Raw genomic sequence first — 144179 nt, 5'->3', positions numbered from 1 at the left:
ATTTCTCCGCTTGCTGAGAAAAGGAAAAAAAAAGAAAGCTCATTCCTCAGCCTTTTCCATGCCTCGATCAATAGATATGGTAAGTCAAACTCTCATTTAATCATTTTGCCATTAATTAAAAGTTCATAGTATCTGATGGCTCTCAGTGCCTTTTAGTGGGGTCTTCCGCATAAATATAATCTTCTAAGGCGGTAGCAATATGAATGACGCTATGGCCATCATGATAGTTTCTCAAAGACTTTGACTGTCTATGTGGCTGACAAAATCTTCTTTAGGTAGTTTTGCAGGCAATATGTCCTCCGGGGTACTTACCATCTTTTAGGCTGGAATGAGGTGTCTTAGGTTAGAGCAATTGACTTACTTTCTGATGGAGGGAAGCTATTTAACCGTTTTCCCTACTCTCTGTGAGTGGGACTCTGATACTCAAGATGGACCGCTATTTAGAAACTGTGTTCTAACTCTATCCCTCTTTAAATAGGATCCCAATGCTTTCAATGGTGCAGAGTACTTTCCCATTACACATCCTACTTGCTGTGCAGTCATATTCCCAGATACTTAACTAGTGTGTAATTGCTGATGTCTGGTCCTCCGGTGTAATCGTCACCCAGGGCGATTGGTCAAGTGGTGCCATTACATCCCAAAACTACAGCAGGATGTCATCTGACATGAGGGCCAATCAGTTGCTTCTTCTAACTCTAGCCCTCTTTAAATAGGAGCCCGATGCTTTCAATGGTGCAGTGTACTTTCCCATTGCACCTCCTACTTGCTGTGCAGTCATATTCACAGATAGTTACCTAGTGTGTAATTGCTGATGTCTGGTCCTACGGTGTAATCGTCACCCAGGACGATTGGTCACGTGGTGCCATTACTTCACAAAGCTACAGCAGAATGTCATCTGACATGAGGGCCAATTAGTTGCCTAGTACGCAATAGGATACATGTCTCATCGTATAGAAAAGGGAGCAATGTAGACAGGATGCCTAGCTGAAGACTAAGGTGGTGAGATGAAAGGAACTAGGCCATTATTTGAGACTTATACATTTGTTTGAAGGATTGGTTGATCATAACATTCTGGAGTTCTCTATAGGTTTACTGAGAGGGATGTGCTAAAATGAAGATGGTAGAATCTGTTATTCATAGTTTTTCTTATTCCAACAAACGGTAGCATAAACCTTCCTCCCTTAACGTATCAGATCCCTGACTTGCTATGGTTTACCATAACCTAAAATAATTCCTGTGAGAAGGGTACGTTATCTCTTGGCTACCAAAGAGATCTTTCTATCTAAGTCCTCATATAGGAGCTAGAGTTGTGTAGAGAGTACCAGCAAATGAGGCACAGGATTGAAAGAAGTCTTCTAGGTTGAAATCTAAATTGAGAATATAATTTTTAGTGAGCTTTGGATTTTCACGATATTAGACACGCCATAGTACTAATAATTGACTCTTTATAGAAATCATTTTTTGGTAGTGTTGCATTTGGTTTGGAAGTATTCAAGTTCTAAAAATTGACTAACAGTGGACTTTTCCATCTGCAGAATATACTGAATGACCAGCAGAGGCAGTATTGCAGAGAAATATTTCTCCGCTTGCTGAGAAAAGAAAAAAAAAGAAAGCTCATTCCTCAGCCTTTTCCATGCCTCGATCAATAGATATGGTAAGTCAAACTCTCATTTAATCATTTTGCCATTAATTAAAAGTTCATAGTATCTGATGGCTCTCAGTGCCTTTTAGTGGGGTCTTCCGCATAAATATAATCTAAGACGGTAGCAATATGAATGACGCTATGGCCATCATGATAGTGTCTCAAAGACTTTGACTGTCTATGTGGCTGACAAAATCTTCTTTAGGTAGTTTTGCAGGCAATATGTCCTCCGGGGTACTTACCATCTTTTAGGCTGGAATGAGGTGTCTTAGGTTAGAGCAATTGACTTACTTGCTGATGGAGGGAAGCTATTTAACCGTTTTCCCTGCTCTCGGTGAGTGGGACTCTGATACTCAAGATGGACCGCTATTTAAAAAACTGTGTTCTAACTCTATCCCTCTTTAAATAGGATCCCAATGCTTTCAATGGTGCAGAGTACTTTGCCATTACACATCCTACTTGCTGTGCAGTCATATTCCCAGATACTTAACTAGTGTGTAATTGCTGATGTCTGGTCCTCCGGTGTAATCGTCACCCAGGGCGATTGGTCAAGTGGTGCCATTACATCCCAAAACTACAGCAGGATGTCATCTGACATGAGGGCCAATCAGTTGCTTCTTCTAACTCTAGCCCTCTTTAAATAGGAGCCCGATGCTTTCAATGGTGCAGTGTACTTTCCCATTGCACCTCCTACTTGCTGTGCAGTCATATTCACAGATAGTTACCTAGTGTGTAATTGCTGATGTCTGGTCCTACGGTGTAATCGTCACCCAGGACGATTGGTCACGTGGTGCCATTACTTCACAAAGCTACAGCAGGATGTCATCTGACATGAGGGCCAATTAGTTGCCTAGTACGCAATAGGATACATGTCTCATCGTATAGAAAAGGGAGCAATGTAGACAGGATGCCTAGCTGAAGACTAAGGTGGTGAGATGAAAGGAACTAGGCCATTATTTGAGACTTATACATTTGTTTGAAGGATTGGTTGATCATAACATTCTGGAGTTCTCTATAGGTTTACTGAGAGGGATGTGCTAAAATGAAGATGGTAGAATCTGTTATTCATAGTTTTTCTTATTCCCACAAACGGTAGCATAAACCTTCCTCCCTTAACGTATCAGATCCCTGACTTGCTATGGTTTACCATAACCTAAAATAATTCCTGTGAGAAGGGTACGTTATCTCTTGGCTACCAAAGAGATCTTTCTATCTAAGTCCTCATATAGGAGCTAGAGTTGTGTAGAGAGTACCAGCAAATGAGGCACAGGATTGAAAGAAGTCTTCTAGGTTGAAATCTAAATTGAGAATATAATTTTTAGTGAGCTTTGGATTTTCACAATATTAGACACGCCATAGTACTAATAATTGACTCTTTATAGAAATCATTTTTTGGTAGTGTTGCATTTGGTTTGGAAGTATTCAAGTTCTAAAAATTGACTAACAGTGGACTTTTCCATCTGCAGAATATACTGAATGACCAGCAGAGGCAGTATTGCAGAGAAATATTTCTCCGCTTGCTGAGAAAAGAAAAAAAAAGAAAGCTCATTCCTCAGCCTTTTCCATGCCTCGATCAATAGATATGGTAAGTCAAACTCTCATTTAATCATTTTGCCATTAATTAAAAGTTCATAGTATCTGATGGCTCTCAGTGCCTTTTAGTGGGGTCTTCCGCATAAATATAATCTTCTAAGGGGGTAGCAATATGAATGACGCTATGGCCATCATGATAGTTTCTCAAAGACTTTGACTGTCTATGTGGCTGACAAAATCTTCTTTAGGTAGTTTTGCAGGCAATATGTCCTCCGGGGTACTTACCATCTTTTAGGCTGGAATGAGGTGTCTTAGGTTAGAGAAATTGACTTACTTTCTGATGGAGGGAAGCTATTTAACCGTTTTCCCTGCTCTCTGTGAGTGGGACTCTGATACTCAAGATGGACCGCTATTTAGAAACTGTGTTCTAACTCTATCCCTCTTTAAATAGGATCCCAATGCTTTCAATGGTGCAGAGTACTTTCCCATTACACATCCTACTTGCTGTGCAGTCATATTCCCAGATACTTAACTAGTGTGTAATTGCTGATGTCTGGTCCTCCGGTGTAATCGTCACCCAGGGCGATTGGTCAAGTGGTGCCATTACATCCCAAAACTACAGCAGGATGTCATCTGACATGAGGGCCAATCAGTTGCCTCTTCTAACTCTAGCCCTCTTTAAATAGGAGCCCGATGCTTTCAATGGTGCAGTGTACTTTCCCATTGCACCTCCTACTTGCTGTGCAGTCATATTCACAGATAGTTACCTAGTGTGTAATTGCTGATGTCTGGTCCTACGGTGTAATCGTCACCCAGGACGATTGGTCAGGTGGTGCCATTACTTCACAAAGCTACAGCAGGATGTCATCTGACATGAGGGCCAATTAGTTGCCTAGTACGCAATAGGATACATGTCTCATCGTATAGAAAAGGGAGCAATGTAGACAGGATGCCTAGCTGAAGACTAAGGTGGTGAGATGAAAGGAACTAGGCCATTATTTGAGACTTATACATTTGTTTGAATGATTGGTTGATCATAACATTCTGGAGTTCTCTATAGGTTTACTGAGAGGGATGTGCTAAAATGAAGATGTTAGAATCTGTTATTCATAGTTTTTCTTATTCCCACAAACGGTAGCATAAACCTTCCTCCCTTAACGTATCAGATCCCTGACTTGCTATGGTGTACCATAACCTAAAATAATTCCTGTGAAAAGGGTACGCAATCTCTTGGCTGCCAAAGAGATCTTTCTATCTAAGTCCTCATATAGGTGCTAGAGTTGTGTACAGAGTACCAGCAAATGAGGCACAGGATTGAAAGAAGTCTGCTAGGTTGAAATCTAAATTGAGAATATAATTTTTAGTGAGCTTTGGATTTTCACAATATTAGACACGCCATAGTACTAATAATTGACTCTTTATAGAAATCATTTTTTGGTAGTGTTGCATTTGGAAGTATTCAAGTTCTAAAAATTGACTGACAGTGGACTTTTCCATCTGCAGAATATACTGAATGACCAGCAGAGGCAGTATTGCAGAGGAATATTTCTCCGCTTGCTGAGAAAAGGAAAAAAAAAGAAAGCTCATTCCTCAGCCTTTTCCATGCCTCGATCAATAGATATGGTAAGTCAAACTCTCATTTAATCATTTTGCCATTAATTAAAAGTTCATAGTATCTGATGGCTCTCAGTGCCTTTTAGTGGGGTCTTCCGCATAAATATAATCTTCTAAGGCGGTAGCAATATGAATGACGCTATGGCCATCATGATAGTTTCTCAAAGACTTTGACTGTCTATGTGGCTGACAAAATCTTCTTTAGGTAGTTTTGCAGGCAATATGTCCTCCGGGGTACTTACCATCTTTTAGGCTGGAATGAGGTGTCTTAGGTTAGAGCAATTGACTTACTTTCTGATGGAGGGAAGCTATTTAACCGTTTTCCCTACTCTCTGTGAGTGGGACTCTGATACTCAAGATGGACCGCTATTTAGAAACTGTGTTCTAACTCTATCCCTCTTTAAATAGGATCCCAATGCTTTCAATGGTGCAGAGTACTTTCCCATTACACATCCTACTTGCTGTGCAGTCATATTCCCAGATACTTAACTAGTGTGTAATTGCTGATGTCTGGTCCTCCGGTGTAATCGTCACCCAGGGCGATTGGTCAAGTGGTGCCATTACATCCCAAAACTACAGCAGGATGTCATCTGACATGAGGGCCAATCAGTTGCTTCTTCTAACTCTAGCCCTCTTTAAATAGGAGCCCGATGCTTTCAATGGTGCAGTGTACTTTCCCATTGCACCTCCTACTTGCTGTGCAGTCATATTCACAGATAGTTACCTAGTGTGTAATTGCTGATGTCTGGTCCTCCGGTGTAATCGTCACCCAGGGCGATTGGTCACGTGGTGCCATTACTTCACAAAGCTACAGCAGGATGTCATCTGACATGAGGGCCAATTAGTTGCCTAGTACGCAATAGGATACATGTCTCATCGTATAGAAAAGGGAGCAATGTAGACAGGATGCCCAGCTAAAGACTAAGGTGGTGAGATGAAAGGAACTAGGCCATTATTTGAGACTTATACATTTGTTTGAAGGATTGGTTGATCATAACATTCTGGAGTTCTCTATAGGTTTACTGAGAGGGATGTGCTAAAATGAAGATGTTAGAATCTGTTATTCATAGTTTTTCTTATTCCCACAAACGGTAGCATAAACCTTCCTCCCTTAACGTATCAGATCCCTGACTTGCTATGGTGTACCATAACCTAAAATAATTCCTGTGAAAAGGGTACGCAATCTCTTGGCTGCCAAAGAGATCTTTCTATCTAAGTCCTCATATAGGTGCTAGAGTTGTGTAGAGAGTACCAGCAAATGAGGCACAGGATTGAAAGAAGTCTGCTAGGTTGAAATCTAAATTGAGAATATAATTTTTAGTGAGCTTTGGATTTTCACAATATTAGACACGCCATAGTACTAATAATTGACTCTTTATAGAAATCATTTTTTGGTAGTGTTGCATTTGGTTTGGAAGTATTCAAGTTCTAAAAATTGACTGATAGTGGACTTTTCCATCTGCAGAATATACTGAATGACCAGCAGAGGCAGTATTGCAGAGGACTATTTCTCCGCTTGCTGAGAAAAGAAAAAAAAAGAAAGCTCATTCCTCAGCCTTTTCCATGCCTCGATCAATAGATATGGTAAGTCAAACTCTCATTTAATCATTTTGCCATTAATTAAAAGTTCATAGTATCTGATGGCTCTCAGTGCCTTTTAGTGGGGTCTTCCGCATAAATATAATCTTCTAAGACGGTAGCAATATGAATGACGCTATGGCCATCATGATAGTTTCTCAAAGACTTTGACTGTCTATGTGGCTGACAAAATCTTCTTTAGGTAGTTTTGCAGGCAATATGTCCTCCGGGGTACTTACCATCTTTTAGGCTGGAATGAGGTGTCTTAGGTTAGAGCAATTGACTTACTTTCTGATGGAGGGAAGCTATTTAACCGTTTTCCCTGCTCTCTGTGAGTGGAACTCTGATACTCAAGATGGACCGCTATTTAGAAACTGTGTTCTAACTCTATCCCTCTTTAAATAGGATCCCAATGCTTTCAATGGTGCAGAGTACTTTCCCATTACACATCCTATTTGCTGTGCAGTCATATTCCCAGATACTTAACTAGTGTGTAATTGCTGATGTCTGGTCCTCCGGTGTAATCGTCACCCAGGGCGATTGGTCAAGTGGTGCCATTACATCCCAAAACTACAGCAGGATGTCATCTGACATGAGGGCCAATCAGTTGCTTCTTCTAACTCTAGCCCTCTTTAAATAGGAGCCCGATGCTTTCAATGGTGCAGTGTACTTTCCCATTGCACCTCCTACTTGCTGTGCAGTCATATTCACAGATAGTTACCTAGTGTGTAATTGCTGATGTCTGGTCCTACGGTGTAATCGTCACCCAGGACGATTGGTCAGGTGGTGCCATTACTTCACAAAGCTACAGCAGGATGTCATCTGACATGAGGGCCAATTAGTTGCCTAGTACGCAATAGGATACATGTCTCATCGTATAGAAAAGGGAGCAATGTAGACAGGATGCCTAGCTGAAGACTAAGGTGGTGAGATGAAAGGAACTAGGCCATTATTTGAGACTTATACATTTGTTTGAAGGATTGGTTGATCATAACATTCTGGAGTTCTCTATAGGTTTACTGAGAGGGATGTGCTAAAATGAAGATGGTAGAATCTGTTATTCATAGTTTTTCTTATTCCCACAAACGGTAGCATAAACCTTCCTCCCTTAACGTATCAGATCCCTGACTTGCTATGGTTTACCATAACCTAAAATAATTCCTGTGAGAAGGGTACGTTATCTCTTGGCTACCAAAGAGATCTTTCTATCTAAGTCCTCATATAGGAGCTAGAGTTGTGTAGAGAGTACCAGCAAATGAGGCACAGGATTGAAAGAAGTCTTCTAGGTTGAAATCTAAATTGAGAATATAATTTTTAGTGAGCTTTGGATTTTCACAATATTAGACACGCCATAGTACTAATAATTGACTCTTTATAGAAATCATTTTTTGGTAGTGTTGCATTTGGAAGTATTCAAGTTCTAAAAATTGACTGACAGTGGACTTTTCCATCTGCAGAATATACTGAATGACCAGCAGAGGCAGTATTGCAGAGGAATATTTCTCCGCTTGCTGAGAAAAGAAAAAAAAAGAAAGCTCATTCCTCAGCCTTTTCCATGCCTCGATCAATAGATATGGTAAGTCAAACTCTCATTTAATCATTTTGCCATTAATTAAAAGTTCATAGTATCTGATGGCTCTCAGTGCCTTTTAGTGGGGTCTTCCGCATAAATATAATCTTCTAAGGCGGTAGCAATATGAATGACGCTATGGCCATCATGATAGTTTCTCAAAGACTTTGACTGTCTATGTGGCTGACAAAATCTTCTTTAGGTAGTTTTGCAGGCAATATGTCCTCCGGGGTACTTACCATCTTTTAGGCTGGAATGAGGTGTCTTAGGTTAGAGCAATTGACTTACTTTCTGATGGAGGGAAGCTATTTAACCGTTTTCCCTGCTCTCTGTGAGTGGGACTCTGATACTCAAGATGGACCGCTATTTAGAAACTGTGTTCTAACTCTATCCCTCTTTAAATAGGATCCCAATGCTTTCAATGGTGCAGAGTACTTTCCCATTACACATCCTACTTGCTGTGCAGTCATATTCCCAGATACTTAACTAGTGTGTAATTGCTGATGTCTGGTCCTCCGGTGTAATCGTCACCCAGGGCGATTGGTCAAGTGGTGCCATTACATCCCAAAACTACAGCAGGATGTCATCTGACATGAGGGCCAATCAGTTGCTTCTTCTAACTCTAGCCCTCTTTAAATAGGAGCCCGATGCTTTCAATGGTGCAGTGTACTTTCCCATTGCACCTCCTACTTGCTGTGCAGTCATATTCACAGATAGTTACCTAGTGTGTAATTGCTGATGTCTGGTCCTACGGTGTAATCGTCACCCAGGACGATTGGTCACGTGGTGCCATTACTTCACAAAGCTACAGCAGGATGTCATCTGACATGAGGGCCAATTAGTTGCCTAGTACGCAATAGGATACATGTCTCATCGTATAGAAAAGGGAGCAATGTAGACAGGATGCCTAGCTGAAGACTAAGGTGGTGAGATGAAAGGAACTAGGCCATTATTTGAGACTTATACATTTGTTTGAAGGATTGGTTGATCATAACATTCTGGAGTTCTCTATAGGTTTACTGAGAGGGATGTGCTAAAATGAAGATGGTAGAATCTGTTATTCATAGTTTTTCTTATTCCCACAAACGGTAGCATAAACCTTCCTCCCTTAACGTATCAGATCCCTGACTTGCTATGGTTTACCATAACCTAAAATAATTCCTGTGAGAAGGGTACGTTATCTCTTGGCTACCAAAGAGATCTTTCTATCTAAGTCCTCATATAGGAGCTAGAGTTGTGTAGAGAGTACCAGCAAATGAGGCACAGGATTGAAAGAAGTCTTCTAGGTTGAAATCTAAATTGAGAATATAATTTTTAGTGAGCTTTGGATTTTCACAATATTAGACACGCCATAGTACTAATAATTGACTCTTTATAGAAATCATTTTTTGGTAGTGTTGCATTTGGTTTGGAAGTATTCAAGTTCTAAAAATTGACTAACAGTGGACTTTTCCATCTGCAGAATATACTGAATGACCAGCAGAGGCAGTATTGCAGAGAAATATTTCTCCGCTTGCTGAGAAAAGAAAAAAAAAGAAAGCTCATTCCTCAGCCTTTTCCATGCCTCGATCAATAGATATGGTAAGTCAAACTCTCATTTAATCATTTTGCCATTAATTAAAAGTTCATAGTATCTGATGGCTCTCAGTGCCTTTTAGTGGGGTCTTCCGCATAAATATAATCTTCTAAGGGGGTAGCAATATGAATGACGCTATGGCCATCATGATAGTTTCTCAAAGACTTTGACTGTCTATGTGGCTGACAAAATCTTCTTTAGGTAGTTTTGCAGGCAATATGTCCTCCGGGGTACTTACCATCTTTTAGGCTGGAATGAGGTGTCTTAGGTTAGAGCAATTGACTTACTTTCTGATGGAGGGAAGCTATTTAACCGTTTTCCCTGCTCTCTGTGAGTGGGACTCTGATACTCAAGATGGACCGCTATTTAGAAACTGTGTTCTAACTCTATCCCTCTTTAAATAGGATCCCAATGCTTTCAATGGTGCAGAGTACTTTCCCATTACACATCCTACTTGCTGTGCAGTCATATTCCCAGATACTTAACTAGTGTGTAATTGCTGATGTCTGGTCCTCCGGTGTAATCGTCACCCAGGGCGATTGGTCAAGTGGTGCCATTACATCCCAAAACTACAGCAGGATGTCATCTGACATGAGGGCCAATCAGTTGCTTATTCTAACTCTAGCCCTCTTTAAATAGGAGCCCGATGCTTTCAATGGTGCAGTGTACTTTCCCATTGCACCTCCTACTTGCTGTGCAGTCATATTCACAGATAGTTACCTAGTGTGTAATTGCTGATGTCTGGTCCTACGGTGTAATCGTCACCCAGGACGATTGGTCAGGTGGTGCCATTACTTCACAAAGCTACAGCAGGATGTCATCTGACAAGAGGGCCAATTAGTTGCCTAGTACGCAATAGGATACATGTCTCATCGTATAGAAAAAGGAGCAATGTAGACAGGATGCCTAGCTGAAGACTAAGGTGGTGAGATGAAAGGAACTAGGCCATTATTTGAGACTTATACATTTGTTTGAATGATTGGTTGATCATAACATTCTGGAGTTCTCTATAGGTTTACTGAGAGGGATGTGCTAAAATGAAGATGGTAGAATCTGTTATTCATAGTTTTTCTTATTCCCACAAACGGTAGCATAAACCTTCCTCCCTTAACGTATCAGATCCCTGACTTGCTATGGTGTACCATAACCTAAAATAATTCCTGTGAAAAGGGTACGCAATCTCTTGGCTGCCAAAGAGATCTTTCTATCTAAGTCCTCATATAGGTGCTAGAGTTGTGTACAGAGTACCAGCAAATGAGGCACAGGATTGAAAGAAGTCTGCTAGGTTGAAATCTAAATTGAGAATATAATTTTTAGTGAGCTTTGGATTTTCACAATATTAGACACGCCATAGTACTAATAATTGACTCTTTATAGAAATCATTTTTTGGTAGTGTTGCATTTGGAAGTATTCAAGTTCTAAAAATTGACTGACAGTGGACTTTTCCATCTGCAGAATATACTGAATGACCAGCAGAGGCAGTATTGCAGAGGAATATTTCTCCGCTTGCTGAGAAAAGGAAAAAAAAAGAAAGCTCATTCCTCAGCCTTTTCCATGCCTCGATCAATAGATATGGTAAGTCAAACTCTCATTTAATCATTTTGCCATTAATTAAAAGTTCATAGTATCTGATGGCTCTCAGTGCCTTTTAGTGGGGTCTTCCGCATAAATATAATCTTCTAAGGCGGTAGCAATATGAATGACGCTATGGCCATCATGATAGTTTCTCAAAGACTTTGACTGTCTATGTGGCTGACAAAATCTTCTTTAGGTAGTTTTGCAGGCAATATGTCCTCCGGGGTACTTACCATCTTTTAGGCTGGAATGAGGTGTCTTAGGTTAGAGCAATTGACTTACTTTCTGATGGAGGGAAGCTATTTAACCGTTTTCCCTACTCTCTGTGAGTGGGACTCTGATACTCAAGATGGACCGCTATTTAGAAACTGTGTTCTAACTCTATCCCTCTTTAAATAGGATCCCAATGCTTTCAATGGTGCAGAGTACTTTCCCATTACACATCCTACTTGCTGTGCAGTCATATTCCCAGATACTTAACTAGTGTGTAATTGCTGATGTCTGGTCCTCCGGTGTAATCGTCACCCAGGGCGATTGGTCAAGTGGTGCCATTACATCCCAAAACTACAGCAGGATGTCATCTGACATGAGGGCCAATCAGTTGCTTCTTCTAACTCTAGCCCTCTTTAAATAGGAGCCCGATGCTTTCAATGGTGCAGTGTACTTTCCCATTGCACCTCCTACTTGCTGTGCAGTCATATTCACAGATAGTTACCTAGTGTGTAATTGCTGATGTCTGGTCCTACGGTGTAATCGTCACCCAGGACGATTGGTCACGTGGTGCCATTACTTCACAAAGCTACAGCAGAATGTCATCTGACATGAGGGCCAATTAGTTGCCTAGTACGCAATAGGATACATGTCTCATCGTATAGAAAAGGGAGCAATGTAGACAGGATGCCTAGCTGAAGACTAAGGTGGTGAGATGAAAGGAACTAGGCCATTATTTGAGACTTATACATTTGTTTGAAGGATTGGTTGATCATAACATTCTGGAGTTCTCTATAGGTTTACTGAGAGGGATGTGCTAAAATGAAGATGTTAGAATCTGTTATTCATAGTTTTTCTTATTCCCACAAACGGTAGCATAAACCTTCCTCCCTTAACGTATCAGATCCCTGACTTGCTATGGTGTACCATAACCTAAAATAATTCCTGTGAAAAGGGTACGCAATCTCTTGGCTGCCAAAGAGATCTTTCTATCTAAGTCCTCATATAGGTGCTAGAGTTGTGTACAGAGTACCAGCAAATGAGGCACAGGATTGAAAGAAGTCTGCTAGGTTGAAATCTAAATTGAGAATATAATTTTTAGTGAGCTTTGGATTTTCACAATATTAGACACGCCATAGTACTAATAATTGACTCTTTATAGAAATCATTTTTTGGTAGTGTTGCATTTGGAAGTATTCAAGTTCTAAAAATTGACTGACAGTGGACTTTTCCATCTGCAGAATATACTGAATGACCAGCAGAGGCAGTATTGCAGAGGAATATTTCTCCGCTTGCTGAGAAAAGGAAAAAAAAAGAAAGCTCATTCCTCAGCCTTTTCCATGCCTCGATCAATAGATATGGTAAGTCAAACTCTCATTTAATCATTTTGCCATTAATTAAAAGTTCATAGTATCTGATGGCTCTCAGTGCCTTTTAGTGGGGTCTTCCGCATAAATATAATCTTCTAAGGCGGTAGCAATATGAATGACGCTATGGCCATCATGATAGTTTCTCAAAGACTTTGACTGTCTATGTGGCTGACAAAATCTTCTTTAGGTAGTTTTGCAGGCAATATGTCCTCCGGGGTACTTACCATCTTTTAGGCTGGAATGAGGTGTCTTAGGTTAGAGCAATTGACTTACTTTCTGATGGAGGGAACCTATTTAACCGTTTTCCCTACTCTCTGTGAGTGGGACTCTGATACTCAAGATGGACCGCTATTTAGAAACTGTGTTCTAACTCTATCCCTCTTTAAATAGGATCCCAATGCTTTCAATGGTGCAGAGTACTTTCCCATTACACATCCTACTTGCTGTGCAGTCATATTCCCAGATACTTAACTAGTGTGTAATTGCTGATGTCTGGTCCTCCGGTGTAATCGTCACCCAGGGCGATTGGTCAAGTGGTGCCATTACATCCCAAAACTACAGCAGGATGTCATCTGACATGAGGGCCAATCAGTTGCTTCTTCTAACTCTAGCCCTCTTTAAATAGGAGCCCGATGCTTTCAATGGTGCAGTGTACTTTCCCATTGCACCTCCTACTTGCTGTGCAGTCATATTCACAGATAGTTACCTAGTGTGTAATTGCTGATGTCTGGTCCTCCGGTGTAATCGTCACCCAGGGCGATTGGTCACGTGGTGCCATTACTTCACAAAGCTACAGCAGGATGTCATCTGACATGAGGGCCAATTAGTTGCCTAGTACGCAATAGGATACATGTCTCATCGTATAGAAAAGGGAGCAATGTAGACAGGATGCCCAGCTAAAGACTAAGGTGGTGAGATGAAAGGAACTAGGCCATTATTTGAGACTTATACATTTGTTTGAAGGATTGGTTGATCATAACATTCTGGAGTTCTCTATAGGTTTACTGAGAGGGATGTGCTAAAATGAAGATGGTAGAATCTGTTATTCATAGTTTTTCTTATTCCCACAAACGGTAGCATAAACCTTCCTCCCTTAACGTATCAGATCCCTGACTTGCTATGGTTTACCATAACCTAAAATAATTCCTGTGAGAAGGGTACGTTATCTCTTGGCTACCAAAGAGATCTTTCTATCTAAGTCCTCATATAGGAGCTAGAGTTGTGTAGAGAGTACCAGCAAATGAGGCACAGGATTGAAAGAAGTCTTCTAGGTTGAAATCTAAATTGAGAATATAATTTTTAGTGAGCTTTGGATTTTCACAATATTAGACACGCCATAGTACTAATAATTGACTCTTTATAGAAATCATTTTTTGGTAGTGTTGCATTTGGAAGTATTCAAGTTCTAAAAATTGACTGACAGTGGACTTTTCCATCTGCAGAATATACTGAATGACCAGCAGAGGCAGTATTGCAGAGGAATATTTCTCCGCTTGCTGAGAAAAGAAAAAAAAAGAAAGCTCATTCCTCAGCCTTTTCCATGCCTCGATCAATAGATATGGTAAGTCAAACTCTCATTTAATCATTTTGCCATTAATTAAAAGTTCATAGTATCTGATGGCTCTCAGTGCCTTTTAGTGGGGTCTTCCGCATAAATATAATCTTCTAAGGCGGTAGCAATATGAATGACGCTATGGCCATCATGATAGTTTCTCAAAGACTTTGACTGTCTATGTGGCTGACAAAATCTTCTTTAGGTAGTTTTGCAGGCAATATGTCCTCCGGGGTACTTACCATCTTTTAGGCTGGAATGAGGTGTCTTAGGTTAGAGCAATTGACTTACTTTCTGATGGAGGGAAGCTATTTAACCGTTTTCCCTGCTCTCTGTGAGTGGGACTCTGATACTCAAGATGGACCGCTATTTAGAAACTGTGTTCTAACTCTATCCCTCTTTAAATAGGATCCCAATGCTTTCAATGGTGCAGAGTACTTTCCCATTACACATCCTACTTGCTGTGCAGTCATATTCCCAGATACTTAACTAGTGTGTAATTGCTGATGTCTGGTCCTCCGGTGTAATCGTCACCCAGGGCGATTGGTCAAGTGGTGCCATTACATCCCAAAACTACAGCAGGATGTCATCTGACATGAGGGCCAATCAGTTGCTTCTTCTAACTCTAGCCCTCTTTAAATAGGAGCCCGATGCTTTCAATGGTGCAGTGTACTTTCCCATTGCACCTCCTACTTGCTGTGCAGTCATATTCACAGATAGTTACCTAGTGTGTAATTGCTGATGTCTGGTCCTACGGTGTAATCGTCACCCAGGACGATTGGTCACGTGGTGCCATTACTTCACAAAGCTACAGCAGGATGTCATCTGACATGAGGGCCAATTAGTTGCCTAGTACGCAATAGGATACATGTCTCATCGTATAGAAAAGGGAGCAATGTAGACAGGATGCCTAGCTGAAGACTAAGGTGGTGAGATGAAAGGAACTAGGCCATTATTTGAGACTTATACATTTGTTTGAAGGATTGGTTGATCATAACATTCTGGAGTTCTCTATAGGTTTACTGAGAGGGATGTGCTAAAATGAAGATGGTAGAATCTGTTATTCATAGTTTTTCTTATTCCCACAAACGGTAGCATAAACCTTCCTCCCTTAACGTATCAGATCCCTGACTTGCTATGGTTTACCATAACCTAAAATAATTCCTGTGAGAAGGGTACGTTATCTCTTGGCTACCAAAGAGATCTTTCTATCTAAGTCCTCATATAGGAGCTAGAGTTGTGTAGAGAGTACCAGCAAATGAGGCACAGGATTGAAAGAAGTCTTCTAGGTTGAAATCTAAATTGAGAATATAATTTTTAGTGAGCTTTGGATTTTCACAATATTAGACACGCCATAGTACTAATAATTGACTCTTTATAGAAATCATTTTTTGGTAGTGTTGCATTTGGTTTGGAAGTATTCAAGTTCTAAAAATTGACTAACAGTGGACTTTTCCATCTGCAGAATATACTGAATGACCAGCAGAGGCAGTATTGCAGAGAAATATTTCTCCGCTTGCTGAGAAAAGAAAAAAAAAGAAAGCTCATTCCTCAGCCTTTTCCATGCCTCGATCAATAGATATGGTAAGTCAAACTCTCATTTAATCATTTTGCCATTAATTAAAAGTTCATAGTATCTGATGGCTCTCAGTGCCTTTTAGTGGGGTCTTCCGCATAAATATAATCTTCTAAGGGGGTAGCAATATGAATGACGCTATGGCCATCATGATAGTTTCTCAAAGACTTTGACTGTCTATGTGGCTGACAAAATCTTCTTTAGGTAGTTTTGCAGGCAATATGTCCTCCGGGGTACTTACCATCTTTTAGGCTGGAATGAGGTGTCTTAGGTTAGAGAAATTGACTTACTTTCTGATGGAGGGAAGCTATTTAACCGTTTTCCCTGCTCTCTGTGAGTGGGACTCTGATACTCAAGATGGACCGCTATTTAGAAACTGTGTTCTAACTCTATCCCTCTTTAAATAGGATCCCAATGCTTTCAATGGTGCAGAGTACTTTCCCATTACACATCCTACTTGCTGTGCAGTCATATTCCCAGATACTTAACTAGTGTGTAATTGCTGATGTCTGGTCCTCCGGTGTAATCGTCACCCAGGGCGATTGGTCAAGTGGTGCCATTACATCCCAAAACTACAGCAGGATGTCATCTGACATGAGGGCCAATCAGTTGCTTATTCTAACTCTAGCCCTCTTTAAATAGGAGCCCGATGCTTTCAATGGTGCAGTGTACTTTCCCATTGCACCTCCTACTTGCTGTGCAGTCATATTCACAGATAGTTACCTAGTGTGTAATTGCTGATGTCTGGTCCTACGGTGTAATCGTCACCCAGGACGATTGGTCAGGTGGTGCCATTACTTCACAAAGCTACAGCAGGATGTCATCTGACAAGAGGGCCAATTAGTTGCCTAGTACGCAATAGGATACATGTCTCATCGTATAGAAAAGGGAGCAATGTAGACAGGATGCCTAGCTGAAGACTAAGGTGGTGAGATGAAAGGAACTAGGCCATTATTTGAGACTTATACATTTGTTTGAATGATTGGTTGATCATAACATTCTGGAGTTCTCTATAGGTTTACTGAGAGGGATGTGCTAAAATGAAGATGTTAGAATCTGTTATTCATAGTTTTTCTTATTCCCACAAACGGTAGCATAAACCTTCCTCCCTTAACGTATCAGATCCCTGACTTGCTATGGTGTACCATAACCTAAAATAATTCCTGTGAAAAGGGTACGCAATCTCTTGGCTGCCAAAGAGATCTTTCTATCTAAGTCCTCATATAGGTGCTAGAGTTGTGTACAGAGTACCAGCAAATGAGGCACAGGATTGAAAGAAGTCTGCTAGGTTGAAATCTAAATTGAGAATATAATTTTTAGTGAGCTTTGGATTTTCACAATATTAGACACGCCATAGTACTAATAATTGACTCTTTATAGAAATCATTTTTTGGTAGTGTTGCATTTGGAAGTATTCAAGTTCTAAAAATTGACTGACAGTGGACTTTTCCATCTGCAGAATATACTGAATGACCAGCAGAGGCAGTATTGCAGAGGAATATTTCTCCGCTTGCTGAGAAAAGGAAAAAAAAAGAAAGCTCATTCCTCAGCCTTTTCCATGCCTCGATCAATAGATATGGTAAGTCAAACTCTCATTTAATCATTTTGCCATTAATTAAAAGTTCATAGTATCTGATGGCTCTCAGTGCCTTTTAGTGGGGTCTTCCGCATAAATATAATCTTCTAAGGCGGTAGCAATATGAATGACGCTATGGCCATCATGATAGTTTCTCAAAGACTTTGACTGTCTATGTGGCTGACAAAATCTTCTTTAGGTAGTTTTGCAGGCAATATGTCCTCCGGGGTACTTACCATCTTTTAGGCTGGAATGAGGTGTCTTAGGTTAGAGCAATTGACTTACTTTCTGATGGAGGGAAGCTATTTAACCGTTTTCCCTACTCTCTGTGAGTGGGACTCTGATACTCAAGATGGACCGCTATTTAGAAACTGTGTTCTAACTCTATCCCTCTTTAAATAGGATCCCAATGCTTTCAATGGTGCAGAGTACTTTCCCATTACACATCCTACTTGCTGTGCAGTCATATTCCCAGATACTTAACTAGTGTGTAATTGCTGATGTCTGGTCCTCCGGTGTAATCGTCACCCAGGGCGATTGGTCAAGTGGTGCCATTACATCCCAAAACTACAGCAGGATGTCATCTGACATGAGGGCCAATCAGTTGCTTCTTCTAACTCTAGCCCTCTTTAAATAGGAGCCCGATGCTTTCAATGGTGCAGTGTACTTTCCCATTGCACCTCCTACTTGCTGTGCAGTCATATTCACAGATAGTTACCTAGTGTGTAATTGCTGATGTCTGGTCCTACGGTGTAATCGTCACCCAGGACGATTGGTCACGTGGTGCCATTACTTCACAAAGCTACAGCAGAATGTCATCTGACATGAGGGCCAATTAGTTGCCTAGTACGCAATAGGATACATGTCTCATCGTATAGAAAAGGGAGCAATGTAGACAGGATGCCTAGCTGAAGACTAAGGTGGTGAGATGAAAGGAACTAGGCCATTATTTGAGACTTATACATTTGTTTGAAGGATTGGTTGATCATAACATTCTGGAGTTCTCTATAGGTTTACTGAGAGGGATGTGCTAAAATGAAGATGGTAGAATCTGTTATTCATAGTTTTTCTTATTCCCACAAACGGTAGCATAAACCTTCCTCCCTTAACGTATCAGATCCCTGACTTGCTATGGTTTACCATAACCTAAAATAATTCCTGTGAGAAGGGTACGTTATCTCTTGGCTACCAAAGAGATCTTTCTATCTAAGTCCTCATATAGGAGCTAGAGTTGTGTAGAGAGTACCAGCAAATGAGGCACAGGATTGAAAGAAGTCTTCTAGGTTGAAATCTAAATTGAGAATATAATTTTTAGTGAGCTTTGGATTTTCACAATATTAGACACGCCATAGTACTAATAATTGACTCTTTATAGAAATCATTTTTTGGTAGTGTTGCATTTGGTTTGGAAGTATTCAAGTTCTAAAAATTGACTAACAGTGGACTTTTCCATCTGCAGAATATACTGAATGACCAGCAGAGGCAGTATTGCAGAGAAATATTTCTCCGCTTGCTGAGAAAAGAAAAAAAAAGAAAGCTCATTCCTCAGCCTTTTCCATGCCTCGATCAATAGATATGGTAAGTCAAACTCTCATTTAATCATTTTGCCATTAATTAAAAGTTCATAGTATCTGATGGCTCTCAGTGCCTTTTAGTGGGGTCTTCCGCATAAATATAATCTTCTAAGGCGGTAGCAATATGAATGACGCTATGGCCATCATGATAGTTTCTCAAAGACTTTGACTGTCTATGTGGCTGACAAAATCTTCTTTAGGTAGTTTTGCAGGCAATATGTCCTCCGGGGTACTTACCATCTTTTAGGCTGGAATGAGGTGTCTTAGGTTAGAGCAATTGACTTACTTTCTGATGGAGGGAAGCTATTTAACCGTTTTCCCTACTCTCTGTGAGTGGGACTCTGATACTCAAGATGGACCGCTATTTAGAAACTGTGTTCTAACTCTATCCCTCTTTAAATAGGATCCCAATGCTTTCAATGGTGCAGAGTACTTTCCCATTACACATCCTACTTGCTGTGCAGTCATATTCCCAGATACTTAACTAGTGTGTAATTGCTGATGTCTGGTCCTCCGGTGTAATCGTCACCCAGGGCGATTGGTCAAGTGGTGCCATTACATCCCAAAACTACAGCAGGATGTCATCTGACATGAGGGCCAATCAGTTGCTTCTTCTAACTCTAGCCCTCTTTAAATAGGAGCCCGATGCTTTCAATGGTGCAGTGTACTTTCCCATTGCACCTCCTACTTGCTGTGCAGTCATATTCACAGATAGTTACCTAGTGTGTAATTGCTGATGTCTGGTCCTCCGGTGTAATCGTCACCCAGGGCGATTGGTCACGTGGTGCCATTACTTCACAAAGCTACAGCAGGATGTCATCTGACATGAGGGCCAATTAGTTGCCTAGTACGCAATAGGATACATGTCTCATCGTATAGAAAAGGGAGCAATGTAGACCGGATGCCCAGCTAAAGACTAAGGTGGTGAGATGAAAGGAACTAGGCCATTATTTGAGACTTATACATTTGTTTGAAGGATTGGTTGATCATAACATTCTGGAGTTCTCTATAGGTTTACTGAGAGGGATGTGCTAAAATGAAGATGTTAGAATCTGTTATTCATAGTTTTTCTTATTCCCACAAACGGTAGCATAAACCTTCCTCCCTTAACGTATCAGATCCCTGACTTGCTATGGTGTACCATAACCTAAAATAATTCCTGTGAAAAGGGTACGCAATCTCTTGGCTGCCAAAGAGATCTTTCTATCTAAGTCCTCATATAGGTGCTAGAGTTGTGTAGAGAGTACCAGCAAATGAGGCACAGGATTGAAAGAAGTCTGCTAGGTTGAAATCTAAATTGAGAATATAATTTTTAGTGAGCTTTGGATTTTCACAATATTAGACACGCCATAGTACTAATAATTGACTCTTTATAGAAATCATTTTTTGGTAGTGTTGCATTTGGTTTGGAAGTATTCAAGTTCTAAAAATTGACTGACAGTGGACTTTTCCATCTGCAGAATATACTGAATGACCAGCAGAGGCAGTATTGCAGAGGACTATTTCTCCGCTTGCTGAGAAAAGAAAAAAAAAGAAAGCTCATTCCTCAGCCTTTTCCATGCCTCGATCAATAGATATGGTAAGTCAAACTCTCATTTAATCATTTTGCCATTAATTAAAAGTTCATAGTATCTGATGGCTCTCAGTGCCTTTTAGTGGGGTCTTCCGCATAAATATAATCTTCTAAGACGGTAGCAATATGAATGACGCTATGGCCATCATGATAGTTTCTCAAAGACTTTGACTGTCTATGTGGCTGACAAAATCTTCTTTAGGTAGTTTTGCAGGCAATATGTCCTCCGGGGTACTTACCATCTTTTAGGCTGGAATGAGGTGTCTTAGGTTAGAGCAATTGACTTACTTTCTGATGGAGGGAAGCTATTTAACCGTTTTCCCTGCTCTCTGTGAGTGGAACTCTGATACTCAAGATGGACCGCTATTTAGAAACTGTGTTCTAACTCTATCCCTCTTTAAATAGGATCCCAATGCTTTCAATGGTGCAGAGTACTTTCCCATTACACATCCTATTTGCTGTGCAGTCATATTCCCAGATACTTAACTAGTGTGTAATTGCTGATGTCTGGTCCTCCGGTGTAATCGTCACCCAGGGCGATTGGTCAAGTGGTGCCATTACATCCCAAAACTACAGCAGGATGTCATCTGACATGAGGGCCAATCAGTTGCTTCTTCTAACTCTAGCCCTCTTTAAATAGGAGCCCGATGCTTTCAATGGTGCAGTGTACTTTCCCATTGCACCTCCTACTTGCTGTGCAGTCATATTCACAGATAGTTACCTAGTGTGTAATTGCTGATGTCTGGTCCTACGGTGTAATCGTCACCCAGGACGATTGGTCAGGTGGTGCCATTACTTCACAAAGCTACAGCAGGATGTCATCTGACATGAGGGCCAATTAGTTGCCTAGTACGCAATAGGATACATGTCTCATCGTATAGAAAAGGGAGCAATGTAGACAGGATGCCTAGCTGAAGACTAAGGTGGTGAGATGAAAGGAACTAGGCCATTATTTGAGACTTATACATTTGTTTGAAGGATTGGTTGATCATAACATTCTGGAGTTCTCTATAGGTTTACTGAGAGGGATGTGCTAAAATGAAGATGGTAGAATCTGTTATTCATAGTTTTTCTTATTCCCACAAACGGTAGCATAAACCTTCCTCCCTTAACGTATCAGATCCCTGACTTGCTATGGTTTACCATAACCTAAAATAATTCCTGTGAGAAGGGTACGTTATCTCTTGGCTACCAAAGAGATCTTTCTATCTAAGTCCTCATATAGGAGCTAGAGTTGTGTAGAGAGTACCAGCAAATGAGGCACAGGATTGAAAGAAGTCTTCTAGGTTGAAATCTAAATTGAGAATATAATTTTTAGTGAGCTTTGGATTTTCACAATATTAGACACGCCATAGTACTAATAATTGACTCTTTATAGAAATCATTTTTTGGTAGTGTTGCATTTGGAAGTATTCAAGTTCTAAAAATTGACTGACAGTGGACTTTTCCATCTGCAGAATATACTGAATGACCAGCAGAGGCAGTATTGCAGAGGAATATTTCTCCGCTTGCTGAGAAAAGAAAAAAAAAGAAAGCTCATTCCTCAGCCTTTTCCATGCCTCGATCAATAGATATGGTAAGTCAAACTCTCATTTAATCATTTTGCCATTAATTAAAAGTTCATAGTATCTGATGGCTCTCAGTGCCTTTTAGTGGGGTCTTCCGCATAAATATAATCTTCTAAGGCGGTAGCAATATGAATGACGCTATGGCCATCATGATAGTTTCTCAAAGACTTTGACTGTCTATGTGGCTGACAAAATCTTCTTTAGGTAGTTTTGCAGGCAATATGTCCTCCGGGGTACTTACCATCTTTTAGGCTGGAATGAGGTGTCTTAGGTTAGAGCAATTGACTTACTTTCTGATGGAGGGAAGCTATTTAACCGTTTTCCCTGCTCTCTGTGAGTGGGACTCTGATACTCAAGATGGACCGCTATTTAGAAACTGTGTTCTAACTCTATCCCTCTTTAAATAGGATCCCAATGCTTTCAATGGTGCAGAGTACTTTCCCATTACACATCCTACTTGCTGTGCAGTCATATTCCCAGATACTTAACTAGTGTGTAATTGCTGATGTCTGGTCCTCCGGTGTAATCGTCACCCAGGGCGATTGGTCAAGTGGTGCCATTACATCCCAAAACTACAGCAGGATGTCATCTGACATGAGGGCCAATCAGTTGCTTCTTCTAACTCTAGCCCTCTTTAAATAGGAGCCCGATGCTTTCAATGGTGCAGTGTACTTTCCCATTGCACCTCCTACTTGCTGTGCAGTCATATTCACAGATAGTTACCTAGTGTGTAATTGCTGATGTCTGGTCCTACGGTGTAATCGTCACCCAGGACGATTGGTCACGTGGTGCCATTACTTCACAAAGCTACAGCAGGATGTCATCTGACATGAGGGCCAATTAGTTGCCTAGTACGCAATAGGATACATGTCTCATCGTATAGAAAAGGGAGCAATGTAGACAGGATGCCTAGCTGAAGACTAAGGTGGTGAGATGAAAGGAACTAGGCCATTATTTGAGACTTATACATTTGTTTGAAGGATTGGTTGATCATAACATTCTGGAGTTCTCTATAGGTTTACTGAGAGGGATGTGCTAAAATGAAGATGGTAGAATCTGTTATTCATAGTTTTTCTTATTCCCACAAACGGTAGCATAAACCTTCCTCCCTTAACGTATCAGATCCCTGACTTGCTATGGTTTACCATAACCTAAAATAATTCCTGTGAGAAGGGTACGTTATCTCTTGGCTACCAAAGAGATCTTTCTATCTAAGTCCTCATATAGGAGCTAGAGTTGTGTAGAGAGTACCAGCAAATGAGGCACAGGATTGAAAGAAGTCTTCTAGGTTGAAATCTAAATTGAGAATATAATTTTTAGTGAGCTTTGGATTTTCACAATATTAGACACGCCATAGTACTAATAATTGACTCTTTATAGAAATCATTTTTTGGTAGTGTTGCATTTGGTTTGGAAGTATTCAAGTTCTAAAAATTGACTAACAGTGGACTTTTCCATCTGCAGAATATACTGAATGACCAGCAGAGGCAGTATTGCAGAGAAATATTTCTCCGCTTGCTGAGAAAAGAAAAAAAAAGAAAGCTCATTCCTCAGCCTTTTCCATGCCTCGATCAATAGATATGGTAAGTCAAACTCTCATTTAATCATTTTGCCATTAATTAAAAGTTCATAGTATCTGATGGCTCTCAGTGCCTTTTAGTGGGGTCTTCCGCATAAATATAATCTTCTAAGGGGGTAGCAATATGAATGACGCTATGGCCATCATGATAGTTTCTCAAAGACTTTGACTGTCTATGTGGCTGACAAAATCTTCTTTAGGTAGTTTTGCAGGCAATATGTCCTCCGGGGTACTTACCATCTTTTAGGCTGGAATGAGGTGTCTTAGGTTAGAGAAATTGACTTACTTTCTGATGGAGGGAAGCTATTTAACCGTTTTCCCTGCTCTCTGTGAGTGGGACTCTGATACTCAAGATGGACCGCTATTTAGAAACTGTGTTCTAACTCTATCCCTCTTTAAATAGGATCCCAATGCTTTCAATGGTGCAGAGTACTTTCCCATTACACATCCTACTTGCTGTGCAGTCATATTCCCAGATACTTAACTAGTGTGTAATTGCTGATGTCTGGTCCTCCGGTGTAATCGTCACCCAGGGCGATTGGTCAAGTGGTGCCATTACATCCCAAAACTACAGCAGGATGTCATCTGACATGAGGGCCAATCAGTTGCTTATTCTAACTCTAGCCCTCTTTAAATAGGAGCCCGATGCTTTCAATGGTGCAGTGTACTTTCCCATTGCACCTCCTACTTGCTGTGCAGTCATATTCACAGATAGTTACCTAGTGTGTAATTGCTGATGTCTGGTCCTACGGTGTAATCGTCACCCAGGACGATTGGTCAGGTGGTGCCATTACTTCACAAAGCTACAGCAGGATGTCATCTGACAAGAGGGCCAATTAGTTGCCTAGTACGCAATAGGATACATGTCTCATCGTATAGAAAAGGGAGCAATGTAGACAGGATGCCTAGCTGAAGACTAAGGTGGTGAGATGAAAGGAACTAGGCCATTATTTGAGACTTATACATTTGTTTGAATGATTGGTTGATCATAACATTCTGGAGTTCTCTATAGGTTTACTGAGAGGGATGTGCTAAAATGAAGATGTTAGAATCTGTTATTCATAGTTTTTCTTATTCCCACAAACGGTAGCATAAACCTTCCTCCCTTAACGTATCAGATCCCTGACTTGCTATGGTGTACCATAACCTAAAATAATTCCTGTGAAAAGGGTACGCAATCTCTTGGCTGCCAAAGAGATCTTTCTATCTAAGTCCTCATATAGGTGCTAGAGTTGTGTACAGAGTACCAGCAAATGAGGCACAGGATTGAAAGAAGTCTGCTAGGTTGAAATCTAAATTGAGAATATAATTTTTAGTGAGCTTTGGATTTTCACAATATTAGACACGCCATAGTACTAATAATTGACTCTTTATAGAAATCATTTTTTGGTAGTGTTGCATTTGGAAGTATTCAAGTTCTAAAAATTGACTGACAGTGGACTTTTCCATCTGCAGAATATACTGAATGACCAGCAGAGGCAGTATTGCAGAGGAATATTTCTCCGCTTGCTGAGAAAAGGAAAAAAAAAGAAAGCTCATTCCTCAGCCTTTTCCATGCCTCGATCAATAGATATGGTAAGTCAAACTCTCATTTAATCATTTTGCCATTAATTAAAAGTTCATAGTATCTGATGGCTCTCAGTGCCTTTTAGTGGGGTCTTCCGCATAAATATAATCTTCTAAGGCGGTAGCAATATGAATGACGCTATGGCCATCATGATAGTTTCTCAAAGACTTTGACTGTCTATGTGGCTGACAAAATCTTCTTTAGGTAGTTTTGCAGGCAATATGTCCTCCGGGGTACTTACCATCTTTTAGGCTGGAATGAGGTGTCTTAGGTTAGAGCAATTGACTTACTTTCTGATGGAGGGAAGCTATTTAACCGTTTTCCCTACTCTCTGTGAGTGGGACTCTGATACTCAAGATGGACCGCTATTTAGAAACTGTGTTCTAACTCTATCCCTCTTTAAATAGGATCCCAATGCTTTCAATGGTGCAGAGTACTTTCCCATTACACATCCTACTTGCTGTGCAGTCATATTCCCAGATACTTAACTAGTGTGTAATTGCTGATGTCTGGTCCTCCGGTGTAATCGTCACCCAGGGCGATTGGTCAAGTGGTGCCATTACATCCCAAAACTACAGCAGGATGTCATCTGACATGAGGGCCAATCAGTTGCTTCTTCTAACTCTAGCCCTCTTTAAATAGGAGCCCGATGCTTTCAATGGTGCAGTGTACTTTCCCATTGCACCTCCTACTTGCTGTGCAGTCATATTCACAGATAGTTACCTAGTGTGTAATTGCTGATGTCTGGTCCTACGGTGTAATCGTCACCCAGGACGATTGGTCACGTGGTGCCATTACTTCACAAAGCTACAGCAGAATGTCATCTGACATGAGGGCCAATTAGTTGCCTAGTACGCAATAGGATACATGTCTCATCGTATAGAAAAGGGAGCAATGTAGACAGGATGCCTAGCTGAAGACTAAGGTGGTGAGATGAAAGGAACTAGGCCATTATTTGAGACTTATACATTTGTTTGAAGGATTGGTTGATCATAACATTCTGGAGTTCTCTATAGGTTTACTGAGAGGGATGTGCTAAAATGAAGATGGTAGAATCTGTTATTCATAGTTTTTCTTATTCCCACAAACGGTAGCATAAACCTTCCTCCCTTAACGTATCAGATCCCTGACTTGCTATGGTTTACCATAACCTAAAATAATTCCTGTGAGAAGGGTACGTTATCTCTTGGCTACCAAAGAGATCTTTCTATCTAAGTCCTCATATAGGAGCTAGAGTTGTGTAGAGAGTACCAGCAAATGAGGCACAGGATTGAAAGAAGTCTTCTAGGTTGAAATCTAAATTGAGAATATAATTTTTAGTGAGCTTTGGATTTTCACAATATTAGACACGCCATAGTACTAATAATTGACTCTTTATAGAAATCATTTTTTGGTAGTGTTGCATTTGGTTTGGAAGTATTCAAGTTCTAAAAATTGACTAACAGTGGACTTTTCCATCTGCAGAATATACTGAATGACCAGCAGAGGCAGTATTGCAGAGAAATATTTCTCCGCTTGCTGAGAAAAGAAAAAAAAAGAAAGCTCATTCCTCAGCCTTTTCCATGCCTCGATCAATAGATATGGTAAGTCAAACTCTCATTTAATCATTTTGCCATTAATTAAAAGTTCATAGTATCTGATGGCTCTCAGTGCCTTTTAGTGGGGTCTTCCGCATAAATATAATCTTCTAAGGGGGTAGCAATATGAATGACGCTATGGCCATCATGATAGTTTCTCAAAGACTTTGACTGTCTATGTGGCTGACAAAATCTTCTTTAGGTAGTTTTGCAGGCAATATGTCCTCCGGGGTACTTACCATCTTTTAGGCTGGAATGAGGTGTCTTAGGTTAGAGAAATTGACTTACTTTCTGATGGAGGGAAGCTATTTAACCGTTTTCCCTGCTCTCTGTGAGTGGGACTCTGATACTCAAGATGGACCGCTATTTAGAAACTGTGTTCTAACTCTATCCCTCTTTAAATAGGATCCCAATGCTTTCAATGGTGCAGAGTACTTTCCCATTACACATCCTACTTGCTGTGCAGTCATATTCCCAGATACTTAACTAGTGTGTAATTGCTGATGTCTGGTCCTCCGGTGTAATCGTCACCCAGGGCGATTGGTCAAGTGGTGCCATTACATCCCAAAACTACAGCAGGATGTCATCTGACATGAGGGCCAATCAGTTGCCTCTTCTAACTCTAGCCCTCTTTAAATAGGAGCCCGATGCTTTCAATGGTGCAGTGTACTTTCCCATTGCACCTCCTACTTGCTGTGCAGTCATATTCACAGATAGTTACCTAGTGTGTAATTGCTGATGTCTGGTCCTACGGTGTAATCGTCACCCAGGACGATTGGTCAGGTGGTGCCATTACTTCACAAAGCTACAGCAGGATGTCATCTGACATGAGGGCCAATTAGTTGCCTAGTACGCAATAGGATACATGTCTCATCGTATAGAAAAGGGAGCAATGTAGACAGGATGCCTAGCTGAAGACTAAGGTGGTGAGATGAAAGGAACTAGGCCATTATTTGAGACTTATACATTTGTTTGAATGATTGGTTGATCATAACATTCTGGAGTTCTCTATAGGTTTACTGAGAGGGATGTGCTAAAATGAAGATGTTAGAATCTGTTATTCATAGTTTTTCTTATTCCCACAAACGGTAGCATAAACCTTCCTCCCTTAACGTATCAGATCCCTGACTTGCTATGGTGTACCATAACCTAAAATAATTCCTGTGAAAAGGGTACGCAATCTCTTGGCTGCCAAAGAGATCTTTCTATCTAAGTCCTCATATAGGTGCTAGAGTTGTGTACAGAGTACCAGCAAATGAGGCACAGGATTGAAAGAAGTCTGCTAGGTTGAAATCTAAATTGAGAATATAATTTTTAGTGAGCTTTGGATTTTCACAATATTAGACACGCCATAGTACTAATAATTGACTCTTTATAGAAATCATTTTTTGGTAGTGTTGCATTTGGAAGTATTCAAGTTCTAAAAATTGACTGACAGTGGACTTTTCCATCTGCAGAATATACTGAATGACCAGCAGAGGCAGTATTGCAGAGGAATATTTCTCCGCTTGCTGAGAAAAGGAAAAAAAAAGAAAGCTCATTCCTCAGCCTTTTCCATGCCTCGATCAATAGATATGGTAAGTCAAACTCTCATTTAATCATTTTGCCATTAATTAAAAGTTCATAGTATCTGATGGCTCTCAGTGCCTTTTAGTGGGGTCTTCCGCATAAATATAATCTTCTAAGGCGGTAGCAATATGAATGACGCTATGGCCATCATGATAGTTTCTCAAAGACTTTGACTGTCTATGTGGCTGACAAAATCTTCTTTAGGTAGTTTTGCAGGCAATATGTCCTCCGGGGTACTTACCATCTTTTAGGCTGGAATGAGGTGTCTTAGGTTAGAGCAATTGACTTACTTTCTGATGGAGGGAAGCTATTTAACCGTTTTCCCTACTCTCTGTGAGTGGGACTCTGATACTCAAGATGGACCGCTATTTAGAAACTGTGTTCTAACTCTATCCCTCTTTAAATAGGATCCCAATGCTTTCAATGGTGCAGAGTACTTTCCCATTACACATCCTACTTGCTGTGCAGTCATATTCCCAGATACTTAACTAGTGTGTAATTGCTGATGTCTGGTCCTCCGGTGTAATCGTCACCCAGGGCGATTGGTCAAGTGGTGCCATTACATCCCAAAACTACAGCAGGATGTCATCTGACATGAGGGCCAATCAGTTGCTTCTTCTAACTCTAGCCCTCTTTAAATAGGAGCCCGATGCTTTCAATGGTGCAGTGTACTTTCCCATTGCACCTCCTACTTGCTGTGCAGTCATATTCACAGATAGTTACCTAGTGTGTAATTGCTGATGTCTGGTCCTCCGGTGTAATCGTCACCCAGGGCGATTGGTCACGTGGTGCCATTACTTCACAAAGCTACAGCAGGATGTCATCTGACATGAGGGCCAATTAGTTGCCTAGTACGCAATAGGATACATGTCTCATCGTATAGAAAAGGGAGCAATGTAGACAGGATGCCCAGCTAAAGACTAAGGTGGTGAGATGAAAGGAACTAGGCCATTATTTGAGACTTATACATTTGTTTGAAGGATTGGTTGATCATAACATTCTGGAGTTCTCTATAGGTTTACTGAGAGGGATGTGCTAAAATGAAGATGTTAGAATCTGTTATTCATAGTTTTTCTTATTCCCACAAACGGTAGCATAAACCTTCCTCCCTTAACGTATCAGATCCCTGACTTGCTATGGTGTACCATAACCTAAAATAATTCCTGTGAAAAGGGTACGCAATCTCTTGGCTGCCAAAGAGATCTTTCTATCTAAGTCCTCATATAGGTGCTAGAGTTGTGTAGAGAGTACCAGCAAATGAGGCACAGGATTGAAAGAAGTCTGCTAGGTTGAAATCTAAATTGAGAATATAATTTTTAGTGAGCTTTGGATTTTCACAATATTAGACACGCCATAGTACTAATAATTGACTCTTTATAGAAATCATTTTTTGGTAGTGTTGCATTTGGTTTGGAAGTATTCAAGTTCTAAAAATTGACTGACAGTGGACTTTTCCATCTGCAGAATATACTGAATGACCAGCAGAGGCAGTATTGCAGAGGACTATTTCTCCGCTTGCTGAGAAAAGAAAAAAAAAGAAAGCTCATTCCTCAGCCTTTTCCATGCCTCGATCAATAGATATGGTAAGTCAAACTCTCATTTAATCATTTTGCCATTAATTAAAAGTTCATAGTATCTGATGGCTCTCAGTGCCTTTTAGTGGGGTCTTCCGCATAAATATAATCTTCTAAGACGGTAGCAATATGAATGACGCTATGGCCATCATGATAGTTTCTCAAAGACTTTGACTGTCTATGTGGCTGACAAAATCTTCTTTAGGTAGTTTTGCAGGCAATATGTCCTCCGGGGTACTTACCATCTTTTAGGCTGGAATGAGGTGTCTTAGGTTAGAGCAATTGACTTACTTTCTGATGGAGGGAAGCTATTTAACCGTTTTCCCTGCTCTCTGTGAGTGGAACTCTGATACTCAAGATGGACCGCTATTTAGAAACTGTGTTCTAACTCTATCCCTCTTTAAATAGGATCCCAATGCTTTCAATGGTGCAGAGTACTTTCCCATTACACATCCTATTTGCTGTGCAGTCATATTCCCAGATACTTAACTAGTGTGTAATTGCTGATGTCTGGTCCTCCGGTGTAATCGTCACCCAGGGCGATTGGTCAAGTGGTGCCATTACATCCCAAAACTACAGCAGGATGTCATCTGACATGAGGGCCAATCAGTTGCTTCTTCTAACTCTAGCCCTCTTTAAATAGGAGCCCGATGCTTTCAATGGTGCAGTGTACTTTCCCATTGCACCTCCTACTTGCTGTGCAGTCATATTCACAGATAGTTACCTAGTGTGTAATTGCTGATGTCTGGTCCTACGGTGTAATCGTCACCCAGGACGATTGGTCAGGTGGTGCCATTACTTCACAAAACTACAGCAGGATGTCATCTGACATGAGGACCAATTAGTTGCCTAGTACGCAATAGGATACATGTCTCATCGTATAGAAAAGGGAGCAATGTAGACAGGATGCCTAGCTGAAGACTAAGGTGGTGAGATGAAAGGAACTAGGCCATTATTTGAGACTTATACATTTGTTTGAAGGATTGGTTGATCATAACATTCTGGAGTTCTCTATAGGTTTACTGAGAGGGATGTGCTAAAATGAAGATGGTAGAATCTGTTATTCATAGTTTTTCTTATTCCCACAAACGGTAGCATAAACCTTCCTCCCTTAACGTATCAGATCCCTGACTTGCTATGGTTTACCATAACCTAAAATAATTCCTGTGAGAAGGGTACGTTATCTCTTGGCTACCAAAGAGATCTTTCTATCTAAGTCCTCATATAGGAGCTAGAGTTGTGTAGAGAGTACCAGCAAATGAGGCACAGGATTGAAAGAAGTCTTCTAGGTTGAAATCTAAATTGAGAATATAATTTTTAGTGAGCTTTGGATTTTCACAATATTAGACACGCCATAGTACTAATAATTGACTCTTTATAGAAATCATTTTTTGGTAGTGTTGCATTTGGAAGTATTCAAGTTCTAAAAATTGACTGACAGTGGACTTTTCCATCTGCAGAATATACTGAATGACCAGCAGAGGCAGTATTGCAGAGGAATATTTCTCCGCTTGCTGAGAAAAGAAAAAAAAAGAAAGCTCATTCCTCAGCCTTTTCCATGCCTCGATCAATAGATATGGTAAGTCAAACTCTCATTTAATCATTTTGCCATTAATTAAAAGTTCATAGTATCTGATGGCTCTCAGTGCCTTTTAGTGGGGTCTTCCGCATAAATATAATCTTCTAAGGCGGTAGCAATATGAATGACGCTATGGCCATCATGATAGTTTCTCAAAGACTTTGACTGTCTATGTGGCTGACAAAATCTTCTTTAGGTAGTTTTGCAGGCAATATGTCCTCCGGGGTACTTACCATCTTTTAGGCTGGAATGAGGTGTCTTAGGTTAGAGCAATTGACTTACTTTCTGATGGAGGGAAGCTATTTAACCGTTTTCCCTGCTCTCTGTGAGTGGGACTCTGATACTCAAGATGGACCGCTATTTAGAAACTGTGTTCTAACTCTATCCCTCTTTAAATAGGATCCCAATGCTTTCAATGGTGCAGAGTACTTTCCCATTACACATCCTACTTGCTGTGCAGTCATATTCCCAGATACTTAACTAGTGTGTAATTGCTGATGTCTGGTCCTCCGGTGTAATCGTCACCCAGGGCGATTGGTCAAGTGGTGCCATTACATCCCAAAACTACAGCAGGATGTCATCTGACATGAGGGCCAATCAGTTGCTTCTTCTAACTCTAGCCCTCTTTAAATAGGAGCCCGATGCTTTCAATGGTGCAGTGTACTTTCCCATTGCACCTCCTACTTGCTGTGCAGTCATATTCACAGATAGTTACCTAGTGTGTAATTGCTGATGTCTGGTCCTACGGTGTAATCGTCACCCAGGACGATTGGTCACGTGGTGCCATTACTTCACAAAGCTACAGCAGGATGTCATCTGACATGAGGGCCAATTAGTTGCCTAGTACGCAATAGGATACATGTCTCATCGTATAGAAAAGGGAGCAATGTAGACAGGATGCCTAGCTGAAGACTAAGGTGGTGAGATGAAAGGAACTAGGCCATTATTTGAGACTTATACATTTGTTTGAAGGATTGGTTGATCATAACATTCTGGAGTTCTCTATAGGTTTACTGAGAGGGATGTGCTAAAATGAAGATGGTAGAATCTGTTATTCATAGTTTTTCTTATTCCCACAAACGGTAGCATAAACCTTCCTCCCTTAACGTATCAGATCCCTGACTTGCTATGGTTTACCATAACCTAAAATAATTCCTGTGAGAAGGGTACGTTATCTCTTGGCTACCAAAGAGATCTTTCTATCTAAGTCCTCATATAGGAGCTAGAGTTGTGTAGAGAGTACCAGCAAATGAGGCACAGGATTGAAAGAAGTCTTCTAGGTTGAAATCTAAATTGAGAATATAATTTTTAGTGAGCTTTGGATTTTCACAATATTAGACACGCCATAGTACTAATAATTGACTCTTTATAGAAATCATTTTTTGGTAGTGTTGCATTTGGTTTGGAAGTATTCAAGTTCTAAAAATTGACTAACAGTGGACTTTTCCATCTGCAGAATATACTGAATGACCAGCAGAGGCAGTATTGCAGAGAAATATTTCTCCGCTTGCTGAGAAAAGAAAAAAAAAGAAAGCTCATTCCTCAGCCTTTTCCATGCCTCGATCAATAGATATGGTAAGTCAAACTCTCATTTAATCATTTTGCCATTAATTAAAAGTTCATAGTATCTGATGGCTCTCAGTGCCTTTTAGTGGGGTCTTCCGCATAAATATAATCTTCTAAGGGGGTAGCAATATGAATGACGCTATGGCCATCATGATAGTTTCTCAAAGACTTTGACTGTCTATGTGGCTGACAAAATCTTCTTTAGGTAGTTTTGCAGGCAATATGTCCTCCGGGGTACTTACCATCTTTTAGGCTGGAATGAGGTGTCTTAGGTTAGAGAAATTGACTTACTTTCTGATGGAGGGAAGCTATTTAACCGTTTTCCCTGCTCTCTGTGAGTGGGACTCTGATACTCAAGATGGACCGCTATTTAGAAACTGTGTTCTAACTCTATCCCTCTTTAAATAGGATCCCAATGCTTTCAATGGTGCAGAGTACTTTCCCATTACACATCCTACTTGCTGTGCAGTCATATTCCCAGATACTTAACTAGTGTGTAATTGCTGATGTCTGGTCCTCCGGTGTAATCGTCACCCAGGGCGATTGGTCAAGTGGTGCCATTACATCCCAAAACTACAGCAGGATGTCATCTGACATGAGGGCCAATCAGTTGCTTATTCTAACTCTAGCCCTCTTTAAATAGGAGCCCGATGCTTTCAATGGTGCAGTGTACTTTCCCATTGCACCTCCTACTTGCTGTGCAGTCATATTCACAGATAGTTACCTAGTGTGTAATTGCTGATGTCTGGTCCTACGGTGTAATCGTCACCCAGGACGATTGGTCAGGTGGTGCCATTACTTCACAAAGCTACAGCAGGATGTCATCTGACAAGAGGGCCAATTAGTTGCCTAGTACGCAATAGGATACATGTCTCATCGTATAGAAAAGGGAGCAATGTAGACAGGATGCCTAGCTGAAGACTAAGGTGGTGAGATGAAAGGAACTAGGCCATTATTTGAGACTTATACATTTGTTTGAATGATTGGTTGATCATAACATTCTGGAGTTCTCTATAGGTTTACTGAGAGGGATGTGCTAAAATGAAGATGTTAGAATCTGTTATTCATAGTTTTTCTTATTCCCACAAACGGTAGCATAAACCTTCCTCCCTTAACGTATCAGATCCCTGACTTGCTATGGTGTACCATAACCTAAAATAATTCCTGTGAAAAGGGTACGCAATCTCTTGGCTGCCAAAGAGATCTTTCTATCTAAGTCCTCATATAGGTGCTAGAGTTGTGTACAGAGTACCAGCAAATGAGGCACAGGATTGAAAGAAGTCTGCTAGGTTGAAATCTAAATTGAGAATATAATTTTTAGTGAGCTTTGGATTTTCACAATATTAGACACGCCATAGTACTAATAATTGACTCTTTATAGAAATCATTTTTTGGTAGTGTTGCATTTGGAAGTATTCAAGTTCTAAAAATTGACTGACAGTGGACTTTTCCATCTGCAGAATATACTGAATGACCAGCAGAGGCAGTATTGCAGAGGAATATTTCTCCGCTTGCTGAGAAAAGGAAAAAAAAAGAAAGCTCATTCCTCAGCCTTTTCCATGCTTCGATCAATAGATATGGTAAGTCAAACTCTCATTTAATCATTTTGCCATTAATTAAAAGTTCATAGTATCTGATGGCTCTCAGTGCCTTTTAGTGGGGTCTTCCGCATAAATATAATCTTCTAAGGCGGTAGCAATATGAATGACGCTATGGCCATCATGATAGTTTCTCAAAGACTTTGACTGTCTATGTGGCTGACAAAATCTTCTTTAGGTAGTTTTGCAGGCAATATGTCCTCCGGGGTACTTACCATCTTTTAGGCTGGAATGAGGTGTCTTAGGTTAGAGCAATTGACTTACTTTCTGATGGAGGGAAGCTATTTAACCGTTTTCCCTACTCTCTGTGAGTGGGACTCTGATACTCAAGATGGACCGCTATTTAGAAACTGTGTTCTAACTCTATCCCTCTTTAAATAGGATCCCAATGCTTTCAATGGTGCAGAGTACTTTCCCATTACACATCCTACTTGCTGTGCAGTCATATTCCCAGATACTTAACTAGTGTGTAATTGCTGATGTCTGGTCCTCCGGTGTAATCGTCACCCAGGGCGATTGGTCAAGTGGTGCCATTACATCCCAAAACTACAGCAGGATGTCATCTGACATGAGGGCCAATCAGTTGCTTCTTCTAACTCTAGCCCTCTTTAAATAGGAGCCCGATGCTTTCAATGGTGCAGTGTACTTTCCCATTGCACCTCCTACTTGCTGTGCAGTCATATTCACAGATAGTTACCTAGTGTGTAATTGCTGATGTCTGGTCCTACGGTGTAATCGTCACCCAGGACGATTGGTCACGTGGTGCCATTACTTCACAAAGCTACAGCAGAATGTCATCTGACATGAGGGCCAATTAGTTGCCTAGTACGCAATAGGATACATGTCTCATCGTATAGAAAAGGGAGCAATGTAGACAGGATGCCTAGCTGAAGACTAAGGTGGTGAGATGAAAGGAACTAGGCCATTATTTGAGACTTATACATTTGTTTGAAGGATTGGTTGATCATAACATTCTGGAGTTCTCTATAGGTTTACTGAGAGGGATGTGCTAAAATGAAGATGGTAGAATCTGTTATTCATAGTTTTTCTTATTCCAACAAACGGTAGCATAAACCTTCCTCCCTTAACGTATCAGATCCCAGACTTGCTATGGTTTACCATAACCTAAAATAATTCCTGTGAGAAGGGTACGTTATCTCTTGGCTACCAAAGAGATCTTTCTATCTAAGTCCTCATATAGGAGCTAGAGTTGTGTAGAGAGTACCAGCAAATGAGGCACAGGATTGAAAGAAGTCTTCTAGGTTGAAATCTAAATTGAGAATATAATTTTTAGTGAGCTTTGGATTTTCACAATATTAGACACGCCATAGTACTAATAATTGACTCTTTATAGAAATCATTTTTTGGTAGTGTTGCATTTGGTTTGGAAGTATTCAAGTTCTAAAAATTGACTAACAGTGGACTTTTCCATCTGCAGAAAATACTGAATGACCAGCAGAGGCAGTATTGCAGAGAAATATTTCTCCGCTTGCTGAGAAAAGAAAAAAAAAAGAAAGCTCATTCCTCAGCCTTTTCCATGCCTCGATCAATAGATATGGTAAGTCAAACTCTCATTTAATCATTTTGCCATTAATTAAAAGTTCATAGTATCTGATGGCTCTCAGTGCCTTTTAGTGGGGTCTTCCGCATAAATATAATCTTCTAAGATGGTAGCAATATGAATGACGCTATGGCCATCATGATAGTTTCTCAAAGACTTTGACTGTCTATGTGGCTGACAAAATCTTCTTTAGGTAGTTTTGCAGGCAATATGTCCTCCGGGGTACTTACCATCTTTTAGGCTGGAATGAGGTGTCTTAGGTTAGAGCAATTGACTTACTTTCTGATGGAGGGAAGCTATTTAACCGTTTTCCCTGCTCTCTGTGAGTGGGACTCTGATACTCAAGATGGACCGCTATTTAGAAACTGTGTTCTAACTCTATCCCTCTTTAAATAGGATCCCAATGCTTTCAATGGTGCAGAGTACTTTCCCATTACACATCCTACTTGCTGTGCAGTCATATTCCCAGATACTTAACTAGTGTGTAATTGCTGATGTCTGGTCCTCCGGTGTAATCGTAACCCAGGGCGATTGGTCAAGTGGTGCCATTACATCCCAAAACTACAGCAGGATGTCATCTGACATGAGGGCCAATCAGTTGCTTCTTCTAACTCTAGCCCTCTTTAAATAGGAGCCCGATGCTTTCAATGGTGCAGTGTACTTTCCCATTGCACCTCCTACTTGCTGTGCAGTCATATTCACAGATAGTTACCTAGTGTGTAATTGCTGATGTCTGGTCCTACGGTGTAATCGTCACCCAGGACGATTGGTCACGTGGTGCCATTACTTCACAGAGCTACAGCAGGATGTCATCTGACATGAGGGCCAATTAGTTGCCTAGTACGCAATAGGATACATGTCTCATCGTATAGAAAAGGGAGCAATGTAGACAGGATGCCTAGCTGAAGACTAAGGTGGTGAGATGAAAGGAACTAGGCCATTATTTGAGACTTATACATTTGTTTGAAGGATTGGTTGATCATAACATTCTGGAGTTCTCTATAGGTTTACTGAGAGGGATGTGCTAAAATGAAGATGGTAGAATCTGTTATTCATAGTTTTTCTTATTCCCACAAACGGTAGCATAAACCTTCCTCCCTTAACGTATCAGATCCCTGACTTGCTATGGTTTACCATAACCTAAAATAATTCCTGTGAGAAGGGTACGTTATCTCTTGGCTACCAAAGAGATCTTTCTATCTAAGTCCTCATATAGGAGCTAGAGTTGTGTAGAGAGTACCAGCAAATGAGGCACAGGATTGAAAGAAGTCTTCTAGGTTGAAATCTAAATTGAGAATATAATTTTTAGTGAGCTTTGGATTTTCACAATATTAGACACGCCATAGTACTAATAATTGACTCTTTATAGAAATCATTTTTTGGTAGTGTTGCATTTGGTTTGGAAGTATTCAAGTTCTAAAAATTGACTGACAGTGGACTTTTCCATCTGCAGAATATACTGAATGACCAGCAGAGGCAGTATTGCAGAGGAATATTTCTCCGCTTGCTGAGAAAAGAAAAAAAAAGAAAGCTCATTCCTCCGCCTTTTCCATGCCTCGATCAATAGATATGGTAAGTCAAACTCTCATTTAATCATTTTGCCATTAATTAAAAGTTCATAGTATCTGATGGCTCTCAGTGCCTTTTAGTGGGGTCTTCCGCATAAATATAATCTTCTAAGGCGGTAGCAATATGAATGACGCTATGGCCATCATGATAGTTTCTCAAAGACTTTGACTGTCTATGTGGCTGACAAAATCTTCTTTAGGTAGTTTTGCAGGCAATATGTCCTCCGGGGTACTTACCATCTTTTAGGCTGGAATGAGGTGTCTTAGGTTAGAGCAATTGACTTACTTTCTGATGGAGGGAAGCTATTTAACCGTTTTCCCTGCTCTCTGTGAGTGGGACTCTGATACTCAAGATGGACCGCTATTTAGAAACTGTGTTCTAACTCTATCCCTCTTTAAATAGGATCCCAATGCTTTCAATGGTGCAGAGTACTTTCCCATTACACATCCTACTTGCTGTGCAGTCATATTCCCAGATACTTAACTAGTGTGTAATTGCTGATGTCTGGTCCTCCGGTGTAATCGTCACCCAGGGCGATTGGTCAAGTGGTGCCATTACATCCCAAAACTACAGCAGGATGTCATCTGACATGAGGGCCAATCAGTTGCTTCTTCTAACTCTAGCCCTCTTTAAATAGGAGCCCGATGCTTTCAATGGTGCAGTGTACTTTCCCATTGCACCTCCTACTTGCTGTGCAGTCATATTCACAGATAGTTACCTAGTGTGTAATTGCTGATGTCTGGTCCTACGGTGTAATCGTCACCCAGGACGATTGGTCACGTGGTGCCATTACTTCACAAAGCTACAGCAGGATGTCATCTGACATGAGGGCCAATTAGTTGCCTAGTACGCAATAGGATACATGTCTCATCGTATAGAAAAGGGAGCAATGTAGACAGGATGCCTAGCTGAAGACTAAGGTGGTGAGATGAAAGGAACTAGGCCATTATTTGAGACTTATACATTTGTTTGAAGGATTGGTTGATCATAACATTCTGGAGTTCTCTATAGGTTTACTGAGAGGGATGTGCTAAAATGAAGATGGTAGAATCTGTTATTCATAGTTTTTCTTATTCCCACAAACGGTAGCATAAACCTTCCTCCCTTAACGTATCAGATCCCAGACTTGCTATGGTTTACCATAACCTAAAATAATTCCTGTGAGAAGGGTACGTTATCTCTTGGCTACCAAAGAGATCTTTCTATCTAAGTCCTCATATAGGAGCTAGAGTTGTGTAGAGAGTACCAGCAAATGAGGCACAGGATTGAAAGAAGTCTTCTAGGTTGAAATCTAAATTGAGAATATAATTTTTAGTGAGCTTTGGATTTTCACAATATTAGACACGCCATAGTACTAATAATTGACTCTTTATAGAAATCATTTTTTGGTAGTGTTGCATTTGGTTTGGAAGTATTCAAGTTCTAAAAATTGACTAACAGTGGACTTTTCCATCTGCAGAAAATACTGAATGACCAGCAGAGGCAGTATTGCAGAGAAATATTTCTCCGCTTGCTGAGAAAAGAAAAAAAAAAGAAAGCTCATTCCTCAGCCTTTTCCATGCCTCGATCAATAGATATGGTAAGTCAAACTCTCATTTAATCATTTTGCCATTAATTAAAAGTTCATAGTATCTGATGGCTCTCAGTGCCTTTTAGTGGGGTCTTCCGCATAAATATAATCTTCTAAGATGGTAGCAATATGAATGACGCTATGGCCATCATGATAGTTTCTCAAAGACTTTGACTGTCTATGTGGCTGACAAAATCTTCTTTAGGTAGTTTTGCAGGCAATATGTCCTCCGGGGTACTTACCATCTTTTAGGCTGGAATGAGGTGTCTTAGGTTAGAGCAATTGACTTACTTTCTGATGGAGGGAAGCTATTTAACCGTTTTCCCTGCTCTCTGTGAGTGGGACTCTGATACTCAAGATGGACCGCTATTTAGAAACTGTGTTCTAACTCTATCCCTCTTTAAATAGGATCCCAATGCTTTCAATGGTGCAGAGTACTTTCCCATTACACATCCTACTTGCTGTGCAGTCATATTCCCAGATACTTAACTAGTGTGTAATTGCTGATGTCTGGTCCTCCGGTGTAATCGTAACCCAGGGCGATTGGTCAAGTGGTGCCATTACATCCCAAAACTACAGCAGGATGTCATCTGACATGAGGGCCAATCAGTTGCTTCTTCTAACTCTAGCCCTCTTTAAATAGGAGCCCAATGCTTTCAATGGTGCAGTGTACTTTCCCATTGCACCTCCTACTTGCTGTGCAGTCATATTCACAGATAGTTACCTAGTGTGTAATTGCTGATGTCTGGTCCTACGGTGTAATCGTCACCCAGGACGATTGGTCACGTGGTGCCATTACTTCACAGAGCTACAGCAGGATGTCATCTGACATGAGGGCCAATTAGTTGCCTAGTACGCAATAGGATACATGTCTCATCGTATAGAAAAGGGAGCAATGTAGACAGGATGCCTAGCTGAAGACTAAGGTGGTGAGATGAAAGGAACTAGGCCATTATTTGAGACTTATACATTTGTTTGAAGGATTGGTTGATCATAACATTCTGGAGTTCTCTATAGGTTTACTGAGAGGGATGTGCTAAAATGAAGATGGTAGAATCTGTTATTCATAGTTTTTCTTATTCCCACAAACGGTAGCATAAACCTTCCTCCCTTAACGTATCAGATCCCTGACTTGCTATGGTTTACCATAACCTAAAATAATTCCTGTGAGAAGGGTACGTTATCTCTTGGCTACCAAAGAGATCTTTCTATCTAAGTCCTCATATAGGAGCTAGAGTTGTGTAGAGAGTACCAGCAAATGAGGCACAGGATTGAAAGAAGTCTTCTAGGTTGAAATCTAAATTGAGATTATAATTTTTAGTGAGCTTTGGATTTTCACAATATTAGACACGCCATAGTACTAATAATTGACTCTTTATAGAAATCATTTTTTGGTAGTGTTGCATTTGGTTTGGAAGTATTCAAGTTCTAAAAATTGACTAACAGTGGACTTTTCCATCTGCAGAATATACTGAAAGACCAGCAGAGGCAGTATTGCAGAGAAATATTTCTCCGCTTGCTGAGAAAAGAAAAAAAAAGAAAGCTCATTCCTCAGCCTTTTCCATGCCTCGATCAATAGATATGGTAAGTCAAACTCTCATTTAATCATTTTGCCATTAATTAAAAGTTCATAGTATCTGATGGCTCTCAGTGCCTTTTAGTGGGGTCTTCCGCATAAATATAATCTTCTAAGACGGTAGCAATATGAATGACGCTATGGCCATCATGATAGTTTCTCAAAGACTTTGACTGTCTATGTGGCTGACAAAATCTTCTTTAGGTAGTTTTGCAGGCAATATGTCCTCCGGGGTACTTACCATCTTTTAGGCTGGAATGAGGTGTCTTAGGTTAGAGCAATTGACTTACTTTCTGATGGAGGGAAGCTATTTAACCGTTTTCCCTGCTCTCTGTGAGTGGGACTCTGATACTCAAGATGGACCGCTATTTAGAAACTGTGTTCTAACTCTATCCCTCTTTAAATAGGATCCCAATGCTTTCAATGGTGCAGAGTACTTTCCCATTACACATCCTACTTGCTGTGCAGTCATATTCCCAGATACTTAACTAGTGTGTAATTGCTGATGTCTGGTCCTCCGGTGTAATCGTCACCCAGGGCGATTGGTCACGTGGTGCCATTACTTCACAAAGCTACAGCAGGATGTCATCTGACATGAGGGCCAATTAGTTGCCTAGTACGCAATAGGATACATGTCTCATCGTATAGAAAAGGGAGCAATGTAGACAGGATGCCCAGCTAAAGACTAAGTTGGTGAGATGAAAGGAACTAGGCCATTATTTGAGACTTATACATTTGTTTGAAGGATTGGTTGATCATAACATTCTGGAGTTCTCTATAGGTTTACTGAGAGGGATGTGCTAAAATGAAGATGTTAGAATCTGTTATTCATAGTTTTTCTTATTCCCACAAACGGTAGCATAAACCTTCCTCCCTTAACGTATCAGATCCCTGACTTGCTATGGTGTACCATAACCTAAAATAATTCCTGTGAAAAGGGTACGCAATCTCTTGGCTGCCAAAGAGATCTTTCTATCTAAGTCCTCATATAGGTGCTAGAGTTGTGTAGAGAGTACCAGCAAATGAGGCACAGGATTGAAAGAAGTCTGCTAGGTTGAAATCTAAATTGAGAATATAATTTTTAGTGAGCTTTGGATTTTCACAATATTAGACACGCCATAGTACTAATAATTGACTCTTTATAGAAATCATTTTTTGGTAGTGTTGCATTTGGTTTGGAAGTATTCAAGTTCTAAAAATTGACTGACAGTGGACTTTTCCATCTGCAGAATATACTGAATGACCAGCAGAGGCAGTATTGCAGAGGACTATTTCTCCGCTTGCTGAGAAAAGAAAAAAAAAGAAAGCTCATTCCTCAGCCTTTTCCATGCCTCGATCAATAGATATGGTAAGTCAAACTCTCATTTAATCATTTTGCCATTAATTAAAAGTTCATAGTATCTGATGGCTCTCAGTGCCTTTTAGTGGGGTCTTCCGCATAAATATAATCTTCTAAGACGGTAGCAATATGAATGACGCTATGGCCATCATGATAGTTTCTCAAAGACTTTGACTGTCTATGTGGCTGACAAAATCTTCTTTAGGTAGTTTTGCAGGCAATATGTCCTCCGGGGTACTTACCATCTTTTAGGCTGGAATGAGGTGTCTTAGGTTAGAGCAATTGACTTACTTTCTGATGGAGGGAAGCTATTTAACCGTTTTCCCTGCTCTCTGTGAGTGGGACTCTGATACTCAAGATGGACCGCTATTTAGAAACTGTGTTCTAACTCTATCCCTCTTTAAATAGGATCCCAATGCTTTCAATGGTGCAGAGTACTTTCCCATTACACATCCTACTTGCTGTGCAGTCATATTCCCAGATACTTAACTAGTGTGTAATTGCTGATGTCTGGTCCTCCGGTGTAATCGTCACCCAGGGCGATTGGCCAAGTGGTGCCATTACATCCCAAAACTACAGCAGGATGTCATCTGACATGAGGGCCAATCAGTTGCTTCTTCTAACTCTAGCCCTCTTTAAATAGGAGCCCAATGCTTTCAATGGTGCAGTGTACTTTCCCATTGCACCTCCTACTTGCTGTGCTGTCATATTCACAGACAGTTACCTAGTGTGTAATTGCTGATGTCTGGTCCTCCGGTGTAATCGTCACCCAGGACGATTGGTCACGTGGTGCCATTACTTCACAAAGCTACAGCAGGATGTCATCTGACATGAGGGCCAATCAGTTGCCTAGTACGCAATAGGATACATGTCTCATCGTATAGAAAAGGGAGCAATGTAGACAGGATGCCCAGCTGAAGACTAAGGTGGTGAGATGAAAGGAACTAGGCCATTTTTTGAGACTTATACATTTGTTTAAAGGATTGGTTGATCATAACATTCTGGAGTTCTCTATAGGTTTACTGAGAGGGATGTGCTAAAATGAAGATGTTAGAATCTGTTATTCATAGTTTTTCTTATTCCCACAAACGGTAGCATAAACCTTCCTCCCTTAACGTATCAGATCCCTGACTTGCTATGGTGTACCATAACCTAAAATAATTCCTGTGAAAAGGGTACGCAATCTCTTGGCTGCCAAAGAGATCTTTCTATCTAAGTCCTCATATAGGTGCTAGAGTTGTGTAGAGAGTACCAGCAAATGAGGCACAGGATTGAAAGAAGTCTGCTAGGTTGAAATCTAAATTGAGAATATAATTTTTAGTGAGCTTTGGATTTTCACAATATTAGACACGCCATAGTACTAATAATTGACTCTTTATAGAAATCATTTTTTGGTAGTGTTGCATTTGGAAGTATTCAAGTTCTAAAAATTGACTGACAGTGGACTTTTCCATCTGCAGAATATACTGAATGACCAGCAGAGGCAGTATTGCAGAGGAATATTTCTCCGCTTGCTGAGAAAAGTAAAAAAAAGAAAGCTCATTCCTCAGCCTTTTCCATGCCTCGATCAATAGATATGGTAAGTCAAACTCTCATTTAATCATTTTGCCATTAATTAAAAGTTCATAGTATCTGATGGCTCTCAGTGCCTTTTAGTGGGGTCTTCCGCATAAATATAATCTTCTCAGACGGTAGCAATATGAATGACGCTATGGCCATCATGATAGTTTCTCAAAGACTTTGACTGTCTATGTGGCTGACAAAATCTTCTTTAGGTAGTTTTGCAGGCAATATGTCCTCCGGGGTACTTACCATCTTTTAGGCTGGAATGAGGTGTCTTAGGTTAGAGCAATTGACTTACTTTCTGATGGAGGGAAGCTATTTAACCGTTTTCCCTGCTCTCTGTGAGTGGAACTCTGATACTCAAGATGGACCGCTATTTAGAAACTGTGTTCTAACTCTATCCCTCTTTAAATAGGATCCCAATGCTTTCAATGGTGCAGAGTACTTTCCCATTACACATCCTATTTGCTGTGCAGTCATATTCCCAGATACTTAACTAGTGTGTAATTGCTGATGTCTGGTCCTCCGGTGTAATCGTCACCCAGGGCGATTGGTCAAGTGGTGCCATTACATCCCAAAACTACAGCAGGATGTCATCTGACATGAGGGCCAATCAGTTGCTTCTTCTAACTCTAGCCCTCTTTAAATAGGAGCCCGATGCTTTCAATGGTGCAGTGTACTTTCCCATTGCACCTCCTACTTGCTGTGCAGTCATATTCACAGATAGTTACCTAGTGTGTAATTGCTGATGTCTGGTCCTACGGTGTAATCGTCACCCAGGACGATTGGTCAGGTGGTGCCATTACTTCACAAAGCTACAGCAGGATGTCATCTGACATGAGGGCCAATTAGTTGCCTAGTACGCAATAGGATACATGTCTCATCGTATAGAAAAGGGAGCAATGTAGACAGGATGCCTAGCTGAAGACTAAGGTGGTGAGATGAAAGGAACTAGGCCATTATTTGAGACTTATACATTTGTTTGAAGGATTGGTTGATCATAACATTCTGGAGTTCTCTATAGGTTTACTGAGAGGGATGTGCTAAAATGAAGATGGTAGAATCTGTTATTCATAGTTTTTCTTATTCCCACAAACGGTAGCATAAACCTTCCTCCCTTAACGTATCAGATCCCTGACTTGCTATGGTTTACCATAACCTAAAATAATTCCTGTGAGAAGGGTACGTTATCTCTTGGCTACCAAAGAGATCTTTCTATCTAAGTCCTCATATAGGAGCTAGAGTTGTGTAGAGAGTACCAGCAAATGAGGCACAGGATTGAAAGAAGTCTTCTAGGTTGAAATCTAAATTGAGAATATAATTTTTAGTGAGCTTTGGATTTTCACAATATTAGACACGCCATAGTACTAATAATTGACTCTTTATAGAAATCATTTTTTGGTAGTGTTGCATTTGGAAGTATTCAAGTTCTAAAAATTGACTGACAGTGGACTTTTCCATCTGCAGAATATACTGAATGACCAGCAGAGGCAGTATTGCAGAGGAATATTTCTCCGCTTGCTGAGAAAAGAAAAAAAAAGAAAGCTCATTCCTCAGCCTTTTCCATGCCTCGATCAATAGATATGGTAAGTCAAACTCTCATTTAATCATTTTGCCATTAATTAAAAGTTCATAGTATCTGATGGCTCTCAGTGCCTTTTAGTGGGGTCTTCCGCATAAATATAATCTTCTAAGGCGGTAGCAATATGAATGACGCTATGGCCATCATGATAGTTTCTCAAAGACTTTGACTGTCTATGTGGCTGACAAAATCTTCTTTAGGTAGTTTTGCAGGCAATATGTCCTCCGGGGTACTTACCATCTTTTAGGCTGGAATGAGGTGTCTTAGGTTAGAGCAATTGACTTACTTTCTGATGGAGGGAAGCTATTTAACCGTTTTCCCTGCTCTCTGTGAGTGGGACTCTGATACTCAAGATGGACCGCTATTTAGAAACTGTGTTCTAACTCTATCCCTCTTTAAATAGGATCCCAATGCTTTCAATGGTGCAGAGTACTTTCCCATTACACATCCTACTTGCTGTGCAGTCATATTCCCAGATACTTAACTAGTGTGTAATTGCTGATGTCTGGTCCTCCGGTGTAATCGTCACCCAGGGCGATTGGTCAAGTGGTGCCATTACATCCCAAAACTACAGCAGGATGTCATCTGACATGAGGGCCAATCAGTTGCTTCTTCTAACTCTAGCCCTCTTTAAATAGGAGCCCGATGCTTTCAATGGTGCAGTGTACTTTCCCATTGCACCTCCTACTTGCTGTGCAGTCATATTCACAGATAGTTACCTAGTGTGTAATTGCTGATGTCTGGTCCTACGGTGTAATCGTCACCCAGGACGATTGGTCACGTGGTGCCATTACTTCACAAAGCTACAGCAGGATGTCATCTGACATGAGGGCCAATTAGTTGCCTAGTACGCAATAGGATACATGTCTCATCGTATAGAAAAGGGAGCAATGTAGACAGGATGCCTAGCTGAAGACTAAGGTGGTGAGATGAAAGGAACTAGGCCATTATTTGAGACTTATACATTTGTTTGAAGGATTGGTTGATCATAACATTCTGGAGTTCTCTATAGGTTTACTGAGAGGGATGTGCTAAAATGAAGATGGTAGAATCTGTTATTCATAGTTTTTCTTATTCCCACAAACGGTAGCATAAACCTTCCTCCCTTAACGTATCAGATCCCTGACTTGCTATGGTTTACCATAACCTAAAATAATTCCTGTAAGAAGGGTACGTTATCTCTTGGCTACCAAAGAGATCTTTCTATCTAAGTCCTCATATAGGAGCTAGAGTTGTGTAGAGAGTACCAGCAAATGAGGCACAGGATTGAAAGAAGTCTTCTAGGTTGAAATCTAAATTGAGAATATAATTTTTAGTGAGCTTTGGATTTTCACAATATTAGACACGCCATAGTACTAATAATTGACTCTTTATAGAAATCATTTTTTGGTAGTGTTGCATTTGGTTTGGAAGTATTCAAGTTCTAAAAATTGACTAACAGTGGACTTTTCCATCTGCAGAATATACTGAATGACCAGCAGAGGCAGTATTGCAGAGAAATATTTCTCCGCTTGCTGAGAAAAGAAAAAAAAAGAAAGCTCATTCCTCAGCCTTTTCCATGCCTCGATCAATAGATATGGTAAGTCAAACTCTCATTTAATCATTTTGCCATTAATTAAAAGTTCATAGTATCTGATGGCTCTCAGTGCCTTTTAGTGGGGTCTTCCGCATAAATATAATCTTCTAAGGGGGTAGCAATATGAATGACGCTATGGCCATCATGATAGTTTCTCAAAGACTTTGACTGTCTATGTGGCTGACAAAATCTTCTTTAGGTAGTTTTGCAGGCAATATGTCCTCCGGGGTACTTACCATCTTTTAGGCTGGAATGAGGTGTCTTAGGTTAGAGAAATTGACTTACTTTCTGATGGAGGGAAGCTATTTAACCGTTTTCCCTGCTCTCTGTGAGTGGGACTCTGATACTCAAGATGGACCGCTATTTAGAAACTGTGTTCTAACTCTATCCCTCTTTAAATAGGATCCCAATGCTTTCAATGGTGCAGAGTACTTTCCCATTACACATCCTACTTGCTGTGCAGTCATATTCCCAGATACTTAACTAGTGTGTAATTGCTGATGTCTGGTCCTCCGGTGTAATCGTCACCCAGGGCGATTGGTCAAGTGGTGCCATTACATCCCAAAACTACAGCAGGATGTCATCTGACATGAGGGCCAATCAGTTGCTTATTCTAACTCTAGCCCTCTTTAAATAGGAGCCCGATGCTTTCAATGGTGCAGTGTACTTTCCCATTGCACCTCCTACTTGCTGTGCAGTCATATTCACAGATAGTTACCTAGTGTGTAATTGCTGATGTCTGGTCCTACGGTGTAATCGTCACCCAGGACGATTGGTCAGGTGGTGCCATTACTTCACAAAGCTACAGCAGGATGTCATCTGACATGAGGGCCAATTAGTTGCCTAGTACGCAATAGGATACATGTCTCATCGTATAGAAAAGGGAGCAATGTAGACAGGATGCCTAGCTGAAGACTAAGGTGGTGAGATGAAAGGAACTAGGCCATTATTTGAGACTTATACATTTGTTTGAATGATTGGTTGATCATAACATTCTGGAGTTCTCTATAGGTTTACTGAGAGGGATGTGCTAAAATGAAGATGTTAGAATCTGTTATTCATAGTTTTTCTTATTCCCACAAACGGTAGCATAAACCTTCCTCCCTTAACGTATCAGATCCCTGACTTGCTATGGTGTACCATAACCTAAAATAATTCCTGTGAAAAGGGTACGCAATCTCTTGGCTGCCAAAGAGATCTTTCTATCTAAGTCCTCATATAGGTGCTAGAGTTGTGTACAGAGTACCAGCAAATGAGGCACAGGATTGAAAGAAGTCTGCTAGGTTGAAATCTAAATTGAGAATATAATTTTTAGTGAGCTTTGGATTTTCACAATATTAGACACGCCATAGTACTAATAATTGACTCTTTATAGAAATCATTTTTTGGTAGTGTTGCATTTGGAAGTATTCAAGTTCTAAAAATTGACTGACAGTGGACTTTTCCATCTGCAGAATATACTGAATGACCAGCAGAGGCAGTATTGCAGAGGAATATTTCTCCGCTTGCTGAGAAAAGGAAAAAAAAAGAAAGCTCATTCCTCAGCCTTTTCCATGCCTCGATCAATAGATATGGTAAGTCAAACTCTCATTTAATCATTTTGCCATTAATTAAAAGTTCATAGTATCTGATGGCTCTCAGTGCCTTTTAGTGGGGTCTTCCGCATAAATATAATCTTCTAAGGCGGTAGCAATATGAATGACGCTATGGCCATCATGATAGTTTCTCAAAGACTTTGACTGTCTATGTGGCTGACAAAATCTTCTTTAGGTAGTTTTGCAGGCAATATGTCCTCCGGGGTACTTACCATCTTTTAGGCTGGAATGAGGTGTCTTAGGTTAGAGCAATTGACTTACTTTCTGATGGAGGGAAGCTATTTAACCGTTTTCCCTACTCTCTGTGAGTGGGACTCTGATACTCAAGATGGACCGCTATTTAGAAACTGTGTTCTAACTCTATCCCTCTTTAAATAGGATCCCAATGCTTTCAATGGTGCAGAGTACTTTCCCATTACACATCCTACTTGCTGTGCAGTCATATTCCCAGATACTTAACTAGTGTGTAATTGCTGATGTCTGGTCCTCCGGTGTAATCGTCACCCAGGGCGATTGGTCAAGTGGTGCCATTACATCCCAAAACTACAGCAGGATGTCATCTGACATGAGGGCCAATCAGTTGCTTCTTCTAACTCTAGCCCTCTTTAAATAGGAGCCCGATGCTTTCAATGGTGCAGTGTACTTTCCCATTGCACCTCCTACTTGCTGTGCAGTCATATTCACAGATAGTTACCTAGTGTGTAATTGCTGATGTCTGGTCCTACGGTGTAATCGTCACCCAGGACGATTGGTCACGTGGTGCCATTACTTCACAAAGCTACAGCAGGATGTCATCTGACATGAGGGCCAATTAGTTGCCTAGTACGCAATAGGATACATGTCTCATCGTATAGAAAAGGGAGCAATGTAGACAGGATGCCTAGCTGAAGACTAAGGTGGTGAGATGAAAGGAACTAGGCCATTATTTGAGACTTATACATTTGTTTGAAGGATTGGTTGATCATAACATTCTGGAGTTCTCTATAGGTTTACTGAGAGGGATGTGCTAAAATGAAGATGGTAGAATCTGTTATTCATAGTTTTTCTTATTCCCACAAACGGTAGCATAAACCTTCCTCCCTTAACGTATCAGATCCCTGACTTGCTATGGTTTACCATAACCTAAAATAATTCCTGTGAGAAGGGTACGTTATCTCTTGGCTACCAAAGAGATCTTTCTATCTAAGTCCTCATATAGGAGCTAGAGTTGTGTAGAGAGTACCAGCAAATGAGGCAAAGGATTGAAAGAAGTCTTCTAGGTTGAAATCTAAATTGAGAATATAATTTTTAGTGAGCTTTGGATTTTCACAATATTAGACACGCCATAGTACTAATAATTGACTCTTTATAGAAATCATTTTTTGGTAGTGTTGCATTTGGTTTGGAAGTATTCAAGTTCTAAAAATTGACTAACAGTGGACTTTTCCATCTGCAGAATATACTGAATGACCAGCAGAGGCAGTATTGCAGAGAAATATTTCTCCGCTTGCTGAGAAAAGAAAAAAAAAGAAAGCTCATTCCTCAGCCTTTTCCATGCCTCGATCAATAGATATGGTAAGTCAAACTCTCATTTAATCATTTTGCCATTAATTAAAAGTTCATAGTATCTGATGGCTCTCAGTGCCTTTTAGTGGGGTCTTCCGCATAAATATAATCTTCTAAGGGGGTAGCAATATGAATGACGCTATGGCCATCATGATAGTTTCTCAAAGACTTTGACTGTCTATGTGGCTGACAAAATCTTCTTTAGGTAGTTTTGCAGGCAATATGTCCTCCGGGGTACTTACCATCTTTTAGGCTGGAATGAGGTGTCTTAGGTTAGAGAAATTGACTTACTTTCTGATGGAGGGAAGCTATTTAACCGTTTTCCCTGCTCTCTGTGAGTGGGACTCTGATACTCAAGATGGACCGCTATTTAGAAACTGTGTTCTAACTCTATCCCTCTTTAAATAGGATCCCAATGCTTTCAATGGTGCAGAGTACTTTCCCATTACACATCCTACTTGCTGTGCAGTCATATTCCCAGATACTTAACTAGTGTGTAATTGCTGATGTCTGGTCCTCCGGTGTAATCGTCACCCAGGGCGATTGGTCAAGTGGTGCCATTACATCCCAAAACTACAGCAGGATGTCATCTGACATGAGGGCCAATCAGTTGCCTCTTCTAACTCTAGCCCTCTTTAAATAGGAGCCCGATGCTTTCAATGGTGCAGTGTACTTTCCCATTGCACCTCCTACTTGCTGTGCAGTCATATTCACAGATAGTTACCTAGTGTGTAATTGCTGATGTCTGGTCCTACGGTGTAATCGTCACCCAGGACGATTGGTCAGGTGGTGCCATTACTTCACAAAGCTACAGCAGGATGTCATCTGACATGAGGGCCAATTAGTTGCCTAGTACGCAATAGGATACATGTCTCATCGTATAGAAAAGGGAGCAATGTAGACAGGATGCCTAGCTGAAGACTAAGGTGGTGAGATGAAAGGAACTAGGCCATTATTTGAGACTTATACATTTGTTTGAATGATTGGTTGATCATAACATTCTGGAGTTCTCTATAGGTTTACTGAGAGGGATGTGCTAAAATGAAGATGTTAGAATCTGTTATTCATAGTTTTTCTTATTCCCACAAACGGTAGCATAAACCTTCCTCCCTTAACGTATCAGATCCCTGACTTGCTATGGTGTACCATAACCTAAAATAATTCCTGTGAAAAGGGTACGCAATCTCTTGGCTGCCAAAGAGATCTTTCTATCTAAGTCCTCATATAGGTGCTAGAGTTGTGTACAGAGTACCAGCAAATGAGGCACAGGATTGAAAGAAGTCTGCTAGGTTGAAATCTAAATTGAGAATATAATTTTTAGTGAGCTTTGGATTTTCACAATATTAGACACGCCATAGTACTAATAATTGACTCTTTATAGAAATCATTTTTTGGTAGTGTTGCATTTGGAAGTATTCAAGTTCTAAAAATTGACTGACAGTGGACTTTTCCATCTGCAGAATATACTGAATGACCAGCAGAGGCAGTATTGCAGAGGAATATTTCTCCGCTTGCTGAGAAAAGGAAAAAAAAAGAAAGCTCATTCCTCAGCCTTTTCCATGCCTCGATCAATAGATATGGTAAGTCAAACTCTCATTTAATCATTTTGCCATTAATTAAAAGTTCATAGTATCTGATGGCTCTCAGTGCCTTTTAGTGGGGTCTTCCGCATAAATATAATCTTCTAAGGCGGTAGCAATATGAATGACGCTATGGCCATCATGATAGTTTCTCAAAGACTTTGACTGTCTATGTGGCTGACAAAATCTTCTTTAGGTAGTTTTGCAGGCAATATGTCCTCCGGGGTACTTACCATCTTTTAGGCTGGAATGAGGTGTCTTAGGTTAGAGCAATTGACTTACTTTCTGATGGAGGGAAGCTATTTAACCGTTTTCCCTACTCTCTGTGAGTGGGACTCTGATACTCAAGATGGACCGCTATTTAGAAACTGTGTTCTAACTCTATCCCTCTTTAAATAGGATCCCAATGCTTTCAATGGTGCAGAGTACTTTCCCATTACACATCCTACTTGCTGTGCAGTCATATTCCCAGATACTTAACTAGTGTGTAATTGCTGATGTCTGGTCCTCCGGTGTAATCGTCACCCAGGGCGATTGGTCAAGTGGTGCCATTACATCCCAAAACTACAGCAGGATGTCATCTGACATGAGGGCCAATCAGTTGCTTCTTCTAACTCTAGCCCTCTTTAAATAGGAGCCCGATGCTTTCAATGGTGCAGTGTACTTTCCCATTGCACCTCCTACTTGCTGTGCAGTCATATTCACAGATAGTTACCTAGTGTGTAATTGCTGATGTCTGGTCCTACGGTGTAATCGTCACCCAGGACGATTGGTCAGGTGGTGCCATTACTTCACAAAACTACAGCAGGATGTCATCTGACATGAGGGCCAATTAGTTGCCTAGTACGCAATAGGATACATGTCTCATCGTATAGAAAAGGGAGCAATGTAGACAGGATGCCTAGCTGAAGACTAAGGTGGTGAGATGAAAGGAACTAGGCCATTATTTGAGACTTATACATTTGTTTGAAGGATTGGTTGATCATAACATTCTGGAGTTCTCTATAGGTTTACTGAGAGGGATGTGCTAAAATGAAGATGGTAGAATCTGTTATTCATAGTTTTTCTTATTCCCACAAACGGTAGCATAAACCTTCCTCCCTTAACGTATCAGATCCCTGACTTGCTATGGTTTACCATAACCTAAAATAATTCCTGTGAGAAGGGTACGTTATCTCTTGGCTACCAAAGAGATCTTTCTATCTAAGTCCTCATATAGGAGCTAGAGTTGTGTAGAGAGTACCAGCAAATGAGGCACAGGATTGAAAGAAGTCTTCTAGGTTGAAATCTAAATTGAGAATATAATTTTTAGTGAGCTTTGGATTTTCACAATATTAGACACGCCATAGTACTAATAATTGACTCTTTATAGAAATCATTTTTTGGTAGTGTTGCATTTGGAAGTATTCAAGTTCTAAAAATTGACTGACAGTGGACTTTTCCATCTGCAGAATATACTGAATGACCAGCAGAGGCAGTATTGCAGAGGAATATTTCTCCGCTTGCTGAGAAAAGAAAAAAAAAGAAAGCTCATTCCTCAGCCTTTTCCATGCCTCGATCAATAGATATGGTAAGTCAAACTCTCATTTAATCATTTTGCCATTAATTAAAAGTTCATAGTATCTGATGGCTCTCAGTGCCTTTTAGTGGGGTCTTCCGCATAAATATAATCTTCTAAGGCGGTAGCAATATGAATGACGCTATGGCCATCATGATAGTTTCTCAAAGACTTTGACTGTCTATGTGGCTGACAAAATCTTCTTTAGGTAGTTTTGCAGGCAATATGTCCTCCGGGGTACTTACCATCTTTTAGGCTGGAATGAGGTGTCTTAGGTTAGAGCAATTGACTTACTTTCTGATGGAGGGAAGCTATTTAACCGTTTTCCCTGCTCTCTGTGAGTGGGACTCTGATACTCAAGATGGACCGCTATTTAGAAACTGTGTTCTAACTCTATCCCTCTTTAAATAGGATCCCAATGCTTTCAATGGTGCAGAGTACTTTCCCATTACACATCCTACTTGCTGTGCAGTCATATTCCCAGATACTTAACTAGTGTGTAATTGCTGATGTCTGGTCCTCCGGTGTAATCGTCACCCAGGGCGATTGGTCAAGTGGTGCCATTACATCCCAAAACTACAGCAGGATGTCATCTGACATGAGGGCCAATCAGTTGCTTCTTCTAACTCTAGCCCTCTTTAAATAGGAGCCCGATGCTTTCAATGGTGCAGTGTACTTTCCCATTGCACCTCCTACTTGCTGTGCAGTCATATTCACAGATAGTTACCTAGTGTGTAATTGCTGATGTCTGGTCCTACGGTGTAATCGTCACCCAGGACGATTGGTCACGTGGTGCCATTACTTCACAAAGCTACAGCAGGATGTCATCTGACATGAGGGCCAATTAGTTGCCTAGTACGCAATAGGATACATGTCTCATCGTATAGAAAAGGGAGCAATGTAGACAGGATGCCTAGCTGAAGACTAAGGTGGTGAGATGAAAGGAACTAGGCCATTATTTGAGACTTATACATTTGTTTGAAGGATTGGTTGATCATAACATTCTGGAGTTCTCTATAGGTTTACTGAGAGGGATGTGCTAAAATGAAGATGGTAGAATCTGTTATTCATAGTTTTTCTTATTCCCACAAACGGTAGCATAAACCTTCCTCCCTTAACGTATCAGATCCCTGACTTGCTATGGTTTACCATAACCTAAAATAATTCCTGTGAGAAGGGTACGTTATCTCTTGGCTACCAAAGAGATCTTTCTATCTAAGTCCTCATATAGGAGCTAGAGTTGTGTAGAGAGTACCAGCAAATGAGGCACAGGATTGAAAGAAGTCTTCTAGGTTGAAATCTAAATTGAGAATATAATTTTTAGTGAGCTTTGGATTTTCACAATATTAGACACGCCATAGTACTAATAATTGACTCTTTATAGAAATCATTTTTTGGTAGTGTTGCATTTGGTTTGGAAGTATTCAAGTTCTAAAAATTGACTAACAGTGGACTTTTCCATCTGCAGAATATACTGAATGACCAGCAGAGGCAGTATTGCAGAGAAATATTTCTCCGCTTGCTGAGAAAAGAAAAAAAAAGAAAGCTCATTCCTCAGCCTTTTCCATGCCTCGATCAATAGATATGGTAAGTCAAACTCTCATTTAATCATTTTGCCATTAATTAAAAGTTCATAGTATCTGATGGCTCTCAGTGCCTTTTAGTGGGGTCTTCCGCATAAATATAATCTTCTAAGGGGGTAGCAATATGAATGACGCTATGGCCATCATGATAGTTTCTCAAAGACTTTGACTGTCTATGTGGCTGACAAAATCTTCTTTAGGTAGTTTTGCAGGCAATATGTCCTCCGGGGTACTTACCATCTTTTAGGCTGGAATGAGGTGTCTTAGGTTAGAGAAATTGACTTACTTTCTGATGGAGGGAAGCTATTTAACCGTTTTCCCTGCTCTCTGTGAGTGGGACTCTGATACTCAAGATGGACCGCTATTTAGAAACTGTGTTCTAACTCTATCCCTCTTTAAATAGGATCCCAATGCTTTCAATGGTGCAGAGTACTTTCCCATTACACATCCTACTTGCTGTGCAGTCATATTCCCAGATACTTAACTAGTGTGTAATTGCTGATGTCTGGTCCTCCGGTGTAATCGTCACCCAGGGCGATTGGTCAAGTGGTGCCATTACATCCCAAAACTACAGCAGGATGTCATCTGACATGAGGGCCAATCAGTTGCTTATTCTAACTCTAGCCCTCTTTAAATAGGAGCCCGATGCTTTCAATGGTGCAGTGTACTTTCCCATTGCACCTCCTACTTGCTGTGCAGTCATATTCACAGATAGTTACCTAGTGTGTAATTGCTGATGTCTGGTCCTACGGTGTAATCGTCACCCAGGACGATTGGTCAGGTGGTGCCATTACTTCACAAAGCTACAGCAGGATGTCATCTGACAAGAGGGCCAATTAGTTGCCTAGTACGCAATAGGATACATGTCTCATCGTATAGAAAAGGGAGCAATGTAGACAGGATGCCTAGCTGAAGACTAAGGTGGTGAGATGAAAGGAACTAGGCCATTATTTGAGACTTATACATTTGTTTGAATGATTGGTTGATCATAACATTCTGGAGTTCTCTATAGGTTTACTGAGAGGGATGTGCTAAAATGAAGATGTTAGAATCTGTTATTCATAGTTTTTCTTATTCCCACAAACGGTAGCATAAACCTTCCTCCCTTAACGTATCAGATCCCTGACTTGCTATGGTGTACCATAACCTAAAATAATTCCTGTGAAAAGGGTACGCAATCTCTTGGCTGCCAAAGAGATCTTTCTATCTAAGTCCTCATATAGGTGCTAGAGTTGTGTACAGAGTACCAGCAAATGAGGCACAGGATTGAAAGAAGTCTGCTAGGTTGAAATCTAAATTGAGAATATAATTTTTAGTGAGCTTTGGATTTTCACAATATTAGACACGCCATAGTACTAATAATTGACTCTTTATAGAAATCATTTTTTGGTAGTGTTGCATTTGGAAGTATTCAAGTTCTAAAAATTGACTGACAGTGGACTTTTCCATCTGCAGAATATACTGAATGACCAGCAGAGGCAGTATTGCAGAGGAATATTTCTCCGCTTGCTGAGAAAAGGAAAAAAAAAGAAAGCTCATTCCTCAGCCTTTTCCATGCTTCGATCAATAGATATGGTAAGTCAAACTCTCATTTAATCATTTTGCCATTAATTAAAAGTTCATAGTATCTGATGGCTCTCAGTGCCTTTTAGTGGGGTCTTCCGCATAAATATAATCTTCTAAGGCGGTAGCAATATGAATGACGCTATGGCCATCATGATAGTTTCTCAAAGACTTTGACTGTCTATGTGGCTGACAAAATCTTCTTTAGGTAGTTTTGCAGGCAATATGTCCTCCGGGGTACTTACCATCTTTTAGGCTGGAATGAGGTGTCTTAGGTTAGAGCAATTGACTTACTTTCTGATGGAGGGAAGCTATTTAACCGTTTTCCCTACTCTCTGTGAGTGGGACTCTGATACTCAAGATGGACCGCTATTTAGAAACTGTGTTCTAACTCTATCCCTCTTTAAATAGGATCCCAATGCTTTCAATGGTGCAGAGTACTTTCCCATTACACATCCTACTTGCTGTGCAGTCATATTCCCAGATACTTAACTAGTGTGTAATTGCTGATGTCTGGTCCTCCGGTGTAATCGTCACCCAGGGCGATTGGTCAAGTGGTGCCATTACATCCCAAAACTACAGCAGGATGTCATCTGACATGAGGGCCAATCAGTTGCTTCTTCTAACTCTAGCCCTCTTTAAATAGGAGCCCGATGCTTTCAATGGTGCAGTGTACTTTCCCATTGCACCTCCTACTTGCTGTGCAGTCATATTCACAGATAGTTACCTAGTGTGTAATTGCTGATGTCTGGTCCTACGGTGTAATCGTCACCCAGGACGATTGGTCACGTGGTGCCATTACTTCACAAAGCTACAGCAGAATGTCATCTGACATGAGGGCCAATTAGTTGCCTAGTACGCAATAGGATACATGTCTCATCGTATAGAAAAGGGAGCAATGTAGACAGGATGCCTAGCTGAAGACTAAGGTGGTGAGATGAAAGGAACTAGGCCATTATTTGAGACTTATACATTTGTTTGAAGGATTGGTTGATCATAACATTCTGGAGTTCTCTATAGGTTTACTGAGAGGGATGTGCTAAAATGAAGATGGTAGAATCTGTTATTCATAGTTTTTCTTATTCCAACAAACGGTAGCATAAACCTTCCTCCCTTAACGTATCAGATCCCAGACTTGCTATGGTTTACCATAACCTAAAATAATTCCTGTGAGAAGGGTACGTTATCTCTTGGCTACCAAAGAGATCTTTCTATCTAAGTCCTCATATAGGAGCTAGAGTTGTGTAGAGAGTACCAGCAAATGAGGCACAGGATTGAAAGAAGTCTTCTAGGTTGAAATCTAAATTGAGAATATAATTTTTAGTGAGCTTTGGATTTTCACAATATTAGACACGCCATAGTACTAATAATTGACTCTTTATAGAAATCATTTTTTGGTAGTGTTGCATTTGGTTTGGAAGTATTCAAGTTCTAAAAATTGACTAACAGTGGACTTTTCCATCTGCAGAAAATACTGAATGACCAGCAGAGGCAGTATTGCAGAGAAATATTTCTCCGCTTGCTGAGAAAAGAAAAAAAAAAGAAAGCTCATTCCTCAGCCTTTTCCATGCCTCGATCAATAGATATGGTAAGTCAAACTCTCATTTAATCATTTTGCCATTAATTAAAAGTTCATAGTATCTGATGGCTCTCAGTGCCTTTTAGTGGGGTCTTCCGCATAAATATAATCTTCTAAGATGGTAGCAATATGAATGACGCTATGGCCATCATGATAGTTTCTCAAAGACTTTGACTGTCTATGTGGCTGACAAAATCTTCTTTAGGTAGTTTTGCAGGCAATATGTCCTCCGGGGTACTTACCATCTTTTAGGCTGGAATGAGGTGTCTTAGGTTAGAGCAATTGACTTACTTTCTGATGGAGGGAAGCTATTTAACCGTTTTCCCTGCTCTCTGTGAGTGGGACTCTGATACTCAAGATGGACCGCTATTTAGAAACTGTGTTCTAACTCTATCCCTCTTTAAATAGGATCCCAATGCTTTCAATGGTGCAGAGTACTTTCCCATTACACATCCTACTTGCTGTGCAGTCATATTCCCAGATACTTAACTAGTGTGTAATTGCTGATGTCTGGTCCTCCGGTGTAATCGTAACCCAGGGCGATTGGTCAAGTGGTGCCATTACATCCCAAAACTACAGCAGGATGTCATCTGACATGAGGGCCAATCAGTTGCTTCTTCTAACTCTAGCCCTCTTTAAATAGGAGCCCGATGCTTTCAATGGTGCAGTGTACTTTCCCATTGCACCTCCTACTTGCTGTGCAGTCATATTCACAGATAGTTACCTAGTGTGTAATTGCTGATGTCTGGTCCTACGGTGTAATCGTCACCCAGGACGATTGGTCACGTGGTGCCATTACTTCACAGAGCTACAGCAGGATGTCATCTGACATGAGGGCCAATTAGTTGCCTAGTACGCAATAGGATACATGTCTCATCGTATAGAAAAGGGAGCAATGTAGACAGGATGCCTAGCTGAAGACTAAGGTGGTGAGATGAAAGGAACTAGGCCATTATTTGAGACTTATACATTTGTTTGAAGGATTGGTTGATCATAACATTCTGGAGTTCTCTATAGGTTTACTGAGAGGGATGTGCTAAAATGAAGATGGTAGAATCTGTTATTCATAGTTTTTCTTATTCCCACAAACGGTAGCATAAACCTTCCTCCCTTAACGTATCAGATCCCTGACTTGCTATGGTTTACCATAACCTAAAATAATTCCTGTGAGAAGGGTACGTTATCTCTTGGCTACCAAAGAGATCTTTCTATCTAAGTCCTCATATAGGAGCTAGAGTTGTGTAGAGAGTACCAGCAAATGAGGCACAGGATTGAAAGAAGTCTTCTAGGTTGAAATCTAAATTGAGAATATAATTTTTAGTGAGCTTTGGATTTTCACAATATTAGACACGCCATAGTACTAATAATTGACTCTTTATAGAAATCATTTTTTGGTAGTGTTGCATTTGGTTTGGAAGTATTCAAGTTCTAAAAATTGACTGACAGTGGACTTTTCCATCTGCAGAATATACTGAATGACCAGCAGAGGCAGTATTGCAGAGGAATATTTCTCCGCTTGCTGAGAAAAGAAAAAAAAAGAAAGCTCATTCCTCCGCCTTTTCCATGCCTCGATCAATAGATATGGTAAGTCAAACTCTCATTTAATCATTTTGCCATTAATTAAAAGTTCATAGTATCTGATGGCTCTCAGTGCCTTTTAGTGGGGTCTTCCGCATAAATATAATCTTCTAAGGCGGTAGCAATATGAATGACGCTATGGCCATCATGATAGTTTCTCAAAGACTTTGACTGTCTATGTGGCTGACAAAATCTTCTTTAGGTAGTTTTGCAGGCAATATGTCCTCCGGGGTACTTACCATCTTTTAGGCTGGAATGAGGTGTCTTAGGTTAGAGCAATTGACTTACTTTCTGATGGAGGGAAGCTATTTAACCGTTTTCCCTGCTCTCTGTGAGTGGGACTCTGATACTCAAGATGGACCGCTATTTAGAAACTGTGTTCTAACTCTATCCCTCTTTAAATAGGATCCCAATGCTTTCAATGGTGCAGAGTACTTTCCCATTACACATCCTACTTGCTGTGCAGTCATATTCCCAGATACTTAACTAGTGTGTAATTGCTGATGTCTGGTCCTCCGGTGTAATCGTCACCCAGGGCGATTGGTCAAGTGGTGCCATTACATCCCAAAACTACAGCAGGATGTCATCTGACATGAGGGCCAATCAGTTGCTTCTTCTAACTCTAGCCCTCTTTAAATAGGAGCCCGATGCTTTCAATGGTGCAGTGTACTTTCCCATTGCACCTCCTACTTGCTGTGCAGTCATATTCACAGATAGTTACCTAGTGTGTAATTGCTGATGTCTGGTCCTACGGTGTAATCGTCACCCAGGACGATTGGTCACGTGGTGCCATTACTTCACAAAGCTACAGCAGGATGTCATCTGACATGAGGGCCAATTAGTTGCCTAGTACGCAATAGGATACATGTCTCATCGTATAGAAAAGGGAGCAATGTAGACAGGATGCCTAGCTGAAGACTAAGGTGGTGAGATGAAAGGAACTAGGCCATTATTTGAGACTTATACATTTGTTTGAAGGATTGGTTGATCATAACATTCTGGAGTTCTCTATAGGTTTACTGAGAGGGATGTGCTAAAATGAAGATGGTAGAATCTGTTATTCATAGTTTTTCTTATTCCCACAAACGGTAGCATAAACCTTCCTCCCTTAACGTATCAGATCCCAGACTTGCTATGGTTTACCATAACCTAAAATAATTCCTGTGAGAAGGGTACGTTATCTCTTGGCTACCAAAGAGATCTTTCTATCTAAGTCCTCATATAGGAGCTAGAGTTGTGTAGAGAGTACCAGCAAATGAGGCACAGGATTGAAAGAAGTCTTCTAGGTTGAAATCTAAATTGAGAATATAATTTTTAGTGAGCTTTGGATTTTCACAATATTAGACACGCCATAGTACTAATAATTGACTCTTTATAGAAATCATTTTTTGGTAGTGTTGCATTTGGTTTGGAAGTATTCAAGTTCTAAAAATTGACTAACAGTGGACTTTTCCATCTGCAGAAAATACTGAATGACCAGCAGAGGCAGTATTGCAGAGAAATATTTCTCCGCTTGCTGAGAAAAGAAAAAAAAAAGAAAGCTCATTCCTCAGCCTTTTCCATGCCTCGATCAATAGATATGGTAAGTCAAACTCTCATTTAATCATTTTGCCATTAATTAAAAGTTCATAGTATCTGATGGCTCTCAGTGCCTTTTAGTGGGGTCTTCCGCATAAATATAATCTTCTAAGATGGTAGCAATATGAATGACGCTATGGCCATCATGATAGTTTCTCAAAGACTTTGACTGTCTATGTGGCTGACAAAATCTTCTTTAGGTAGTTTTGCAGGCAATATGTCCTCCGGGGTACTTACCATCTTTTAGGCTGGAATGAGGTGTCTTAGGTTAGAGCAATTGACTTACTTTCTGATGGAGGGAAGCTATTTAACCGTTTTCCCTGCTCTCTGTGAGTGGGACTCTGATACTCAAGATGGACCGCTATTTAGAAACTGTGTTCTAACTCTATCCCTCTTTAAATAGGATCCCAATGCTTTCAATGGTGCAGAGTACTTTCCCATTACACATCCTACTTGCTGTGCAGTCATATTCCCAGATACTTAACTAGTGTGTAATTGCTGATGTCTGGTCCTCCGGTGTAATCGTAACCCAGGGCGATTGGTCAAGTGGTGCCATTACATCCCAAAACTACAGCAGGATGTCATCTGACATGAGGGCCAATCAGTTGCTTCTTCTAACTCTAGCCCTCTTTAAATAGGAGCCCAATGCTTTCAATGGTGCAGTGTACTTTCCCATTGCACCTCCTACTTGCTGTGCAGTCATATTCACAGATAGTTACCTAGTGTGTAATTGCTGATGTCTGGTCCTACGGTGTAATCGTCACCCAGGACGATTGGTCACGTGGTGCCATTACTTCACAGAGCTACAGCAGGATGTCATCTGACATGAGGGCCAATTAGTTGCCTAGTACGCAATAGGATACATGTCTCATCGTATAGAAAAGGGAGCAATGTAGACAGGATGCCTAGCTGAAGACTAAGGTGGTGAGATGAAAGGAACTAGGCCATTATTTGAGACTTATACATTTGTTTGAAGGATTGGTTGATCATAACATTCTGGAGTTCTCTATAGGTTTACTGAGAGGGATGTGCTAAAATGAAGATGGTAGAATCTGTTATTCATAGTTTTTCTTATTCCCACAAACGGTAGCATAAACCTTCCTCCCTTAACGTATCAGATCCCTGACTTGCTATGGTTTACCATAACCTAAAATAATTCCTGTGAGAAGGGTACGTTATCTCTTGGCTACCAAAGAGATCTTTCTATCTAAGTCCTCATATAGGAGCTAGAGTTGTGTAGAGAGTACCAGCAAATGAGGCACAGGATTGAAAGAAGTCTTCTAGGTTGAAATCTAAATTGAGATTATAATTTTTAGTGAGCTTTGGATTTTCACAATATTAGACACGCCATAGTACTAATAATTGACTCTTTATAGAAATCATTTTTTGGTAGTGTTGCATTTGGTTTGGAAGTATTCAAGTTCTAAAAATTGACTAACAGTGGACTTTTCCATCTGCAGAATATACTGAAAGACCAGCAGAGGCAGTATTGCAGAGAAATATTTCTCCGCTTGCTGAGAAAAGAAAAAAAAAGAAAGCTCATTCCTCAGCCTTTTCCATGCCTCGATCAATAGATATGGTAAGTCAAACTCTCATTTAATCATTTTGCCATTAATTAAAAGTTCATAGTATCTGATGGCTCTCAGTGCCTTTTAGTGGGGTCTTCCGCATAAATATAATCTTCTAAGACGGTAGCAATATGAATGACGCTATGGCCATCATGATAGTTTCTCAAAGACTTTGACTGTCTATGTGGCTGACAAAATCTTCTTTAGGTAGTTTTGCAGGCAATATGTCCTCCGGGGTACTTACCATCTTTTAGGCTGGAATGAGGTGTCTTAGGTTAGAGCAATTGACTTACTTTCTGATGGAGGGAAGCTATTTAACCGTTTTCCCTGCTCTCTGTGAGTGGGACTCTGATACTCAAGATGGACCGCTATTTAGAAACTGTGTTCTAACTCTATCCCTCTTTAAATAGGATCCCAATGCTTTCAATGGTGCAGAGTACTTTCCCATTACACATCCTACTTGCTGTGCAGTCATATTCCCAGATACTTAACTAGTGTGTAATTGCTGATGTCTGGTCCTCCGGTGTAATCGTCACCCAGGGCGATTGGTCACGTGGTGCCATTACTTCACAAAGCTACAGCAGGATGTCATCTGACATGAGGGCCAATTAGTTGCCTAGTACGCAATAGGATACATGTCTCATCGTATAGAAAAGGGAGCAATGTAGACAGGATGCCCAGCTAAAGACTAAGTTGGTGAGATGAAAGGAACTAGGCCATTATTTGAGACTTATACATTTGTTTGAAGGATTGGTTGATCATAACATTCTGGAGTTCTCTATAGGTTTACTGAGAGGGATGTGCTAAAATGAAGATGTTAGAATCTGTTATTCATAGTTTTTCTTATTCCCACAAACGGTAGCATAAACCTTCCTCCCTTAACGTATCAGATCCCTGACTTGCTATGGTGTACCATAACCTAAAATAATTCCTGTGAAAAGGGTACGCAATCTCTTGGCTGCCAAAGAGATCTTTCTATCTAAGTCCTCATATAGGTGCTAGAGTTGTGTAGAGAGTACCAGCAAATGAGGCACAGGATTGAAAGAAGTCTGCTAGGTTGAAATCTAAATTGAGAATATAATTTTTAGTGAGCTTTGGATTTTCACAATATTAGACACGCCATAGTACTAATAATTGACTCTTTATAGAAATCATTTTTTGGTAGTGTTGCATTTGGTTTGGAAGTATTCAAGTTCTAAAAATTGACTGACAGTGGACTTTTCCATCTGCAGAATATACTGAATGACCAGCAGAGGCAGTATTGCAGAGGACTATTTCTCCGCTTGCTGAGAAAAGAAAAAAAAAGAAAGCTCATTCCTCAGCCTTTTCCATGCCTCGATCAATAGATATGGTAAGTCAAACTCTCATTTAATCATTTTGCCATTAATTAAAAGTTCATAGTATCTGATGGCTCTCAGTGCCTTTTAGTGGGGTCTTCCGCATAAATATAATCTTCTAAGACGGTAGCAATATGAATGACGCTATGGCCATCATGATAGTTTCTCAAAGACTTTGACTGTCTATGTGGCTGACAAAATCTTCTTTAGGTAGTTTTGCAGGCAATATGTCCTCCGGGGTACTTACCATCTTTTAGGCTGGAATGAGGTGTCTTAGGTTAGAGCAATTGACTTACTTTCTGATGGAGGGAAGCTATTTAACCGTTTTCCCTGCTCTCTGTGAGTGGGACTCTGATACTCAAGATGGACCGCTATTTAGAAACTGTGTTCTAACTCTATCCCTCTTTAAATAGGATCCCAATGCTTTCAATGGTGCAGAGTACTTTCCCATTACACATCCTACTTGCTGTGCAGTCATATTCCCAGATACTTAACTAGTGTGTAATTGCTGATGTCTGGTCCTCCGGTGTAATCGTCACCCAGGGCGATTGGCCAAGTGGTGCCATTACATCCCAAAACTACAGCAGGATGTCATCTGACATGAGGGCCAATCAGTTGCTTCTTCTAACTCTAGCCCTCTTTAAATAGGAGCCCAATGCTTTCAATGGTGCAGTGTACTTTCCCATTGCACCTCCTACTTGCTGTGCTGTCATATTCACAGACAGTTACCTAGTGTGTAATTGCTGATGTCTGGTCCTCCGGTGTAATCGTCACCCAGGACGATTGGTCACGTGGTGCCATTACTTCACAAAGCTACAGCAGGATGTCATCTGACATGAGGGCCAATCAGTTGCCTAGTACGCAATAGGATACATGTCTCATCGTATAGAAAAGGGAGCAATGTAGACAGGATGCCCAGCTGAAGACTAAGGTGGTGAGATGAAAGGAACTAGGCCATTTTTTGAGACTTATACATTTGTTTAAAGGATTGGTTGATCATAACATTCTGGAGTTCTCTATAGGTTTACTGAGAGGGATGTGCTAAAATGAAGATGTTAGAATCTGTTATTCATAGTTTTTCTTATTCCCACAAACGGTAGCATAAACCTTCCTCCCTTAACGTATCAGATCCCTGACTTGCTATGGTGTACCATAACCTAAAATAATTCCTGTGAAAAGGGTACGCAATCTCTTGGCTGCCAAAGAGATCTTTCTATCTAAGTCCTCATATAGGTGCTAGAGTTGTGTAGAGAGTACCAGCAAATGAGGCACAGGATTGAAAGAAGTCTGCTAGGTTGAAATCTAAATTGAGAATATAATTTTTAGTGAGCTTTGGATTTTCACAATATTAGACACGCCATAGTACTAATAATTGACTCTTTATAGAAATCATTTTTTGGTAGTGTTGCATTTGGAAGTATTCAAGTTCTAAAAATTGACTGACAGTGGACTTTTCCATCTGCAGAATATACTGAATGACCAGCAGAGGCAGTATTGCAGAGGAATATTTCTCCGCTTGCTGAGAAAAGTAAAAAAAAGAAAGCTCATTCCTCAGCCTTTTCCATGCCTCGATCAATAGATATGGTAAGTCAAACTCTCATTTAATCATTTTGCCATTAATTAAAAGTTCATAGTATCTGATGGCTCTCAGTGCCTTTTAGTGGGGTCTTCCGCATAAATATAATCTTCTCAGACGGTAGCAATATGAATGACGCTATGGCCATCATGATAGTTTCTCAAAGACTTTGACTGTCTATGTGGCTGACAAAATCTTCTTTAGGTAGTTTTGCAGGCAATATGTCCTCCGGGGTACTTACCATCTTTTAGGCTGGAATGAGGTGTCTTAGGTTAGAGCAATTGACTTACTTTCTGATGGAGGGAAGCTATTTAACCGTTTTCCCTGCTCTCTGTGAGTGGAACTCTGATACTCAAGATGGACCGCTATTTAGAAACTGTGTTCTAACTCTATCCCTCTTTAAATAGGATCCCAATGCTTTCAATGGTGCAGAGTACTTTCCCATTACACATCCTATTTGCTGTGCAGTCATATTCCCAGATACTTAACTAGTGTGTAATTGCTGATGTCTGGTCCTCCGGTGTAATCGTCACCCAGGGCGATTGGTCAAGTGGTGCCATTACATCCCAAAACTACAGCAGGATGTCATCTGACATGAGGGCCAATCAGTTGCTTCTTCTAACTCTAGCCCTCTTTAAATAGGAGCCCGATGCTTTCAATGGTGCAGTGTACTTTCCCATTGCACCTCCTACTTGCTGTGCAGTCATATTCACAGATAGTTACCTAGTGTGTAATTGCTGATGTCTGGTCCTACGGTGTAATCGTCACCCAGGACGATTGGTCAGGTGGTGCCATTACTTCACAAAGCTACAGCAGGATGTCATCTGACATGAGGGCCAATTAGTTGCCTAGTACGCAATAGGATACATGTCTCATCGTATAGAAAAGGGAGCAATGTAGACAGGATGCCTAGCTGAAGACTAAGGTGGTGAGATGAAAGGAACTAGGCCATTATTTGAGACTTATACATTTGTTTGAAGGATTGGTTGATCATAACATTCTGGAGTTCTCTATAGGTTTACTGAGAGGGATGTGCTAAAATGAAGATGGTAGAATCTGTTATTCATAGTTTTTCTTATTCCCACAAACGGTAGCATAAACCTTCCTCCCTTAACGTATCAGATCCCTGACTTGCTATGGTTTACCATAACCTAAAATAATTCCTGTGAGAAGGGTACGTTATCTCTTGGCTACCAAAGAGATCTTTCTATCTAAGTCCTCATATAGGAGCTAGAGTTGTGTAGAGAGTACCAGCAAATGAGGCACAGGATTGAAAGAAGTCTTCTAGGTTGAAATCTAAATTGAGAATATAATTTTTAGTGAGCTTTGGATTTTCACAATATTAGACACGCCATAGTACTAATAATTGACTCTTTATAGAAATCATTTTTTGGTAGTGTTGCATTTGGAAGTATTCAAGTTCTAAAAATTGACTGACAGTGGACTTTTCCATCTGCAGAATATACTGAATGACCAGCAGAGGCAGTATTGCAGAGGAATATTTCTCCGCTTGCTGAGAAAAGAAAAAAAAAGAAAGCTCATTCCTCAGCCTTTTCCATGCCTCGATCAATAGATATGGTAAGTCAAACTCTCATTTAATCATTTTGCCATTAATTAAAAGTTCATAGTATCTGATGGCTCTCAGTGCCTTTTAGTGGGGTCTTCCGCATAAATATAATCTTCTAAGGCGGTAGCAATATGAATGACGCTATGGCCATCATGATAGTTTCTCAAAGACTTTGACTGTCTATGTGGCTGACAAAATCTTCTTTAGGTAGTTTTGCAGGCAATATGTCCTCCGGGGTACTTACCATCTTTTAGGCTGGAATGAGGTGTCTTAGGTTAGAGCAATTGACTTACTTTCTGATGGAGGGAAGCTATTTAACCGTTTTCCCTGCTCTCTGTGAGTGGGACTCTGATACTCAAGATGGACCGCTATTTAGAAACTGTGTTCTAACTCTATCCCTCTTTAAATAGGATCCCAATGCTTTCAATGGTGCAGAGTACTTTCCCATTACACATCCTACTTGCTGTGCAGTCATATTCCCAGATACTTAACTAGTGTGTAATTGCTGATGTCTGGTCCTCCGGTGTAATCGTCACCCAGGGCGATTGGTCAAGTGGTGCCATTACATCCCAAAACTACAGCAGGATGTCATCTGACATGAGGGCCAATCAGTTGCTTCTTCTAACTCTAGCCCTCTTTAAATAGGAGCCCGATGCTTTCAATGGTGCAGTGTACTTTCCCATTGCACCTCCTACTTGCTGTGCAGTCATATTCACAGATAGTTACCTAGTGTGTAATTGCTGATGTCTGGTCCTACGGTGTAATCGTCACCCAGGACGATTGGTCAGGTGGTGCCATTACTTCACAAAGCTACAGCAGGATGTCATCTGACATGAGGGCCAATTAGTTGCCTAGTACGCAATAGGATACATGTCTCATCGTATAGAAAAGGGAGCAATGTAGACAGGATGCCTAGCTGAAGACTAAGGTGGTGAGATGAAAGGAACTAGGCCATTATTTGAGACTTATACATTTGTTTGAAGGATTGGTTGATCATAACATTCTGGAGTTCTCTATAGGTTTACTGAGAGGGATGTGCTAAAATGAAGATGGTAGAATCTGTTATTCATAGTTTTTCTTATTCCCACAAACGGTAGCATAAACCTTCCTCCCTTAACGTATCAGATCCCTGACTTGCTATGGTGTACCATAACCTAAAATAATTCCTGTGAAAAGGGTACGCAATCTCTTGGCTGCCAAAGAGATCTTTCTATCTAAGTCCTCATATAGGTGCTAGAGTTGTGTACAGAGTACCAGCAAATGAGGCACAGGATTGAAAGAAGTCTGCTAGGTTGAAATCTAAATTGAGAATATAATTTTTAGTGAGCTTTGGATTTTCACAATATTAGACACGCCATAGTACTAATAATTGACTCTTTATAGAAATCATTTTTTGGTAGTGTTGCATTTGGAAGTATTCAAGTTCTAAAAATTGACTGACAGTGGACTTTTCCATCTGCAGAATATACTGAATGACCAGCAGAGGCAGTATTGCAGAGGAATATTTCTCCGCTTGCTGAGAAAAGGAAAAAAAAAGAAAGCTCATTCCTCAGCCTTTTCCATGCCTCGATCAATAGATATGGTAAGTCAAACTCTCATTTAATCATTTTGCCATTAATTAAAAGTTCATAGTATCTGATGGCTCTCAGTGCCTTTTAGTGGGGTCTTCCGCATAAATATAATCTTCTAAGGCGGTAGCAATATGAATGACGCTATGGCCATCATGATAGTTTCTCAAAGACTTTGACTGTCTATGTGGCTGACAAAATCTTCTTTAGGTAGTTTTGCAGGCAATATGTCCTCCGGGGTACTTACCATCTTTTAGGCTGGAATGAGGTGTCTTAGGTTAGAGCAATTGACTTACTTTCTGATGGAGGGAAGCTATTTAACCGTTTTCCCTACTCTCTGTGAGTGGGACTCTGATACTCAAGATGGACCGCTATTTAGAAACTGTGTTCTAACTCTATCCCTCTTTAAATAGGATCCCAATGCTTTCAATGGTGCAGAGTACTTTCCCATTACACATCCTACTTGCTGTGCAGTCATATTCCCAGATACTTAACTAGTGTGTAATTGCTGATGTCTGGTCCTCCGGTGTAATCGTCACCCAGGGCGATTGGTCAAGTGGTGCCATTACATCCCAAAACTACAGCAGGATGTCATCTGACATGAGGGCCAATCAGTTGCTTCTTCTAACTCTAGCCCTCTTTAAATAGGAGCCCGATGCTTTCAATGGTGCAGTGTACTTTCCCATTGCACCTCCTACTTGCTGTGCAGTCATATTCACAGATAGTTACCTAGTGTGTAATTGCTGATGTCTGGTCCTACGGTGTAATCGTCACCCAGGACGATTGGTCACGTGGTGCCATTACTTCACAAAGCTACAGCAGAATGTCATCTGACATGAGGGCCAATTAGTTGCCTAGTACGCAATAGGATACATGTCTCATCGTATAGAAAAGGGAGCAATGTAGACAGGATGCCTAGCTGAAGACTAAGGTGGTGAGATGAAAGGAACTAGGCCATTATTTGAGACTTATACATTTGTTTGAAGGATTGGTTGATCATAACATTCTGGAGTTCTCTATAGGTTTACTGAGAGGGATGTGCTAAAATGAAGATGGTAGAATCTGTTATTCATAGTTTTTCTTATTCCAACAAACGGTAGCATAAACCTTCCTCCCTTAACGTATCAGATCCCTGACTTGCTATGGTTTACCATAACCTAAAATAATTCCTGTGAGAAGGGTACGTTATCTCTTGGCTACCAAAGAGATCTTTCTATCTAAGTCCTCATATAGGAGCTAGAGTTGTGTAGAGAGTACCAGCAAATGAGGCACAGGATTGAAAGAAGTCTTCTAGGTTGAAATCTAAATTGAGAATATAATTTTTAGTGAGCTTTGGATTTTCACAATATTAGACACGCCATAGTACTAATAATTGACTCTTTATAGAAATCATTTTTTGGTAGTGTTGCATTTGGTTTGGAAGTATTCAAGTTCTAAAAATTGACTAACAGTGGACTTTTCCATCTGCAGAATATACTGAATGACCAGCAGAGGCAGTATTGCAGAGAAATATTTCTCCGCTTGCTGAGAAAAGAAAAAAAAAGAAAGCTCATTCCTCAGCCTTTTCCATGCCTCGATCAATAGATATGGTAAGTCAAACTCTCATTTAATCATTTTGCCATTAATTAAAAGTTCATAGTATCTGATGGCTCTCAGTGCCTTTTAGTGGGGTCTTCCGCATAAATATAATCTTCTAAGGGGGTAGCAATATGAATGACGCTATGGCCATCATGATAGTTTCTCAAAGACTTTGACTGTCTATGTGGCTGACAAAATCTTCTTTAGGTAGTTTTGCAGGCAATATGTCCTCCGGGGTACTTACCATCTTTTAGGCTGGAATGAGGTGTCTTAGGTTAGAGAAATTGACTTACTTTCTGATGGAGGGAAGCTATTTAACCGTTTTCCCTGCTCTCTGTGAGTGGGACTCTGATACTCAAGATGGACCGCTATTTAGAAACTGTGTTCTAACTCTATCCCTCTTTAAATAGGATCCCAATGCTTTCAATGGTGCAGAGTACTTTCCCATTACACATCCTACTTGCTGTGCAGTCATATTCCCAGATACTTAACTAGTGTGTAATTGCTGATGTCTGGTCCTCCGGTGTAATCGTCACCCAGGGCGATTGGTCAAGTGGTGCCATTACATCCCAAAACTACAGCAGGATGTCATCTGACATGAGGGCCAATCAGTTGCCTCTTCTAACTCTAGCCCTCTTTAAATAGGAGCCCGATGCTTTCAATGGTGCAGTGTACTTTCCCATTGCACCTCCTACTTGCTGTGCAGTCATATTCACAGATAGTTACCTAGTGTGTAATTGCTGATGTCTGGTCCTACGGTGTAATCGTCACCCAGGACGATTGGTCAGGTGGTGCCATTACTTCACAAAGCTACAGCAGGATGTCATCTGACATGAGGGCCAATTAGTTGCCTAGTACGCAATAGGATACATGTCTCATCGTATAGAAAAGGGAGCAATGTAGACAGGATGCCTAGCTGAAGACTAAGGTGGTGAGATGAAAGGAACTAGGCCATTATTTGAGACTTATACATTTGTTTGAATGATTGGTTGATCATAACATTCTGGAGTTCTCTATAGGTTTACTGAGAGGGATGTGCTAAAATGAAGATGTTAGAATCTGTTATTCATAGTTTTTCTTATTCCCACAAACGGTAGCATAAACCTTCCTCCCTTAACGTATCAGATCCCTGACTTGCTATGGTGTACCATAACCTAAAATAATTCCTGTGAAAAGGGTACGCAATCTCTTGGCTGCCAAAGAGATCTTTCTATCTAAGTCCTCATATAGGTGCTAGAGTTGTGTACAGAGTACCAGCAAATGAGGCACAGGATTGAAAGAAGTCTGCTAGGTTGAAATCTAAATTGAGAATATAATTTTTAGTGAGCTTTGGATTTTCACAATATTAGACACGCCATAGTACTAATAATTGACTCTTTATAGAAATCATTTTTTGGTAGTGTTGCATTTGGAAGTATTCAAGTTCTAAAAATTGACTGACAGTGGACTTTTCCATCTGCAGAATATACTGAATGACCAGCAGAGGCAGTATTGCAGAGGAATATTTCTCCGCTTGCTGAGAAAAGGAAAAAAAAAGAAAGCTCATTCCTCAGCCTTTTCCATGCCTCGATCAATAGATATGGTAAGTCAAACTCTCATTTAATCATTTTGCCATTAATTAAAAGTTCATAGTATCTGATGGCTCTCAGTGCCTTTTAGTGGGGTCTTCCGCATAAATATAATCTTCTAAGGCGGTAGCAATATGAATGACGCTATGGCCATCATGATAGTTTCTCAAAGACTTTGACTGTCTATGTGGCTGACAAAATCTTCTTTAGGTAGTTTTGCAGGCAATATGTCCTCCGGGGTACTTACCATCTTTTAGGCTGGAATGAGGTGTCTTAGGTTAGAGCAATTGACTTACTTTCTGATGGAGGGAAGCTATTTAACCGTTTTCCCTACTCTCTGTGAGTGGGACTCTGATACTCAAGATGGACCGCTATTTAGAAACTGTGTTCTAACTCTATCCCTCTTTAAATAGGATCCCAATGCTTTCAATGGTGCAGAGTACTTTCCCATTACACATCCTACTTGCTGTGCAGTCATATTCCCAGATACTTAACTAGTGTGTAATTGCTGATGTCTGGTCCTCCGGTGTAATCGTCACCCAGGGCGATTGGTCAAGTGGTGCCATTACATCCCAAAACTACAGCAGGATGTCATCTGACATGAGGGCCAATCAGTTGCTTCTTCTAACTCTAGCCCTCTTTAAATAGGAGCCCGATGCTTTCAATGGTGCAGTGTACTTTCCCATTGCACCTCCTACTTGCTGTGCAGTCATATTCACAGATAGTTACCTAGTGTGTAATTGCTGATGTCTGGTCCTCCGGTGTAATCGTCACCCAGGGCGATTGGTCACGTGGTGCCATTACTTCACAAAGCTACAGCAGGATGTCATCTGACATGAGGGCCAATTAGTTGCCTAGTACGCAATAGGATACATGTCTCATCGTATAGAAAAGGGAGCAATGTAGACAGGATGCCCAGCTAAAGACTAAGGTGGTGAGATGAAAGGAACTAGGCCATTATTTGAGACTTATACATTTGTTTGAAGGATTGGTTGATCATAACATTCTGGAGTTCTCTATAGGTTTACTGAGAGGGATGTGCTAAAATGAAGATGTTAGAATCTGTTATTCATAGTTTTTCTTATTCCCACAAACGGTAGCATAAACCTTCCTCCCTTAACGTATCAGATCCCTGACTTGCTATGGTGTACCATAACCTAAAATAATTCCTGTGAAAAGGGTACGCAATCTCTTGGCTGCCAAAGAGATCTTTCTATCTAAGTCCTCATATAGGTGCTAGAGTTGTGTAGAGAGTACCAGCAAATGAGGCACAGGATTGAAAGAAGTCTGCTAGGTTGAAATCTAAATTGAGAATATAATTTTTAGTGAGCTTTGGATTTTCACAATATTAGACACGCCATAGTACTAATAATTGACTCTTTATAGAAATCATTTTTTGGTAGTGTTGCATTTGGTTTGGAAGTATTCAAGTTCTAAAAATTGACTGACAGTGGACTTTTCCATCTGCAGAATATACTGAATGACCAGCAGAGGCAGTATTGCAGAGGACTATTTCTCCGCTTGCTGAGAAAAGAAAAAAAAAGAAAGCTCATTCCTCAGCCTTTTCCATGCCTCGATCAATAGATATGGTAAGTCAAACTCTCATTTAATCATTTTGCCATTAATTAAAAGTTCATAGTATCTGATGGCTCTCAGTGCCTTTTAGTGGGGTCTTCCGCATAAATATAATCTTCTAAGACGGTAGCAATATGAATGACGCTATGGCCATCATGATAGTTTCTCAAAGACTTTGACTGTCTATGTGGCTGACAAAATCTTCTTTAGGTAGTTTTGCAGGCAATATGTCCTCCGGGGTACTTACCATCTTTTAGGCTGGAATGAGGTGTCTTAGGTTAGAGCAATTGACTTACTTTCTGATGGAGGGAAGCTATTTAACCGTTTTCCCTGCTCTCTGTGAGTGGAACTCTGATACTCAAGATGGACCGCTATTTAGAAACTGTGTTCTAACTCTATCCCTCTTTAAATAGGATCCCAATGCTTTCAATGGTGCAGAGTACTTTCCCATTACACATCCTATTTGCTGTGCAGTCATATTCCCAGATACTTAACTAGTGTGTAATTGCTGATGTCTGGTCCTCCGGTGTAATCGTCACCCAGGGCGATTGGTCAAGTGGTGCCATTACATCCCAAAACTACAGCAGGATGTCATCTGACATGAGGGCCAATCAGTTGCTTCTTCTAACTCTAGCCCTCTTTAAATAGGAGCCCGATGCTTTCAATGGTGCAGTGTACTTTCCCATTGCACCTCCTACTTGCTGTGCAGTCATATTCACAGATAGTTACCTAGTGTGTAATTGCTGATGTCTGGTCCTACGGTGTAATCGTCACCCAGGACGATTGGTCAGGTGGTGCCATTACTTCACAAAACTACAGCAGGATGTCATCTGACATGAGGGCCAATTAGTTGCCTAGTACGCAATAGGATACATGTCTCATCGTATAGAAAAGGGAGCAATGTAGACAGGATGCCTAGCTGAAGACTAAGGTGGTGAGATGAAAGGAACTAGGCCATTATTTGAGACTTATACATTTGTTTGAAGGATTGGTTGATCATAACATTCTGGAGTTCTCTATAGGTTTACTGAGAGGGATGTGCTAAAATGAAGATGGTAGAATCTGTTATTCATAGTTTTTCTTATTCCCACAAACGGTAGCATAAACCTTCCTCCCTTAACGTATCAGATCCCTGACTTGCTATGGTTTACCATAACCTAAAATAATTCCTGTGAGAAGGGTACGTTATCTCTTGGCTACCAAAGAGATCTTTCTATCTAAGTCCTCATATAGGAGCTAGAGTTGTGTAGAGAGTACCAGCAAATGAGGCACAGGATTGAAAGAAGTCTTCTAGGTTGAAATCTAAATTGAGAATATAATTTTTAGTGAGCTTTGGATTTTCACAATATTAGACACGCCATAGTACTAATAATTGACTCTTTATAGAAATCATTTTTTGGTAGTGTTGCATTTGGAAGTATTCAAGTTCTAAAAATTGACTGACAGTGGACTTTTCCATCTGCAGAATATACTGAATGACCAGCAGAGGCAGTATTGCAGAGGAATATTTCTCCGCTTGCTGAGAAAAGAAAAAAAAAGAAAGCTCATTCCTCAGCCTTTTCCATGCCTCGATCAATAGATATGGTAAGTCAAACTCTCATTTAATCATTTTGCCATTAATTAAAAGTTCATAGTATCTGATGGCTCTCAGTGCCTTTTAGTGGGGTCTTCCGCATAAATATAATCTTCTAAGGCGGTAGCAATATGAATGACGCTATGGCCATCATGATAGTTTCTCAAAGACTTTGACTGTCTATGTGGCTGACAAAATCTTCTTTAGGTAGTTTTGCAGGCAATATGTCCTCCGGGGTACTTACCATCTTTTAGGCTGGAATGAGGTGTCTTAGGTTAGAGCAATTGACTTACTTTCTGATGGAGGGAAGCTATTTAACCGTTTTCCCTGCTCTCTGTGAGTGGGACTCTGATACTCAAGATGGACCGCTATTTAGAAACTGTGTTCTAACTCTATCCCTCTTTAAATAGGATCCCAATGCTTTCAATGGTGCAGAGTACTTTCCCATTACACATCCTACTTGCTGTGCAGTCATATTCCCAGATACTTAACTAGTGTGTAATTGCTGATGTCTGGTCCTCCGGTGTAATCGTCACCCAGGGCGATTGGTCAAGTGGTGCCATTACATCCCAAAACTACAGCAGGATGTCATCTGACATGAGGGCCAATCAGTTGCTTCTTCTAACTCTAGCCCTCTTTAAATAGGAGCCCGATGCTTTCAATGGTGCAGTGTACTTTCCCATTGCACCTCCTACTTGCTGTGCAGTCATATTCACAGATAGTTACCTAGTGTGTAATTGCTGATGTCTGGTCCTACGGTGTAATCGTCACCCAGGACGATTGGTCACGTGGTGCCATTACTTCACAAAGCTACAGCAGGATGTCATCTGACATGAGGGCCAATTAGTTGCCTAGTACGCAATAGGATACATGTCTCATCGTATAGAAAAGGGAGCAATGTAGACAGGATGCCTAGCTGAAGACTAAGGTGGTGAGATGAAAGGAACTAGGCCATTATTTGAGACTTATACATTTGTTTGAAGGATTGGTTGATCATAACATTCTGGAGTTCTCTATAGGTTTACTGAGAGGGATGTGCTAAAATGAAGATGGTAGAATCTGTTATTCATAGTTTTTCTTATTCCCACAAACGGTAGCATAAACCTTCCTCCCTTAACGTATCAGATCCCTGACTTGCTATGGTTTACCATAACCTAAAATAATTCCTGTGAGAAGGGTACGTTATCTCTTGGCTACCAAAGAGATCTTTCTATCTAAGTCCTCATATAGGAGCTAGAGTTGTGTAGAGAGTACCAGCAAATGAGGCACAGGATTGAAAGAAGTCTTCTAGGTTGAAATCTAAATTGAGAATATAATTTTTAGTGAGCTTTGGATTTTCACAATATTAGACACGCCATAGTACTAATAATTGACTCTTTATAGAAATCATTTTTTGGTAGTGTTGCATTTGGTTTGGAAGTATTCAAGTTCTAAAAATTGACTAACAGTGGACTTTTCCATCTGCAGAATATACTGAATGACCAGCAGAGGCAGTATTGCAGAGAAATATTTCTCCGCTTGCTGAGAAAAGAAAAAAAAAGAAAGCTCATTCCTCAGCCTTTTCCATGCCTCGATCAATAGATATGGTAAGTCAAACTCTCATTTAATCATTTTGCCATTAATTAAAAGTTCATAGTATCTGATGGCTCTCAGTGCCTTTTAGTGGGGTCTTCCGCATAAATATAATCTTCTAAGGGGGTAGCAATATGAATGACGCTATGGCCATCATGATAGTTTCTCAAAGACTTTGACTGTCTATGTGGCTGACAAAATCTTCTTTAGGTAGTTTTGCAGGCAATATGTCCTCCGGGGTACTTACCATCTTTTAGGCTGGAATGAGGTGTCTTAGGTTAGAGAAATTGACTTACTTTCTGATGGAGGGAAGCTATTTAACCGTTTTCCCTGCTCTCTGTGAGTGGGACTCTGATACTCAAGATGGACCGCTATTTAGAAACTGTGTTCTAACTCTATCCCTCTTTAAATAGGATCCCAATGCTTTCAATGGTGCAGAGTACTTTCCCATTACACATCCTACTTGCTGTGCAGTCATATTCCCAGATACTTAACTAGTGTGTAATTGCTGATGTCTGGTCCTCCGGTGTAATCGTCACCCAGGGCGATTGGTCAAGTGGTGCCATTACATCCCAAAACTACAGCAGGATGTCATCTGACATGAGGGCCAATCAGTTGCTTATTCTAACTCTAGCCCTCTTTAAATAGGAGCCCGATGCTTTCAATGGTGCAGTGTACTTTCCCATTGCACCTCCTACTTGCTGTGCAGTCATATTCACAGATAGTTACCTAGTGTGTAATTGCTGATGTCTGGTCCTACGGTGTAATCGTCACCCAGGACGATTGGTCAGGTGGTGCCATTACTTCACAAAGCTACAGCAGGATGTCATCTGACAAGAGGGCCAATTAGTTGCCTAGTACGCAATAGGATACATGTCTCATCGTATAGAAAAGGGAGCAATGTAGACAGGATGCCTAGCTGAAGACTAAGGTGGTGAGATGAAAGGAACTAGGCCATTATTTGAGACTTATACATTTGTTTGAATGATTGGTTGATCATAACATTCTGGAGTTCTCTATAGGTTTACTGAGAGGGATGTGCTAAAATGAAGATGTTAGAATCTGTTATTCATAGTTTTTCTTATTCCCACAAACGGTAGCATAAACCTTCCTCCCTTAACGTATCAGATCCCTGACTTGCTATGGTGTACCATAACCTAAAATAATTCCTGTGAAAAGGGTACGCAATCTCTTGGCTGCCAAAGAGATCTTTCTATCTAAGTCCTCATATAGGTGCTAGAGTTGTGTACAGAGTACCAGCAAATGAGGCACAGGATTGAAAGAAGTCTGCTAGGTTGAAATCTAAATTGAGAATATAATTTTTAGTGAGCTTTGGATTTTCACAATATTAGACACGCCATAGTACTAATAATTGACTCTTTATAGAAATCATTTTTTGGTAGTGTTGCATTTGGAAGTATTCAAGTTCTAAAAATTGACTGACAGTGGACTTTTCCATCTGCAGAATATACTGAATGACCAGCAGAGGCAGTATTGCAGAGGAATATTTCTCCGCTTGCTGAGAAAAGGAAAAAAAAAGAAAGCTCATTCCTCAGCCTTTTCCATGCTTCGATCAATAGATATGGTAAGTCAAACTCTCATTTAATCATTTTGCCATTAATTAAAAGTTCATAGTATCTGATGGCTCTCAGTGCCTTTTAGTGGGGTCTTCCGCATAAATATAATCTTCTAAGGCGGTAGCAATATGAATGACGCTATGGCCATCATGATAGTTTCTCAAAGACTTTGACTGTCTATGTGGCTGACAAAATCTTCTTTAGGTAGTTTTGCAGGCAATATGTCCTCCGGGGTACTTACCATCTTTTAGGCTGGAATGAGGTGTCTTAGGTTAGAGCAATTGACTTACTTTCTGATGGAGGGAAGCTATTTAACCGTTTTCCCTACTCTCTGTGAGTGGGACTCTGATACTCAAGATGGACCGCTATTTAGAAACTGTGTTCTAACTCTATCCCTCTTTAAATAGGATCCCAATGCTTTCAATGGTGCAGAGTACTTTCCCATTACACATCCTACTTGCTGTGCAGTCATATTCCCAGATACTTAACTAGTGTGTAATTGCTGATGTCTGGTCCTCCGGTGTAATCGTCACCCAGGGCGATTGGTCAAGTGGTGCCATTACATCCCAAAACTACAGCAGGATGTCATCTGACATGAGGGCCAATCAGTTGCTTCTTCTAACTCTAGCCCTCTTTAAATAGGAGCCCGATGCTTTCAATGGTGCAGTGTACTTTCCCATTGCACCTCCTACTTGCTGTGCAGTCATATTCACAGATAGTTACCTAGTGTGTAATTGCTGATGTCTGGTCCTACGGTGTAATCGTCACCCAGGACGATTGGTCACGTGGTGCCATTACTTCACAAAGCTACAGCAGAATGTCATCTGACATGAGGGCCAATTAGTTGCCTAGTACGCAATAGGATACATGTCTCATCGTATAGAAAAGGGAGCAATGTAGACAGGATGCCTAGCTGAAGACTAAGGTGGTGAGATGAAAGGAACTAGGCCATTATTTGAGACTTATACATTTGTTTGAAGGATTGGTTGATCATAACATTCTGGAGTTCTCTATAGGTTTACTGAGAGGGATGTGCTAAAATGAAGATGGTAGAATCTGTTATTCATAGTTTTTCTTATTCCAACAAACGGTAGCATAAACCTTCCTCCCTTAACGTATCAGATCCCAGACTTGCTATGGTTTACCATAACCTAAAATAATTCCTGTGAGAAGGGTACGTTATCTCTTGGCTACCAAAGAGATCTTTCTATCTAAGTCCTCATATAGGAGCTAGAGTTGTGTAGAGAGTACCAGCAAATGAGGCACAGGATTGAAAGAAGTCTTCTAGGTTGAAATCTAAATTGAGAATATAATTTTTAGTGAGCTTTGGATTTTCACAATATTAGACACGCCATAGTACTAATAATTGACTCTTTATAGAAATCATTTTTTGGTAGTGTTGCATTTGGTTTGGAAGTATTCAAGTTCTAAAAATTGACTAACAGTGGACTTTTCCATCTGCAGAAAATACTGAATGACCAGCAGAGGCAGTATTGCAGAGAAATATTTCTCCGCTTGCTGAGAAAAGAAAAAAAAAAGAAAGCTCATTCCTCAGCCTTTTCCATGCCTCGATCAATAGATATGGTAAGTCAAACTCTCATTTAATCATTTTGCCATTAATTAAAAGTTCATAGTATCTGATGGCTCTCAGTGCCTTTTAGTGGGGTCTTCCGCATAAATATAATCTTCTAAGATGGTAGCAATATGAATGACGCTATGGCCATCATGATAGTTTCTCAAAGACTTTGACTGTCTATGTGGCTGACAAAATCTTCTTTAGGTAGTTTTGCAGGCAATATGTCCTCCGGGGTACTTACCATCTTTTAGGCTGGAATGAGGTGTCTTAGGTTAGAGCAATTGACTTACTTTCTGATGGAGGGAAGCTATTTAACCGTTTTCCCTGCTCTCTGTGAGTGGGACTCTGATACTCAAGATGGACCGCTATTTAGAAACTGTGTTCTAACTCTATCCCTCTTTAAATAGGATCCCAATGCTTTCAATGGTGCAGAGTACTTTCCCATTACACATCCTACTTGCTGTGCAGTCATATTCCCAGATACTTAACTAGTGTGTAATTGCTGATGTCTGGTCCTCCGGTGTAATCGTAACCCAGGGCGATTGGTCAAGTGGTGCCATTACATCCCAAAACTACAGCAGGATGTCATCTGACATGAGGGCCAATCAGTTGCTTCTTCTAACTCTAGCCCTCTTTAAATAGGAGCCCGATGCTTTCAATGGTGCAGTGTACTTTCCCATTGCACCTCCTACTTGCTGTGCAGTCATATTCACAGATAGTTACCTAGTGTGTAATTGCTGATGTCTGGTCCTACGGTGTAATCGTCACCCAGGACGATTGGTCACGTGGTGCCATTACTTCACAGAGCTACAGCAGGATGTCATCTGACATGAGGGCCAATTAGTTGCCTAGTACGCAATAGGATACATGTCTCATCGTATAGAAAAGGGAGCAATGTAGACAGGATGCCTAGCTGAAGACTAAGGTGGTGAGATGAAAGGAACTAGGCCATTATTTGAGACTTATACATTTGTTTGAAGGATTGGTTGATCATAACATTCTGGAGTTCTCTATAGGTTTACTGAGAGGGATGTGCTAAAATGAAGATGGTAGAATCTGTTATTCATAGTTTTTCTTATTCCCACAAACGGTAGCATAAACCTTCCTCCCTTAACGTATCAGATCCCTGACTTGCTATGGTTTACCATAACCTAAAATAATTCCTGTGAGAAGGGTACGTTATCTCTTGGCTACCAAAGAGATCTTTCTATCTAAGTCCTCATATAGGAGCTAGAGTTGTGTAGAGAGTACCAGCAAATGAGGCACAGGATTGAAAGAAGTCTTCTAGGTTGAAATCTAAATTGAGAATATAATTTTTAGTGAGCTTTGGATTTTCACAATATTAGACACGCCATAGTACTAATAATTGACTCTTTATAGAAATCATTTTTTGGTAGTGTTGCATTTGGTTTGGAAGTATTCAAGTTCTAAAAATTGACTGACAGTGGACTTTTCCATCTGCAGAATATACTGAATGACCAGCAGAGGCAGTATTGCAGAGGAATATTTCTCCGCTTGCTGAGAAAAGAAAAAAAAAGAAAGCTCATTCCTCCGCCTTTTCCATGCCTCGATCAATAGATATGGTAAGTCAAACTCTCATTTAATCATTTTGCCATTAATTAAAAGTTCATAGTATCTGATGGCTCTCAGTGCCTTTTAGTGGGGTCTTCCGCATAAATATAATCTTCTAAGGCGGTAGCAATATGAATGACGCTATGGCCATCATGATAGTTTCTCAAAGACTTTGACTGTCTATGTGGCTGACAAAATCTTCTTTAGGTAGTTTTGCAGGCAATATGTCCTCCGGGGTACTTACCATCTTTTAGGCTGGAATGAGGTGTCTTAGGTTAGAGCAATTGACTTACTTTCTGATGGAGGGAAGCTATTTAACCGTTTTCCCTGCTCTCTGTGAGTGGGACTCTGATACTCAAGATGGACCGCTATTTAGAAACTGTGTTCTAACTCTATCCCTCTTTAAATAGGATCCCAATGCTTTCAATGGTGCAGAGTACTTTCCCATTACACATCCTACTTGCTGTGCAGTCATATTCCCAGATACTTAACTAGTGTGTAATTGCTGATGTCTGGTCCTCCGGTGTAATCGTCACCCAGGGCGATTGGTCAAGTGGTGCCATTACATCCCAAAACTACAGCAGGATGTCATCTGACATGAGGGCCAATCAGTTGCTTCTTCTAACTCTAGCCCTCTTTAAATAGGAGCCCGATGCTTTCAATGGTGCAGTGTACTTTCCCATTGCACCTCCTACTTGCTGTGCAGTCATATTCACAGATAGTTACCTAGTGTGTAATTGCTGATGTCTGGTCCTACGGTGTAATCGTCACCCAGGACGATTGGTCACGTGGTGCCATTACTTCACAAAGCTACAGCAGGATGTCATCTGACATGAGGGCCAATTAGTTGCCTAGTACGCAATAGGATACATGTCTCATCGTATAGAAAAGGGAGCAATGTAGACAGGATGCCTAGCTGAAGACTAAGGTGGTGAGATGAAAGGAACTAGGCCATTATTTGAGACTTATACATTTGTTTGAAGGATTGGTTGATCATAACATTCTGGAGTTCTCTATAGGTTTACTGAGAGGGATGTGCTAAAATGAAGATGGTAGAATCTGTTATTCATAGTTTTTCTTATTCCCACAAACGGTAGCATAAACCTTCCTCCCTTAACGTATCAGATCCCAGACTTGCTATGGTTTACCATAACCTAAAATAATTCCTGTGAGAAGGGTACGTTATCTCTTGGCTACCAAAGAGATCTTTCTATCTAAGTCCTCATATAGGAGCTAGAGTTGTGTAGAGAGTACCAGCAAATGAGGCACAGGATTGAAAGAAGTCTTCTAGGTTGAAATCTAAATTGAGAATATAATTTTTAGTGAGCTTTGGATTTTCACAATATTAGACACGCCATAGTACTAATAATTGACTCTTTATAGAAATCATTTTTTGGTAGTGTTGCATTTGGTTTGGAAGTATTCAAGTTCTAAAAATTGACTAACAGTGGACTTTTCCATCTGCAGAAAATACTGAATGACCAGCAGAGGCAGTATTGCAGAGAAATATTTCTCCGCTTGCTGAGAAAAGAAAAAAAAAAGAAAGCTCATTCCTCAGCCTTTTCCATGCCTCGATCAATAGATATGGTAAGTCAAACTCTCATTTAATCATTTTGCCATTAATTAAAAGTTCATAGTATCTGATGGCTCTCAGTGCCTTTTAGTGGGGTCTTCCGCATAAATATAATCTTCTAAGATGGTAGCAATATGAATGACGCTATGGCCATCATGATAGTTTCTCAAAGACTTTGACTGTCTATGTGGCTGACAAAATCTTCTTTAGGTAGTTTTGCAGGCAATATGTCCTCCGGGGTACTTACCATCTTTTAGGCTGGAATGAGGTGTCTTAGGTTAGAGCAATTGACTTACTTTCTGATGGAGGGAAGCTATTTAACCGTTTTCCCTGCTCTCTGTGAGTGGGACTCTGATACTCAAGATGGACCGCTATTTAGAAACTGTGTTCTAACTCTATCCCTCTTTAAATAGGATCCCAATGCTTTCAATGGTGCAGAGTACTTTCCCATTACACATCCTACTTGCTGTGCAGTCATATTCCCAGATACTTAACTAGTGTGTAATTGCTGATGTCTGGTCCTCCGGTGTAATCGTAACCCAGGGCGATTGGTCAAGTGGTGCCATTACATCCCAAAACTACAGCAGGATGTCATCTGACATGAGGGCCAATCAGTTGCTTCTTCTAACTCTAGCCCTCTTTAAATAGGAGCCCAATGCTTTCAATGGTGCAGTGTACTTTCCCATTGCACCTCCTACTTGCTGTGCAGTCATATTCACAGATAGTTACCTAGTGTGTAATTGCTGATGTCTGGTCCTACGGTGTAATCGTCACCCAGGACGATTGGTCACGTGGTGCCATTACTTCACAGAGCTACAGCAGGATGTCATCTGACATGAGGGCCAATTAGTTGCCTAGTACGCAATAGGATACATGTCTCATCGTATAGAAAAGGGAGCAATGTAGACAGGATGCCTAGCTGAAGACTAAGGTGGTGAGATGAAAGGAACTAGGCCATTATTTGAGACTTATACATTTGTTTGAAGGATTGGTTGATCATAACATTCTGGAGTTCTCTATAGGTTTACTGAGAGGGATGTGCTAAAATGAAGATGGTAGAATCTGTTATTCATAGTTTTTCTTATTCCCACAAACGGTAGCATAAACCTTCCTCCCTTAACGTATCAGATCCCTGACTTGCTATGGTTTACCATAACCTAAAATAATTCCTGTGAGAAGGGTACGTTATCTCTTGGCTACCAAAGAGATCTTTCTATCTAAGTCCTCATATAGGAGCTAGAGTTGTGTAGAGAGTACCAGCAAATGAGGCACAGGATTGAAAGAAGTCTTCTAGGTTGAAATCTAAATTGAGATTATAATTTTTAGTGAGCTTTGGATTTTCACAATATTAGACACGCCATAGTACTAATAATTGACTCTTTATAGAAATCATTTTTTGGTAGTGTTGCATTTGGTTTGGAAGTATTCAAGTTCTAAAAATTGACTAACAGTGGACTTTTCCATCTGCAGAATATACTGAAAGACCAGCAGAGGCAGTATTGCAGAGAAATATTTCTCCGCTTGCTGAGAAAAGAAAAAAAAAGAAAGCTCATTCCTCAGCCTTTTCCATGCCTCGATCAATAGATATGGTAAGTCAAACTCTCATTTAATCATTTTGCCATTAATTAAAAGTTCATAGTATCTGATGGCTCTCAGTGCCTTTTAGTGGGGTCTTCCGCATAAATATAATCTTCTAAGACGGTAGCAATATGAATGACGCTATGGCCATCATGATAGTTTCTCAAAGACTTTGACTGTCTATGTGGCTGACAAAATCTTCTTTAGGTAGTTTTGCAGGCAATATGTCCTCCGGGGTACTTACCATCTTTTAGGCTGGAATGAGGTGTCTTAGGTTAGAGCAATTGACTTACTTTCTGATGGAGGGAAGCTATTTAACCGTTTTCCCTGCTCTCTGTGAGTGGGACTCTGATACTCAAGATGGACCGCTATTTAGAAACTGTGTTCTAACTCTATCCCTCTTTAAATAGGATCCCAATGCTTTCAATGGTGCAGAGTACTTTCCCATTACACATCCTACTTGCTGTGCAGTCATATTCCCAGATACTTAACTAGTGTGTAATTGCTGATGTCTGGTCCTCCGGTGTAATCGTCACCCAGGGCGATTGGTCACGTGGTGCCATTACTTCACAAAGCTACAGCAGGATGTCATCTGACATGAGGGCCAATTAGTTGCCTAGTACGCAATAGGATACATGTCTCATCGTATAGAAAAGGGAGCAATGTAGACAGGATGCCCAGCTAAAGACTAAGTTGGTGAGATGAAAGGAACTAGGCCATTATTTGAGACTTATACATTTGTTTGAAGGATTGGTTGATCATAACATTCTGGAGTTCTCTATAGGTTTACTGAGAGGGATGTGCTAAAATGAAGATGTTAGAATCTGTTATTCATAGTTTTTCTTATTCCCACAAACGGTAGCATAAACCTTCCTCCCTTAACGTATCAGATCCCTGACTTGCTATGGTGTACCATAACCTAAAATAATTCCTGTGAAAAGGGTACGCAATCTCTTGGCTGCCAAAGAGATCTTTCTATCTAAGTCCTCATATAGGTGCTAGAGTTGTGTAGAGAGTACCAGCAAATGAGGCACAGGATTGAAAGAAGTCTGCTAGGTTGAAATCTAAATTGAGAATATAATTTTTAGTGAGCTTTGGATTTTCACAATATTAGACACGCCATAGTACTAATAATTGACTCTTTATAGAAATCATTTTTTGGTAGTGTTGCATTTGGTTTGGAAGTATTCAAGTTCTAAAAATTGACTGACAGTGGACTTTTCCATCTGCAGAATATACTGAATGACCAGCAGAGGCAGTATTGCAGAGGACTATTTCTCCGCTTGCTGAGAAAAGAAAAAAAAAGAAAGCTCATTCCTCAGCCTTTTCCATGCCTCGATCAATAGATATGGTAAGTCAAACTCTCATTTAATCATTTTGCCATTAATTAAAAGTTCATAGTATCTGATGGCTCTCAGTGCCTTTTAGTGGGGTCTTCCGCATAAATATAATCTTCTAAGACGGTAGCAATATGAATGACGCTATGGCCATCATGATAGTTTCTCAAAGACTTTGACTGTCTATGTGGCTGACAAAATCTTCTTTAGGTAGTTTTGCAGGCAATATGTCCTCCGGGGTACTTACCATCTTTTAGGCTGGAATGAGGTGTCTTAGGTTAGAGCAATTGACTTACTTTCTGATGGAGGGAAGCTATTTAACCGTTTTCCCTGCTCTCTGTGAGTGGGACTCTGATACTCAAGATGGACCGCTATTTAGAAACTGTGTTCTAACTCTATCCCTCTTTAAATAGGATCCCAATGCTTTCAATGGTGCAGAGTACTTTCCCATTACACATCCTACTTGCTGTGCAGTCATATTCCCAGATACTTAACTAGTGTGTAATTGCTGATGTCTGGTCCTCCGGTGTAATCGTCACCCAGGGCGATTGGCCAAGTGGTGCCATTACATCCCAAAACTACAGCAGGATGTCATCTGACATGAGGGCCAATCAGTTGCTTCTTCTAACTCTAGCCCTCTTTAAATAGGAGCCCAATGCTTTCAATGGTGCAGTGTACTTTCCCATTGCACCTCCTACTTGCTGTGCTGTCATATTCACAGACAGTTACCTAGTGTGTAATTGCTGATGTCTGGTCCTCCGGTGTAATCGTCACCCAGGACGATTGGTCACGTGGTGCCATTACTTCACAAAGCTACAGCAGGATGTCATCTGACATGAGGGCCAATCAGTTGCCTAGTACGCAATAGGATACATGTCTCATCGTATAGAAAAGGGAGCAATGTAGACAGGATGCCCAGCTGAAGACTAAGGTGGTGAGATGAAAGGAACTAGGCCATTTTTTGAGACTTATACATTTGTTTAAAGGATTGGTTGATCATAACATTCTGGAGTTCTCTATAGGTTTACTGAGAGGGATGTGCTAAAATGAAGATGTTAGAATCTGTTATTCATAGTTTTTCTTATTCCCACAAACGGTAGCATAAACCTTCCTCCCTTAACGTATCAGATCCCTGACTTGCTATGGTGTACCATAACCTAAAATAATTCCTGTGAAAAGGGTACGCAATCTCTTGGCTGCCAAAGAGATCTTTCTATCTAAGTCCTCATATAGGTGCTAGAGTTGTGTAGAGAGTACCAGCAAATGAGGCACAGGATTGAAAGAAGTCTGCTAGGTTGAAATCTAAATTGAGAATATAATTTTTAGTGAGCTTTGGATTTTCACAATATTAGACACGCCATAGTACTAATAATTGACTCTTTATAGAAATCATTTTTTGGTAGTGTTGCATTTGGAAGTATTCAAGTTCTAAAAATTGACTGACAGTGGACTTTTCCATCTGCAGAATATACTGAATGACCAGCAGAGGCAGTATTGCAGAGGAATATTTCTCCGCTTGCTGAGAAAAGTAAAAAAAAGAAAGCTCATTCCTCAGCCTTTTCCATGCCTCGATCAATAGATATGGTAAGTCAAACTCTCATTTAATCATTTTGCCATTAATTAAAAGTTCATAGTATCTGATGGCTCTCAGTGCCTTTTAGTGGGGTCTTCCGCATAAATATAATCTTCTCAGACGGTAGCAATATGAATGACGCTATGGCCATCATGATAGTTTCTCAAAGACTTTGACTGTCTATGTGGCTGACAAAATCTTCTTTAGGTAGTTTTGCAGGCAATATGTCCTCCGGGGTACTTACCATCTTTTAGGCTGGAATGAGGTGTCTTAGGTTAGAGCAATTGACTTACTTTCTGATGGAGGGAAGCTATTTAACCGTTTTCCCTGCTCTCTGTGAGTGGAACTCTGATACTCAAGATGGACCGCTATTTAGAAACTGTGTTCTAACTCTATCCCTCTTTAAATAGGATCCCAATGCTTTCAATGGTGCAGAGTACTTTCCCATTACACATCCTATTTGCTGTGCAGTCATATTCCCAGATACTTAACTAGTGTGTAATTGCTGATGTCTGGTCCTCCGGTGTAATCGTCACCCAGGGCGATTGGTCAAGTGGTGCCATTACATCCCAAAACTACAGCAGGATGTCATCTGACATGAGGGCCAATCAGTTGCTTCTTCTAACTCTAGCCCTCTTTAAATAGGAGCCCGATGCTTTCAATGGTGCAGTGTACTTTCCCATTGCACCTCCTACTTGCTGTGCAGTCATATTCACAGATAGTTACCTAGTGTGTAATTGCTGATGTCTGGTCCTACGGTGTAATCGTCACCCAGGACGATTGGTCAGGTGGTGCCATTACTTCACAAAGCTACAGCAGGATGTCATCTGACATGAGGGCCAATTAGTTGCCTAGTACGCAATAGGATACATGTCTCATCGTATAGAAAAGGGAGCAATGTAGACAGGATGCCTAGCTGAAGACTAAGGTGGTGAGATGAAAGGAACTAGGCCATTATTTGAGACTTATACATTTGTTTGAAGGATTGGTTGATCATAACATTCTGGAGTTCTCTATAGGTTTACTGAGAGGGATGTGCTAAAATGAAGATGGTAGAATCTGTTATTCATAGTTTTTCTTATTCCCACAAACGGTAGCATAAACCTTCCTCCCTTAACGTATCAGATCCCTGACTTGCTATGGTTTACCATAACCTAAAATAATTCCTGTGAGAAGGGTACGTTATCTCTTGGCTACCAAAGAGATCTTTCTATCTAAGTCCTCATATAGGAGCTAGAGTTGTGTAGAGAGTACCAGCAAATGAGGCACAGGATTGAAAGAAGTCTTCTAGGTTGAAATCTAAATTGAGAATATAATTTTTAGTGAGCTTTGGATTTTCACAATATTAGACACGCCATAGTACTAATAATTGACTCTTTATAGAAATCATTTTTTGGTAGTGTTGCATTTGGAAGTATTCAAGTTCTAAAAATTGACTGACAGTGGACTTTTCCATCTGCAGAATATACTGAATGACCAGCAGAGGCAGTATTGCAGAGGAATATTTCTCCGCTTGCTGAGAAAAGAAAAAAAAAGAAAGCTCATTCCTCAGCCTTTTCCATGCCTCGATCAATAGATATGGTAAGTCAAACTCTCATTTAATCATTTTGCCATTAATTAAAAGTTCATAGTATCTGATGGCTCTCAGTGCCTTTTAGTGGGGTCTTCCGCATAAATATAATCTTCTAAGGCGGTAGCAATATGAATGACGCTATGGCCATCATGATAGTTTCTCAAAGACTTTGACTGTCTATGTGGCTGACAAAATCTTCTTTAGGTAGTTTTGCAGGCAATATGTCCTCCGGGGTACTTACCATCTTTTAGGCTGGAATGAGGTGTCTTAGGTTAGAGCAATTGACTTACTTTCTGATGGAGGGAAGCTATTTAACCGTTTTCCCTGCTCTCTGTGAGTGGGACTCTGATACTCAAGATGGACCGCTATTTAGAAACTGTGTTCTAACTCTATCCCTCTTTAAATAGGATCCCAATGCTTTCAATGGTGCAGAGTACTTTCCCATTACACATCCTACTTGCTGTGCAGTCATATTCCCAGATACTTAACTAGTGTGTAATTGCTGATGTCTGGTCCTCCGGTGTAATCGTCACCCAGGGCGATTGGTCAAGTGGTGCCATTACATCCCAAAACTACAGCAGGATGTCATCTGACATGAGGGCCAATCAGTTGCTTCTTCTAACTCTAGCCCTCTTTAAATAGGAGCCCGATGCTTTCAATGGTGCAGTGTACTTTCCCATTGCACCTCCTACTTGCTGTGCAGTCATATTCACAGATAGTTACCTAGTGTGTAATTGCTGATGTCTGGTCCTACGGTGTAATCGTCACCCAGGACGATTGGTCACGTGGTGCCATTACTTCACAAAGCTACAGCAGGATGTCATCTGACATGAGGGCCAATTAGTTGCCTAGTACGCAATAGGATACATGTCTCATCGTATAGAAAAGGGAGCAATGTAGACAGGATGCCTAGCTGAAGACTAAGGTGGTGAGATGAAAGGAACTAGGCCATTATTTGAGACTTATACATTTGTTTGAAGGATTGGTTGATCATAACATTCTGGAGTTCTCTATAGGTTTACTGAGAGGGATGTGCTAAAATGAAGATGGTAGAATCTGTTATTCATAGTTTTTCTTATTCCCACAAACGGTAGCATAAACCTTCCTCCCTTAACGTATCAGATCCCTGACTTGCTATGGTTTACCATAACCTAAAATAATTCCTGTAAGAAGGGTACGTTATCTCTTGGCTACCAAAGAGATCTTTCTATCTAAGTCCTCATATAGGAGCTAGAGTTGTGTAGAGAGTACCAGCAAATGAGGCACAGGATTGAAAGAAGTCTTCTAGGTTGAAATCTAAATTGAGAATATAATTTTTAGTGAGCTTTGGATTTTCACAATATTAGACACGCCATAGTACTAATAATTGACTCTTTATAGAAATCATTTTTTGGTAGTGTTGCATTTGGTTTGGAAGTATTCAAGTTCTAAAAATTGACTAACAGTGGACTTTTCCATCTGCAGAATATACTGAATGACCAGCAGAGGCAGTATTGCAGAGAAATATTTCTCCGCTTGCTGAGAAAAGAAAAAAAAAGAAAGCTCATTCCTCAGCCTTTTCCATGCCTCGATCAATAGATATGGTAAGTCAAACTCTCATTTAATCATTTTGCCATTAATTAAAAGTTCATAGTATCTGATGGCTCTCAGTGCCTTTTAGTGGGGTCTTCCGCATAAATATAATCTTCTAAGGGGGTAGCAATATGAATGACGCTATGGCCATCATGATAGTTTCTCAAAGACTTTGACTGTCTATGTGGCTGACAAAATCTTCTTTAGGTAGTTTTGCAGGCAATATGTCCTCCGGGGTACTTACCATCTTTTAGGCTGGAATGAGGTGTCTTAGGTTAGAGAAATTGACTTACTTTCTGATGGAGGGAAGCTATTTAACCGTTTTCCCTGCTCTCTGTGAGTGGGACTCTGATACTCAAGATGGACCGCTATTTAGAAACTGTGTTCTAACTCTATCCCTCTTTAAATAGGATCCCAATGCTTTCAATGGTGCAGAGTACTTTCCCATTACACATCCTACTTGCTGTGCAGTCATATTCCCAGATACTTAACTAGTGTGTAATTGCTGATGTCTGGTCCTCCGGTGTAATCGTCACCCAGGGCGATTGGTCAAGTGGTGCCATTACATCCCAAAACTACAGCAGGATGTCATCTGACATGAGGGCCAATCAGTTGCTTATTCTAACTCTAGCCCTCTTTAAATAGGAGCCCGATGCTTTCAATGGTGCAGTGTACTTTCCCATTGCACCTCCTACTTGCTGTGCAGTCATATTCACAGATAGTTACCTAGTGTGTAATTGCTGATGTCTGGTCCTACGGTGTAATCGTCACCCAGGACGATTGGTCAGGTGGTGCCATTACTTCACAAAGCTACAGCAGGATGTCATCTGACATGAGGGCCAATTAGTTGCCTAGTACGCAATAGGATACATGTCTCATCGTATAGAAAAGGGAGCAATGTAGACAGGATGCCTAGCTGAAGACTAAGGTGGTGAGATGAAAGGAACTAGGCCATTATTTGAGACTTATACATTTGTTTGAATGATTGGTTGATCATAACATTCTGGAGTTCTCTATAGGTTTACTGAGAGGGATGTGCTAAAATGAAGATGTTAGAATCTGTTATTCATAGTTTTTCTTATTCCCACAAACGGTAGCATAAACCTTCCTCCCTTAACGTATCAGATCCCTGACTTGCTATGGTGTACCATAACCTAAAATAATTCCTGTGAAAAGGGTACGCAATCTCTTGGCTGCCAAAGAGATCTTTCTATCTAAGTCCTCATATAGGTGCTAGAGTTGTGTACAGAGTACCAGCAAATGAGGCACAGGATTGAAAGAAGTCTGCTAGGTTGAAATCTAAATTGAGAATATAATTTTTAGTGAGCTTTGGATTTTCACAATATTAGACACGCCATAGTACTAATAATTGACTCTTTATAGAAATCATTTTTTGGTAGTGTTGCATTTGGAAGTATTCAAGTTCTAAAAATTGACTGACAGTGGACTTTTCCATCTGCAGAATATACTGAATGACCAGCAGAGGCAGTATTGCAGAGGAATATTTCTCCGCTTGCTGAGAAAAGGAAAAAAAAAGAAAGCTCATTCCTCAGCCTTTTCCATGCCTCGATCAATAGATATGGTAAGTCAAACTCTCATTTAATCATTTTGCCATTAATTAAAAGTTCATAGTATCTGATGGCTCTCAGTGCCTTTTAGTGGGGTCTTCCGCATAAATATAATCTTCTAAGGCGGTAGCAATATGAATGACGCTATGGCCATCATGATAGTTTCTCAAAGACTTTGACTGTCTATGTGGCTGACAAAATCTTCTTTAGGTAGTTTTGCAGGCAATATGTCCTCCGGGGTACTTACCATCTTTTAGGCTGGAATGAGGTGTCTTAGGTTAGAGCAATTGACTTACTTTCTGATGGAGGGAAGCTATTTAACCGTTTTCCCTACTCTCTGTGAGTGGGACTCTGATACTCAAGATGGACCGCTATTTAGAAACTGTGTTCTAACTCTATCCCTCTTTAAATAGGATCCCAATGCTTTCAATGGTGCAGAGTACTTTCCCATTACACATCCTACTTGCTGTGCAGTCATATTCCCAGATACTTAACTAGTGTGTAATTGCTGATGTCTGGTCCTCCGGTGTAATCGTCACCCAGGGCGATTGGTCAAGTGGTGCCATTACATCCCAAAACTACAGCAGGATGTCATCTGACATGAGGGCCAATCAGTTGCTTCTTCTAACTCTAGCCCTCTTTAAATAGGAGCCCGATGCTTTCAATGGTGCAGTGTACTTTCCCATTGCACCTCCTACTTGCTGTGCAGTCATATTCACAGATAGTTACCTAGTGTGTAATTGCTGATGTCTGGTCCTACGGTGTAATCGTCACCCAGGACGATTGGTCACGTGGTGCCATTACTTCACAAAGCTACAGCAGGATGTCATCTGACATGAGGGCCAATTAGTTGCCTAGTACGCAATAGGATACATGTCTCATCGTATAGAAAAGGGAGCAATGTAGACAGGATGCCTAGCTGAAGACTAAGGTGGTGAGATGAAAGGAACTAGGCCATTATTTGAGACTTATACATTTGTTTGAAGGATTGGTTGATCATAACATTCTGGAGTTCTCTATAGGTTTACTGAGAGGGATGTGCTAAAATGAAGATGGTAGAATCTGTTATTCATAGTTTTTCTTATTCCCACAAACGGTAGCATAAACCTTCCTCCCTTAACGTATCAGATCCCTGACTTGCTATGGTTTACCATAACCTAAAATAATTCCTGTGAGAAGGGTACGTTATCTCTTGGCTACCAAAGAGATCTTTCTATCTAAGTCCTCATATAGGAGCTAGAGTTGTGTAGAGAGTACCAGCAAATGAGGCAAAGGATTGAAAGAAGTCTTCTAGGTTGAAATCTAAATTGAGAATATAATTTTTAGTGAGCTTTGGATTTTCACAATATTAGACACGCCATAGTACTAATAATTGACTCTTTATAGAAATCATTTTTTGGTAGTGTTGCATTTGGTTTGGAAGTATTCAAGTTCTAAAAATTGACTAACAGTGGACTTTTCCATCTGCAGAATATACTGAATGACCAGCAGAGGCAGTATTGCAGAGAAATATTTCTCCGCTTGCTGAGAAAAGAAAAAAAAAGAAAGCTCATTCCTCAGCCTTTTCCATGCCTCGATCAATAGATATGGTAAGTCAAACTCTCATTTAATCATTTTGCCATTAATTAAAAGTTCATAGTATCTGATGGCTCTCAGTGCCTTTTAGTGGGGTCTTCCGCATAAATATAATCTTCTAAGGGGGTAGCAATATGAATGACGCTATGGCCATCATGATAGTTTCTCAAAGACTTTGACTGTCTATGTGGCTGACAAAATCTTCTTTAGGTAGTTTTGCAGGCAATATGTCCTCCGGGGTACTTACCATCTTTTAGGCTGGAATGAGGTGTCTTAGGTTAGAGAAATTGACTTACTTTCTGATGGAGGGAAGCTATTTAACCGTTTTCCCTGCTCTCTGTGAGTGGGACTCTGATACTCAAGATGGACCGCTATTTAGAAACTGTGTTCTAACTCTATCCCTCTTTAAATAGGATCCCAATGCTTTCAATGGTGCAGAGTACTTTCCCATTACACATCCTACTTGCTGTGCAGTCATATTCCCAGATACTTAACTAGTGTGTAATTGCTGATGTCTGGTCCTCCGGTGTAATCGTCACCCAGGGCGATTGGTCAAGTGGTGCCATTACATCCCAAAACTACAGCAGGATGTCATCTGACATGAGGGCCAATCAGTTGCTTATTCTAACTCTAGCCCTCTTTAAATAGGAGCCCGATGCTTTCAATGGTGCAGTGTACTTTCCCATTGCACCTCCTACTTGCTGTGCAGTCATATTCACAGATAGTTACCTAGTGTGTAATTGCTGATGTCTGGTCCTACGGTGTAATCGTCACCCAGGACGATTGGTCAGGTGGTGCCATTACTTCACAAAGCTACAGCAGGATGTCATCTGACATGAGGGCCAATTAGTTGCCTAGTACGCAATAGGATACATGTCTCATCGTATAGAAAAGGGAGCAATGTAGACAGGATGCCTAGCTGAAGACTAAGGTGGTGAGATGAAAGGAACTAGGCCATTATTTGAGACTTATACATTTGTTTGAATGATTGGTTGATCATAACATTCTGGAGTTCTCTATAGGTTTACTGAGAGGGATGTGCTAAAATGAAGATGTTAGAATCTGTTATTCATAGTTTTTCTTATTCCCACAAACGGTAGCATAAACCTTCCTCCCTTAACGTATCAGATCCCTGACTTGCTATGGTGTACCATAACCTAAAATAATTCCTGTGAAAAGGGTACGCAATCTCTTGGCTGCCAAAGAGATCTTTCTATCTAAGTCCTCATATAGGTGCTAGAGTTGTGTACAGAGTACCAGCAAATGAGGCACAGGATTGAAAGAAGTCTGCTAGGTTGAAATCTAAATTGAGAATATAATTTTTAGTGAGCTTTGGATTTTCACAATATTAGACACGCCATAGTACTAATAATTGACTCTTTATAGAAATCATTTTTTGGTAGTGTTGCATTTGGAAGTATTCAAGTTCTAAAAATTGACTGACAGTGGACTTTTCCATCTGCAGAATATACTGAATGACCAGCAGAGGCAGTATTGCAGAGAAATATTTCTCCGCTTGCTGAGAAAAGAAAAAAAAAGAAAGCTCATTCCTCAGCCTTTTCCATGCCTCGATCAATAGATATGGTAAGTCAAACTCTCATTTAATCATTTTGCCATTAATTAAAAGTTCATAGTATCTGATGGCTCTCAGTGCCTTTTAGTGGGGTCTTCCGCATAAATATAATCTTCTAAGGGGGTAGCAATATGAATGACGCTATGGCCATCATGATAGTTTCTCAAAGACTTTGACTGTCTATGTGGCTGACAAAATCTTCTTTAGGTAGTTTTGCAGGCAATATGTCCTCCGGGGTACTTACCATCTTTTAGGCTGGAATGAGGTGTCTTAGGTTAGAGAAATTGACTTACTTTCTGATGGAGGGAAGCTATTTAACCGTTTTCCCTGCTCTCTGTGAGTGGGACTCTGATACTCAAGATGGACCGCTATTTAGAAACTGTGTTCTAACTCTATCCCTCTTTAAATAGGATCCCAATGCTTTCAATGGTGCAGAGTACTTTCCCATTACACATCCTACTTGCTGTGCAGTCATATTCCCAGATACTTAACTAGTGTGTAATTGCTGATGTCTGGTCCTCCGGTGTAATCGTCACCCAGGGCGATTGGTCAAGTGGTGCCATTACATCCCAAAACTACAGCAGGATGTCATCTGACATGAGGGCCAATCAGTTGCTTATTCTAACTCTAGCCCTCTTTAAATAGGAGCCCGATGCTTTCAATGGTGCAGTGTACTTTCCCATTGCACCTCCTACTTGCTGTGCAGTCATATTCACAGATAGTTACCTAGTGTGTAATTGCTGATGTCTGGTCCTACGGTGTAATCGTCACCCAGGACGATTGGTCAGGTGGTGCCATTACTTCACAAAGCTACAGCAGGATGTCATCTGACATGAGGGCCAATTAGTTGCCTAGTACGCAATAGGATACATGTCTCATCGTATAGAAAAGGGAGCAATGTAGACAGGATGCCTAGCTGAAGACTAAGGTGGTGAGATGAAAGGAACTAGGCCATTATTTGAGACTTATACATTTGTTTGAATGATTGGTTGATCATAACATTCTGGAGTTCTCTATAGGTTTACTGAGAGGGATGTGCTAAAATGAAGATGTTAGAATCTGTTATTCATAGTTTTTCTTATTCCCACAAACGGTAGCATAAACCTTCCTCCCTTAACGTATCAGATCCCTGACTTGCTATGGTGTACCATAACCTAAAATAATTCCTGTGAAAAGGGTACGCAATCTCTTGGCTGCCAAAGAGATCTTTCTATCTAAGTCCTCATATAGGTGCTAGAGTTGTGTACAGAGTACCAGCAAATGAGGCACAGGATTGAAAGAAGTCTGCTAGGTTGAAATCTAAATTGAGAATATAATTTTTAGTGAGCTTTGGATTTTCACAATATTAGACACGCCATAGTACTAATAATTGACTCTTTATAGAAATCATTTTTTGGTAGTGTTGCATTTGGAAGTATTCAAGTTCTAAAAATTGACTGACAGTGGACTTTTCCATCTGCAGAATATACTGAATGACCAGCAGAGGCAGTATTGCAGAGGAATATTTCTCCGCTTGCTGAGAAAAGGAAAAAAAAAGAAAGCTCATTCCTCAGCCTTTTCCATGCCTCGATCAATAGATATGGTAAGTCAAACTCTCATTTAATCATTTTGCCATTAATTAAAAGTTCATAGTATCTGATGGCTCTCAGTGCCTTTTAGTGGGGTCTTCCGCATAAATATAATCTTCTAAGGCGGTAGCAATATGAATGACGCTATGGCCATCATGATAGTTTCTCAAAGACTTTGACTGTCTATGTGGCTGACAAAATCTTCTTTAGGTAGTTTTGCAGGCAATATGTCCTCCGGGGTACTTACCATCTTTTAGGCTGGAATGAGGTGTCTTAGGTTAGAGCAATTGACTTACTTTCTGATGGAGGGAAGCTATTTAACCGTTTTCCCTACTCTCTGTGAGTGGGACTCTGATACTCAAGATGGACCGCTATTTAGAAACTGTGTTCTAACTCTATCCCTCTTTAAATAGGATCCCAATGCTTTCAATGGTGCAGAGTACTTTCCCATTACACATCCTACTTGCTGTGCAGTCATATTCCCAGATACTTAACTAGTGTGTAATTGCTGATGTCTGGTCCTCCGGTGTAATCGTCACCCAGGGCGATTGGTCAAGTGGTGCCATTACATCCCAAAACTACAGCAGGATGTCATCTGACATGAGGGCCAATCAGTTGCTTCTTCTAACTCTAGCCCTCTTTAAATAGGAGCCCGATGCTTTCAATGGTGCAGTGTACTTTCCCATTGCACCTCCTACTTGCTGTGCAGTCATATTCACAGATAGTTACCTAGTGTGTAATTGCTGATGTCTGGTCCTACGGTGTAATCGTCACCCAGGACGATTGGTCACGTGGTGCCATTACTTCACAAAGCTACAGCAGAATGTCATCTGACATGAGGGCCAATTAGTTGCCTAGTACGCAATAGGATACATGTCTCATCGTATAGAAAAGGGAGCAATGTAGACAGGATGCCTAGCTGAAGACTAAGGTGGTGAGATGAAAGGAACTAGGCCATTATTTGAGACTTATACATTTGTTTGAAGGATTGGTTGATCATAACATTCTGGAGTTCTCTATAGGTTTACTGAGAGGGATGTGCTAAAATGAAGATGGTAGAATCTGTTATTCATAGTTTTTCTTATTCCAACAAACGGTAGCATAAACCTTCCTCCCTTAACGTATCAGATCCCTGACTTGCTATGGTTTACCATAACCTAAAATAATTCCTGTGAGAAGGGTACGTTATCTCTTGGCTACCAAAGAGATCTTTCTATCTAAGTCCTCATATAGGAGCTAGAGTTGTGTAGAGAGTACCAGCAAATGAGGCACAGGATTGAAAGAAGTCTTCTAGGTTGAAATCTAAATTGAGAATATAATTTTTAGTGAGCTTTGGATTTTCACAATATTAGACACGCCATAGTACTAATAATTGACTCTTTATAGAAATCATTTTTTGGTAGTGTTGCATTTGGTTTGGAAGTATTCAAGTTCTAAAAATTGACTAACAGTGGACTTTTCCATCTGCAGAATATACTGAATGACCAGCAGAGGCAGTATTGCAGAGAAATATTTCTCCGCTTGCTGAGAAAAGAAAAAAAAAGAAAGCTCATTCCTCAGCCTTTTCCATGCCTCGATCAATAGATATGGTAAGTCAAACTCTCATTTAATCATTTTGCCATTAATTAAAAGTTCATAGTATCTGATGGCTCTCAGTGCCTTTTAGTGGGGTCTTCCGCATAAATATAATCTAAGACGGTAGCAATATGAATGACGCTATGGCCATCATGATAGTGTCTCAAAGACTTTGACTGTCTATGTGGCTGACAAAATCTTCTTTAGGTAGTTTTGCAGGCAATATGTCCTCCGGGGTACTTACCATCTTTTAGGCTGGAATGAGGTGTCTTAGGTTAGAGCAATTGACTTACTTGCTGATGGAGGGAAGCTATTTAACCGTTTTCCCTGCTCTCGGTGAGTGGGACTCTGATACTCAAGATGGACCGCTATTTAAAAAACTGTGTTCTAACTCTATCCCTCTTTAAATAGGATCCCAATGCTTTCAATGGTGCAGAGTACTTTGCCATTACACATCCTACTTGCTGTGCAGTCATATTCCCAGATACTTAACTAGTGTGTAATTGCTGATGTCTGGTCCTCCGGTGTAATCGTCACCCAGGGCGATTGGTCAAGTGGTGCCATTACATCCCAAAACTACAGCAGGATGTCATCTGACATGAGGGCCAATCAGTTGCTTCTTCTAACTCTAGCCCTCTTTAAATAGGAGCCCGATGCTTTCAATGGTGCAGTGTACTTTCCCATTGCACCTCCTACTTGCTGTGCAGTCATATTCACAGATAGTTACCTAGTGTGTAATTGCTGATGTCTGGTCCTACGGTGTAATCGTCACCCAGGACGATTGGTCACGTGGTGCCATTACTTCACAAAGCTACAGCAGGATGTCATCTGACATGAGGGCCAATTAGTTGCCTAGTACGCAATAGGATACATGTCTCATCGTATAGAAAAGGGAGCAATGTAGACAGGATGCCTAGCTGAAGACTAAGGTGGTGAGATGAAAGGAACTAGGCCATTATTTGAGACTTATACATTTGTTTGAAGGATTGGTTGATCATAACATTCTGGAGTTCTTTATAGGTTTACTGAGAGGGATGTGCTAAAATGAAGATGGTAGAATCTGTTATTCATAGTTTTTCTTATTCCCACAAACGGTAGCATAAACCTTCCTCCCTTAACGTATCAGATCCCAGACTTGCTATGGTTTACCATAACCTAAAATAATTCCTGTGAGAAGGGTACGTTATCTCTTGGCTACCAAAGAGATCTTTCTATCTAAGTCCTCATATAGGAGCTAGAGTTGTGTAGAGAGTACCAGCAAATGAGGCACAGGATTGAAAGAAGTCTTCTAGGTTGAAATCTAAATTGAGAATATAATTTTTAGTGAGCTTTGGATTTTCACAATATTAGACACGCCATAGTACTAATAATTGACTCTTTATAGAAATCATTTTTTGGTAGTGTTGCATTTGGTTTGGAAGTATTCAAGTTCTAAAAATTGACTAACAGTGGACTTTTCCATCTGCAGAATATACTGAATGACCAGCAGAGGCAGTATTGCAGAGAAATATTTCTCCGCTTGCTGAGAAAAGAAAAAAAAAGAAAGCTCATTCCTCAGCCTTTTCCATGCCTCGATCAATAGATATGGTAAGTCAAACTCTCATTTAATCATTTTGCCATTAATTAAAAGTTCATAGTATCTGATGGCCTAGTGCCTTTTAGTGGGGTCTTCCGCATAAATATAATCTTCTAAGGGGGTAGCAATATGAATGACGCTATGGCCATCATGATAGTTTCTCAAAGACTTTGACTGTCTATGTGGCTGACAAAATCTTCTTTAGGTAGTTTTGCAGGCAATATGTCCTCCGGGGTACTTACCATCTTTTAGGCTGGAATGAGGTGTCTTAGGTTAGAGAAATTGACTTACTTTCTGATGGAGGGAAGCTATTTAACCGTTTTCCCTGCTCTCTGTGAGTGGGACTCTGATACTCAAGATGGACCGCTATTTAGAAACTGTGTTCTAACTCTATCCCTCTTTAAATAGGATCCCAATGCTTTCAATGGTGCAGAGTACTTTCCCATTACACATCCTACTTGCTGTGCAGTCATATTCCCAGATACTTAACTAGTGTGTAATTGCTGATGTCTGGTCCTCCGGTGTAATCGTCACCCAGGGCGATTGGTCAAGTGGTGCCATTACATCCCAAAACTACAGCAGGATGTCATCTGACATGAGGGCCAATCAGTTGCTTATTCTAACTCTAGCCCTCTTTAAATAGGAGCCCGATGCTTTCAATGGTGCAGTGTACTTTCCCATTGCACCTCCTACTTGCTGTGCAGTCATATTCACAGATAGTTACCTAGTGTGTAATTGCTGATGTCTGGTCCTACGGTGTAATCGTCACCCAGGACGATTGGTCAGGTGGTGCCATTACTTCACAAAGCTACAGCAGGATGTCATCTGACATGAGGGCCAATTAGTTGCCTAGTACGCAATAGGATACATGTCTCATCGTATAGAAAAGGGAGCAATGTAGACAGGATGCCTAGCTGAAGACTAAGGTGGTGAGATGAAAGGAACTAGGCCATTATTTGAGACTTATACATTTGTTTGAATGATTGGTTGATCATAACATTCTGGAGTTCTCTATAGGTTTACTGAGAGGGATGTGCTAAAATGAAGATGTTAGAATCTGTTATTCATAGTTTTTCTTATTCCCACAAACGGTAGCATAAACCTTCCTCCCTTAACGTATCAGATCCCTGACTTGCTATGGTGTACCATAACCTAAAATAATTCCTGTGAAAAGGGTACGCAATCTCTTGGCTGCCAAAGAGATCTTTCTATCTAAGTCCTCATATAGGTGCTAGAGTTGTGTACAGAGTACCAGCAAATGAGGCACAGGATTGAAAGAAGTCTGCTAGGTTGAAATCTAAATTGAGAATATAATTTTTAGTGAGCTTTGGATTTTCACAATATTAGACACGCCATAGTACTAATAATTGACTCTTTATAGAAATCATTTTTTGGTAGTGTTGCATTTGGAAGTATTCAAGTTCTAAAAATTGACTGACAGTGGACTTTTCCATCTGCAGAATATACTGAATGACCAGCAGAGGCAGTATTGCAGAGGAATATTTCTCCGCTTGCTGAGAAAAGGAAAAAAAAAGAAAGCTCATTCCTCAGCCTTTTCCATGCCTCGATCAATAGATATGGTAAGTCAAACTCTCATTTAATCATTTTGCCATTAATTAAAAGTTCATAGTATCTGATGGCTCTCAGTGCCTTTTAGTGGGGTCTTCCGCATAAATATAATCTTCTAAGGCGGTAGCAATATGAATGACGCTATGGCCATCATGATAGTTTCTCAAAGACTTTGACTGTCTATGTGGCTGACAAAATCTTCTTTAGGTAGTTTTGCAGGCAATATGTCCTCCGGGGTACTTACCATCTTTTAGGCTGGAATGAGGTGTCTTAGGTTAGAGCAATTGACTTACTTTCTGATGGAGGGAAGCTATTTAACCGTTTTCCCTACTCTCTGTGAGTGGGACTCTGATACTCAAGATGGACCGCTATTTAGAAACTGTGTTCTAACTCTATCCCTCTTTAAATAGGATCCCAATGCTTTCAATGGTGCAGAGTACTTTCCCATTACACATCCTACTTGCTGTGCAGTCATATTCCCAGATACTTAACTAGTGTGTAATTGCTGATGTCTGGTCCTCCGGTGTAATCGTCACCCAGGGCGATTGGTCAAGTGGTGCCATTACATCCCAAAACTACAGCAGGATGTCATCTGACATGAGGGCCAATCAGTTGCTTCTTCTAACTCTAGCCCTCTTTAAATAGGAGCCCGATGCTTTCAATGGTGCAGTGTACTTTCCCATTGCACCTCCTACTTGCTGTGCAGTCATATTCACAGATAGTTACCTAGTGTGTAATTGCTGATGTCTGGTCCTACGGTGTAATCGTCACCCAGGACGATTGGTCACGTGGTGCCATTACTTCACAAAGCTACAGCAGAATGTCATCTGACATGAGGGCCAATTAGTTGCCTAGTACGCAATAGGATACATGTCTCATCGTATAGAAAAGGGAGCAATGTAGACAGGATGCCTAGCTGAAGACTAAGGTGGTGAGATGAAAGGAACTAGGCCATTATTTGAGACTTATACATTTGTTTGAAGGATTGGTTGATCATAACATTCTGGAGTTCTCTATAGGTTTACTGAGAGGGATGTGCTAAAATGAAGATGGTAGAATCTGTTATTCATAGTTTTTCTTATTCCAACAAACGGTAGCATAAACCTTCCTCCCTTAACGTATCAGATCCCTGACTTGCTATGGTTTACCATAACCTAAAATAATTCCTGTGAGAAGGGTACGTTATCTCTTGGCTACCAAAGAGATCTTTCTATCTAAGTCCTCATATAGGAGCTAGAGTTGTGTAGAGAGTACCAGCAAATGAGGCACAGGATTGAAAGAAGTCTTCTAGGTTGAAATCTAAATTGAGAATATAATTTTTAGTGAGCTTTGGATTTTCACAATATTAGACACGCCATAGTACTAATAATTGACTCTTTATAGAAATCATTTTTTGGTAGTGTTGCATTTGGTTTGGAAGTATTCAAGTTCTAAAAATTGACTAACAGTGGACTTTTCCATCTGCAGAATATACTGAATGACCAGCAGAGGCAGTATTGCAGAGAAATATTTCTCCGCTTGCTGAGAAAAGAAAAAAAAAGAAAGCTCATTCCTCAGCCTTTTCCATGCCTCGATCAATAGATATGGTAAGTCAAACTCTCATTTAATCATTTTGCCATTAATTAAAAGTTCATAGTATCTGATGGCTCTCAGTGCCTTTTAGTGGGGTCTTCCGCATAAATATAATCTAAGACGGTAGCAATATGAATGACGCTATGGCCATCATGATAGTGTCTCAAAGACTTTGACTGTCTATGTGGCTGACAAAATCTTCTTTAGGTAGTTTTGCAGGCAATATGTCCTCCGGGGTACTTACCATCTTTTAGGCTGGAATGAGGTGTCTTAGGTTAGAGCAATTGACTTACTTGCTGATGGAGGGAAGCTATTTAACCGTTTTCCCTGCTCTCGGTGAGTGGGACTCTGATACTCAAGATGGACCGCTATTTAAAAAACTGTGTTCTAACTCTATCCCTCTTTAAATAGGATCCCAATGCTTTCAATGGTGCAGAGTACTTTGCCATTACACATCCTACTTGCTGTGCAGTCATATTCCCAGATACTTAACTAGTGTGTAATTGCTGATGTCTGGTCCTCCGGTGTAATCGTCACCCAGGGCGATTGGTCAAGTGGTGCCATTACATCCCAAAACTACAGCAGGATGTCATCTGACATGAGGGCCAATCAGTTGCTTCTTCTAACTCTAGCCCTCTTTAAATAGGAGCCCGATGCTTTCAATGGTGCAGTGTACTTTCCCATTGCACCTCCTACTTGCTGTGCAGTCATATTCACAGATAGTTACCTAGTGTGTAATTGCTGATGTCTGGTCCTACGGTGTAATCGTCACCCAGGACGATTGGTCACGTGGTGCCATTACTTCACAAAGCTACAGCAGGATGTCATCTGACATGAGGGCCAATTAGTTGCCTAGTACGCAATAGGATACATGTCTCATCGTATAGAAAAGGGAGCAATGTAGACAGGATGCCTAGCTGAAGACTAAGGTGGTGAGATGAAAGGAACTAGGCCATTATTTGAGACTTATACATTTGTTTGAAGGATTGGTTGATCATAACATTCTGGAGTTCTTTATAGGTTTACTGAGAGGGATGTGCTAAAATGAAGATGGTAGAATCTGTTATTCATAGTTTTTCTTATTCCCACAAACGGTAGCATAAACCTTCCTCCCTTAACGTATCAGATCCCAGACTTGCTATGGTTTACCATAACCTAAAATAATTCCTGTGAGAAGGGTACGTTATCTCTTGGCTACCAAAGAGATCTTTCTATCTAAGTCCTCATATAGGAGCTAGAGTTGTGTAGAGAGTACCAGCAAATGAGGCACAGGATTGAAAGAAGTCTTCTAGGTTGAAATCTAAATTGAGAATATAATTTTTAGTGAGCTTTGGATTTTCACAATATTAGACACGCCATAGTACTAATAATTGACTCTTTATAGAAATCATTTTTTGGTAGTGTTGCATTTGGTTTGGAAGTATTCAAGTTCTAAAAATTGACTAACAGTGGACTTTTCCATCTGCAGAAAATACTGAATGACCAGCAGAGGCAGTATTGCAGAGAAATATTTCTCCGCTTGCTGAGAAAAGAAAAAAAAAAGAAAGCTCATTCCTCAGCCTTTTCCATGCCTCGATCAATAGATATGGTAAGTCAAACTCTCATTTAATCATTTTGCCATTAATTAAAAGTTCATAGTATCTGATGGCTCTCAGTGCCTTTTAGTGGGGTCTTCCGCATAAATATAATCTTCTAAGATGGTAGCAATATGAATGACGCTATGGCCATCATGATAGTTTCTCAAAGACTTTGACTGTCTATGTGGCTGACAAAATCTTCTTTAGGTAGTTTTGCAGGCAATATGTCCTCCGGGGTACTTACCATCTTTTAGGCTGGAATGAGGTGTCTTAGGTTAGAGCAATTGACTTACTTTCTGATGGAGGGAAGCTATTTAACCGTTTTCCCTGCTCTCTGTGAGTGGGACTCTGATACTCAAGATGGACCGCTATTTAGAAACTGTGTTCTAACTCTATCCCTCTTTAAATAGGATCCCAATGCTTTCAATGGTGCAGAGTACTTTCCCATTACACATCCTACTTGCTGTGCAGTCATATTCCCAGGTACTTAACTAGTGTGTAATTGCTGATGTCTGGTCCTCCGGTGTAATCGTAACCCAGGGCGATTGGTCAAGTGGTGCCATTACATCCCAAAACTACAGCAGGATGTCATCTGACATGAGGGCCAATCAGTTGCTTCTTCTAACTCTAGCCCTCTTTAAATAGGAGCCCGATGCTTTCAATGGTGCAGTGTACTTTCCCAGTGCACCTCCTACTTGCTGTGCAGTCATATTCACAGATAGTTACCTAGTGTGTAATTGCTGATGTCTGGTCCTACGGTGTAATCGTCACCCAGGACGATTGGTCACGTGGTGCCATTACTTCACAGAGCTACAGCAGGATGTCATCTGACATGAGGGCCAATTAGTTGCCTAGTACGCAATAGGATACATGTCTCATCGTATAGAAAAGGGAGCAATGTAGACAGGATGCCTAGCTGAAGACTAAGGTGGTGAGATGAAAGGAACTAGGCCATTATTTGAGACTTATACATTTGTTTGAAGGATTGGTTGATCATAACATTCTGGAGTTCTCTATAGGTTTACTGAGAGGGATGTGCTAAAATGAAGACGGTAGAATCTGTTATTCATAGTTTTTCTTATTCCCACAAACGGTAGCATGAACCTTCCTCCCTTAACGTATCAGATCCCTGACTTGCTATGGTTTACCATAACCTAAAATAATTCCTGTGAGAAGGGTACGTTATCTCTTGGCTACCAAAGAGATCTTTCTATCTAAGTCCTCATATAGGAGCTAGAGTTGTGTAGAGAGTACCAGCAAATGAGGCACAGGATTGAAAGAAGTCTTCTAGGTTGAAATCTAAATTGAGAATATAATTTTTAGTGAGCTTTGGATTTTCACAATATTAGACACGCCATAGTACTAATAATTGACTCTTTATAGAAATCATTTTTTGGTAGTGTTGCATTTGGTTTGGAAGTATTCAAGTTCTAAAAATTGACTAACAGTGGACTTTTCCATCTGCAGAATATACTGAATGACCAGCAGAGGCAGTATTGCAGAGAAATATTTCTCCGCTTGCTGAGAAAAGAAAAAAAAAGAAAGCTCATTCCTCAGCCTTTTCCATGCCTCGATCAATAGATATGGTAAGTCAAACTCTCATTTAATCATTTTGCCATTAATTAAAAGTTCATAGTATCTGATGGCTCTCAGTGCCTTTTAGTGGGGTCTTCCGCATAAATATAATCTTCTAAGACGGTAGCAATATGAATGACGCTATGGCCATCATGATAGTTTCTCAAAGACTTTGACTGTCTATGTGGCTGACAAAATCTTCTTTAGGTAGTTTTGCAGGCAATATGTCCTCCGGGGTACTTACCATCTTTTAGGCTGGAATGAGGTGTCTTAGGTTAGAGCAATTGACTTACTTTCTGATGGAGGGAAGCTATTTAACCGTTTTCCCTGCTCTCTGTGAGTGGGACTCTGATACTCAAGATGGACCGCTATTTAGAAACTGTGTTTTAACTCTATCCCTCTTTAAATAGGATCCCAATGCTTTCAATGATGCAGAGTATTTTCCCATTACACATCCTACTTGCTGTGCAGTCATATTCCCAGATACTTAACTAGTGTGTAATTGCTGATGTCTGGTCCTCCGGTGTAATCGTCACCCAGGGCGATTGGCCAAGTGGTGCCATTACATCCCAAAACTACAGCAGGATGTCATCTGACATGAGGGCCAATCAGTTGCTTCTTCTAACTCTAGCCCTCTTTAAATAGGAGCCCAATGCTTTCAATGGTGCAGTGTACTTTCCCATTGCACCTCCTACTTGCTGTGCTGTCATATTCACAGACAGTTACCTAGTGTGTAATTGCTGATGTCTGGTCCTCCGGTGTAATCGTCACCCAGGACGATTGGTCACGTGGTGCCATTACTTCACAAAGCTACAGCAGGATGTCATCTGACATGAGGGCCAATCAGTTGCCTAGTACGCAATAGGATACATGTCTCATCGTATAGAAAAGGGAGCAATGTAGACAGGATGCCCAGCTGAAGACTAAGGTGGTGAGATGAAAGGAACTAGGCCATTTTTTGAGACTTATACATTTGTTTAAAGGATTGGTTGATCATAACATTCTGGAGTTCTCTATAGGTTTACTGAGAGGGATGTGCTAAAATGAAGATGTTAGAATCTGTTATTCATAGTTTTTCTTATTCCCACAAACGGTAGCATAAACCTTCCTCCCTTAACGTATCAGATCCCTGACTTGCTATGGTGTACCATAACCTAAAATAATTCCTGTGAAAAGGGTACGCAATCTCTTGGCTGCCAAAGAGATCTTTCTATCTAAGTCCTCATATAGGTGCTAGAGTTGTGTAGAGAGTACCAGCAAATGAGGCACAGGATTGAAAGAAGTCTGCTAGGTTGAAATCTAAATTGAGAATATAATTTTTAGTGAGCTTTGGATTTTCACAATATTAGACACGCCATAGTACTAATAATTGACTCTTTATAGAAATCATTTTTTGGTAGTGTTGCATTTGGTTTGGAAGTATTCAAGTTCTAAAAATTGACTGACAGTGGACTTTTCCATCTGCAGAATATACTGAATGACCAGCAGAGGCAGTATTGCAGAGGAATATTTCTCCGCTTGCTGAGAAAAGAAAAAAAAAGAAAGCTCATTCCTCAGCCTTTTCCATGCCTCGATCAATAGATATGGTAAGTCAAACTCTCATTTAATCATTTTGCCATTAATTAAAAGTTCATAGTATCTGATGGCTCTCAGTGCCTTTTAGTGGGGTCTTCCGCATAAATATAATCTTCTAAGACGGTAGCAATATGAATGACGCTATGGCCATCATGATAGTTTCTCAAAGACTTTGACTGTCTATGTGGCTGACAAAATCTTCTTTAGGTAGTTTTGCAGGCAATATGTCCTCCGGGGTACTTACCATCTTTTAGGCTGGAATGAGGTGTCTTAGGTTAGAGCAATTGACTTACTTTCTGATGGAGGGAAGCTATTTAACCGTTTTCCCTGCTCTCTGTGAGTGGAACTCTGATACTCAAGATGGACCGCTATTTAGAAACTGTGTTCTAACTCTATCCCTCTTTAAATAGGATCCCAATGCTTTCAATGGTGCAGAGTACTTTCCCATTACACATCCTATTTGCTGTGCAGTCATATTCCCAGATACTTAACTAGTGTGTAATTGCTGATGTCTGGTCCTCCGGTGTAATCGTCACCCAGGGCGATTGGTCAAGTGGTGCCATTACATCCCAAAACTACAGCAGGATGTCATCTGACATGAGGGCCAATCAGTTGCTTCTTCTAACTCTAGCCCTCTTTAAATAGGAGCCCGATGCTTTCAATGGTGCAGTGTACTTTCCCATTGCACCTCCTACTTGCTGTGCAGTCATATTCACAGATAGTTACCTAGTGTGTAATTGCTGATGTCTGGTCCTACGGTGTAATCGTCACCCAGGACGATTGGTCAGGTGGTGCCATTACTTCACAAAGCTACAGCAGGATGTCATCTGACATGAGGGCCAATTAGTTGCCTAGTACGCAATAGGATACATGTCTCATCGTATAGAAAAGGGAGCAATGTAGACAGGATGCCTAGCTGAAGACTAAGGTGGTGAGATGAAAGGAACTAGGCCATTATTTGAGACTTATACATTTGTTTGAAGGATTGGTTGATCATAACATTCTGGAGTTCTCTATAGGTTTACTGAGAGGGATGTGCTAAAATGAAGATGGTAGAATCTGTTATTCATAGTTTTTCTTATTCCCACAAACGGTAGCATAAACCTTCCTCCCTTAACGTATCAGATCCCTGACTTGCTATGGTTTACCATAACCTAAAATAATTCCTGTGAGAAGGGTACGTTATCTCTTGGCTACCAAAGAGATCTTTCTATCTAAGTCCTCATATAGGAGCTAGAGTTGTGTAGAGAGTACCAGCAAATGAGGCACAGGATTGAAAGAAGTCTTCTAGGTTGAAATCTAAATTGAGAATATAATTTTTAGTGAGCTTTGGATTTTCACAATATTAGACACGCCATAGTACTAATAATTGACTCTTTATAGAAATCATTTTTTGGTAGTGTTGCATTTGGAAGTATTCAAGTTCTAAAAATTGACTGACAGTGGACTTTTCCATCTGCAGAATATACTGAATGACCAGCAGAGGCAGTATTGCAGAGGAATATTTCTCCGCTTGCTGAGAAAAGGAAAAAAAAAGAAAGCTCATTCCTCAGCCTTTTCCATGCCTCGATCAATAGATATGGTAAGTCAAACTCTCATTTAATCATTTTGCCATTAATTAAAAGTTAATAGTATCTGATGGCTCTCAGTGCCTTTTAGTGGGGTCTTCCGCATAAATATAATCTAAGACGGTAGCAATATGAATGACGCTATGGCCATCATGATAGTGTCTCAAAGACTTTGACTGTCTATGTGGCTGACAAAATCTTCTTTAGGTAGTTTTGCAGGCAATATGTCCTCCGGGGTACTTACCATCTTTTAGGCTGGAATGAGGTGTCTTAGGTTAGAGCAATTGACTTACTTGCTGATGGAGGGAAGCTATTTAACCGTTTTCCCTGCTCTCGGTGAGTGGGACTCTGATACTCAAGATGGACCGCTATTTAAAAAACTGTGTTCTAACTCTATCCCTCTTTAAATAGGATCCCAATGCTTTCAATGGTGCAGAGTACTTTGCCATTACACATCCTACTTGCTGTGCAGTCATATTCCCAGATACTTAACTAGTGTGTAATTGCTGATGTCTGGTCCTCCGGTGTAATCGTCACCCAGGGCGATTGGTCAAGTGGTGCCATTACATCCCAAAACTACAGCAGGATGTCATCTGACATGAGGGCCAATCAGTTGCTTCTTCTAACTCTAGCCCTCTTTAAATAGGAGCCCGATGCTTTCAATGGTGCAGTGTACTTTCCCATTGCACCTCCTACTTGCTGTGCAGTCATATTCACAGATAGTTACCTAGTGTGTAATTGCTGATGTCTGGTCCTACGGTGTAATCGTCACCCAGGACGATTGGTCACGTGGTGCCATTACTTCACAAAGCTACAGCAGGATGTCATCTGACATGAGGGCCAATTAGTTGCCTAGTACGCAATAGGATACATGTCTCATCGTATAGAAAAGGGAGCAATGTAGACAGGATGCCTAGCTGAAGACTAAGGTGGTGAGATGAAAGGAACTAGGCCATTATTTGAGACTTATACATTTGTTTGAAGGATTGGTTGATCATAACATTCTGGAGTTCTCTATAGGTTTACTGAGAGGGATGTGCTAAAATGAAGATGGTAGAATCTGTTATTCATAGTTTTTCTTATTCCCACAAACGGTAGCATAAACCTTCCTCCCTTAACGTATCAGATCCCAGACTTGCTATGGTTTACCATAACCTAAAATAATTCCTGTGAGAAGGGTACGTTATCTCTTGGCTACCAAAGAGATCTTTCTATCTAAGTCCTCATATAGGAGCTAGAGTTGTGTAGAGAGTACCAGCAAATGAGGCACAGGATTGAAAGAAGTCTTCTAGGTTGAAATCTAAATTGAGAATATAATTTTTAGTGAGCTTTGGATTTTCACAATATTAGACACGCCATAGTACTAATAATTGACTCTTTATAGAAATCATTTTTTGGTAGTGTTGCATTTGGTTTGGAAGTATTCAAGTTCTAAAAATTGACTAACAGTGGACTTTTCCATCTGCAGAAAATACTGAATGACCAGCAGAGGCAGTATTGCAGAGAAATATTTCTCCGCTTGCTGAGAAAAGAAAAAAAAAAGAAAGCTCATTCCTCAGCCTTTTCCATGCCTCGATCAATAGATATGGTAAGTCAAACTCTCATTTAATCATTTTGCCATTAATTAAAAGTTCATAGTATCTGATGGCTCTCAGTGCCTTTTAGTGGGGTCTTCCGCATAAATATAATCTTCTAAGATGGTAGCAATATGAATGACGCTATGGCCATCATGATAGTTTCTCAAAGACTTTGACTGTCTATGTGGCTGACAAAATCTTCTTTAGGTAGTTTTGCAGGCAATATGTCCTCCGGGGTACTTACCATCTTTTAGGCTGGAATGAGGTGTCTTAGGTTAGAGCAATTGACTTACTTTCTGATGGAGGGAAGCTATTTAACCGTTTTCCCTGCTCTCTGTGAGTGGGACTCTGATACTCAAGATGGACCGCTATTCAGAAACTGTGTTCTAACTCTATCCCTCTTTAAATAGGATCCCAATGCTTTCAATGGTGCAGAGTACTTTCCCATTACACATCCTACTTGCTGTGCAGTCATATTCCCAGATACTTAACTAGTGTGTAATTGCTGATGTCCGGTCCTCCGGTGTAATCGTAACCCAGGGCGATTGGTCAAGTGGTGCCATTACATCCCAAAACTACAGCAGGATGTCATCTGACATGAGGGCCAATCAGTTGCTTCTTCTAACTCTAGCCCTCTTTAAATAGGAGCCCGATGCTTTCAATGGTGCAGTGTACTTTCCCATTGCACCTCCTACTTGCTGTGCAGTCATATTCACAGATAGTTACCTAGTGTGTAATTGCTGATGTCTGGTCCTACGGTGTAATCGTCACCCAGGACGATTGGTCACGTGGTGCCATTACTTCACAGAGCTACAGCAGGATGTCATCTGACATGAGGGCCAATTAGTTGCCTAGTACGCAATAGGATACATGTCTCATCGTATAGAAAAGGGAGCAATGTAGACAGGATGCCTAGCTGAAGACTAAGGTGGTGAGATGAAAGGAACTAGGCCATTATTTGAGACTTATACATTTGTTTGAAGGATTGGTTGATCATAACATTCTGGAGTTCTCTATAGGTTTACTGAGAGGGATGTGCTAAAATGAAGATGGTAGAATCTGTTATTCATAGTTTTTCTTATTCCCACAAACGGTAGCATAAACCTTCCTCCCTTAACGTATCAGATCCCTGACTTGCTATGGTTTACCATAACCTAAAATAATTCCTGTGAGAAGGGTACGTTATCTCTTGGCTACCAAAGAGATCTTTCTATCTAAGTCCTCATATAGGAGCTAGAGTTGTGTAGAGAGTACCAGCAAATGAGGCACAGGATTGAAAGAAGTCTTCTAGGTTGAAATCTAAATTGAGAATATAATTTTTAGTGAGCTTTGGATTTTCACAATATTAGACACGCCATAGTACTAATAATTGACTCTTTATAGAAATCATTTTTTGGTAGTGTTGCATTTGGAAGTATTCAAGTTCTAAAAATTGACTGACAGTGGACTTTTCCATCTGCAGAATATACTGAATGACCAGCAGAGGCAGTATTGCAGAGGAATATTTCTCCGCTTGCTGAGAAAAGGAAAAAAAAAGAAAGCTCATTCCTCAGCCTTTTCCATGCCTCGATCAATAGATATGGTAAGTCAAACTCTCATTTAATCGTTTTGCCATTAATTAAAAGTTCATAGTATCTGATGGCTCTCAGTGCCTTTTAGTGGGGTCTTCCGCATAAATATAATCTTCTAAGGCGGTAGCAATATGAATGACGCTATGGCCATCATGATAGTTTCTCAAAGACTTTGACTGTCTATGTGGCTGACAAAATCTTCTTTAGGTAGTTTTGCAGGCAATATGTCCTCCGGGGTACTTACCATCTTTTAGGCTGGAATGAGGTGTCTTAGGTTAGAGCAATTGACTTACTTTCTGATGGAGGGAAGCTATTTAACCGTTTTCCCTACTCTCTGTGAGTGGGACTCTGATACTCAAGATGGACCGCTATTTAGAAACTGTGTTCTAACTCTATCCCTCTTTAAATAGGATCCCAATGCTTTCAATGGTGCAGAGTACTTTCCCATTACACATCCTACTTGCTGTGCAGTCATATTCCCAGATACTTAACTAGTGTGTAATTGCTGATGTCTGGTCCTCCGGTGTAATCGTCACCCAGGGCGATTGGTCAAGTGGTGCCATTACATCCCAAAACTACAGCAGGATGTCATCTGACATGAGGGCCAATCAGTTGCTTCTTCTAACTCTAGCCCTCTTTAAATAGGAGCCCGATGCTTTCAATGGTGCAGTGTACTTTCCCATTGCACCTCCTACTTGCTGTGCAGTCATATTCACAGATAGTTACCTAGTGTGTAATTGCTGATGTCTGGTCCTACGGTGTAATCGTCACCCAGGACGATTGGTCACGTGGTGCCATTACTTCACAAAGCTACAGCAGAATGTCATCTGACATGAGGGCCAATTAGTTGCCTAGTACGCAATAGGATACATGTCTCATCGTATAGAAAAGGGAGCAATGTAGACAGGATGCCTAGCTGAAGACTAAGGTGGTGAGATGAAAGGAACTAGGCCATTATTTGAGACTTATACATTTGTTTGAAGGATTGGTTGATCATAACATTCTGGAGTTCTCTATAGGTTTACTGAGAGGGATGTGCTAAAATGAAGATGGTAGAATCTGTTATTCATAGTTTTTCTTATTCCAACAAACGGTAGCATAAACCTTCCTCCCTTAACGTATCAGATCCCTGACTTGCTATGGTTTACCATAACCTAAAATAATTCCTGTGAGAAGGGTACGTTATCTCTTGGCTACCAAAGAGATCTTTCTATCTAAGTCCTCATATGGGAGCTAGAGTTGTGTAGAGAGTACCAGCAAATGAGGCACAGGATTGAAAGAAGTCTTCTAGGTTGAAATCTAAATTGAGAATATAATTTTTAGTGAGCTTTGGATTTTCACAATATTAGACACGCCATAGTACTAATAATTGACTCTTTATAGAAATCATTTTTTGGTAGTGTTGCATTTGGAAGTATTCAAGTTCTAAAAATTGACTGACAGTGGACTTTTCCATCTGCAGAATATACTGAATGACCAGCAGAGGCAGTATTGCAGAGGAATATTTCTCCGCTTGCTGAGAAAAGGAAAAAAAAAGAAAGCTCATTCCTCAGCCTTTTCCATGCCTCGATCAATAGATATGGTAAGTCAAACTCTCATTTAATCATTTTGCCATTAATTAAAAGTTCATAGTATCTGATGGCTCTCAGTGCCTTTTAGTGGGGTCTTCCGCATAAATATAATCTAAGACGGTAGCAATATGAATGACGCTATGGCCATCATGATAGTGTCTCAAAGACTTTGACTGTCTATGTGGCTGACAAAATCTTCTTTAGGTAGTTTTGCAGGCAATATGTCCTCCGGGGTACTTACCATCTTTTAGGCTGGAATGAGGTGTCTTAGGTTAGAGCAATTGACTTACTTGCTGATGGAGGGAAGCTATTTAACCGTTTTCCCTGCTCTCGGTGAGTGGGACTCTGATACTCAAGATGGACCGCTATTTAAAAAACTGTGTTCTAACTCTATCCCTCTTTAAATAGGATCCCAATGCTTTCAATGGTGCAGAGTACTTTGCCATTACACATCCTACTTGCTGTGCAGTCATATTCCCAGATACTTAACTAGTGTGTAATTGCTGATGTCTGGTCCTCCGGTGTAATCGTCACCCAGGGCGATTGGTCAAGTGGTGCCATTACATCCCAAAACTACAGCAGGATGTCATCTGACATGAGGGCCAATCAGTTGCTTCTTCTAACTCTAGCCCTCTTTAAATAGGAGCCCGATGCTTTCAATGGTGCAGTGTACTTTCCCATTGCACCTCCTACTTGCTGTGCAGTCATATTCACAGATAGTTACCTAGTGTGTAATTGCTGATGTCTGGTCCTACGGTGTAATCGTCACCCAGGACGATTGGTCACGTGGTGCCATTACTTCACAAAGCTACAGCAGGATGTCATCTGACATGAGGGCCAATTAGTTGCCTAGTACGCAATAGGATACATGTCTCATCGTATAGAAAAGGGAGCAATGTAGACAGGATGCCTAGCTGAAGACTAAGGTGGTGAGATGAAAGGAACTAGGCCATTATTTGAGACTTATACATTTGTTTGAAGGATTGGTTGATCATAACATTCTGGAGTTCTCTATAGGTTTACTGAGAGGGATGTGCTAAAATGAAGATGGTAGAATCTGTTATTCATAGTTTTTCTTATTCCCACAAACGGTAGCATAAACCTTCCTCCCTTAACGTATCAGATCCCAGACTTGCTATGGTTTACCATAACCTAAAATAATTCCTGTGAGAAGGGTACGTTATCTCTTGGCTACCAAAGAGATCTTTCTATCTAAGTCCTCATATAGGAGCTAGAGTTGTGTAGAGAGTACCAGCAAATGAGGCACAGGATTGAAAGAAGTCTTCTAGGTTGAAATCTAAATTGAGAATATAATTTTTAGTGAGCTTTGGATTTTCACAATATTAGACACGCCATAGTACTAATAATTGACTCTTTATAGAAATCATTTTTTGGTAGTGTTGCATTTGGTTTGGAAGTATTCAAGTTCTAAAAATTGACTAACAGTGGACTTTTCCATCTGCAGAAAATACTGAATGACCAGCAGAGGCAGTATTGCAGAGAAATATTTCTCCGCTTGCTGAGAAAAGAAAAAAAAAAGAAAGCTCATTCCTCAGCCTTTTCCATGCCTCGATCAATAGATATGGTAAGTCAAACTCTCATTTAATCATTTTGCCATTAATTAAAAGTTCATAGTATCTGATGGCTCTCAGTGCCTTTTAGTGGGGTCTTCCGCATAAATATAATCTTCTAAGATGGTAGCAATATGAATGACGCTATGGCCATCATGATAGTTTCTCAAAGACTTTGACTGTCTATGTGGCTGACAAAATCTTCTTTAGGTAGTTTTGCAGGCAATATGTCCTCCGGGGTACTTACCATCTTTTAGGCTGGAATGAGGTGTCTTAGGTTAGAGCAATTGACTTACTTTCTGATGGAGGGAAGCTATTTAACCGTTTTCCCTGCTCTCTGTGAGTGGGACTCTGATACTCAAGATGGACCGCTATTCAGAAACTGTGTTCTAACTCTATCCCTCTTTAAATAGGATCCCAATGCTTTCAATGGTGCAGAGTACTTTCCCATTACACATCCTACTTGCTGTGCAGTCATATTCCCAGATACTTAACTAGTGTGTAATTGCTGATGTCCGGTCCTCCGGTGTAATCGTAACCCAGGGCGATTGGTCAAGTGGTGCCATTACATCCCAAAACTACAGCAGGATGTCATCTGACATGAGGGCCAATCAGTTGCTTCTTCTAACTCTAGCCCTCTTTAAATAGGAGCCCGATGCTTTCAATGGTGCAGTGTACTTTCCCATTGCACCTCCTACTTGCTGTGCAGTCATATTCACAGATAGTTACCTAGTGTGTAATTGCTGATGTCTGGTCCTACGGTGTAATCGTCACCCAGGACGATTGGTCACGTGGTGCCATTACTTCACAGAGCTACAGCAGGATGTCATCTGACATGAGGGCCAATTAGTTGCCTAGTACGCAATAGGATACATGTCTCATCGTATAGAAAAGGGAGCAATGTAGACAGGATGCCTAGCTGAAGACTAAGGTGGTGAGATGAAAGGAACTAGGCCATTATTTGAGACTTATACATTTGTTTGAAGGATTGGTTGATCATAACATTCTGGAGTTCTCTATAGGTTTACTGAGAGGGATGTGCTAAAATGAAGATGGTAGAATCTGTTATTCATAGTTTTTCTTATTCCCACAAACGGTAGCATAAACCTTCCTCCCTTAACGTATCAGATCCCTGACTTGCTATGGTTTACCATAACCTAAAATAATTCCTGTGAGAAGGGTACGTTATCTCTTGGCTACCAAAGAGATCTTTCTATCTAAGTCCTCATATAGGAGCTAGAGTTGTGTAGAGAGTACCAGCAAATGAGGCACAGGATTGAAAGAAGTCTTCTAGGTTGAAATCTAAATTGAGAATATAATTTTTAGTGAGCTTTGGATTTTCACAATATTAGACACGCCATAGTACTAATAATTGACTCTTTATAGAAATCATTTTTTGGTAGTGTTGCATTTGGAAGTATTCAAGTTCTAAAAATTGACTGACAGTGGACTTTTCCATCTGCAGAATATACTGAATGACCAGCAGAGGCAGTATTGCAGAGGAATATTTCTCCGCTTGCTGAGAAAAGGAAAAAAAAAGAAAGCTCATTCCTCAGCCTTTTCCATGCCTCGATCAATAGATATGGTAAGTCAAACTCTCATTTAATCGTTTTGCCATTAATTAAAAGTTCATAGTATCTGATGGCTCTCAGTGCCTTTTAGTGGGGTCTTCCGCATAAATATAATCTTCTAAGGCGGTAGCAATATGAATGACGCTATGGCCATCATGATAGTTTCTCAAAGACTTTGACTGTCTATGTGGCTGACAAAATCTTCTTTAGGTAGTTTTGCAGGCAATATGTCCTCCGGGGTACTTACCATCTTTTAGGCTGGAATGAGGTGTCTTAGGTTAGAGCAATTGACTTACTTTCTGATGGAGGGAAGCTATTTAACCGTTTTCCCTACTCTCTGTGAGTGGGACTCTGATACTCAAGATGGACCGCTATTTAGAAACTGTGTTCTAACTCTATCCCTCTTTAAATAGGATCCCAATGCTTTCAATGGTGCAGAGTACTTTCCCATTACACATCCTACTTGCTGTGCAGTCATATTCCCAGATACTTAACTAGTGTGTAATTGCTGATGTCTGGTCCTCCGGTGTAATCGTCACCCAGGGCGATTGGTCAAGTGGTGCCATTACATCCCAAAACTACAGCAGGATGTCATCTGACATGAGGGCCAATCAGTTGCTTCTTCTAACTCTAGCCCTCTTTAAATAGGAGCCCGATGCTTTCAATGGTGCAGTGTACTTTCCCATTGCACCTCCTACTTGCTGTGCAGTCATATTCACAGATAGTTACCTAGTGTGTAATTGCTGATGTCTGGTCCTACGGTGTAATCGTCACCCAGGACGATTGGTCACGTGGTGCCATTACTTCACAAAGCTACAGCAGAATGTCATCTGACATGAGGGCCAATTAGTTGCCTAGTACGCAATAGGATACATGTCTCATCGTATAGAAAAGGGAGCAATGTAGACAGGATGCCTAGCTGAAGACTAAGGTGGTGAGATGAAAGGAACTAGGCCATTATTTGAGACTTATACATTTGTTTGAAGGATTGGTTGATCATAACATTCTGGAGTTCTCTATAGGTTTACTGAGAGGGATGTGCTAAAATGAAGATGGTAGAATCTGTTATTCATAGTTTTTCTTATTCCAACAAACGGTAGCATAAACCTTCCTCCCTTAACGTATCAGATCCCTGACTTGCTATGGTTTACCATAACCTAAAATAATTCCTGTGAGAAGGGTACGTTATCTCTTGGCTACCAAAGAGATCTTTCTATCTAAGTCCTCATATAGGAGCTAGAGTTGTGTAGAGAGTACCAGCAAATGAGGCACAGGATTGAAAGAAGTCTTCTAGGTTGAAATCTAAATTGAGAATATAATTTTTAGTGAGCTTTGGATTTTCACAATATTAGACACGCCATAGTACTAATAATTGACTCTTTATAGAAATCATTTTTTGGTAGTGTTGCATTTGGTTTGGAAGTATTCAAGTTCTAAAAATTGACTAACAGTGGACTTTTCCATCTGCAGAATATACTGAATGACCAGGAGAGGCAGTATTGCAGAGAAATATTTCTCCGCTTGCTGAGAAAAGAAAAAAAAAGAAAGCTCATTCCTCAGCCTTTTCCATGCCTCGATCAATAGATATGGTAAGTCAAACTCTCATTTAATCATTTTGCCATTAATTAAAAGTTCATAGTATCTGATGGCTCTCAGTGCCTTTTAGTGGGGTCTTCCGCATAAATATAATCTAAGACGGTAGCAATATGAATGACGCTATGGCCATCATGATAGTGTCTCAAAGACTTTGACTGTCTATGTGGCTGACAAAATCTTCTTTAGGTAGTTTTGCAGGCAATATGTCCTCCGGGGTACTTACCATCTTTTAGGCTGGAATGAGGTGTCTTAGGTTAGAGCAATTGACTTACTTGCTGATGGAGGGAAGCTATTTAACCGTTTTCCCTGCTCTCGGTGAGTGGGACTCTGATACTCAAGATGGACCGCTATTTAAAAAACTATGTTCTAACTCTATCCCTCTTTAAATAGGATCCCAATGCTTTCAATGGTGCAGAGTACTTTGCCATTACACATCCTACTTGCTGTGCAGTCATATTCCCAGATACTTAACTAGTGTGTAATTGCTGATGTCTGGTCCTCCGGTGTAATCGTCACCCAGGGCGATTGGTCAAGTGGTGCCATTACATCCCAAAACTACAGCAGGATGTCATCTGACATGAGGGCCAATCAGTTGCTTCTTCTAACTCTAGCCCTCTTTAAATAGGAGCCCGATGCTTTCAATGGTGCAGTGTACTTTCCCATTGCACCTCCTACTTGCTGTGCAGTCATATTCACAGATAGTTACCTAGTGTGTAATTGCTGATGTCTGGTCCTACGGTGTAATCGTCACCCAGGACGATTGGTCACGTGGTGCCATTACTTCACAAAGCTACAGCAGGATGTCATCTGACATGAGGGCCAATTAGTTGCCTAGTACGCAATAGGATACATGTCTCATCGTATAGAAAAGGGAGCAATGTAGACAGGATGCCTAGCTGAAGACTAAGGTGGTGAGATGAAAGGAACTAGGCCATTATTTGAGACTTATACATTTGTTTGAAGGATTGGTTGATCATAACATTCTGGAGTTCTCTATAGGTTTACTGAGAGGGATGTGCTAAAATGAAGATGGTAGAATCTGTTATTCATAGTTTTTCTTATTCCCACAAACGGTAGCATAAACCTTCCTCCCTTAACGTATCAGATCCCAGACTTGCTATGGTTTACCATAACCTAAAATAATTCCTGTGAGAAGGGTACGTTATCTCTTGGCTACCAAAGAGATCTTTCTATCTAAGTCCTCATATAGGAGCTAGAGTTGTGTAGAGAGTACCAGCAAATGAGGCACAGGATTGAAAGAAGTCTTCTAGGTTGAAATCTAAATTGAGAATATAATTTTTAGTGAGCTTTGGATTTTCACAATATTAGACACGCCATAGTACTAATAATTGACTCTTTATAGAAATCATTTTTTGGTAGTGTTGCATTTGGATTGGAAGTATTCAAGTTCTAAAAATTGACTAACAGTGGACTTTTCCATCTGCAGAAAATACTGAATGACCAACAGAGGCAGTATTGCAGAGAAATATTTCTCCGCTTGCTGAGAAAAGAAAAAAAAAAGAAAGCTCATTCCTCAGCCTTTTCCATGCCTCGATCAATAGATATGGTAAGTCAAACTCTCATTTAATCATTTTGCCATTAATTAAAAGTTCATAGTATCTGATGGCTCTCAGTGCCTTTTAGTGGGGTCTTCCGCATAAATATAATCTTCTAAGATGGTAGCAATATGAATGACGCTATGGCCATCATGATAGTTTCTCAAAGACTTTGACTGTCTATGTGGCTGACAAAATCTTCTTTAGGTAGTTTTGCAGGCAATATGTCCTCCGGGGTACTTACCATCTTTTAGGCTGGAATGAGGTGTCTTAGGTTAGAGCAATTGACTTACTTTCTGATGGAGGGAAGCTATTTAACCGTTTTCCCTGCTCTCTGTGAGTGGGACTCTGATACTCAAGATGGACCGCTATTTAGAAACTGTGTTCTAACTCTATCCCTCTTTAAATAGGATCCCAATGCTTTCAATGGTGCAGAGTACTTTCCCATTACACATCCTACTTGCTGTGCAGTCATATTCCCAGATACTTAACTAGTGTGTAATTGCTGATGTCTGGTCCTCCGGTGTAATCGTAACCCAGGGCGATTGGTCAAGTGGTGCCATTACATCCCAAAACTACAGCAGGATGTCATCTGACATGAGGGCCAATCAGTTGCTTCTTCTAACTCTAGCCCTCTTTAAATAGGAGCCCGATGCTTTCAATGGTGCAGTGTACTTTCCCATTGCACCTCCTACTTGCTGTGCAGTCATATTCACAGATAGTTACCTAGTGTGTAATTGCTGATGTCTGGTCCTACGGTGTAATCGTCACCCAGGACGATTGGTCACGTGGTGCCATTACTTCACAGAGCTACAGCAGGATGTCATCTGACATGAGGGCCAATTAGTTGCCTAGTACGCAATAGGATACATGTCTCATCGTATAGAAAAGGGAGCAATGTAGACAGGATGCCTAGCTGAAGACTAAGGTGGTGAGATGAAAGGAACTAGGCCATTATTTGAGACTTATACATTTGTTTGAAGGATTGGTTGATCATAACATTCTGGAGTTCTCTATAGGTTTACTGAGAGGGATGTGCTAAAATGAAGATGGTAGAATCTGTTATTCATAGTTTTTCTTATTCCCACAAACGGTAGCATAAACCTTCCTCCCTTAACGTATCAGATCCCTGACTTGCTATGGTTTACCATAACCTAAAATAATTCCTGTGAGAAGGGTACGTTATCTCTTGGCTACCAAAGAGATCTTTCTATCTAAGTCCTCATATAGGAGCTAGAGTTGTGTAGAGAGTACCAGCAAATGAGGCACAGGATTGAAAGAAGTCTTCTAGGTTGAAATCTAAATTGAGAATATAATTTTTAGTGAGCTTTGGATTTTCACAATATTAGACACGCCATAGTACTAATAATTGACTCTTTATAGAAATCATTTTTTGGTAGTGTTGCATTTGGTTTGGAAGTATTCAAGTTCTAAAAATTGACTAACAGTGGACTTTTCCATCTGCAGAATATACTGAATGACCAGCAGAGGCAGTATTGCAGAGAAATATTTCTCCGCTTGCTGAGAAAAGAAAAAAAAAGAAAGCTCATTCCTCAGCCTTTTCCATGCCTCGATCAATAGATATGGTAAGTCAAACTCTCATTTAATCATTTTGCCATTAATTAAAAGTTCATAGTATCTGATGGCTCTCAGTGCCTTTTAGTGGGGTCTTCCGCATAAATATAATCTTCTAAGGCGGTAGCAATATGAATGACGCTATGGCCATCATGATAGTTTCTCAAAGACTTTGACTGTCTATGTGGCTGACAAAATCTTCTTTAGGTAGTTTTGCAGGCAATATGTCCTCCGGGGTACTTACCATCTTTTAGGCTGGAATGAGGTGTCTTAGGTTAGAGCAATTGACTTACTTTCTGATGGAGGGAAGCTATTTAACCGTTTTCCCTACTCTCTGTGAGTGGGACTCTGATACTCAAGATGGACCGCTATTTAGAAACTGTGTTCTAACTCTATCCCTCTTTAAATAGGATCCCAATGCTTTCAATGGTGCAGAGTACTTTCCCATTACACATCCTACTTGCTGTGCAGTCATATTCCCAGATACTTAACTAGTGTGTAATTGCTGATGTCTGGTCCTCCGGTGTAATCGTCACCCAGGGCGATTGGTCAAGTGGTGCCATTACATCCCAAAACTACAGCAGGATGTCATCTGACATGAGGGCCAATCAGTTGCTTCTTCTAACTCTAGCCCTCTTTAAATAGGAGCCCGATGCTTTCAATGGTGCAGTGTACTTTCCCATTGCACCTCCTACTTGCTGTGCAGTCATATTCACAGATAGTTACCTAGTGTGTAATTGCTGATGTCTAGTCCTACGGTGTAATCGTCACCCAGGACGATTGGTCACGTGGTGCCATTACTTCACAAAGCTACAGCAGAATGTCATCTGACATGAGGGCCAATTAGTTGCCTAGTACGCAATAGGATACATGTCTCATCGTATAGAAAAGGGAGCAATGTAGACAGGATGCCTAGCTGAAGACTAAGGTGGTGAGATGAAAGGAACTAGGCCATTATTTGAGACTTATACATTTGTTTGAAGGATTGGTTGATCATAACATTCTGGAGTTCTCTATAGGTTTACTGAGAGGGATGTGCTAAAATGAAGATGGTAGAATCTGTTATTCATAGTTTTTCTTATTCCAACAAACGGTAGCATAAACCTTCCTCCCTTAACGTATCAGATCCCTGACTTGCTATGGTTTACCATAACCTAAAATAATTCCTGTGAGAAGGGTACGTTATCTCTTGGCTACCAAAGAGATCTTTCTATCTAAGTCCTCATATAGGAGCTAGAGTTGTGTAGAGAGTACCAGCAAATGAGGCACAGGATTGAAAGAAGTCTTCTAGGTTGAAATCTAAATTGAGAATATAATTTTTAGTGAGCTTTGGATTTTCACAATATTAGACACGCCATAGTACTAATAATTGACTCTTTATAGAAATCATTTTTTGGTAGTGTTGCATTTGGTTTGGAAGTATTCAAGTTCTAAAAATTGACTAACAGTGGACTTTTCCATCTGCAGAAAATACTGAATGACCAGCAGAGGCAGTATTGCAGAGAAATATTTCTCCGCTTGCTGAGAAAAGAAAAAAAAAAGAAAGCTCATTCCTCAGCCTTTTCCATGCCTCGATCAATAGATATGGTAAGTCAAACTCTCATTTAATCATTTTGCCATTAATTAAAAGTTCATAGTATCTGATGGCTCTCAGTGCCTTTTAGTGGGGTCTTCCGCATAAATATAATCTTCTAAGATGGTAGCAATATGAATGACGCTATGGCCATCATGATAGTTTCTCAAAGACTTTGACTGTCTATGTGGCTGACAAAATCTTCTTTAGGTAGTTTTGCAGGCAATATGTCCTCCGGGGTACTTACCATCTTTTAGGCTGGAATGAGGTGTCTTAGGTTAGAGCAATTGACTTACTTTCTGATGGAGGGAAGCTATTTAACCGTTTTCCCTGCTCTCTGTGAGTGGGACTCTGATACTCAAGATGGACCGCTATTTAGAAACTGTGTTCTAACTCTATCCCTCTTTAAATAGGATCCCAATGCTTTCAATGGTGCAGAGTACTTTCCCATTACACATCCTACTTGCTGTGCAGTCATATTCCCAGATACTTAACTAGTGTGTAATTGCTGATGTCTGGTCCTCCGGTGTAATCGTAACCCAGGGCGATTGGTCAAGTGGTGCCATTACATCCCAAAACTACAGCAGGATGTCATCTGACATGAGGGCCAATCAGTTGCTTCTTCTAACTCTAGCCCTCTTTAAATAGGAGCCCGATGCTTTCAATGGTGCAGTGTACTTTCCCATTGCACCTCCTACTTGCTGTGCAGTCATATTCACAGATAGTTACCTAGTGTGTAATTGCTGATGTCTGGTCCTACGGTGTAATCGTCACCCAGGACGATTGGTCACGTGGTGCCATTACTTCACAGAGCTACAGCAGGATGTCATCTGACATGAGGGCCAATTAGTTGCCTAGTACGCAATAGGATACATGTCTCATCGTATAGAAAAGGGAGCAATGTAGACAGGATGCCTAGCTGAAGACTAAGGTGGTGAGATGAAAGGAACTAGGCCATTATTTGAGACTTATACATTTGTTTGAAGGATTGGTTGATCATAACATTCTGGAGTTCTCTATAGGTTTACTGAGAGGGATGTGCTAAAATGAAGATGGTAGAATCTGTTATTCATAGTTTTTCTTATTCCCACAAACGGTAGCATAAACCTTCCTCCCTTAACGTATCAGATCCCTGACTTGCTATGGTTTACCATAACCTAAAATAATTCCTGTGAGAAGGGTACGTTATCTCTTGGCTACCAAAGAGATCTTTCTATCTAAGTCCTCATATAGGAGCTAGAGTTGTGTAGAGAGTACCAGCAAATGAGGCACAGGATTGAAAGAAGTCTTCTAGGTTGAAATCTAAATTGAGAATATAATTTTTAGTGAGCTTTGGATTTTCACAATATTAGACACGCCATAGTACTAATAATTGACTCTTTATAGAAATCATTTTTTGGTAGTGTTGCATTTGGTTTGGAAGTATTCAAGTTCTAAAAATTGACTAACAGTGGACTTTTCCATCTGCAGAATATACTGAATGACCAGCAGAGGCAGTATTGCAGAGAAATATTTCTCCGCTTGCTGAGAAAAGAAAAAAAAAGAAAGCTCATTCCTCAGCCTTTTCCATGCCTCGATCAATAGATATGGTAAGTCAAACTCTCATTTAATCATTTTGCCATTAATTAAAAGTTCATAGTATCTGATGGCTCTCAGTGCCTTTTAGTGGGGTCTTCCGCATAAATATAATCTAAGACGGTAGCAATATGAATGACGCTATGGCCATCATGATAGTGTCTCAAAGACTTTGACTGTCTATGTGGCTGACAAAATCTTCTTTAGGTAGTTTTGCAGGCAATATGTCCTCCGGGGTACTTACCATCTTTTAGGCTGGAATGAGGTGTCTTAGGTTAGAGCAATTGACTTACTTGCTGATGGAGGGAAGCTATTTAACCGTTTTCCCTGCTCTCGGTGAGTGGGACTCTGATACTCAAGATGGACCGCTATTTAAAAAACTGTGTTCTAACTCTATCCCTCTTTAAATAGGATCCCAATGCTTTCAATGGTGCAGAGTACTTTGCCATTACACATCCTACTTGCTGTGCAGTCATATTCCCAGATACTTAACTAGTGTGTAATTGCTGATGTCTGGTCCTCCGGTGTAATCGTCACCCAGGGCGATTGGTCAAGTGGTGCCATTACATCCCAAAACTACAGCAGGATGTCATCTGACATGAGGGCCAATCAGTTGCTTCTTCTAACTCTAGCCCTCTTTAAATAGGAGCCCGATGCTTTCAATGGTGCAGTGTACTTTCCCATTGCACCTCCTACTTTCTGTGCAGTCATATTCACAGATAGTTACCTAGTGTGTAATTGCTGATGTCTGGTCCTACGGTGTAATCGTCACCCAGGACGATTGGTCACGTGGTGCCATTACTTCACAAAGCTACAGCAGGATGTCATCTGACATGAGGGCCAATTAGTTGCCTAGTACGCAATAGGATACATGTCTCATCGTATAGAAAAGGGAGCAATGTAGACAGGATGCCTAGCTGAAGACTAAGGTGGTGAGATGAAAGGAACTAGGCCATTATTTGAGACTTATACATTTGTTTGAAGGATTGGTTGATCATAACATTCTGGAGTTCTCTATAGGTTTACTGAGAGGGATGTGCTAAAATGAAGATGGTAGAATCTGTTATTCATAGTTTTTCTTATTCCCACAAACGGTAGCATAAACCTTCCTCCCTTAACGTATCAGATCCCAGACTTGCTATGGTTTACCATAACCTAAAATAATTCCTGTGAGAAGGGTACGTTATCTCTTGGCTACCAAAGAGATCTTTCTATCTAAGTCCTCATATAGGAGCTAGAGTTGTGTAGAGAGTACCAGCAAATGAGGCACAGGATTGAAAGAAGTCTTCTAGGTTGAAATCTAAATTGAGAATATAATTTTTAGTGAGCTTTGGATTTTCACAATATTAGACACGCCATAGTACTAATAATTGACTCTTTATAGAAATCATTTTTTGGTAGTGTTGCATTTGGTTTGGAAGTATTCAAGTTCTAAAAATTGACTAACAGTGGACTTTTCCATCTGCAGAAAATACTGAATGACCAGCAGAGGCAGTATTGCAGAGAAATATTTCTCCGCTTGCTGAGAAAAGAAAAAAAAAAGAAAGCTCATTCCTCAGCCTTTTCCATGCCTCGATCAATAGATATGGTAAGTCAAACTCTCATTTAATCATTTTGCCATTAATTAAAAGTTCATAGTATCTGATGGCTCTCAGTGCCTTTTAGTGGGGTCTTCCGCATAAATATAATCTTCTAAGATGGTAGCAATATGAATGACGCTATGGCCATCATGATAGTTTCTCAAAGACTTTGACTGTCTATGTGGCTGACAAAATCTTCTTTAGGTAGTTTTGCAGGCAATATGTCCTCCGGGGTACTTACCATCTTTTAGGCTGGAATGAGGTGTCTTAGGTTAGAGCAATTGACTTACTTTCTGATGGAGGGAAGCTATTTAACCGTTTTCCCTGCTCTCTGTGAGTGGGACTCTGATACTCAAGATGGACCGCTATTTAGAAACTGTGTTCTAACTCTATCCCTCTTTAAATAGGATCCCAATGCTTTCAATGGTGCAGAGTACTTTCCCATTACACATCCTACTTGCTGTGCAGTCATATTCCCAGATACTTAACTAGTGTGTAATTGCTGATGTCTGGTCCTCCGGTGTAATCGTAACCCAGGGCGATTGGTCAAGTGGTGCCATTACATCCCAAAACTACAGCAGGATGTCATCTGACATGAGGGCCAATCAGTTGCTTCTTCTAACTCTAGCCCTCTTTAAATAGGAGCCCGATGCTTTCAATGGTGCAGTGTACTTTCCCATTGCACCTCCTACTTGCTGTGCAGTCATATTCACAGATAGTTACCTAGTGTGTAATTGCTGATGTCTGGTCCTACGGTGTAATCGTCACCCAGGACGATTGGTCACGTGGTGCCATTACTTCACAGAGCTACAGCAGGATGTCATCTGACATGAGGGCCAATTAGTTGCCTAGTACGCAATAGGATACATGTCTCATCGTATAGAAAAGGGAGCAATGTAGACAGGATGCCTAGCTGAAGACTAAGGTGGTGAGATGAAAGGAACTAGGCCATTATTTGAGACTTATACATTTGTTTGAAGGATTGGTTGATCATAACATTCTGGAGTTCTCTATAGGTTTACTGAGAGGGATGTGCTAAAATGAAGATGGTAGAATCTGTTATTCATAGTTTTTCTTATTCCCACAAACGGTAGCATAAACCTTCCTCCCTTAACGTATCAGATCCCTGACTTGCTATGGTTTACCATAACCTAAAATAATTCCTGTGAGAAGGGTACGTTATCTCTTGGCTACCAAAGAGATCTTTCTATCTAAGTCCTCATATAGGAGCTAGAGTTGTGTAGAGAGTACCAGCAAATGAGGCACAGGATTGAAAGAAGTCTTCTAGGTTGAAATCTAAATTGAGAATATAATTTTTAGTGAGCTTTGGATTTTCACAATATTAGACACGCCATAGTACTAATAATTGACTCTTTATAGAAATCATTTTTTGGTAGTGTTGCATTTGGTTTGGAAGTATTCAAGTTCTAAAAATTGACTAACAGTGGACTTTTCCATCTGCAGAATATACTGAATGACCAGCAGAGGCAGTATTGCAGAGAAATATTTCTCCGCTTGCTGAGAAAAGAAAAAAAAAGAAAGCTCATTCCTCAGCCTTTTCCATGCCTCGATCAATAGATATGGTAAGTCAAACTCTCATTTAATCATTTTGCCATTAATTAAAAGTTCATAGTATCTGATGGCTCTCAGTGCCTTTTAGTGGGGTCTTCCGCATAAATATAATCTAAGACGGTAGCAATATGAATGACGCTATGGCCATCATGATAGTGTCTCAAAGACTTTGACTGTCTATGTGGCTGACAAAATCTTCTTTAGGTAGTTTTGCAGGCAATATGTCCTCCGGGGTACTTACCATCTTTTAGGCTGGAATGAGGTGTCTTAGGTTAGAGCAATTGACTTACTTGCTGATGGAGGGAAGCTATTTAACCGTTTTCCCTGCTCTCGGTGAGTGGGACTCTGATACTCAAGATGGACCGCTATTTAAAAAACTGTGTTCTAACTCTATCCCTCTTTAAATAGGATCCCAATGCTTTCAATGGTGCAGAGTACTTTGCCATTACACATCCTACTTGCTGTGCAGTCATATTCCCAGATACTTAACTAGTGTGTAATTGCTGATGTCTGGTCCTCCGGTGTAATCGTCACCCAGGGCGATTGGTCAAGTGGTGCCATTACATCCCAAAACTACAGCAGGATGTCATCTGACATGAGGGCCAATCAGTTGCTTCTTCTAACTCTAGCCCTCTTTAAATAGGAGCCCGATGCTTTCAATGGTGCAGTGTACTTTCCCATTGCACCTCCTACTTGCTGTGCAGTCATATTCACAGATAGTTACCTAGTGTGTAATTGCTGATGTCTGGTCCTACGGTGTAATCGTCACCCAGGACGATTGGTCACGTGGTGCCATTACTTCACAGAGCTACAGCAGGATGTCATCTGACATGAGGGCCAATTAGTTGCCTAGTACGCAATAGGATACATGTCTCATCGTATAGAAAAGGGAGCAATGTAGACAGGATGCCTAGCTGAAGACTAAGGTGGTGAGATGAAAGGAACTAGGCCATTATTTGAGACTTATACATTTGTTTGAAGGATTGGTTGATCATAACATTCTGGAGTTCTCTATAGGTTTACTGAGAGGGATGTGCTAAAATGAAGATGGTAGAATCTGTTATTCATAGTTTTTCTTATTCCCACAAACGGTAGCATAAACCTTCCTCCCTTAACGTATCAGATCCCTGACTTGCTATGGTTTACCATAACCTAAAATAATTCCTGTGAGAAGGGTACGTTATCTCTTGGCTACCAAAGAGATCTTTCTATCTAAGTCCTCATATAGGAGCTAGAGTTGTGTAGAGAGTACCAGCAAATGAGGCACAGGATTGAAAGAAGTCTTCTAGGTTGAAATCTAAATTGAGAATATAATTTTTAGTGAGCTTTGGATTTTCACAATATTAGACACGCCATAGTACTAATAATTGACTCTTTATAGAAATCATTTTTTGGTAGTGTTGCATTTGGTTTGGAAGTATTCAAGTTCTAAAAATTGACTAACAGTGGACTTTTCCATCTGCAGAATATACTGAATGACCAGCAGAGGCAGTATTGCAGAGAAATATTTCTCCGCTTGCTGAGAAAAGAAAAAAAAAGAAAGCTCATTCCTCAGCCTTTTCCATGCCTCGATCAATAGATATGGTAAGTCAAACTCTCATTTAATCATTTTGCCATTAATTAAAAGTTCATAGTATCTGATGGCTCTCAGTGCCTTTTAGTGGGGTCTTCCGCATAAATATAATCTAAGACGGTAGCAATATGAATGACGCTATGGCCATCATGATAGTGTCTCAAAGACTTTGACTGTCTATGTGGCTGACAAAATCTTCTTTAGGTAGTTTTGCAGGCAATATGTCCTCCGGGGTACTTACCATCTTTTAGGCTGGAATGAGGTGTCTTAGGTTAGAGCAATTGACTTACTTGCTGATGGAGGGAAGCTATTTAACCGTTTTCCCTGCTCTCGGTGAGTGGGACTCTGATACTCAAGATGGACCGCTATTTAAAAAACTGTGTTCTAACTCTATCCCTCTTTAAATAGGATCCCAATGCTTTCAATGGTGCAGAGTACTTTGCCATTACACATCCTACTTGCTGTGCAGTCATATTCCCAGATACTTAACTAGTGTGTAATTGCTGATGTCTGGTCCTCCGGTGTAATCGTCACCCAGGGCGATTGGTCAAGTGGTGCCATTACATCCCAAAACTACAGCAGGATGTCATCTGACATGAGGGCCAATCAGTTGCTTCTTCTAACTCTAGCCCTCTTTAAATAGGAGCCCGATGCTTTCAATGGTGCAGTGTACTTTCCCATTGCACCTCCTACTTGCTGTGCAGTCATATTCACAGATAGTTACCTAGTGTGTAATTGCTGATGTCTGGTCCTACGGTGTAATCGTCACCCAGGACGATTGGTCACGTGGTGCCATTACTTCACAGAGCTACAGCAGGATGTCATCTGACATGAGGGCCAATTAGTTGCCTAGTACGCAATAGGATACATGTCTCATCGTATAGAAAAGGGAGCAATGTAGACAGGATGCCTAGCTGAAGACTAAGGTGGTGAGATGAAAGGAACTAGGCCATTATTTGAGACTTATACATTTGTTTGAAGGATTGGTTGATCATAACATTCTGGAGTTCTCTATAGGTTTACTGAGAGGGATGTGCTAAAATGAAGATGGTAGAATCTGTTATTCATAGTTTTTCTTATTCCCACAAACGGTAGCATAAACCTTCCTCCCTTAACGTATCAGATCCCTGACTTGCTATGGTTTACCATAACCTAAAATAATTCCTGTGAGAAGGGTACGTTATCTCTTGGCTACCAAAGAGATCTTTCTATCTAAGTCCTCATATAGGAGCTAGAGTTGTGTAGAGAGTACCAGCAAATGAGGCACAGGATTGAAAGAAGTCTTCTAGGTTGAAATCTAAATTGAGAATATAATTTTTAGTGAGCTTTGGATTTTCACAATATTAGACACGCCATAGTACTAATAATTGACTCTTTATAGAAATCATTTTTTGGTAGTGTTGCATTTGGTTTGGAAGTATTCAAGTTCTAAAAATTGACTAACAGTGGACTTTTCCATCTGCAGAAAATACTGAATGACCAGCAGAGGCAGTATTGCAGAGAAATATTTCTCCGCTTGCTGAGAAAAGAAAAAAAAAGAAAGCTCATTCCTCAGCCTTTTCCATGCCTCGATCAATAGATATGGTAAGTCAAACTCTCATTTAATCATTTTGCCATTAATTAAAAGTTCATAGTATCTGATGGCTCTCAGTGCCTTTTAGTGGGGTCTTCCGCATAAATATAATCTAAGACGGTAGCAATATGAATGACGCTATGGCCATCATGATAGTGTCTCAAAGACTTTGACTGTCTATGTGGCTGACAAAATCTTCTTTAGGTAGTTTTGCAGGCAATATGTCCTCCGGGGTACTTACCATCTTTTAGGCTGGAATGAGGTGTCTTAGGTTAGAGCAATTGACTTACTTGCTGATGGAGGGAAGCTATTTAACCGTTTTCCCTGCTCTCGGTGAGTGGGACTCTGATACTCAAGATGGACCGCTATTTAAAAAACTGTGTTCTAACTCTATCCCTCTTTAAATAGGATCCCAATGCTTTCAATGGTGCAGAGTACTTTGCCATTACACATCCTACTTGCTGTGCAGTCATATTCCCAGATACTTAACTAGTGTGTAATTGCTGATGTCTGGTCCTCCGGTGTAATCGTCACCCAGGGCGATTGGTCAAGTGGTGCCATTACATCCCAAAACTACAGCAGGATGTCATCTGACATGAGGGCCAATCAGTTGCTTCTTCTAACTCTAGCCCTCTTTAAATAGGAGCCCGATGCTTTCAATGGTGCAGTGTACTTTCCCATTGCACCTCCTACTTTCTGTGCAGTCATATTCACAGATAGTTACCTAGTGTGTAATTGCTGATGTCTGGTCCTACGGTGTAATCGTCACCCAGGACGATTGGTCACGTGGTGCCATTACTTCACAAAGCTACAGCAGGATGTCATCTGACATGAGGGCCAATTAGTTGCCTAGTACGCAATAGGATACATGTCTCATCGTATAGAAAAGGGAGCAATGTAGACAGGATGCCTAGCTGAAGACTAAGGTGGTGAGATGAAAGGAACTAGGCCATTATTTGAGACTTATACATTTGTTTGAAGGATTGGTTGATCATAACATTCTGGAGTTCTCTATAGGTTTACTGAGAGGGATGTGCTAAAATGAAGATGGTAGAATCTGTTATTCATAGTTTTTCTTATTCCCACAAACGGTAGCATAAACCTTCCTCCCTTAACGTATCAGATCCCAGACTTGCTATGGTTTACCATAACCTAAAATAATTCCTGTGAGAAGGGTACGTTATCTCTTGGCTACCAAAGAGATCTTTCTATCTAAGTCCTCATATAGGAGCTAGAGTTGTGTAGAGAGTACCAGCAAATGAGGCACAGGATTGAAAGAAGTCTTCTAGGTTGAAATCTAAATTGAGAATATAATTTTTAGTGAGCTTTGGATTTTCACAATATTAGACACGCCATAGTACTAATAATTGACTCTTTATAGAAATCATTTTTTGGTAGTGTTGCATTTGGTTTGGAAGTATTCAAGTTCTAAAAATTGACTAACAGTGGACTTTTCCATCTGCAGAAAATACTGAATGACCAGCAGAGGCAGTATTGCAGAGAAATATTTCTCCGCTTGCTGAGAAAAGAAAAAAAAAAGAAAGCTCATTCCTCAGCCTTTTCCATGCCTCGATCAATAGATATGGTAAGTCAAACTCTCATTTAATCATTTTGCCATTAATTAAAAGTTCATAGTATCTGATGGCTCTCAGTGCCTTTTAGTGGGGTCTTCCGCATAAATATAATCTTCTAAGATGGTAGCAATATGAATGACGCTATGGCCATCATGATAGTTTCTCAAAGACTTTGACTGTCTATGTGGCTGACAAAATCTTCTTTAGGTAGTTTTGCAGGCAATATGTCCTCCGGGGTACTTACCATCTTTTAGGCTGGAATGAGGTGTCTTAGGTTAGAGCAATTGACTTACTTTCTGATGGAGGGAAGCTATTTAACCGTTTTCCCTGCTCTCTGTGAGTGGGACTCTGATACTCAAGATGGACCGCTATTTAGAAACTGTGTTCTAACTCTATCCCTCTTTAAATAGGATCCCAATGCTTTCAATGGTGCAGAGTACTTTCCCATTACACATCCTACTTGCTGTGCAGTCATATTCCCAGATACTTAACTAGTGTGTAATTGCTGATGTCTGGTCCTCCGGTGTAATCGTAACCCAGGGCGATTGGTCAAGTGGTGCCATTACATCCCAAAACTACAGCAGGATGTCATCTGACATGAGGGCCAATCAGTTGCTTCTTCTAACTCTAGCCCTCTTTAAATAGGAGCCCGATGCTTTCAATGGTGCAGTGTACTTTCCCATTGCACCTCCTACTTGCTGTGCAGTCATATTCACAGATAGTTACCTAGTGTGTAATTGCTGATGTCTGGTCCTACGGTGTAATCGTCACCCAGGACGATTGGTCACGTGGTGCCATTACTTCACAGAGCTACAGCAGGATGTCATCTGACATGAGGGCCAATTAGTTGCCTAGTACGCAATAGGATACATGTCTCATCGTATAGAAAAGGGAGCAATGTAGACAGGATGCCTAGCTGAAGACTAAGGTGGTGAGATGAAAGGAACTAGGCCATTATTTGAGACTTATACATTTGTTTGAAGGATTGGTTGATCATAACATTCTGGAGTTCTCTATAGGTTTACTGAGAGGGATGTGCTAAAATGAAGATGGTAGAATCTGTTATTCATAGTTTTTCTTATTCCCACAAACGGTAGCATAAACCTTCCTCCCTTAACGTATCAGATCCCTGACTTGCTATGGTTTACCATAACCTAAAATAATTCCTGTGAGAAGGGTACGTTATCTCTTGGCTACCAAAGAGATCTTTCTATCTAAGTCCTCATATAGGAGCTAGAGTTGTGTAGAGAGTACCAGCAAATGAGGCACAGGATTGAAAGAAGTCTTCTAGGTTGAAATCTAAATTGAGAATATAATTTTTAGTGAGCTTTGGATTTTCACAATATTAGACACGCCATAGTACTAATAATTGACTCTTTATAGAAATCATTTTTTGGTAGTGTTGCATTTGGTTTGGAAGTATTCAAGTTCTAAAAATTGACTAACAGTGGACTTTTCCATCTGCAGAATATACTGAATGACCAGCAGAGGCAGTATTGCAGAGAAATATTTCTCCGCTTGCTGAGAAAAGAAAAAAAAAGAAAGCTCATTCCTCAGCCTTTTCCATGCCTCGATCAATAGATATGGTAAGTCAAACTCTCATTTAATCATTTTGCCATTAATTAAAAGTTCATAGTATCTGATGGCTCTCAGTGCCTTTTAGTGGGGTCTTCCGCATAAATATAATCTAAGACGGTAGCAATATGAATGACGCTATGGCCATCATGATAGTGTCTCAAAGACTTTGACTGTCTATGTGGCTGACAAAATCTTCTTTAGGTAGTTTTGCAGGCAATATGTCCTCCGGGGTACTTACCATCTTTTAGGCTGGAATGAGGTGTCTTAGGTTAGAGCAATTGACTTACTTGCTGATGGAGGGAAGCTATTTAACCGTTTTCCCTGCTCTCGGTGAGTGGGACTCTGATACTCAAGATGGACCGCTATTTAAAAAACTGTGTTCTAACTCTATCCCTCTTTAAATAGGATCCCAATGCTTTCAATGGTGCAGAGTACTTTGCCATTACACATCCTACTTGCTGTGCAGTCATATTCCCAGATACTTAACTAGTGTGTAATTGCTGATGTCTGGTCCTCCGGTGTAATCGTCACCCAGGGCGATTGGTCAAGTGGTGCCATTACATCCCAAAACTACAGCAGGATGTCATCTGACATGAGGGCCAATCAGTTGCTTCTTCTAACTCTAGCCCTCTTTAAATAGGAGCCCGATGCTTTCAATGGTGCAGTGTACTTTCCCATTGCACCTCCTACTTGCTGTGCAGTCATATTCACAGATAGTTACCTAGTGTGTAATTGCTGATGTCTGGTCCTACGGTGTAATCGTCACCCAGGACGATTGGTCACGTGGTGCCATTACTTCACAGAGCTACAGCAGGATGTCATCTGACATGAGGGCCAATTAGTTGCCTAGTACGCAATAGGATACATGTCTCATCGTATAGAAAAGGGAGCAATGTAGACAGGATGCCTAGCTGAAGACTAAGGTGGTGAGATGAAAGGAACTAGGCCATTATTTGAGACTTATACATTTGTTTGAAGGATTGGTTGATCATAACATTCTGGAGTTCTCTATAGGTTTACTGAGAGGGATGTGCTAAAATGAAGATGGTAGAATCTGTTATTCATAGTTTTTCTTATTCCCACAAACGGTAGCATAAACCTTCCTCCCTTAACGTATCAGATCCCTGACTTGCTATGGTTTACCATAACCTAAAATAATTCCTGTGAGAAGGGTACGTTATCTCTTGGCTACCAAAGAGATCTTTCTATCTAAGTCCTCATATAGGAGCTAGAGTTGTGTAGAGAGTACCAGCAAATGAGGCACAGGATTGAAAGAAGTCTTCTAGGTTGAAATCTAAATTGAGAATATAATTTTTAGTGAGCTTTGGATTTTCACAATATTAGACACGCCATAGTACTAATAATTGACTCTTTATAGAAATCATTTTTTGGTAGTGTTGCATTTGGTTTGGAAGTATTCAAGTTCTAAAAATTGACTAACAGTGGACTTTTCCATCTGCAGAATATACTGAATGACCAGCAGAGGCAGTATTGCAGAGAAATATTTCTCCGCTTGCTGAGAAAAGAAAAAAAAAGAAAGCTCATTCCTCAGCCTTTTCCATGCCTCGATCAATAGATATGGTAAGTCAAACTCTCATTTAATCATTTTGCCATTAATTAAAAGTTCATAGTATCTGATGGCTCTCAGTGCCTTTTAGTGGGGTCTTCCGCATAAATATAATCTTCTAAGACGGTAGCAATATGAATGACGCTATGGCCATCATGATAGTTTCTCAAAGACTTTGACTGTCTATGTGGCTGACAAAATCTTCTTTAGGTAGTTTTGCAGGCAATATGTCCTCCGGGGTACTTACCATCTTTTAGGCTGGAATGAGGTGTCTTAGGTTAGAGCAATTGACTTACTTTCTGATGGAGGGAAGCTATTTAACCGTTTTCCCTGCTCTCTGTGAGTGGGACTCTGATACTCAAGATGGACCGCTATTTAGAAACTGTGTTCTAACTCTATCCCTCTTTAAATAGGATCCCAATGCTTTCAATGATGCAGAGTATTTTCCCATTACACATCCTACTTGCTGTGCAGTCATATTCCCAGATACTTAACTAGTGTGTAATTGCTGATGTCTGGTCCTCCGGTGTAATCGTCACCCAGGGCGATTGGCCAAGTGGTGCCATTACATCCCAAAACTACAGCAGGATGTCATCTGACATGAGGGCCAATCAGTTGCTTCTTCTAACTCTAGCCCTCTTTAAATAGGAGCCCAATGCTTTCAATGGTGCAGTGTACTTTCCCATTGCACCTCCTACTTGCTGTGCTGTCATATTCACAGACAGTTACCTAGTGTGTAATTGCTGATGTCTGGTCCTCCGGTGTAATCGTCACCCAGGACGATTGGTCACGTGGTGCCATTACTTCACAAAGCTACAGCAGGATGTCATCTGACATGAGGGCCAATCAGTTGCCTAGTACGCAATAGGATACATGTCTCATCGTATAGAAAAGGGAGCAATGTAGACAGGATGCCCAGCTGAAGACTAAGGTGGTGAGATGAAAGGAACTAGGCCATTTTTTGAGACTTATACATTTGTTTAAAGGATTGGTTGATCATAACATTCTCGAGTTCTCTATAGGTTTACTGAGAGGGATGTGCTAAAATGAAGATGTTAGAATCTGTTATTCATAGTTTTTCTTATTCCCACAAACGGTAGCATAAACCTTCCTCCCTTAACGTATCAGATCCCTGACTTGCTATGGTGTACCATAACCTAAAATAATTCCTGTGAAAAGGGTACGCAATCTCTTGGCTGCCAAAGAGATCTTTCTATCTAAGTCCTCATATAGGTGCTAGAGTTGTGTAGAGAGTACCAGCAAATGAGGCACAGGATTGAAAGAAGTCTGCTAGGTTGAAATCTAAATTGAGAATATAATTTTTAGTGAGCTTTGGATTTTCACAATATTAGACACGCCATAGTACTAATAATTGACTCTTTATAGAAATCATTTTTTGGTAGTGTTGCGTTTGGTTTGGAAGTATTCAAGTTCTAAAAATTGACTGACAGTGGACTTTTCCATCTGCAGAATATACTGAATGACCAGCAGAGGCAGTATTGCATTGGAATATTTCTCCGCTTGCTGAGAAAAGAAAAAAAAAGAAAGCTCATTCCTCAGCCTTTTCCATGCCTCGATCAATAGATATGGTAAGTCAAACTCTCATTTAATCATTTTGCCATTAATTAAAAGTTCATAGTATCTGATGGCTCTCAGTGCCTTTTAGTGGGGTCTTCCGCATAAATATAATCTTCTAAGGGGGTAGCAATATGAATGACGCTATGGCCATCATGATAGTTTCTCAAAGACTTTGACTGTCTATGTGGCTGACAAAATCTTCTTTAGGTAGTTTTGCAGGCAATATGTCCTCCGGGGTACTTACCATCTTTTAGGCTGGAATGAGGTGTCTTAGGTTAGAGAAATTGACTTACTTTCTGATGGAGGGAAGCTATTTAACCGTTTTCCCTGCTCTCTGTGAGTGGGACTCTGATACTCAAGATGGACCGCTATTTAGAAACTGTGTTCTAACTCTATCCCTCTTTAAATAGGATCCCAATGCTTTCAATGGTGCAGAGTACTTTCCCATTACACATCCTACTTGCTGTGCAGTCATATTCCCAGATACTTAACTAGTGTGTAATTGCTGATGTCTGGTCCTCCGGTGTAATCGTCACCCAGGGCGATTGGTCAAGTGGTGCCATTACATCCCAAAACTACAGCAGGATGTCATCTGACATGAGGGCCAATCAGTTGCTTCTTCTAACTCTAGCCCTCTTTAAATAGGAGCCCGATGCTTTCAATGGTGCAGTGTACTTTCCCATTGCACCTCCTACTTGCTGTGCAGTCATATTCACAGATAGTTACCTAGTGTGTAATTGCTGATGTCTGGTCCTACGGTGTAATCGTCACCCAGGACGATTGGTCAGGTGGTGCCATTACTTCACAAAGCTACAGCAGGATGTCATCTGACATGAGGGCCAATTAGTTGCCTAGTACGCAATAGGATACATGTCTCATCGTATAGAAAAGGGAGCAATGTAGACAGGATGCCTAGCTGAAGACTAAGGTGGTGAGATGAAAGGAACTAGGCCATTATTTGAGACTTATACATTTGTTTGAATGATTGGTTGATCATAACATTCTGGAGTTCTCTATAGGTTTACTGAGAGGGATGTGCTAAAATGAAGATGGTAGAATCTGTTATTCATAGTTTTTCTTATTCCCACAAACGGTAGCATAAACCTTCCTCCCTTAACGTATCAGATCCCTGACTTGCTATGGTTTACCATAACCTAAAATAATTCCTGTGAGAAGGGTATGTTATCTCTTGGCTACCAAAGAGATCTTTCTATCCAAGTCCTCATATAGGAGCTAGAGTTGTGTAGAGAGTACCAGCAAATGAGGCACAGGATTGAAAGAAGTCTTCTAGGTTAAAATCTAAATTGAGAATATAATTTTTAGTGAGCTTTGGATTTTCACAATATTAGACATGCCATAGTACTAATAATTGACTCTTTATAGAAATCATTTTTTGGTAGTGTTGCATTTGGTTTGGAAGTATTCAAGTTCTAAAAATTGACTAACAGTGGACTTTTCCATCTGCAGAATATACTGAATGACCAGCAGAGGCAGTATTGCAGAGAAATATTTCTCCGCTTGCTGAGAAAAGAAAAAAAAAGAAAGCTCATTCCTCAGCCTTTTCCATGCCTCGATCAATAGATATGGTAAGTCAAACTCTCATTTAATCATTTTGCCATTAATTAAAAGTTCATAGTATCTGATGGCTCTCAGTGCCTTTTAGTGGGGTCTTCCGCATAAATATAATCTTCTAAGACGGTAGCAACATGAATGACGCTATGGCCATCATGATAGTTTCTCAAAGACTTTGACTGTCTATGAGGCTGACAAAATCTTCTTTACGTAGTTTTGCAGGCAATATGTCCTCCGGGGTACTTACCATCTTTTAGGCTGGAATGAGGTGTCTTAGGTTAGAGCAATTGACTTACTTTCTGATGGAGGGAAGCTATTTAACCGTTTTCCCTGCTCTCTGTGAGTGGGACTCTGATACTCAAGATGGACCGCTATTTAGAAACTGTGTTCTAACTCTATCCCTCTTTAAATAGGATCCCAATGCTTTCAATGATGCAGAGTATTTTCCCATTACACATCCTACTTGCTGTGCAGTCATATTCCCAGATACTTAACTAGTGTGTAATTGCTGATGTCTGGTCCTCCGGTGTAATCGTCACCCAGGGCGATTGGCCAAGTGGTGCCATTACATCCCAAAACTACAGCAGGATGTCATCTGACATGAGGGCCAATCAGTTGCTTCTTCTAACTCTAGCCCTCTTTAAATAGGAGCCCAATGCTTTCAATGGTGCAGTGTACTTTCCCATTGCACCTCCTACTTGCTGTGCTGTCATATTCACAGACAGTTACCTAGTGTGTAATTGCTGATGTCTGGTCCTCCGGTGTAATCGTCACCCAGGACGATTGGTCACGTGGTGCCATTACTTCACAAAGCTACAGCAGGATGTCATCTGACATGAGGGCCAATCAGTTGCCTAGTACGCAATAGGATACATGTCTCATCGTATAGAAAAGGGAGCAATGTAGACAGGATGCCCAGCTGAAGACTAAGGTGGTGAGATGAAAGGAACTAGGCCATTTTTTGAGACTTATACATTTGTTTAAAGGATTGGTTGATCATAACATTCTGGAGTTCTCTATAGGTTTACTGAGAGGGATGTGCTAAAATGAAGATGTTAGAATCTGTTATTCATAGTTTTTCTTATTCCCACAAACGGTAGCATAAACCTTCCTCCCTTAACGTATCAGATCCCTGACTTGCTATGGTGTACCATAACCTAAAATAATTCCTGTGAAAAGGGTACGCAATCTCTTGGCTGCCAAAGAGATCTTTCTATCTAAGTCCTCATATAGGTGCTAGAGTTGTGTAGAGAGTACCAGCAAATGAGGCACAGGATTGAAAGAAGTCTGCTAGGTTGAAATCTAAATTGAGAATATAATTTTTAGTGAGCTTTGGATTTTCACAATATTAGACACGCCATAGTACTAATAATTGACTCTTTATAGAAATCATTTTTTGGTAGTGTTGCATTTGGTTTGGAAGTATTCAAGTTCTAAAAATTGACTGACAGTGGACTTTTCCATCTGCAGAATATACTGAATGACCAGCAGAGGCAGTATTGCAGAGGAATATTTCTCCGCTTGCTGAGAAAAGAAAAAAAAAGAAAGCTCATTCCTCAGCCTTTTCCATGCCTCGATCAATAGATATGGTAAGTCAAACTCTCATTTAATCATTTTGCCATTAATTAAAAGTTCATAGTATCTGATGGCTCTCAGTGCCTTTTAGTGGGGTCTTCCGCATAAATATAATCTTCTAAGGGGGTAGCAATATGAATGACGCTATGGCCATCATGATAGTTTCTCAAAGACTTTGACTGTCTATGTGGCTGACAAAATCTTCTTTAGGTAGTTTTGCAGGCAATATGTCCTCCGGGGTACTTACCATCTTTTAGGCTGGAATGAGGTGTCTTAGGTTAGAGAAATTGACTTACTTTCTGATGGAGGGAAGCTATTTAACCGTTTTCCCTGCTCTCTGTGAGTGGGACTCTGATACTCAAGATGGACCGCTATTTAGAAACTGTGTTCTAACTCTATCCCTCTTTAAATAGGATCCCAATGCTTTCAATGGTGCAGAGTACTTTCCCATTACACATCCTACTTGCTGTGCAGTCATATTCCCAGATACTTAACTAGTGTGTAATTGCTGATGTCTGGTCCTCCGGTGTAATCGTCACCCAGGGCGATTGGTCAAGTGGTGCCATTACATCCCAAAACTACAGCAGGATGTCATCTGACATGAGGGCCAATCAGTTGCTTCTTCTAACTCTAGCCCTCTTTAAATAGGAGCCCGATGCTTTCAATGGTGCAGTGTACTTTCCCATTGCACCTCCTACTTGCTGTGCAGTCATATTCACAGATAGTTACCTAGTGTGTAATTGCTGATGTCTGGTCCTACGGTGTAATCGTCACCCAGGACGATTGGTCAGGTGGTGCCATTACTTCACAAAGCTACAGCAGGATGTCATCTGACATGAGGGCCAATTAGTTGCCTAGTACGCAATAGGATACATGTCTCATCGTATAGAAAAGGGAGCAATGTAGACAGGATGCCTAGCTGAAGACTAAGGTGGTGAGATGAAAGGAACTAGGCCATTATTTGAGACTTATACATTTGTTTGAAGGATTGGTTGATCATAACATTCTGGAGTTCTCTATAGGTTTACTGAGAGGGATGTGCTAAAATGAAGATGGTAGAATCTGTTATTCATAGTTTTTCTTATTCCCACAAACGGTAGCATAAACCTTCCTCCCTTAACGTATCAGATCCCTGACTTGCTATGGTTTACCATAACCTAAAATAATTCCTGTGAGAAGGGTACGTTATCTCTTGGCTACCAAAGAGATCTTTCTATCCAAGTCCTCATATAGGAGCTAGAGTTGTGTAGAGAGTACCAGCAAATGAGGCACAGGATTGAAAGAAGTCTGCTAGGTTGAAATCTAAATTGAGAATATAATTTTTAGTGAGCTTTGGATTTTCACAATATTAGACACGCCATAGTACTAATAATTGACTCTTTATAGAAATCATTTTTTGGTAGTGTTGCATTTGGTTTGGAAGTATTCAAGTTCTAAAAATTGACTGACAGTGGACTTTTCCATCTGCAGAATATACTGAATGACCAGCAGAGGCAGTATTGCAGAGGAATATTTCTCCGCTTGCTGAGAAAAGAAAAAAAAAGAAAGCTCATTCCTCAGCCTTTTCCATGCCTCGATCAATAGATATGGTAAGTCAAACTCTCATTTAATCATTTTGCCATTAATTAAAAGTTCATAGTATCTGATGGCTCTCAGTGCCTTTTAGTGGGGTCTTCCGCATAAATATAATCTTCTAAGATGGTAGCAATATGAATGACGCTATGGCCATCATGATAGTTTCTCAAAGACTTTGACTGTCTATGTGGCTGACAAAATCTTCTTTAGGTAGTTTTGCAGGCAATATGTCCTCCGGGGTACTTACCATCTTTTAGGCTGGAATGAGGTGTCTTAGGTTAGAGCAATTGACTTACTTTCTGATGGAGGGAAGCTATTTAACCGTTTTCCCTGCTCTCTGTGAGTGGGACTCTGATACTCAAGATGGACCGCTATTTAGAAACTGTGTTCTAACTCTATCCCTCTTTAAATAGGATCCCAATGCTTTCAATGGTGCAGAGTACTTTCCCATTACACATCCTACTTGCTGTGCAGTCATATTCCCAGATACTTAACTAGTGTGTAATTGCTGATGTCTGGTCCTCCGGTGTAATCGTCACCCAGGGCGATTGGCCAAGTGGTGCCATTACATCCCAAAACTACAGCAGGATGTCATCTGACATGAGGGCCAATCAGTTGCTTCTTCTAACTCTAGCCCTCTTTAAATAGGAGCCCAATGCTTTCAATGGTGCAGTGTACTTTCCCATTGCACCTCCTACTTGCTGTGCTGTCATATTCACAGACAGTTACCTAGTGTGTAATTGCTGATGTCTGGTCCTCCGGTGTAATCGTCACCCAGGACGATTGGTCACGTGGTGCCATTACTTCACAAAGCTACAGCAGGATGTCATCTGACATGAGGGCCAATCAGTTGCCTAGTACGCAATAGGATACATGTCTCATCGTATAGAAAAGGGAGCAATGTAGACAGGATGCCCAGCTGAAGACTAAGGTGGTGAGATGAAAGGAACTAGGCCATTTTTTGAGACTTATACATTTGTTTAAAGGATTGGTTGATCATAACATTCTGGAGTTCTCTATAGGTTTACTGAGAGGGATGTGCTAAAATGAAGATGTTAGAATCTGTTATTCATAGTTTTTCTTATTCCCACAAACGGTAGCATAAACCTTCCTCCCTCAACGTATCAGATCCCTGACTTGCTATGGTGTACCATAACCTAAAATAATTCCTGTGAAAAGGGTACGCAATCTCTTGGCTGCCAAAGAGATCTTTCTATCTAAGTCCTCATATAGGTGCTAGAGTTGTGTAGAGAGTACCAGCAAATGAGGCACAGGATTGAAAGAAGTCTTCTAGGTTGAAATCTAAATTGAGAATATAATTTTTAGTGAGCTTTGGATTTTCACAATATTAGACACGCCATAGTACTAATAATTGACTCTTTATAGAAATCATTTTTTGGTAGTGTTGCATTTGGTTTGGAAGTATTCAAGTTCTAAAAATTGACTAACAGTGGACTTTTCCATCTGCAGAATATACTGAATGACCAGCAGAGGCAGTATTGCAGAGAAATATTTCTCCGCTTGCTGAGAAAAGAAAAAAAAAGAAAGCTCATTCCTCAGCCTTTTCCATGCCTCGATCAATAGATATGGTAAGTCAAACTCTCATTTAATCATTTTGCCATTAATTAAAAGTTCATAGTATCTGATGGC

This window comes from Lissotriton vulgaris, chromosome 5 (assembly GCF_964263255.1).
Source record: "Lissotriton vulgaris chromosome 5, aLisVul1.2, whole genome shotgun sequence".
Lineage (NCBI taxonomy): Eukaryota > Metazoa > Chordata > Amphibia > Caudata > Salamandridae > Lissotriton > Lissotriton vulgaris.
This window is presented reverse-complemented; position numbering follows the sequence as displayed.